General features: G+C 42.8%; 13 protein-coding genes and 1 long non-coding RNA gene across 26 annotated transcripts; 8 read left to right on the top strand and 6 right to left on the bottom strand.

The window, feature by feature from the left end:
- The first annotated feature begins 3,342 nt into the window (after positions 1–3,342).
- On the top strand, positions 3,343–11,848 carry tmem209 (transmembrane protein 209). 2 transcript variants are annotated; one of them, XM_028954759.1, is made up of 15 exons: positions 3,343–3,433; positions 3,762–3,913; positions 4,537–4,595; positions 4,713–4,844; positions 4,957–5,183; positions 5,321–5,525; positions 8,568–8,743; positions 8,807–8,878; positions 9,239–9,335; positions 9,431–9,556; positions 9,963–10,060; positions 10,151–10,265; positions 10,507–10,604; positions 10,838–10,911; positions 11,155–11,848. In XM_028954759.1, the coding sequence occupies exons 2-15, from the start codon at positions 3,777–3,779 to the stop codon at positions 11,207–11,209; spliced, it is 1,671 nt and encodes a 556-aa protein (XP_028810592.1). In that variant the 5' UTR covers positions 3,343–3,433; positions 3,762–3,776; the 3' UTR covers positions 11,210–11,848. The 2 variants fall into 2 exon arrangements, with proteins under 2 accessions (XP_028810592.1, XP_028810593.1); XM_028954760.1 differs by lacking the exon at positions 3,343–3,433 and having other exon boundaries at positions 3,855–3,913; positions 4,537–4,587.
- Positions 11,849–12,380: 532 nt separating this feature from the next.
- ahcyl2b (adenosylhomocysteinase like 2b) lies at positions 12,381–44,104 on the top strand. 5 transcript variants are annotated; one of them, XM_028954997.1, is made up of 17 exons: positions 12,381–12,757; positions 34,274–34,382; positions 36,413–36,556; positions 37,659–37,759; positions 37,867–37,969; positions 38,157–38,251; positions 38,661–38,767; positions 39,066–39,182; positions 39,258–39,321; positions 39,512–39,600; positions 39,895–39,965; positions 40,535–40,629; positions 40,781–40,879; positions 41,149–41,217; positions 41,398–41,476; positions 41,593–41,713; positions 42,027–44,104. In XM_028954997.1, the coding sequence occupies exons 1-17, from the start codon at positions 12,434–12,436 to the stop codon at positions 42,031–42,033; spliced, it is 1,794 nt and encodes a 597-aa protein (XP_028810830.1). In that variant the 5' UTR covers positions 12,381–12,433; the 3' UTR covers positions 42,034–44,104. The 5 variants fall into 5 exon arrangements, with proteins under 5 accessions (XP_028810830.1, XP_028810828.1, XP_028810831.1 ...); XM_028954995.1 differs by having other exon boundaries at positions 34,271–34,382; XM_028954999.1 differs by lacking the exon at positions 12,381–12,757 and adding an exon at positions 27,493–27,599 and having other exon boundaries at positions 34,271–34,382.
- A 2,059-nt stretch (positions 44,105–46,163) lies between these two features.
- On the top strand, positions 46,164–65,167 carry strip2 (striatin interacting protein 2). Of its 4 annotated transcripts, none has more exons than XM_028954258.1 (22): positions 46,164–46,510; positions 48,915–48,984; positions 49,283–49,357; positions 50,819–50,953; positions 51,380–51,500; positions 53,238–53,306; positions 53,741–53,847; positions 53,951–54,078; positions 54,201–54,389; positions 54,870–54,920; positions 56,459–56,691; positions 58,054–58,119; positions 58,630–58,693; positions 58,895–58,966; positions 59,052–59,126; positions 59,712–59,809; positions 59,948–60,074; positions 61,435–61,535; positions 62,982–63,048; positions 63,133–63,237; positions 63,361–63,565; positions 63,950–65,167. In XM_028954258.1, the coding sequence occupies exons 1-22, from the start codon at positions 46,394–46,396 to the stop codon at positions 64,198–64,200; spliced, it is 2,526 nt and encodes an 841-aa protein (XP_028810091.1). In that variant the 5' UTR covers positions 46,164–46,393; the 3' UTR covers positions 64,201–65,167. The 4 variants fall into 4 exon arrangements, with proteins under 4 accessions (XP_028810091.1, XP_028810093.1, XP_028810094.1 ...); XM_028954260.1 differs by having other exon boundaries at positions 46,165–46,414; positions 48,899–48,984; XM_028954261.1 differs by having other exon boundaries at positions 46,166–46,414.
- A 1,599-nt stretch (positions 65,168–66,766) lies between these two features.
- Positions 66,767–67,945, top strand: smkr1 (small lysine rich protein 1). The gene is made up of 3 exons (XM_028955127.1): positions 66,767–66,910; positions 67,185–67,233; positions 67,417–67,945. Exons 1-3 carry the CDS (start codon positions 66,813–66,815, stop codon positions 67,654–67,656), a joined length of 387 nt encoding a protein of 128 aa, XP_028810960.1. The 5' UTR covers positions 66,767–66,812; the 3' UTR covers positions 67,657–67,945.
- On the bottom strand, positions 67,773–68,840 carry stmp1 (short transmembrane mitochondrial protein 1). The gene is made up of 3 exons (XM_028955128.1): positions 68,736–68,840; positions 68,457–68,510; positions 67,773–68,365 (listed from the first exon to the last, which is right to left on the bottom strand). Exons 1-3 carry the CDS (start codon positions 68,748–68,750, stop codon positions 68,294–68,296), a joined length of 141 nt encoding a protein of 46 aa, XP_028810961.1. The 5' UTR covers positions 68,751–68,840; the 3' UTR covers positions 67,773–68,293.
- Positions 68,841–69,377: 537 nt separating this feature from the next.
- On the top strand, positions 69,378–72,672 carry LOC114764655 (aldo-keto reductase family 1 member B1-like). Its single transcript, XM_028954462.1, has 10 exons — positions 69,378–69,556; positions 69,705–69,872; positions 70,243–70,359; positions 70,446–70,523; positions 70,759–70,881; positions 71,438–71,544; positions 71,626–71,707; positions 71,905–71,988; positions 72,117–72,199; positions 72,269–72,672. Exons 1-10 carry the CDS (start codon positions 69,491–69,493, stop codon positions 72,309–72,311), a joined length of 951 nt encoding a protein of 316 aa, XP_028810295.1. The 5' UTR covers positions 69,378–69,490; the 3' UTR covers positions 72,312–72,672.
- A 117-nt stretch (positions 72,673–72,789) lies between these two features.
- akr1b1.2 (aldo-keto reductase family 1, member B1 (aldose reductase), tandem duplicate 2) lies at positions 72,790–76,442 on the bottom strand. The gene is made up of 10 exons (XM_028954366.1): positions 76,257–76,442; positions 75,890–76,057; positions 75,534–75,650; positions 75,389–75,466; positions 75,174–75,296; positions 74,596–74,702; positions 73,686–73,767; positions 73,533–73,616; positions 73,361–73,443; positions 72,790–73,284 (listed from the first exon to the last, which is right to left on the bottom strand). The coding sequence occupies exons 1-10, from the start codon at positions 76,320–76,322 to the stop codon at positions 73,242–73,244; spliced, it is 951 nt and encodes a 316-aa protein (XP_028810199.1). The 5' UTR covers positions 76,323–76,442; the 3' UTR covers positions 72,790–73,241.
- Positions 76,443–77,446: 1,004 nt separating this feature from the next.
- Positions 77,447–83,015, bottom strand: prdm4 (PR domain containing 4). The gene is made up of 12 exons (XM_028954826.1): positions 82,878–83,015; positions 82,506–82,557; positions 82,306–82,415; positions 82,025–82,213; positions 81,202–81,927; positions 80,567–80,716; positions 80,298–80,416; positions 79,206–79,291; positions 79,007–79,134; positions 78,475–78,897; positions 78,132–78,300; positions 77,447–77,885 (listed from the first exon to the last, which is right to left on the bottom strand). Exons 3-12 carry the CDS (start codon positions 82,412–82,414, stop codon positions 77,534–77,536), a joined length of 2,451 nt encoding a protein of 816 aa, XP_028810659.1. The 5' UTR covers position 82,415; positions 82,506–82,557; positions 82,878–83,015; the 3' UTR covers positions 77,447–77,533.
- Positions 83,016–86,669: 3,654 nt separating this feature from the next.
- On the bottom strand, positions 86,670–89,043 carry LOC114765272 (suppressor APC domain-containing protein 1). The gene is made up of 4 exons (XM_028955366.1): positions 88,728–89,043; positions 88,290–88,424; positions 87,487–87,624; positions 86,670–87,300 (listed from the first exon to the last, which is right to left on the bottom strand). Exons 1-4 carry the CDS (start codon positions 88,812–88,814, stop codon positions 87,211–87,213), a joined length of 450 nt encoding a protein of 149 aa, XP_028811199.1. The 5' UTR covers positions 88,815–89,043; the 3' UTR covers positions 86,670–87,210.
- A 7,511-nt stretch (positions 89,044–96,554) lies between these two features.
- On the top strand, positions 96,555–100,099 carry cdkn1d (cyclin-dependent kinase inhibitor 1D). The gene is made up of 3 exons (XM_028953868.1): positions 96,555–96,786; positions 98,721–99,202; positions 99,383–100,099. Exons 2-3 carry the CDS (start codon positions 98,725–98,727, stop codon positions 99,439–99,441), a joined length of 537 nt encoding a protein of 178 aa, XP_028809701.1. The 5' UTR covers positions 96,555–96,786; positions 98,721–98,724; the 3' UTR covers positions 99,442–100,099.
- Positions 100,100–102,633: 2,534 nt separating this feature from the next.
- On the bottom strand, positions 102,634–110,899 carry slc37a3 (solute carrier family 37 member 3). Of its 3 annotated transcripts, none has more exons than XM_028953860.1 (15): positions 110,786–110,899; positions 109,841–110,008; positions 109,309–109,423; positions 108,981–109,073; positions 108,167–108,250; positions 107,935–108,080; positions 107,752–107,848; positions 107,546–107,630; positions 106,592–106,812; positions 105,667–105,808; positions 105,443–105,544; positions 105,308–105,355; positions 105,073–105,224; positions 104,462–104,527; positions 102,634–104,375 (listed from the first exon to the last, which is right to left on the bottom strand). In XM_028953860.1, exons 1-15 carry the CDS (start codon positions 110,857–110,859, stop codon positions 104,283–104,285), a joined length of 1,686 nt encoding a protein of 561 aa, XP_028809693.1. In that variant the 5' UTR covers positions 110,860–110,899; the 3' UTR covers positions 102,634–104,282. The 3 variants fall into 3 exon arrangements, with proteins under 3 accessions (XP_028809693.1, XP_028809695.1, XP_028809694.1); XM_028953862.1 differs by having other exon boundaries at positions 110,794–110,879; XM_028953861.1 differs by having other exon boundaries at positions 110,782–110,857.
- On the top strand, positions 109,268–115,505 carry LOC114764331 (ras-related protein Rab-19-like). 3 transcript variants are annotated; one of them, XM_028953867.1, is made up of 5 exons: positions 109,268–109,429; positions 109,686–109,849; positions 111,495–112,021; positions 112,895–113,078; positions 113,156–115,505. In XM_028953867.1, exons 3-5 carry the CDS (start codon positions 111,830–111,832, stop codon positions 113,431–113,433), a joined length of 654 nt encoding a protein of 217 aa, XP_028809700.1. In that variant the 5' UTR covers positions 109,268–109,429; positions 109,686–109,849; positions 111,495–111,829; the 3' UTR covers positions 113,434–115,505. The 3 variants fall into 3 exon arrangements, with proteins under 3 accessions (XP_028809700.1, XP_028809697.1, XP_028809698.1); XM_028953864.1 differs by having other exon boundaries at positions 113,144–115,505; XM_028953865.1 differs by lacking the exons at positions 109,268–109,429; positions 109,686–109,849 and adding an exon at positions 111,100–111,380 and having other exon boundaries at positions 113,144–115,505.
- Positions 115,506–115,847: 342 nt separating this feature from the next.
- lrrc17 (leucine rich repeat containing 17) lies at positions 115,848–129,720 on the bottom strand. The gene is made up of 4 exons (XM_028953863.1): positions 129,503–129,720; positions 126,398–127,234; positions 118,759–118,914; positions 115,848–117,803 (listed from the first exon to the last, which is right to left on the bottom strand). Exons 2-4 carry the CDS (start codon positions 127,143–127,145, stop codon positions 117,379–117,381), a joined length of 1,329 nt encoding a protein of 442 aa, XP_028809696.1. The 5' UTR covers positions 127,146–127,234; positions 129,503–129,720; the 3' UTR covers positions 115,848–117,378.
- LOC114764332 (uncharacterized) lies at positions 129,578–130,456 on the top strand. The gene is made up of 3 exons (XR_003742497.1): positions 129,578–129,768; positions 130,073–130,233; positions 130,353–130,456. It is a non-coding gene; the product is annotated as an uncharacterized LOC114764332 (long non-coding RNA).
- Positions 130,457–138,525: the final 8,069 nt, after the last annotated feature.

The following is a 138,525-nucleotide window of genomic DNA, read 5'->3' as shown; positions in this document are numbered from 1 at the left end:
GTAATACAAATCTGATTCAGAGCACTGTGAGGCACTGAAGAAGGAAATCACCTTCTGTGTGTTTTTTTTTTAATCACTGTTTGTCTTATTTGTTCAGTTAATTAAAATGATGAATCAAGTTGTTTACCGGCTATGTACAATTGAAAATAATAAACAATCACATTCACATTCCTTTTTTTTTTTTTTCACAAAATTTTGTTCATTTCCACTTTTAAGTCTCTGAATCATTTTTAATCCCTGAAATTATCTGTTCTACATTGTTTATCCTAAAAATCATTTACCTTTTATGACAAAATTATATATATATTAACATTTATTATATATATAAATTATATATATATTAACATTTCCAAATGGACATGAAAAGAGATGTAAATTAGGGGAAACACCAAGGAAACTCCATTGCACCTTCAAAACCGCATCTTTCTGTTTGGCCTAACCTGCGTGATTTTCCAAGACCTTTTGTAGAGAAAGGCACTGTTCCTGCCCACCACAGGTACAAAAAAAATGTAGCCCTACTTAAAAGCCCTACTTAACCAGCGATTGGGGCCTTGGTGGCGATCAGAGAGACGAAAGAGCATCAAATTTACTTTCATCAACAGTCAAGAGAGAGCTGATGTTTGTTCTTGCCACTCATCGCGATGGCAAGGACAAAATAAGAGAGGCTGGAAGGGTTCTGTTCCTGAATAAATAGACGAAGACAGATGAATATAGTTATCCTGTGCCTGTGTGTGTGTATGTGTGTGTATATATAATTACAATAAATAGTAAAAAAGAAAATCGACAGCCACTCAGGAATGGAGATTGGAAAGCACTTCATTACTCGCTTTTCCCTCCAGCAATTTTCTGTCTGAGTCGCTGAGACGAGAGCCTAATCAGGCCTGGTGCGTCTGGAGGGTCCGCCAGAGAGGGAGGTCAGAGGTCACCCTCTGTGCTGCGGGCCAGGAGGGCGAGGGGGTTGTGTTGTTCTTGGTGGAGTGAGGAGTCTTTCAAGGTTCTCACATCTCAAGGTCATTGCACTTGGAGATTTTTTTAGAACCGTCAGGACGATGAGCTCAAAGGGTTTTTTTTTTGCAGTAAATATATATTCAGTCAGACAGATTATGATCTCTGAATGGATATGGAAATGACAAAAGAGGTAACAACTGCAGACTTCATATCGCCTGTGCGAGTATGTGTGTGTTAACCTGTATAATAAATGTATTGAAGTGTTCAGCTTAGAGAAATGGACTATGAATACGATTATAAACATGGGCAAATGCCACCTGACCCCTGCCCTCTGTCTCGGTCTCTTTAAGACGTTCACCTGCCGTTCCTTTGTCCAAAAGTTTTTGAAAGACGGCTGGATAAACTTGCCTTCACATCTTCAAACCTGATCTCGTTCCCTTTATTCCGATCGACGTGTTCCGTTCAGGCTGTGTGGTGTCGGAATAGTCAAGTTGCTTCACCCCCACACACACATACTCAAAAAGAAATGTTTCCCCCTTTTTAAGATGGCAATTGTGTGTGGCTTCATGTCTGCCTCACCTGTGTGTCTTTGATCATAGCGGAGCATGCAGTGTCGTTTGATTCCAGGGATACTTTGACAGCTCACAGGCTGGCAAAAGCCTCTCGGAAGACTGCAGGGAGATCAGAGGAGACGGGGTGGAAGGCAGAAGTCCAGCTGGGAGAAGATCAGAAGAGACACAACTTTAACGTGAGCCATTGTAAGCTGCCACGGTGGTGTGGATAACTTTTCCTTCCTTCTTTTTTTCCCCTTTTTCCCTATCTAAACTACTTTCCGGAATTTCTGAAAGCCTCTCATAAAGGTCTATAAGGTTTTGTCATATTTTGACAAAGGGGACTTGTGTCCCGCCCCCCCCCCCCCCCCCCCCCCCCCCCCCCCCCCCCCCCCCTTTTTTTTTTTTTTTTTTTTTTTGACAGTACTCTCTAGAGGTTTGCCTTATCTTATCCTGGCATGGTCATAACCATTCTGGCCCTATTCTGTGTGCTCGCCATTTCACCTCATCTTTCAGGCACTTTCCTCTGTCTGTTGTTGTTTGATAATGAGTAAAACTGCAAGATGTAATATTGTACATGCTGACATGCTGAGTGTTCCAGTAAGTGGTGCTGTATTGTTTTAAGAACATTCTGGTTTGTGATCAAACATTTTCAATTATGTAATACATTAAAACCAGGCAACGGAAAAAAATGATTTTGGTGCCATCAGTAATACGCAGATCAAAGTACAAAGCAACAGATTGCATAAACTGGGCATACCCAAGGAATTGTTCTAGTAAAAGAAGAAGTCCTTCCTTTAAACTTCTACTAGAGTAAAAGACGCATTTTCCTTCTATTTTCCTTCTGTTGAATCTAAAGCAAAAGCACTGCGAGTCTTGCTTAAACAGTGGCAGGACTCTTGCTTAATCAACTCAATTTGAGTTTCGATTTCCTTAATTAGGAATTAAAATTACAAATGTTTTATTCACTCATAACTAAAAGGATTCTGCATTATGTAGTGGAGGGAAACATTTGACTATGAAATGTAATAGAGTACATGGAAATAATTTTAGTAATGTACGGATATAGGTACAGTAGCTAATTACATTCACTTCATTACTTCCCACCACTCTTATTTACATTTACATTTACAGCATTTATCAGACGCCCTAATCCAGAGCGATTTACAATCAGTAGTTACAGGGACAGTCCCCCCCTGGAGGGTCAGGCTCATGGTAGTAAGTGGGATTTGAACCTGGGTCTTCTGGTTCACTAGGCTACTACCACCCTACAATGGCCTATATAGCTTTACATGAAAAGCAGAACTATCAATATCAAGACGTAAAGGCAGAAAAATACTTGTGTATGTATTTCATAAGCCATAGCTACAAATAAAAACTTATTCTTTATTTTCATCCATTTCCAAAATTTCACTATCACGCACGGGCTGTGTAGTAATGACCCACTCTAGTGGTAAAAGCAGAGAAATGCAGGCACATTAGTCTGCGTTCGGCATTCTTAATGGGCTCTCAGAGTATAACTAAAAGAGTTTTTCTTTGTTTCTGTGTTTAAGCTATACTAGCTTGCCCACGTGATCCATATTGCGTAATTTATTGATCAAATTATATTTTTAATTTTGTTCAGGTCACTTGGTTCCAAAAATAGTTCCTAAATAAAGCACAATATGCAACCACTCCGCGCGGTTGGCTCTAAAGTAGAGCTGTGCGGTCGGAGTTCAAAATGTATGTTTTCGAAAAAGAGTGTCATCTGTGTATGGGGACGCGGCGCAAAATGTCCGACTCAGGGAAACGAGTCTGCGTCACTGAGGGCGTTATGATGAGTATTAGAACGCAGTCAGGCCGACTTACCGGAAGCGTGTAACTTCCTCCCGGTATACGTCCGCAACATGGAGTAGCGCTCGAACGCGAATGTCTGCGCCGGTAGCGGCGAAGTTGTAAGCTACAGACTTTATTCATTTTTTTTTATTTTGGATGTGCCATTTACTGTTTTTATGTATAGAATAAAATTTTGGCCGGCGCATGGTGATTATGAGGTCATGGGTTTCTTCATGCAGCGGTTCTTAGCTAGCAGTGGAGCTAACTACTTAGCCGAGGTTTGCCTTGCTGTATTATTTGAATGTTTATGGCGGGTGTTTTTAATATCGTAGCGTCGATTTTCTGTGCCTTGCGGTCTCATTCGTGTTTTTGCAATCTAGACTTTGCCAGGTTTAGCCTGCCGTCGTGTCCTGTGAAATGAATGGGTCTTTATTAATGTCCCGGCAGATAACGCGGCCCAGAATGAGCCCTTCTAAAGAAGGCATGGCGAGCATCATTGACAGAAGCATGAAGATGCGGAGAGAGGAGCAGGCGCGCCAGGTGGTGCTGGCCTGGGCGGTGCTCAACGTGTCCCTCGCCGGGATGATCTACACTGAAATGTAATTTCGACAATATCATAGGATAATGTTTATTCAAATTTTATTTTATTCTTCACATACATAGTCAAACACTGAATGATATGCAATGAAATGCTTTAGCGACTGCTACAGACCACAGTATTGCAAATATTACAAGTATACAATGAACCAATATGCAAATATTGCAAACATAACCAAATATTACACTTTTATGTCTTATAAAATAGGTTTAACAGGTAGGGTGAAGGTGTGCAAATGAGTGCAGTCAAAGTAAAAAAAAAAAAAAGTTTTTTAAAAATTTGTGCAAGAGTAAAAAGTATGTGGATTCTGGGGGGGGATTGAGTCCAGAAGTGATTGAAAGTGCTGGAGTGTATTAGAGTTCTATGAAGTGTTGTGGTTGTTGAGAGCTTGTATAGCCTGCGGGAAGAAGCTCCTCCTCATTCTCTCTGTGTTGGCCTGGTCGCAGCAGAGAGAACAGTCCATTGTTGAGTACTGTATTTTAATTCTGATCATAATGATGGTACTTAAAGAGATAAATATTTTCTAGGGTGATGCTCATTATGAGCAATTTGAGAACCACTGGATATATATATATATATATATATGTGTGTGTGTGTGTGTGTGTGGTGCATTTTTTTTTGTAGGTCTGGCAAGCTCCTGAGCCGATACTACAACATTACTTACTGGCCTATCTGGTACATTGGTGAGGGTTTGTTCATTGCTGCTTTGTCATTTTTATTGTTTTATAATCTATTTCAACTTGTGACTTGTAAAAATGTACCTTCCTCTCACCCTCTCTCACTGTTTTTCTTTACGTAAGAACTGGCCTTTGCATCTCTATTCAGCCTCAATGCCCTCTTTGACTTTTGGAAGTATTTCAAGTATACCATGGCTCCATCCACTATTGCCGTCTCTCCTGAGCAGCATCGCCTCCTGGGGCTCAGGAACTCAGGTCAGCTGCTTTCAATGGACATTTTGAACATCATCTCTCCATACAGTCAATGGTATCAAATCTGTGTGTCTGCTGGACATTGGGAGCTGTAGCCTTGGCATCCTTTTTGTAGGCATTCGGGCCAATCCCCCGCAGCAGCCTGAGAAGGAGGAGACCCCTGCCCCTTCCCAGTCTTCACCGCTTCTGGCCCAGAATGTGCTCAGTTTCAGCCCCTCACGGGCGCCCAGTGCCAGTCCCAAGTTCTCGCCCGGCTGTGTGCCAGGGTACACACCTCCCCTCACCAGCCCCTCCACCCCAGGCAGTGCCGGACCCTTCTCTCCCCCTCTGCCTTTTAACAAGGTCTGTTTACTAAAGGCAATCATAAAGGATCATATTGGGTGTTTTTGCAAGACTGCAACTCTTCATGAATTTCTGTTACATTCATTACGTTCATAAAAAATTGAATTTTTTGTTGTTATTTGTTGTGTTTTTGATAGGTTCTGAACTACAGCCCGTCTCCTGGGACAACACCCTACCCAAGCAGTCTCGGACCTGTGGAGGGCGCAAGTCTGCGTTCCCGCTACCGCACGTCCCCGTCGATGTTCAGCTCCCCTGGAGGTAAGGAGGATTACGTGGAAGACGTCAAGACCTTGGAGAGGTTTCTGCGCGTAGAGGAGGAGAAGAGCCACCGCAGCCAGTTTGGTAAGGTGTCTTGAGCCCCACTGAGCCGTAGACTTTCAGTTTGTAATGGATAGTACAGTGGAAACCACTAATATTGGTCCTGTCTGTCCATCTGACGTTGACCACTATATGTGGATGATCAATAATCATTATTTTCTGTGTCTTTATTTCTACAATCTTAATGACATTTTTAGTACATGAATAAGATGAGGAAACTCAGGACGGAAGCTGTGTTTCATTCCACCTTAGGAAGCCATGAACATGCATTCTGTACATTTAGTTCAAGTGACCTTTATCGTCATCTCTTCTACATATTGTGCAGATATACAGAGAGACGAGAAGACATGGCTCCAGTTTACAGTGCAACATAAAAGTAGACAACAAAAAAACTGAAAAACAGTTGAGTCACATGAAATACAATATATAAATAAATAGGATACAGAATATACAATTTAGCAAAAAATGTAGTGTTAAAAAGTGACCAGTGATATATACATGTTTAGACTGTGCAAATAAACAACAGTAGTGATAGTACAGTTATTGGTTTCAGTGCAACAAGAAGAGGTAGTCCGTATAGCAGCGTGTGCATATTTGCAGCAATGAGGTATAAAGTGCAGAGGTGCAACAGAGTTAGTCCACAGTGCGAGTGTGTGTGTGGGGGAAGTATGAGTGCAGGTAGTGTGTTCAGGAGCCTGATGGCTTGTGGGAAGAAGCTATCACGCATCCTGGAGGATCGAGACCTGATGCTGCGGTAGCGTCTGCCGGATGGGAGGAGTGTAAAAAGTCCATGTGATGGATGTGAGGGGTAAAGCACGATGCAGGAGGCTCTTCTGATGCAGCGCTTGTAGAAGATGTCCTGCAGTGGCGGAAGAGACGCTCCGATGATGTTACCAGCTGCTTTGATGATCCTTTGAAGCTGCCTGATAACAGTGCTGTTACCGAACCAGGCGGAGATGCAGCTGGTCAGGACACTCTCTATGGTGCCCCTGTAGAACACGGTGAGGGTGGGAGGGGGCAGGTTGGCTCGCTTCAGCCGTCTCAGAAAGTGGAGACGCTGCTGGGCCTTTTTTGTAATGGAGGTGATGTTGGTGGTCCAGGTGAGATCGTCTGAGAAGTGGACTCCCAGGAACTTGGTGTCTTTTACAGTCTCAACCGTGGAGCCGTGGATGCTGAGTGGGGTGTGTGTGGGGCGAGTTCTCCTGAAGTCGACGATCATTTCCTTTGTTTTGTCCACATTCAGCGACAGGTTGTTCTCACCAGGCAGCCAGCTGCTGTACCTCATCTCTGTAAGCCGACTCATCGTTGTTGCTGATGAGCCCCACCACGGTCGTGTCGTTGGCGAATTTGATGATGTGGTTCGAGCTGTGCAGGGCGGTGCAGTCGTGAGTCAGGAGTGTGAACAGAAGTGGACTGAGAACGCAGCCCTGAGGGGCTCCGGTACGCAGCTTGATGGTGCTGGAAACGTTCTCGCCGATTCGGACGGACTCTCTGACAGGAAATCCAGTATCCAATTACAGAGTGAGGTACTCAGTCCCAGCTCGCTCAGTTTCACACACAGTCTCTGGGGGATGATGGTGTTGAATGCTGAACTAAAGTCTATGAACAGCAATCTAACATAAGAGTCTTTATTGTCCAGGTGTGAGAGGGAAAGGTGAAGTGCAGTGGACATCGCGTCCTCAGTTGACCTGTTTGTGCGATAAGCGAACTGCAGAGGGTCCAGTGAGTGAGGGAGGTTGCTTTTCACCTGTGCCATGACAAGTCTCTCAAAGCACTTCATGGTGATGGGGGTCAGAGCGATGGGCCGGTAGTCATTCAGGCAGGAACCTGAAGATTTCTTCGGCACTGGGATGATGGTGGTGGACTTGAAGCACGCTGGGACGATCATCTGGCTCAGCGAAGTGTTGAAGATGTCTGTGAACACCTCGGCTAGCTGATCAGCGCAGTCTCTCAGCACACGACCAGGAATGTTGTCTGGACCTGCAGCTTTTCGTGGGTCAACCTTGGCGAGGGTTCTTCTCACATCGGCTGCAGGCAGAGTGATGGTCTGGTCGGTGATGGGAGGCATGGCTTTCGTCGTGTGCGTGTATTGTTCAGTGTATCGAACCGTGCGTAGAACTTGTTCAGCTCCTCGGGGAGTGTGGCATCCCCCGTACAGCTGCTTGGTGCTGGCTTGTACTGAGTGACAGCCTGGATGCCCTGCCACAAACTGCGAGTGTCTTTTGTGTTGCTGAAGTGATTTTGAATCTTTTTTTTTGCGTGCGCTCGCTTTGCTTGGCGTATAGAGCGAGAGAGGTTAGCCCTCGCTGTTCTGAGGGCAGCTTTACTTCCGGACCGGAAAGCAGCATCTCTCTCTCAGCAGAGCACGCACCTGTGGTGTGAACCAGGGCTTCTCGTTGGCTCTGGTGGTGATGTTCTTCAGGACTGTAACATCCTCTATGCACTTGGAGATGTAATTTATAGGGATGCACTGAAAATCTGGTGTCAGTAGTGCCGTTAACCATGCCAACTTTTAAGCCCATGACATGGAGCGTTTGGCTAAAAATAAATAAATGAGCATTTCTGCCAGTTTTTTTGCTCTAATCCATGCACATTACTAGTACATTATGCCACATCTGATTAGCTCATTTTTTTGCCAGTTTTCCTTAAGCTTTTGATGAAATATTTGTCATGGAGATAAAAAAAGGATTATTTTTCTTTCTTGTGTGCCTCGTCCACTCAGGTTACTGCCAAGAAAAGTTAATCATGTTAAGGGCTGTCAAGTTAAGAACCTGAAATGAAGACTGTCACCTGACTTTTTGATCCATAGGGGTTGTTGGTCAGTTTAAAGTTATTTCCACTTATAAAAAGTGTTGGACTGTCATTACCATATGGAGAAAAAAAAAAATTTTTTACAGTACCTAACAAATCAAAACTGCAAAAGTGGAGTAATTTGATAATACCAGATGTAATATATTACATTACATTACAGTCAGCTATAGGTCATGCAGTTGCATTATAAAGGATCATTGCATACTAGATTATGGGTGGATGTCACAATGTCCTGATTATAATTTTGCCTTGCAGGGAGCCCTGAGTCTGCATCTTCATCTCACAGTCCAACCTTCTGGAACTACAACCGCTCAGTGGGCGACTATGCCCAGAGCCTGAGGAAGTTTCAGTACCAACTTGCCTGCCGCTCGCAGGCCCCCTCAGCCCACAAAGATGAGACTGATCTGGGCTCCAAGCAGGCAGCTGAAGAGGTGAGGCAGTCGACCAACTGTCGGCGTGAAGCAAATTGATCATGTTGATTTTCCTCTTGACAGGTCTGGGCCAGAATAACAACTAGTCGGGTGGTGGTGGACAGTATAGACAGCTGGACGGCCAAGCTGAGAAATGTGAGTGTTTCTGTGAAATTCACATCCTATTCTGTTCCGTTAGACCAGAATGTTGCATATAAAAAATGTCTTTATCAAGCCAAAAAGGGGCTCTTTGGGGGTATTTAAACAAGGTAGGCTGTAGTCCTTCCTGATCTGTCCTACAGCACCAGGAGATGGCGCTGTTTTACTTAATGTTTCCCTATTTTCAATAATTGAAGTGCTTTCATAATGACAGCACAGTTTCGAAACAGTTCATAATTAAGTGAAAATTTTAAAATATTACATTATATAATATATAAATAATATTTTATTTGTAGCTTATTTCTGTTGATCACATCTAATGTAATAAATGTTTTTTCCAACTTTCTTTGCCTGCAGTGGATAAATGACACTGTTTTGGTGCCTCTGGTGAAGGAGATGGACTCTGTTAATGGTCAGCTCCGGAGAATCGGCTGCCCTGAGTTACAGATTGGGGGTTGGTGTTCTTCAAAAGAAAGCATGTTTTTGTTCAAAAATCTTTTTACATGTTTATTTAATTATTTTTTTATTTATTCATTCCACATGCAACAGAGACCAGCATAAGTAGCCTCAAACAGGCTGCTGTGATCAAAGCTTCAGCCATTCCTACCCTCAATGCAATTGTTCAATACCTGGACATCACGCCCAACCAAGAGTACCTGGTGGACCGAATTAAAGGTATGGCTAAATGGCACTCTGCTGTGAATTCAGGTGCCATTTACCTTCAGTTTAGATGGTTCAGCGATGTGTAAAATGCGTTATGTCCTTATGTAGTCTGTGTCAACATTTACATTTACAGTATTTATCGGACGCCCTTATCCAGAGCGACTTACAGTCATTAGTTACAGGGACAGTCCCCCTGGAGCAACTTATGGTTAAGTGTCTTGCTCAGGGACACAATGGTGGTAGGTGGTATTTGAACCTGGGTCTTCTGGTTCACAGGCGAGTGTGTTACCCACTAGGCTACTACCATCTTTAAAGTGTTCAAGATTTGAGCTGATTCTGATGTTTCCTATTTTGGAATGTGGAAAATTTGAATAATAAATGTCATCCTAATACTCTTGTTTGGGGTGTTTGTTTGCAGAGCTGGCACACAGCGGCTGCATGAGCTCCTTTAGATGGAATGGGGGCGGTGATCTGAAGAACAGGAAGTGGGACACGGACCTACCCACCGACTCAGCGGTAAGATGCTCTGGTCTATATGCTAATGGAGCATATTTACCCTAATGACAGCATGTAGCGACATTAACTATAGTGTCATCTGCTCTACAGATCCTCATGCATGTGCTCTGCACATACCTGGACTCCAGGCTTCCCCCTCATCCAAAGTACCCAGACGGGAAAACATTCACCTCTCAACACTTCCTTCAGACCCCAGACAAACCTGGCAAGCACAAAGACTTAACCTTTATCCCTAACATATCTGATGGGTCTTATTTAAAGTTAGCAATTACCTTTCCTAGAATAGAGGTGTGGTGGTAATAGTGGCACTAGTATATTAGTGAATTTAATTATGCAAACATAATGATTGTGATATTTTAGATGTCACTTGAATAGCAATATTTCATTATTTGGTGTAGTTCATGACATTATATTTAGTAGTGTTGATATTTATGTGTGTTTTACAGACATGACAAATGAGAACCTCTTCTGCATCCACCAAAGCTCCATAAATCCCCCACATTACCAGCTTGTCTACCAAGGCCATATGTACAGCCTCCCAAAGGTGAGTATTTCTCTATTCAGATTTTTTTTTCATCCAGATTGTAATCCAATATTGTTTTTTTTTGTTTGATTTTTTTTTTATCTAAAATGAATTTTAAAGCAATACTGTAAATCTTCATTGTGCATTATTTGGATTTGGTTTTAAAATGTTTAGTAAATGCTGATAAAGAGTGAGAGTCAGTGATCATCTAGTTTTCTGATGACTGAATTCACCATCAGGGATTGTCTTTACAGGGCCGAAACAACCTCTTCCACACGATTCTCATGTTCCTATTTATCATCAAAACCAAGGAATCGGGCATGCTGGGGTCAGTCACCAGCTATTATTTTATTTTATATTATTATATATTATTTATTATATATATATTATTATTATTATTATTATTATTATTATTATTATTATTATTATTATTATATAATATATGTATTATTATATTAGTACAATTGCATAACGGTTCAGCTTGCTGTCATTCTATCTGAGCCAATACCCTTGATGTTAAATGTGTATAGATTTATATAAGCTGTTATAAAATGTTTCTCTTATGTCATAGGAGAGTCAACCTGGGCCTGTCTGGTGTGAACGTCCTGTGGATTTTTGGAGACTGAAGATCATCTGTCCCAATGATTTTTGGGCTAATTTCAGTGAAATTATTTGTGCTGTTTACCATTCAGCCTTTATAACAAGTTGCTGATGAATTGAGCCTCCTACACTTCATAAGCACATGCCATTGAAACAGAGCAGTGTCTAATTTGAATGTATATGTTTACAGTTTGCAGTTTTTTTGTGATAACATTATGGTAAATGCAATAGAACTGTGAAACATGTACTTGGCAATATAATTCAAAAAGTGTTTGGTGTGGGCAGGTGATGCAAAACTTTTATAATTCAGGACATAAATAGCATCCAAAAAGTGTCCACGTTTTAAGGTTTTTTAAAAACCAGAGTGCTATTTGTAAATATTCTGCAGAGAATATTTTGCATATGAAAAACAATGGCGGTGTTCTCATGTGTGTATATATAGTTGTTTTTTTTTTTTTTTTTTATTCCCATTACCATTATGAATGTAACTTTCATAGTGAGTTGAGCAGCATGTTTACCTCTGGAAGGAAAGGTGCTTAACCTGTGCCAAAGTTTTTCTTGTAGTGTAATGGTTTTGTTTTTGACAAAAGGCTATCGTTCCTTTGTTACATTATACTGGTATTGGTATGGGATGTTTTATTAAATTTTTGGGGTCTGTGACTGATTTTGACCAGTCTTTTTATTTCTGAATCGCTGGAATATTATTCTATAATATTCACAAGATATTAAGCAGAGCTAGCTAGCTTGTACTTGTGGGGGACAACTGTTTACCGGTTACAAAATATTTAAGGATGGCCATGAAATATATATTTGCCGTTTTCAGTTTAAATCTTATGGGTAATGTATCTTTATTATTAATTAATTAAAAACTATTAGGCCGTAGGTATTAAGAATATATTATTTAAGCACTATTCAATTCAATATTTGTTAGCACTGAATAGTTACAAATTCACCGCTTTTACTTGGGACTCAGTTTCCCAGCTTTCCGTGAGAAACAACCGTCGCTTCATGAAAACGTTGGTGTCGCCTTACGTAGATTGCTTAAATAGTCATTATAAAATATATGAATGAATTTATTTGATCGTTTCGCTTTAGTTCAGTGTCAGTAAACTTATCGACCGTGTTTTTTGCAGCGCGTAGCGGTCGACCTTTGAGGGGTTTGTTGTTGACTACAATACCCAGAATGCACCGCTCGCATCCGTCCGTGTCGCGCTGTGTGTTGGGGAAAAAGGACTTTGTGAATCGCAGCGATGTCAGTCCAGGTTGTGGCAGCGAAAATGGCCGAGGTCGAATTAAAAGACGTCGCCGGCAAAGACTTGGCGCCTGTTCCGCCCGTGACACCCAAGGCGGACGACAAAGGAGTAAACAAGAACGAGCCCGGTGCGGCTGTCCCTCCGTCCGCGTCTCCGACGACGGAAGGCACCGCGAGAGAGGACCCGTTCCCAGCCCCGAGTCCGAACCCGGTGAAGATGCCGCAGGCATCCGCGATGAAGCGCACCGACCCGCAGCAGAACGGCGGCGAGGCGTTCGTCAACAGCGACGGCACCGTGGCGGAGGCTCCGCGAATGAAAAAGGTAAATGCGGTCGGGCGGAATCGTGCGTTAAACGTGGCCGTGCGTGTGAGGGGATTGCGGTTAGCTAGCCAGCGAGCCCTCCGCGCCGAGCAGGCATTGTGTGACGATGCTGCCATGGCGTTAAAGCGCAGCCGGGAACACGGCGGGCGTTGCGCGGTGGCTGCGGGTGTTTGTTTGGTTTTTTTTTTTTATTTTTCAGTATTTTTGTGGTGATGCCGGGGCGCTCTCCGGTTCTCCGGCTGACCGCAGTGCGCTGGCGTGGCGTGAGCGCGACCCGGGACCAGATGCGCGTTCACGGGGGACCTGTAATAACCCGGTTCGAGAGAAGTACGCCGGAGTTTTTAAAAACGACAAAGCCTTTTTGTATCGAAGATAAGAAGTAGGGGTAAAAAAAAAAAAACATAATTTTTTTAAATGCCCTGCATGAACTCCATGGCATACTGTGCACGTTTTACAATCGAGAATGAGCCACAGGTTTTTTACTTTAACCCCAAAATCATAAACCTTTAGTATTAGGGAGTTTTCTTGTATAAAGTTTGTGTTTGCAAAGTGCTACCTTTTTCAAGTTAAGTTCATGTTACATTATTATATTATCATGTTAATATATTATTATAGTTAAATTATCGTTTTATTGTTGCTCATTGTTGCTAGTGAAATCAAACACTATGAAAAGTTGTACCTACCCCCACACACACACACACAGACCTAGAATTAATCAGCTGTGAATTAAGCACACATTGTGTTGTAGTGACAGCAAGGTCATTTGGATCATTATTGGTGACGCGTGGCACGAGCTTTGAATTTCCCTCATGGCGTGACGTTAGACATTCAGATACATGTTGTCCCTTTTGATTTATCGCAGCAGTAATTGCTACCATCTTAAATTAGCTTATGGTTAGTAAATATGTTCCTGTAGCGTGATGGGAGACCATAGCCTGACCTCTGACCCCCATCGCACACCTTATTTAGCCAGCGAAGGCATTTTTACCCGCTGAGCACTCCGCTCCGTGGAACGTCATTGTGTACTGTAAACCGGCGGCGTCGAGGGGGCAGTTGCTGATAAGGCTTATCTGTGCATCTCCCACCATCTTGAGAGTGGATTCAGAGTTCAAGGCCTCCGCTTCCCGCCACTATTGATAAGCAGCGCTGCAGTTGTGATGCGAGGAGTACCCGACTCCGTGTTGATCGGAGGAGGAACTGAACGTCGGAAACGGTCTCTTTTGTGAACGTTGTGTTTTGAGACCTATTGGTTGAGTTGAAGCTGCAAATGCAGTAAGTGATTGTAGTATGAGGGAGTGGTGTGTGTGTGTGTGTTTGTGTGTGTGTGTGCGTGCGTGTAGCAGATGTCACCACCACCCCAAACTCTGAGAGAACATGTCCATTTCCAGTCCATGGATGTGAACTGACAGGACAAGGCTGTTGGACACAAACCAAAAAAGCTCTCAAAATGAAGTTTGTACTCCTGTGCACTTTTTTTTCCCTCCAACCTTGGAAGGGATGATGGTGGCCAGGGTGGTAGTGGCCTAGTGGGTAACACACTCGCCTATGAACCAGAAGAGCCAGGTTCAAACCCCACTTACTACCATTGTGTCCCTGAGCAAGACACTTAACCCTGAGTTGCGCCAGGGGGGGACCGTCCCTGTAACTACTGATTGGAAGTCGCTCTGGATAAGGGCGTCTGGTAAATGATGTAAATGTAAGTGGATAAGCCCCTTTTTGTTAGATTTTCGTCCATGGAGGCCATTTATGAGAGCAGCATCCCCCGCTGCCCACCAACTCGCCATGCTAATGAGCAAGCAGAAGGCCATTTAGAAAGTTACGTCATGCATGCAGCACATCTCCTGTCGGCGGCAGGGATCGAGCGGGCCGGCGTGTAAATGGGCCGATTCTCGTAATCCACATGCGGGATTACGGCCCAGAGGGCAGATGTTCGGCGGTGCGGCATGTCCCGTATTACCCCGGCATCTGGAGTCAGCAGAGGAGACCAGTCACAGCCCGGAAACAAGCCGCCAGTTCAGCCAAGTGCCATGATTTCCGTTTTTTTTTTTCCACTTATGGCCATGTATACGGGCCATTAAAGTGTGTCCGCCTGCGTTATATAAGGTTATGTCATTAAGCCACAGTTCCCTGTACAGCTTACTGGCTTGTTGGACTCTAAATGGCTTGAAGATGGGTTATATCTGTTCTGGGAGCGGGTTTAGGTGCTGCAGCCATCAGCATATCGGACCTTTCCACAAAGCCAGCAGTGGGGCAAAAAATTACAGTTTTGCAAAATACCAAAGTTACTGTGCAACTGCATTTTTTATTTAGATATGACAAGAAATAGTGGGGTTTTTTTGTTTTGTTTTGCAATATCACCTGAAACAAGGTGCTCCAAATTTTGAAGAAATTTGTCAAATTCCATAAATATAGAAGTGTGACGTTTTTGGGGTTTCTGGTGACTGCCAACTCTTCCTGCTGTCTGTGCGTGAGCATGAGACGTGTGTCTGGTCCCGTGACGCGCTTCCATGCTGGCGGTCACCAGTACACCCCCACCCGAAGGATCACATCCCACGTGAGTCAGAGCCGCGGCGGCACCGGCTTCTATTAGCGCGGCGCCCGCACTCGTTTATTCCCGCTGCTGATCAATGCACAGCGGCCCGTATTTCTGCAGCCCTTTCATGATGCGTTGAAAGGTTGAGCGTGTCTGTGCTTCATTCTTTTTTTTTTTTCCTTTTTTTTGCAGTTGTTGCTTGTTAGTCGCAATGGTCTGCGATGGGTAGGCTAATACCGCTGAGCTAGGACTGTGGGGGCTGTGTTGAAATCGCTGCTGTACGGCATTTTGAAGCACCACGGCTTTCACATGGTGTCAACTTGTGTGTGTAAAATAAGCCCCTGTGCCATTAAGAGCAGTGCTAGTGTTTATGTGGCCGCCCACAATCCAGGCCAATTATAAATGTTAGCATTTTTGCCCAGAGTTAATAAAAAGTTTGTGGTTGTTATTCTGTAGAGGGACTGTCCTGAACTTTGAGTACACACCTTTCTGTCTGAAGGAGGCAAGCTTGAATTCTCTGTCCACCTTGGGGTCAAAGGGCACAGTCCCGAAAGCGTTCTGTAAATGGTTAACTGTCTGTTCTACTTGGAAAGACCTCGGTTCTTACATAGTGTCCTTCAAGAATTTACCCCCACCCCACCCCCATCCTTGTTCTAACAGAGCGAGCTCTGTGAATCTCGCCCTGGTATAAAGTTAGCCGACTCTGTTGCGAGTTCCCTCTTCTTCAAAGGTGACCAGCATCTGCTGAGCAATGACTGTAATTGACCTGGCTGGTTCGTCCACCTTCTTACTGCAGTTACTCAATAGGATGTGCCTGAACGAGGCTTCCAGGAACAGTGCTACACGGCTCTCGCTGTGGGTTCGATTTCGGCAAGCTCAAGGGACTCAGTCATCGTCTCTGCAGTCTGGAATCTGAGCTGCTTATACAAAAAGCCTCAAGCCATGGAGACACTACAAAGTCCACATTTTACAAAATATGATTTCATTTCCTGCTAATAACTAACAGACTTTGCTTTTCTGACAAAAACTCATTTTACCTGACCGTTGGCGTGTCCGCCAGTGTTCAGGAAATATCAAAATGTCAGCATACTTTTGATATATTCCGCCTTTTCCAGACCTGCTTTTGCAACATTTCTTTATTTACACTTTGGATTTCTTGTCATTATTTGTTAACTGTCTATTTTGCAGAACAAATGTGATCTGAAAAACAATATAGATTTTTTTTTTGTCTAAATAGATAACAACTGAAATGTGTAGGACTGTGAATTTGTGACCAAGCTACCATTTGGGTGGACAATTGGAAACTGGAGCACTGTAGAACAATACTGTGTTCCATAGGTCAAGGTCACAAGGTGACAGTAATTGGTGCCTCATGGTAAGAAGCAAAAGCCTGAAATTTGTGCAGTGGCCACTGTGTTGATGCTCCACAGCATTACACAGCTATAAAATGTCAGTGACCAGGTTATCTCCATTTCTATATTTCTATATTAGACTACATTTACAGCATTTATCAGACACCCTTATCCAGATCGACTTACAATCAGTAGTGACAGGGACAGTCCCCCCCTGAAGCAATTTAGGGTTAAGTGTCTTGCTCAGGGACACAATGGTAGTAAGTGCAGTGTGAACCTGGGTCTTCTGGTTCATAGGCGAGTGTGTTACCCACTAGGCTACTACCACCCTGCTATTATCTCCTCAAAGGATTTCTGTCTGGCACAAGTACAGAACAGGATTCATTTTAGTTTAAATTGAGAGATAGGAGTATAACAAGTATGGGACAAGTATAATGTTGTTGACATTAATAAAAGATTTAAAAAAAAAAAAAAAAACATTGAGCTATAATTGGATGTTAGGGTGGTAGTAGCCAAGTGGGTAACACACTCACCAGAAGACCCAGGTTCAAATCCCACTTACTACCATTGTGTCCCTGAGCAAGACACTTAACTCTTAAGTGTCTCCAGGGGGGGACTGTCCCTGTAACTACTGATTGTAAGTCGCTCTGGATAAGGCGTCTGTTAAGTGCTGTAAATGGATGAACATTGCAAAAATCACATGAGGTTAATGATGTAAACACTGTAATCAAATCTAAATGTGTGTGCAAAGCCAATTGAAATATAACAGTCTTGTGCATTTTAATAATAAATTATATATGCAAAAGCAGCTTTTGTTTAACCTCCATATCACTTCTTAATTACTTTTTGTGGTATTGGAAATACTGGCTCTGCCAGAAATCGCTCATGGCTCCCGTCATGGATATGCTGTAATAGCGGTACTGCAATAAAGAGCCATTACAGTTTCCATCAGTGCACAAGTGATGAGATGTGGTTGGGCCACCCTGACGGCAACTGGGTTGGGTGGTGTGATGAGTGAGCTGTGACACGGTGGCCATTTTCTTCCACTGGCACCATCATTACTCTGCCCGCTATTATCAAGCAGGACACTGATGCGGGCGGAGTGGAGATGCCTTGCAGGCACTGGATGCTAACGGATGCTGCGGATTCCCACAGTGCACAAGTGATTTAGGAGGAGGTTCCTGCTGAACAAAGCGTCAACAATGTTGATGTTTCTGTTGGTTTGCTGCAGTTTACTTCGAAGTTGTATAATCTGGGGATTTACGTCAAAAGGCCACTTTGACGCAGTAAAGGGAAACCTGAGCCTGTTGGTGAAATGTTGCCTGGAAAACTTTATCCCGTGTGAAACAACACAGCTTCCTTGAAAAGCGCTGAGGTGAAGATTGGTTCCTGAAGACCCATGCGTGGTAGGCAGTGCATAATGTGTTCTGTGTGGATGTCGGCCTCCCTGAACGCTGAACGTGCACCGGGGGCGGGTCTGTGGCCGGTGAGTATGTGCCTCAGCAACCCCTCAATGGGTCGGGAATACCGGTCCGGCCTCTGATACCAGCCCCTGTAACAAAGAGCCCTCATTGTGTGCAAAAAGTGCTGCATCACAAAAGAGTCCCTTACAAAGGAAAGCTCCGTCTGCCCTGCTTCCCAACCGCTGGAGCTCAACAGACAGGATAAACCACACGTTGGGAGGGGAAATAAATGGTATCTTTTTGCGACAGTTAGCTCAAAAATAATCGTACACATTCAGACAGTTCTGACCTCTGACTAGCTTTACAAATACTGACATTCAAAATGGAATCTTTGCTGTGACGCCCTGAGAAGCAGCAATGATGCTAAAGTGTCGTTAACAAGCAGGTCAGAGGGTTGCGGAGTTGGTTGTGATCTCATTTGATCACAAGTTTGCACGTTCCACCACGGATTTTGCACACGCTTTTAAATAAACGTCGCTCAGTCGTAGGTCGCAGACGATTAACAAGACATTTATGAGGCGTTTCAGTCACTATTTCAGGCACAGTCTACCTGACGTGAGGCAGTGTTACACAAGGCAAACGGTGGTAGCTGGAGGGGTCTTCGAGTAAGGTTGGTAGAGTATAAGATTTACTAATTAACAAATCGTTTCTTTCTACATTGTATTATGTCTATTTAGATACGTCAGTTAGCAGACTTTTAAATATTGTTGTATGCTGCTAACCAACTAACAAGTTCCCTTTTTTTCCACCCACTTGTTAGATATTCTCAATTAATATGCTAACAATGAGATCAGGAGGGTGGCTGTCATAAGCCTTTTAATGAATGAAGAAATAATGTTGTTTAATCTACATGGTGGCAAGTTAAGTTTTCCTTGGTACGGTTTACATTTTGTGGAACTTCAGTCTTAGTTACCATGGTTACAAAACAGCAAACTGTATACAAGTTTGGAAGCTGTGTAGGGCAGGCACGAGCTCTTGAGGCCGGGCACAGATTGGCCATTCCCACCCACCAATTTTACAAAGGTAGCCCAAAATATTGCCAGACTAAAAACCACTCCCCACCCCGACGTTTTTATTTAATTACCCGCCTTGTCGAGAGAAGTGTGCTATTTTCAGCAACGCCTCTCTGACAAACCTGCAATTTCACAATATCCAAGCTTCTTGTGTTTTTGCTTTGTTGTGGGGAAGCAAATGCTTAAATTGCATGTCATAAAATTCTTATGTTGCTTTCTGGCCTGTCAGCAAAGCCAGTTGTTCTATGACTTCTTTTTTCCCCTCCTTTAGTTCGCCAGCCAGTTTTGACATTAATTTAAGCTTTCTTGAGAATTGAATAGTATTACTGACAGACAAATAACATATCAGTTTCCAAAAAATATAATAAGTTATTATAACCCACACCTGCCACAAATTTGGTATATTTTTGCTCTTTATGCTGCACAACTGTTCTCTTTCTTTGCTTTATTACCATGACCTAATTGCAGTTGAATATCATTATTGATTTCAAATGAGATTCATCTGCATTCATCTTAAAATATTGATCCGTGATCTCCATGTCACTGTCTTTACATATACAAATGGGAGACCTGTTCAGTCAGGGCCAAAAGTTTAGAGAATGACACAAATGCTGCTTTTCACATAGTTTGCTGCTTCAATTTTTTCTGTTTTTGTGGTGTATTTGATTACTACTTCAAGCATTTACGTTTCAAAGACTTTTATTGACAATTACATCAAGTTTATTCAAAGAGTCTCTGCAATTTGCCCAGACATGCTGTCAATCAACCAAATTGACAGCCAAATCCTGGCTGAAGGTGACCCATTCCTTCATAATCAGTGCTTGGAGTTTGTCAGAATTTGTGGGATTTTGTTTGTCCACCCGCCTCTTGAGGATTGACCACAATTGGATTAAGGTCCGGGGAGCTCCCTGGCCATGGACCCAAAATCCAGATGCCCCAAACAATCGAAAAGGGGCTTCATCAGAGAAAAGGACTTTACCCCAGCAGTCCTCAGCAGTCCAATCCCTGTACTTTTTGCAGGATATCAGTGTGTCTTTGATGGTTTTTCTGGGAGAGAAGATGTTTCTTTCTTTGCTGCTCAGAACCAGTATTTGTGTCATTCTCAACTTTTTGGCCATGACTGTATATTTACCACAGTTTTACGGTTGGTGGTGTGACTGAATGTGAGCAAATGGTAAACCTGACCTATTCAAGCGATAATGACTCTTGACTTGCATCAGTGTGAAGAGTCAGCTTCGATGTTAAAAAGAAATGATGGAAATCAGTGGGAGATATGGCTGAAAATTGGAGTGACATTAAACGTCACCTGCCGCATCCGAATGCAGAACAGCTAGAATTATGCTTCATGTCCAATTTTCTTCCAGAGGCGAGTTGTGGGAATATTGAAATTGTTAAATAGCCTACTGAGTGGCAGTTGCAATTCGCTATAAATCCCATGTTCAACGTAATTTTGTGTGTGAAAGGGGGCATGGAGACAACTCTTGTATTGAGTGCGTGGTGTTGGGGCTGTGCATTGATTTGCAAGGAGTGCCAGCGCTGTCCCACATTGGCAGAATTTCACACTGCTCTTCTTTCTGTGTCCATTGAAATGATTTACCCCACCAGTCCCACTTTCCATTTGTGCGTTACTTATCAATCCTGAGGCATTTGAGCACGCTTGCCTGGGAATTCAAGCATGCCGGGTAGGACCTGTACTTACACAACTCCCCCAAGGATACTGTTTCACACCTGTCCCCAGTGTACCGAAGGAAAAGCCCCGATTGGCTGAAACCCAGACGTCCTGCTACCCTCCAGGTGAACCAGCACGTACGTCTCCGTCCCTCCAAGTTCACACATCTTTTTAACTGTGTGCTGAGTCACCATCCAGCGTGGCACCTTGGCTCAGTGTCAGCAGCGTGCGTGTGAAGTCGTGGTCTTCATGGCCGCACTTGTCTGTGTGAATTAATTCACTGGGACGTTGCCTTTGTTTTTCTTATGTCACATGGCCCACAGGGTCTGTGACTCACTGGCTGAAACGCGCCAACAACGTACAGCACTGACTGTAGCAAGACGAAGAGGGGTGCTGAATGGTGCAATGTGACTTCTTTTTAACAATCAATCAAATTAATAAACAGTCGTGAGCAGCGGCCCAAGGCCAGTTAGAACGAATTATGGGCAAGCTCATTTTCCAGTAGTGACTGCTTTTCTGCCAACCACAGAAGACGTCCGGCTCTGGAAAGAAAGGAATGTTTCCTACCAGCCCTTCCATTGCCCAGAGACATGCTGTTTAAGGGTGTCGCCAACACTGACACGCTAGTGGCGTGTTAGCATGCGTTCACCCTGCAGTAGACCAGTGCCTGGAGGGCACAGATCTTGTGCCTCTAGACTTTCCTGAGACTCCAATTTGGTTTGGTGGCTGCATGGAGGAAATGTACGACCTCTGTGTTTATTACAGCACCGGCAGATGCGTCTACTGCGCTCAAAGTTTCATTTTTTGGTTAAGGCTTTGTATTTTAATATATTATTATTCAAATGCTGAAGCAAAACATTTCTAGTCTGGGGCCATGGTGTCCCAAGCTGTCACCAAATGAGCAGCATTGTTCCAGAGCCGCTATTGGCTAACATGATTGCCTAGGGATTGAACTGCCTTTAATGACCTGCATTTTAATCCTCCATGGACCTTTTGTGTTTGCTCTCTCACTCTCCTGTGCTCTTTGTCGATTCATCACTTTAATCTCCCATCACTTCCTGCTCATCAAAGACCTTGTCTTCTCAAGGTCAGAGCCACCTCACATAGCAAACCTGCTACTTGCATACAGCAGATGATGTAAAATATTGTTGTATGCAAGTTATTTTCTCTAACACTAGAGGCTTATATTGTGTGATTTCATAGCTCTTCTTTTTAATGTAGTCTGTAATAATAGATTTTAAGCACCAGTGGAGGGTGATGCTAAGATACCTTGCTCACAGTCTAGCAGCTTCCTCAGGTGCAGCTTCCTTATATAACAAACTAAGGTGTGGTGTAAACCAAGAACAGTTTTAAATGTATAAATAATACTTTTTGCAACTTGCAAAATTAAATGTGTGCTTGAACTGCAGAGCAACAAGTCACAAAGCAGTCAACAAGGTATTTCACACACAAAAGCAGGCTGGGGTTTCAAGTTTTAGAAAAAAACACATGAAGCTCATTTCCCTTCCAAATCAGAAGAAACCATTGAGACCCAGGTACACCCTGGCCAGTCTGGCCAGAATTGGTCATCAGAGAACCCTGAAAGCCATACCTCCGACAAGGAAATAAGGCCAAGTCACTCAGCTATGCACAAAAACTTATGAACTGGGTTGCAGTACTATCAGGTAGGTGTGTGATTGGTTGGTGTTATACTGCAGCAGGACAGCAACCCCAAACATACAGCTAATTTCATTTAAAACTATGTTCAGTGTAATGAAGATCAAGGAGCGTGGGAATTATGGTATGGTTTGGATCTGGATGTCTGGAACAGCCTCCTTCAAAAACTGTGCACAAGCGAACCTAAAATTGATGCTCTTTATAAGGCAATGGGTATTCTTACCAAATAGTGATTTATGGTTTAGATTTTTCTTCTGTTCATTTACTGTATTTTTTTATTTTTTTTTTTTTATTGCATTTGATATATATATACACACACACACACGAAATTGTGTGCAGTTGTATTCACATATGAATGGAAACTATTATTGAAAAGAATTATTTATTTTAAGGGTCAGATTTAGACCCCAGCAGTTACTGGGTGGCCCCAGCTGTTGGTGGATAGTATGTCGACCCTTAGCCTTCTGGGACATATAGGTTGCCCTCTTACTGGAAAAAAAATTATGAATTCTTAGTATGATGTAAGACTGTGCCATGTGATGTGTGTGTGTGTTTATTATTATTTCCATTAATCTGAGTTCATTTGAAATAGTGTGGTTGTGTTGGTGAATATTGTATTGTAATTATTTATTTTTTATTTTTTGGCATGATTACCACTGTGACTCGCAATGTTTGCTAAATTAGCATATTGCATATTGCTATTTATGACCGTAAGAAGGTTATTATTTAGACTTTATTCCAGTATTCAGCCTGGTAAGAAATGATGTGATTTGCAATATTTTTGGCTTCCCTTGCTCAGCCTGAGAACAGTGGGTCATTATTTTCATGATGCCCGCTGGTTTTCATTGTAACGTGGAGCTTGTTGAGAGAGACGGAACAGACACCGAGCTCTCTTATGAATAAGGCAATGCACGTCAAACTGAAGGGGGGAGGTGGTAACAAGATATCGCTCCTCTGCTCCCATGCCCTCTGCTGGCTTCAGACCAGCTCACTGTCTGTATTTGTCCAGCACGCTCAACTACCAGAATGATTTGGTGTCAGACGCGCCACCGAGTCCAAAAGGCTCAGTCACCATTTGTCAGAATTTCCCCAATCACCACCCAGAAAATGGATTTTGTAGTCCTTGGTCACATGTCTGGATGCCATTTGATGTTGTCGTGATGACCTGCACAAACACTGCATAAACACCTTTATCTCTGTTTGATTTTCCGTGCTGTTCCACAGCCATTTAGTCCTTCTCGGATGCTGAATCATAAACCTGTCTACCGCTCTCAATGACTAAAGTGCTTTTGACTGAAGACGACTCAAGGACGGCACAAAGGATGTGCTCTAGATTTCCCCTGCTTGCCTTCCCTCTCACCTGCTCCGCCTGAACACAGTATTTTGGCTGGTTCACTGGGAGGTTGCTTTCAGGTTTGTAGGACACGCTGTACCCCTCCATTTGCACCCCACTCACTGCCTGAGTCATGTTTGATCTTCCGCTAACAAGCTGCTGCTGAGGCAGTGAGTATTTTCTGTAAGAGAACGCCCCCCCCTGTCATGTGATGTCGAAGTACCGACCGCTACGAACTGAAATGAGCCACCACTGTGAAAACTAATTGTGCTGTCTTTGATATTACAGATTTGGCAGTATTGGGTGTCAAATTAATCTGCATAAATCTTATCGGCCAGTTTAGCACATTACAAGTGACTGCAGACAAATGAGTTAATTTTCAGTGTACAATGTAAGTTTGATGATTTGAGTCATTCGATACAATGTAATCATTATTATAAATCAGATAAAACAAGTTCTCTACATACAAAATATTTTGCTTTCTAAATATCAATAATCCAAATCAGTCAACCACTATTAGCATGGTCCAATCAGGTAAAATTTTTAATTGATAGCTTGTTAAATGGGGATTTGATGAGCAGTTAAAGAATGCTCTCTGGGATCTTTGTTTTTTAATAATAGCTGTTTGACTGCTGGAGGGAGATCTGAAATCTATAGGTCTTTCATACTAGTTGAAGGCTTACAGCTCCATCTAGTGGAGCTTCCTTATATGACAACTATAAGCTAACAGGAAGAAATAAAAGAAAGTACACAACAGTGCACACAAAGTGTATGGGGACAGTACCTTGCTCAAGGGGACATCAGTGGTACCTTGGCAGTTTGGGATCGGAAACCGCAACCCTTTGGTCAGATACTTACCCGCTGGGCCACCCCTGCCCTAATGATGATGTTTACTCTAAATTTTATCCGAAATGTCACTGTTCAGGTTCCATGTGGAAGGAGCTCAAGCGGAAGAGTGTGATCTGTTTGACATGTTTGTATGGGTGTTTTAGTTCTTTATTGCAGTGGAGCTCGGTTCACCTGGTAATTGGACCCTCTTATTGTCTGGTGCTCTGTGATTCATGACAGTGAGGATCATCTCAGCCCCTGTGGCCCTGCAGGGTGTGTTGCCACAACAAACTGCTCTGTATCACTAGTTGGTGGGCCAGCACAGTATAAGTACAGGGTCATCAGAACTCTCGCCGTGTAAGATAAATGCACAATGTTTCTGGAACGTACCATTGTTAATATTGCAGAAACATGTGTGAAGGTCACATATCAACTTCCCTGTTTTATTTTCCGGACGCTTTAATAATCTGGGTTTCTTTCCATCCTTGTTGTATCTGAGTAGTTAAATGGTTTCTCTGAAACTAACGTCTCAGTGCCCCATGGATAGAGGACGTCACGATTCCGTGAATAATGGCCTGCAGACTTGCAGAGGAAATGTACGGGCTGAAGCAGTTAATTTACTTTTCTTCTGTTGTGTGGGCTGTCTGCACTTTTCCATCCATTCGTGTTGAACAGGGCGCCTGTGACTGATGGTGACGTAGGTCTGCGTCTGAGGCGGATAGACCATTGCAGGTTTCATGAAAGATAAGTGTAGGTCAAATAGCTTTTTTTTTTATAGTTGAAGAGCCTTGAGCTAATGGCTGCCTTTTGTTACAGTTTGTTTTGCGTGTGGAAATGGAAGAATGGAATTGGTCTTATAAAACATGGTTTCGTTCGTCACTTCAGAACGAGCCTGCCAGTGGGTGGCCTACATTCAGGATTTATTTTTTTTTAAGGGTTGTGTTGAGGACAAGCTTAAAATGTCCACCCAAGAATTTCCAGTGTTTCCATGCAAAGCTGGTGAAATCACACCAAAACAAAGTGGAAAATATGCCTCTACAGGAACTTGCTGTAACTGTGCCCTGTGAGGCATATGGTACAGCAGACCACAAGCCATCTGTGTCTACAACAATATGGTCGAGTAGACAGAAGATTCAGCTAATGGCTGAACAGAGAAGATGCCTGAAGACTGAAATCCATGAATTCAAATGGAACTCTATTTAGACTATTTCACAATGTGTGAAGATCTGATTATCAACACAGTTTTTTTTTTTATGCTGTGTGATGATTCAGTGTACAGTGTAGCTGTCAGTCAGCAGGTGGTTGTTTTACTTTTGTCATAATTAACCAATAAAATGAGGCATAAAAGGTAATTAGGTCAAATGATCATTCAGGTCGGTGAGAGCCATTTCAAAAGACAAATCATGCAAATGCAATTCTCGTATTCTGTGAAGAACATAAAACACATTTTCAGAGACTTCGCTCCGTGTACCCCCCTGCTGCACTGGACCTGCCAAAATATGAGCGTCACACAATGGTTAAAGTGTCGAGACAGAGGGATGATTGGCAAAGGAGACAGGCAGGAATTTGCTAATTTAAGAAGTTCTACAAATTTGCTAATTTGTAGAAGTTTTGGTGCCTTTAGTAGTCACGTTTTTCATAATAACTTTGAGTATCATGAACCAATAGGCTTCTAATTTAGTAAAAGTTATTTTGATTGATATGGTGCAAAAAATATGTAGCTGCGGAATTGCCAGTTGTTTTGTCCTATATCTCCTCCTGGAAAGGATTTATGTTTTTTTTCCCTCCACTGTTTCTTCATTCAGTTCACGCGAGGGCATTATACAGAAGATTTGATTTCTAACAATGAGCCGGTCAGCTTACACCAATCACGCCCACTGTAGTGTTCTCCACCCCTCCTCAGGTGGGACTGCTATTGTGAGAAACGTGAGACTCACTAGAGATGTTAAGAGCTGCCAGGGCATGGAACAGAGCTGGTGCTTCAACACAGCTCAGAACGTTCCACTGTAATGCAAGCAGCATTCTACTGCTTCACTGAAGTGTGTGTGCGCATCTATACAGGGGAAAAATGCATTAAGTTAATTCAGCATCGCCTCAGTCCTCAGGTCACTTATCTATTGTTGAAGATTTTGAGGACTTTAGAAAAGGGGAAATGAGGGTTAACGGGTGTATGGTTAGATGAAATAGGAATAAAGCGAGGGGTGTGTTGTGTGTGTCTGTTGAAGAAACTCATGCTTTCTCGCACACACTTTTAATCTGAGATTAGGGTCAGTACATTGAACAAAACAAAATGTCTCGCATTAACACATCAACTGTACCAGGACAAAAACTGTATTTATGCATTTAGTTTAACCTCCTTAAGTGATTTTCCCAGCAAATTTGGACCAGCTCTTTTGTTCTGTTCAGTTCATGCTATGTAACCTCTGAAATCGTAGCTAGTCATTTATTATGAACATCTCAACTTCCATTCTCACAATGGTTAGAAAAATGGGTACACCAACCTTTTTGAAAAAACAATTAGGGGATAAAAAGAATAGTAAATTAATGTATGATATGTGTGCACACCCTTAAGCTAATACTTTTGTCGAAGTACATGTTTATTTAAATATACTTAAATCATATTTTTTAGCTCAGCCCCCACATTTTTATTTATTTGTTCGTTTTCACACTGAATTACTCTAACTAGAGACGTTACTGGCCTCCAGCTGAAACGATGTAATGCTCCTTTCATTCAAACTTGACATGGAGCAGCCTTGTAGGATCGCCAGAACGCACCACGCCCAGTTCTTTCACTCTGATCCCTGCAAGGGCTGAGCATCACGTTTCAAATTCCTCCTTTCTTTCCTTCTCCTTAAAGTCCACCAGAATGCCCTCACCTCACCAGTCGTGGGTTGCATGGTTGGGATGAGTCTCACAGATCTTCTGTGCTTCTGAAACAATGAAGGAGTTCCTCAGACCAGTAAGACAGAGGAGAAAAAAGCACATCCACGTCCAGGTAGAGAGGACTGACCTCTAATCAGTTTCATTCCATTTATTTATTGATTTTTGTACAGACTGAACACCATACTAATAAGTAAAAATGAGACTTGGACCGTGTGTTCAGAGCGAGTGGATATTGTTCAGCCCTGCTCTTTGTACTCCTGTGGCCTTTTGAAGATGCTGGTAAATTTCCATCCTGGCCAGACTGTTTGTATTGGTCATAGTTGTTTTTGCACATATTTTGTGTTTAATGAATTTATATGTGTCCCCTTTCTGCTTGCTGTGTCCGTCCTTTTATGGTTCTTTTAAAAAATATATACATATAATAACATTTTAGTTATCCATTTGCCTAATCTGTGGAATCATTAACCTGAATCCTGGACCAGTCATTTTTTAGTTTGTCCACTGTTATGTGAAATGGCTTTGTAATGTTCTGTGGGTTTATACTTCCTTCTCAAGACCTGTTTTTTCACTGCTGTCATTTACATAGTCATCCCAGGAATTGAAACAATTTTTCTTCTTTTTAGGATTGTAGATAGGTGCTTTAAAGGACTATAATCATTTAAATAGTGTATATCACAAAACCATGTTTACAAATGGAACTCTAGGAGGCAGTGATGAATGAATTTTTTTCTTTTGCTTTATTATAATATTTATTGATTTTTTTTTTTTTTTTGGTATAGCTTTGGTGGCATTTTTGTGATGTGTTACCCATCCCTAATTCTTGTTAATGTCCCGGATATTCTTATTCTACTTACCATATATTACATGCGTATCTCCTGACACCTCCCTCAACAAACAATGAATCGCCTGTCCTACTGTAACACTTTCAGTATGAGGGGTGAAATTCACAAAAATTTAGGTAAAAAGGGATGTGTTATGAAAAACATCCATCCCTCCAGTAAATTACCCAGTGATTTAAAGGCATTTTGATTATAGCTGCTGGGATGTGATGTCACTCACAACACAAAATTGCCTTTTAAAACATCCACAAGGTTAATGGAATATAGTGAGAAATTGTCTGTTTGTTTGTACTATCTACCATGGACATTTTATTTGAAATATTGATTGTTTACAATACTCAATTTTTGTGACTTGCACCCACTACTCATTTACAACCTGAGATTTTTGTGACTTGTGTTGTGAGTGATAAATGATGAATCAATGATAATAAAAAAAAAAAATCAAGTTGTCTTAAATTTGACTTGACTAAGGTTTCCAATAAGGGCAAAAATTATGTGTAATTGGTATTGTCAAAATCCTTATTAAATGGCTTGTTTTGCTAACCTTCAGGCGTATGAAGCCGTATCTGCGGGACAACTGTCGCCAAGAAACCCTGACAGCATTCAGCAGGCTTATGTGTACTTTTGGACTGATGCTAAATTAGACGTTGTGGAAAAGTAATTGTAGCCCCATTGTATATTAAACACAGGCAGATTATCTGAGAATTTTCATGGTGTGTTCATTGGTGAGTATTTGAGTGGGCAGGATCTGGAATAATGAATCCAGGTAGCGAGTGCTGTTCTCCAAGGAGACACGTTTTAGAGCTGAGCATAATGAAAAGCTTTCTGTCTTCGGTACTATATCAATTTACTTGAGAGGGTACATTTTGTCTCAGTTTTTTTGGTGCTGGTGTAATTACTGTTTTTGGAACGTTTTCACGTTTTAAGGCCATGCAGGGGCTCATTCGCCATGGAAAGACCACTGAATCAAAGCTTAAATTCATCCTTAAGCCTTTATTTGGACAAGATTCATTTAATGTAATTACAAGAGCACATCTGCCATTATTGTCCTACCCAAATCGCTTGTGTTCATAACTCTCATACTGTTAATGGACTCTGGTTTTACTGAAAACAGCACTTTTAACCATTCATCATATATATAAAAAAAAAAAAAACTTGAATATGGAAGCCGTAACTTTTCAGACCACTTCCACATCCTGTGCAAAATAATCAGATCGTTCAGATTGTTGCTGTGAGCCGTTAGTTGATGTTCATTTAACTGGTGTACTAAAAAAATAAATAGATATAAATTGGGCACAGGGCAGGGACTCCTACAGGGTGGACCACAAGTTCACCTCAGGGTGCACACACACACATACAAACCTACAGCCAATTAATCCACAACCCACCTAGTGTGGATGCTTTAGAGTGGCAGGAGGAAACTGGAGAACCTTCAGGAAACCCGCAACAACAGAAAAAGTTGCGGGCCATGGTTTTGCAGGCCAAGCAGGTCCTGACCTCGTCCTGACCTCTGCCCTGACCTACTGTGTAGCTGTCTGTGACAGTCGCCTGCTCCTGTTGGTCAGTTGCAGGTAGATAATCCCGTGTCCCTTAAACAGCTATGCGCTCGTGGTCATGTGGTCAAACAGCGGCTTCATCAGTACTGTCTGATCTGGAGCCAGACACAGCTGGGCCTTTGTGCCCAGGGGTAAGGAACAACCCACAATGCACCCCTCTCTTTCTCTTTTTACAGTTTTTGTCTCTTGTCTGTGGCTCTTCCATTTGGATCCCTTATTGCTTTTTGACCTCTCCTTTTTGTCTCCATGTCCTTTTAATCTACGTTGGTCCTCCTCCTTGCTACAGTAGTCTGAAGCTTATCAAAGCTTATTTTTTTGCTTTTTTATAGGTCTTAGTGTCCCCTAATACTGTGTCTGAAGTCTCTTTCTGAAATTCTGCCTTGGTGCACAATTACAGCCACTTGGAGCCAGTCCTACAATGAGATTTCCCCAGGACGTGCCATTTCGGTGCATGTAGCTTTACATGCTAATGAGGAGGAGAGAGGTGGGACGAGGAGGAGAGCGGCCTATAAAAGTGTGGCCACTCATGGAAATTACAACAACACTTCCTGTTTGGTGGCCTTTTTCTTGGAAAAAAGAAAACATTACCCCGCCTGGTTCTTTAGAGTCTCGCAACCGTCTGAGCGGTGATGCAGAATGACCAAAGCACTCTTTGACTTATTGACTATTTGAATATTTGTCAGGCTGATTATAGGTTCCTCCGGTACAGATGTCCTAGAAACTATGAGGAAGATCCAGCTTTAGTAGAATCGGACCACCGACCGATTACCTTCCAACCGTCTTTCACATGGCCAGATCCGTTACATTTTCCTTTTTTGTTTGTTTTTTGTTTTCATTTTTCGTGAACTTAAGGGCCAGAGTAAATTCCTTGGTATCACGTCTCCTCAGGTTTCTATTACATATGCTGCTGGGGTTTATTGTTCTAAAGCGCAGTAGGGCTGTGTTTTGCCTTTGAACTGCCGGTGTTGAAATCAGGCTTCATCTTTACGCTGCATGGACTGATGGGAGAGGGAATGACGTTTCTAAATTTTTATTTTGCCCCCCTCCCAGCTTGTTCACTCAAAACCATTTGTATCTGAGTGGCTATGGCTCAGGGCTGCACAGATGTGGCTTTTTTCGAATGAACTCTCTGACCCTGTGGCTTTTAAAACATTTTTTTAAGGCTCAGCCATGGATTTTGGCCATCAACCCATCTAATCTGAAATGCTTAAAAAAAAAAAAAAAAATTTTTTTGTTGGTTTGTTCAAAGATTTGTCAGGATGTCCTATTTGAAAGAACAGCAACCCCCAGTGAGCAAACAGCATCCTGCCAGCTGCGCTACTGCGTCTGTGTCCAGTATTCATGTCAGATTTACTATGGAGTGCCCCTCTGAATTTTTTGATTATCTAGCTTATAATCAAAGTGTCACTCTGCAGCTTCTATAAGCTTTATGGTAGTTTAGCTGGGGCCGCTTAACTACAGCAGCCACTGGGCACAAGTGTTAGCTGTGGGAAGATGTCCTTGAGTGACACAGCAGTGAATAATTTTTGTGTTTTATGGTGAATCATTCATTTGCTTTGCTTCGTGACTTGGATCACAGAATCATCTACGGCGGTCTAATGTTCGTTTCCATTATTCTGCTGCTGGGTCCACATCTTACTGTGACTTCGTCCCTGATGAGAGAAGTGAGCTTCTCAATGTTCCGTTCTCTTGTCACGCAGCAGCTTTTCAGCATGCATACACACACACACACACACACATACACACACACTGCTGCACCTCCCACCCCCTTTCTTACATAACCCACATCACTTTAATATGCTATACAGGCAGGAGAGCACAATATGGGACTTGTGTCGTTCTCAAGGAATGAAAGACATTTTTTCTTCTCCCGGCCTCCTTTAATTGCTAATTTGATTCATTATCTCTAATATTCAGAATGCACCCCTCTAGCTCGCTCCTTTAGCTGTAGGACTAAATCCCTGTTATCCTAAGTGCTGATGGTAACAGGTTCTTAAAAGCATATTGATGCTTTCTGAATCCTTCATCCTACATCTTAGCTTTGCTGGGTTTTTTCGAGTTTATTTTCTGTGTGGAAAAATTCCTTCTTCCATTTGAATGACTGGGTCCTCTTTGATGGTCTCCGGCTGATCTGGCATCCTCACAACCAAAAAAATTTATGCGAGAAACACGAGAGACGTGTTACAATGCCCATTGGTGACATTTATGGAAAGTTTCATTTGACTGAGCAAAATAGCACATAGAATTCCTGTCTCAAGTCCTCAAATCCTTCAGGAACTGGGTTGTAGTGGAATCTTAACCTGTGTGAGAGAGGGCTTTGGCTCTCTGTGTAGTGGCACATCAGGAGACTCATCCAAATTAACCACTAATTAACTTCTGAGGCGGTTCTGGAGTTCATATTGTCCCGTTCGTCCTTGCTGTTGCGTAATTAGAGGTTCACTCATTTCAGAGTTTGTTGATGGTGAAATTTGTATCCTGTTGCATCTCATATGGTGCATTGTGGCTGCAGGCTGATAGCCATGAACCTGCCATCTCATAATTACATGGCCACTGATGCTAAAGCTGCACTAAGCAACCTGCCAAACACAAAGAGGCCTTTGTCACATTCACCTCCTTAAACTGCCTTAAGATTGTCCTCGCTCATGGTCAGAACTTGCCATCTTGGTCTCGTTGCCCTCACAAAAAAACAGGGTTCTTAGTCGATAAAAACCTGGAAAAGTCATGGAATTGGAAAAGAGAGTTTTCCAGGTCTTTGGAATATGAAATAAACATATACATTTATGGAAAAGATCCTGTAAGAACCGTTTTTTCTACGTTTACAACTGCACAGGTCTATAGGATCTTTGCTGGCTTTACGTAGTGGTACTGCATGCAAAGCTTCCATATTCCAGCAACTCCGCAGCCACGTGTCTCTTTTTAAAAGTCATGTAAAATTACAGCTGCTGATCCAAGCCCGAACCTGAAGGGGTCAATTTTTCTCGAACTTTGAGGAAGAAACTCAGTCATTTAAGTCAAGCTTTCCAGGGTTCTCCTGGTTTTTGTTTAACAATACTTTGCACAGAAATTTCAGAGAACATATGGTCATGAAAATTTGCCTTACAGTCATTGAAAAGTAAAAATGTGTAGGACATCATTGGTCCAAACTCGACTTAAATAGTTATTAAGGAACTGAAATAACCCATTGTGACAGGACCGGTTTAATCTGTCAGTGTTGTGTCCTGTAGGACTCCTTAGCTCCCCCATCATGCTCAATAACAACCAGAGTAAGTGGCGAGGCATGTGCAGGTAAGGCAAGGTGGGTTGCCAGGTTGAGCAGGTTTCCCACTTGAAAGGACAACTGGCGCTGCAGTTAGATTAACAGTGCGAGCTGTGAGTGTCGACTGCCAGCCATCTGTCTGCTCTGCAGGGATTAGCAGGGTGTGCACAGGGCCAGCGGGTTCAGAAGGCCACTGAGATGATCTGTTGCAGTGGTGGTGCGCGTCACAATTGTGTGTTTATCCAAAGTCATTATGTCCACTGAGCTCATGCAGATCCTGTATGGGAGTGTAAAATTTGTTTAGTTCATGATTATATTGTAACTGGTCACTTTTCACAAACACAAGTAATTGCCCAGCAGGGCAGTGGTGGCCTAGCGGGTAAGGAAACAACTGTAATCGGAAGGTTGCCAGTTCGAATCCCGAACCGCCATGGTGCCACTGAGCTAGGTCCCCACGCTGCTTGACAGGAGGGAGCACATTTCCAGAGCATTTTGAACCTAAAATTAGGGGAATTTAGCATTAGTATCAATGAGTAGCAGTTTACCATGTGTATGAGAGTTTACTGTCTGAGTGCCATGTGACTCAGACCTCAGTGCTCTACTGTTGGAACGTGTCCTTGGATACTCATGTGTTTTTTTTGTTTTTTTTTTGTTTTTTTTTACCACAGAAAAGTGAATCACAGTACCGAATGACTGGAGAGAGGCTGAGCGCCGGTGACATACTGGCCTTGTGCATTGTGGGAGAGTGAGCGAGAGCATGGCCCTGCATGGCATGACCGCCACTGAGTAATCGATTGTCGTCTCTCACTTTCTCAGGGACATGAATGTTTGTGCGTCATAGTTCGGTGAAAGATTTATCATGGCCTTGTTCTCTCTCCCATATTGCAGTGAAGGTGTTGGGAAGTGTATCTTTCTTAAACGTCACAGTGGTGCGATCTCAGGGTCATGGGGCTGCTGGATGGATTAATTATCAAGCTTGTTATCAGTATATCTGCAGGATATCATCCATGTATCACACTTCCTGTCAACTCTGTCTTCATCATTGCTTGTTGTCGCTGGCTGTTTTGGCTGTTGTAGCTTTCCTTGACTGGCCATACTGTAATGTTCCTTCCATGTTCTCCTCATTCTGCAGCAGATCCAGTTTGCAGACCAGAAGCAGGAGTTCAACAAACGACCCACCAAGATTGGCCGCCGTTCGCTGTCCCGCTCCATCTCACAATCCTCTACAGACAGCTACAGCTCAGGTACAGAAGCACACAAATACAGCTTTACAAAAAAATACAACTTGAGTTGTTTTTTTTTTTTTACATGCTTACACTAAATCCCTAAGGCATGCCCGATGTATGGATAAGAGCAGGGTGTTTAGGTCAGGGTGCATGGTTGGTACCCTGTAGATCCAGGTTTGAGACCAGGGGGTGTTGGATCTACAATTCATAGTTGTCCAATAGTAATACTCATTGCCTAACTTTTCATTGAATAATCATGACTTCTAGATTAATTTAGCCCGGTTTACTGGAATCCTGCTTTGTGGAACGACCCCCAAGGAGGGTCACTTAACGTGAGATCTGAATTAGGCTTATTGTCTCTTACAGCCTCTTTCCATTACTGTGGTGTACTTTTCACTCTCAGTATAGGTTGATGGTCTTAACTGGGATTACTGAAATGAAAAAGAAGCAACCTTTACATATACGCCATTTATCAGATGCCCTTATCCAGAGCAACTTACAATCAGTAGTTACAGGGACAGTCCCCCTGGAGACACTCATGGTTAAGTGTCTTGCTCAATGGTCTTCTAGTTCATAGACGAGTGTGTCACTAGACTACTACCAGCAAAGAGGCTCCAGGAAAACGTGTGTAATTTGGGACCCGTGTTAGAGGCCAGTTCTTCACTCTTCCAGCACTCTATACTCTTCTCTCTCTGTCACACACACACACACACACACACACACACACACACACACAAACTGCAGACTTACCCACATCAGAAACGTAGATGCAGACATTACATTACTCAGGTTTGCTGATGATTCGACACTGGTTCACTGATCTCCGGCGGGAAGAGGTCCTGAGGCTGCCTATCAAATAACCTGAACACTAACAAAACCAAAGAAATGCTACTGGACTTTAGAAGTCACAACGTAGGTCCACACCCACTGTCCACTGTGTGGACAGGGTGCACTTCCTCACCTTCCTGGGCACCACAATCTCCGCCAACCTCTCCTGGAATGCCAACATCACTGTGTTCAGGAGAAATAACATCAGCGAGAAGCTGCTGGTGACCTTCTACCACACTACCATCAAGAGCATGCTGATTTACTGCATCCCAGTATGGTTCTCCCACACCAAAGAGACAGACCTGGAAGACCCTTGTACAGGGTAGTCAAGATCACACAAAAAATAATCCTCCTGCCCTCTGGGAGGCGCTATAGGTCCATCTGCAGCAACAGGCTCAGAGACCGTTTCTTCGCAGTGTGCAAGAACTGATAATCAATCTTTTTATTGCAATAATCTCAGCTATTTACAATATGTGCATCTTTTTAGTTTTCTGAAAAGGTGTGTGTGTGTGTGTGTGTGTGTGTGTGTGTGTGTGTGTGTGTATACACAAAAATGTTTCATTACTGACCTGTTATTGTTGCCCATAAGTTCATGTCTAGTGTCTACCAGATATACTGTTTTATTTTGTATACTGTGTGTAGTGTCTATATTGCCGCCTGTACAGCATCCTGCTTCAGTGCAATGACAATAAAGGCATAACTAACACACACACACACACACACTCACTCAAAAGAGGCCAAGTCATCATGTCATCAGCACACTCATGATTTCCGGCAATCCCTTCTTTCTACCCTTCATTGGAGGACATAAAGAACCAACGAGCTTGCCACAGATCCATCTATCCATCTCTCTAACTCTTTTTCTCTCTCTGCTCTCTACATGAAATGCTGACTGCAGACAGGGTGGGCAGCACCTCCATTAGCATCTCTCTTCCTGTCAGCAGTCAGTGCTGCATAGTGTGGATGGGTGTGTGGGGTGAAGTGCTGGTCTCCAAGAAGAACAGGAATTTTAAAAATAGATACTTTACCTCCAGACATTTGTACTAAAATGCCGACAGCTCATTAGAATTGTCTGCCTGGACTAAATAGTCACGGGTCACTTTAAACTACTTTAGTCTAGTTGCTTAATGGCTGACACACTTTCCTATGAGCCAGAAGACTAGAAACTATCTGCTGACTAAGAAGTGAGGAATAAACAGCTTTCGTATGTTCTCCCGTAGCCGCCTCCTACACAGACAGCTCTGACGATGAGACCTCCCCACGAGACAAACAGCAGAAGAACTCAAAGGGCAACAGCGACTTCTGCATTAAGAACATCAAGCAGGCCGACTTCGGGCGGCGGGAGATCGAGATTGCAGAGCAAGGTGGGTGTCGTACTCACCAAAGGACTAATATCATGTTGCATGTGGATTAAAATCAGGTGCACATTCTGAAAAGAATGTTGTGTGTGTGGTTTTGTTTTTTTGTCTTACTGGGGACAAACATTTGAAGACAAGCTTCAGAAGATGCCTCTAATAAGACAAATGATGCACATTTATCATATGATTGCTGCGTAGTTGTTCTCCAATGTCAGGCAACCTGATTCGTGGCGGGCGTGTGTAGGTGGAGGCTCTTGAGCTCATTAACATAGGCTCCTCCCATGGCTCTCTACGCCATTACTATTGTCATCCCAAAACCTGCAAGCACACCATTCCTGCTTGGATCAGTTCCCCCCTCCTTTATTAGCAAAAACCAATTGTAGCTCTTTAAAAAAGAATAATATTAATAACCACACAACACAGAACGTCATATTCCAGAGTTCCGCATTAATAATGCATTTTTGCCTAGTTATTACAGTCACCACACAGAATGTGTGTATATGCAAGGCCCTGTCGTGGTCTTCCTGTGCTGCTGAGGGCCCATATGTTCACAGCGTTGTTTGACAGACAGCAGGGTGCTGCCTACTTCACCCACTAAGAAGCATTCAGCTAACACTAATTGCACACGCTCCTCTCCCCCCACTGCTGTGAGCGGTTGAGAGTTTTTTTTTTTTTTTTTTTTTTGGCCTTTATTCCACTCTGCGTCTGTGCTTGCATGGTGAGGTATTTCCTTCCTTATCTCTCTAGATATACACATAAACTAAGTTGAGTGGATGGTTTAAGTGGGTTTATGGTCTGATTGATTGTACTCTTGTTGGGTTTGGAATGCCTTCTGTATGGTATTCCCGCTCATTTAATGTTAGATGACCAACGTTTCTAAGTGTGTTGTGGTCTTCTGTTTTGGGTGTGTTTGAGCATTCTTTTGATTGTTCTGTTTGAGTCTTTTCAACATTGCTTCTCTTTGACATATCATTAATTAAAAAAAGGCTGGGGAAAAAAGGCATATATGTAATGTGGTCTTAGTCTACTTTTGGATAAAAGATCTGTATGTGACACGCATATTCAGCCTGTGTGTGTGTGTGTCTGTGTGTGTCTGTGTGTGTCACAGAGATGCCAGCACTCATGGCACTGAGGAAGAGAGCCCAAGGAGAGAAGCCTCTGGCTGGAGCCAAAGTGGTGGGCTGCACCCACATCACTGCTCAGACTGCTGTGAGTCGAGTCTAATCCTTTAGCACATATGCATACACACGCAGATGAACCACACACGTTGTGTGAAGTGAAATGCAATTTGAAATGTGTGTTTGTGTGCTGTGTAGGTGCTGATGGAGACTCTGGCTGCCCTGGGTGCTCAGTGCAGGTGGGCTGCCTGTAACATTTACTCCACCCAGAACGAGGTGGCAGCAGCCTTGGCAGAGGGAGGTGAGTGTGGGCCGCCTTTATTAAGGACTTACAGCAACAGTTTTCAATTTTTCTTCCTTCCTATCGTCTTGTGTTTTGTACCTCTGGTCCTCCCCTCACACATTTCCTCCCGCTTTCTCACCACTCCCTTTTCCCCTTCTTCCTGTCTGTCACCCGTGCTGTAACCCCTCTCCTCTGCTCTTGGTAGGTTTCTCAGTGTTTGCCTGGAAGGGCGAGTCGGAGGATGACTTCTGGTGGTGTATCGACCGCTGTGTCAACCTGGAAGGCTGGCAGCCCAACATGGTACTTATCACTTCTTCTTGTCTGCATAGTACAAGCCGTAAATACTATGCTCTTAATTACTTACCCTCGTAGTCCATATTTTAGGGGGAAGGTACCGTGGGAACAGTACCTTGCTCAAGGGGACCTCAGTGGCACCTTGACGTTGTGGGATTTGAACCCACAACCCTTTGTTTACTAGTCCGTTTCCTTAACCGCTAGGTCACCACTGCCTTAAATAATATTGCAAAATTTCTTAACAAATAATGTTAGAATAAAAAAAAAATATATATATACACACACACACACACACACACACACACACACACTTCCTTATCATTTATTGTACAATTACAGTAGGGGGATATGCCATTAGAACATAAAAGCTTTGTAGTCCATCAATCCTCTAACCATATCTCTGCAACGTCTTCAGATCTTAGATGACGGCGGTGACCTCACACACTGGATTTACAAAAAATATCCCAACATGTTCAAGAAAATCAAGGGCATAGTTGAGGAGAGCGTCACCGGAGTGCACAGGTGAGCTGCCCGGCACCTCAGGGCTTTCGCATCAAGCACTGTAACATGCAGTGAGCCCACTGTGCTGCCTAGTTTACCGCATTACGGCTTGCACGGAGACATGGTTCCATCTAGTGGCAGCCAGAGGAAGTACAACATGTCAACTCTTAGCCAAGGCTTTATAAATTCCAGTTTTTAATGTTCAACTGAAAAAACTGTTTCATGAGTTTCAGCTCTCGCTAAAGCCTCTGGAAACCTTTCTGATTAACCGACTTTCGCCAGGCCACTTTAGCACTAAACCATCATGCTCTCTGCTCAGGCTGTACCAGCTGTCCAAGGCTGGGAAGCTGTGCGTTCCTGCCATGAATGTCAACGACTCTGTGACCAAGCAAAAGTTTGACAACCTCTATTGCTGCAGAGAGTCCATCTTGGATGGGTAGGCAGTCTTCTGTCTTTTAAATAAATTGTCATTGTGAATAAACTCAATCATTTTCACCTTTTTTTTGGTCAGACTGAAGAGGACCACTGATGTGATGTTTGGAGGGAAGCAGGTGGTGGTCTGTGGATATGGAGAGGTAATCATCTCATTTTTTTTCTCCCGCAGTGTGTTTCATAAGGAACATCATTTCACTGCTGCATATTTTATGAAATAACGCAGTTGCTGTCAGTAGAGGGAGCTGTGCACCTCTTTGTGTATAGTATGGTTTTGCCTTTTATTATTGCCTTTTTATTAAGTATGATGAATGTGTGTATGTGTGTATCCAGGTAGGAAAGGGGTGCTGCGCTGCCCTGAAAGCCATGGGCTCGATTGTCTACGTCACAGAGATCGACCCCATCTGCGCCCTGCAGGCCTGGTAAGCACCGTCTGTCATACAGGGTTACTGACCCGTGAGTTAGGGGCTCCGCCTCATACAGCCAATCAGGGCCTCGTTTCCATGGTGAAGACAGGGGGAGGGTGATTTAGCAGTGTTTGAGCGTACCTGCCCCATGGCCCGTTAGCTGCTCCTACGAAATGTGAAAATTTAAACCAAAATACAAAAGCCAAATCTCTGGTCCCTTTACTGATTTATGTGTTTCGAATATTTTTAATGACCATTCCACATTAATGTCATATTTGAATTTGTTTTGTCACCCTTCATTGCTTTCAGCATGGATGGCTTCAGGTTGGTGAAATTGAGTGAGGTCATCAGACAAGTGGATATTGTCATAACCTGCACAGGTACATTACTTACCACTGCTGGCCATTTCAGGACCCTTAGCATGTTTTACATACATAAACTGAGAGGGAGATGGATATTAGCTATTTAGCACCACAGAGACAGAAAAATTATTGTGGTTTCCAAAAAACAAGCCTTTTGCCTGCAGTAACCATAGTTCCCATTACTGACTGCAGTTGCCATTACTATCCACTTTCTTAATTAAATTTAATGAGGTGCTGAAAAAGTAGAATGTACTTTTGGAATGCTAAAGAGTTGAGATTGATTAGCCTGGAGCACACAATGCCACAGTTCCTACCAAACACGCACACATCCAAATCTCTACACGGTTCTACTATCGTAGGGATATGCAGCTCAGAGTAGATAACACCCAGCAACACCCAACTCTAAAAATGGGGGTGCAGGGATTACTTAATGGTTTATCATCAAGTAATCAGCGGTAACCCAAAATTTCTGTTTTATTGTTTTGCCATTTTTTCCTAGCTGCACATAGTCACTGTGTGTGTGTGTGTGTGTGTGTGTGTGTGTGTGTGTGTGTGTGTGTGTGTGTGTGTGTGTGTGTGTGCTGCAGGCAATAAGAACGTGGTGGTGAGAGATTACCTGGACCGCATGAAGAATGGCTGCATCGTTTGCAACATGGGCCACTCCAACACTGAGATCGATGTGGTCAGTTAACTGCACGTATGGATTTATTTGCAGAGCACTGTGGTGGATGGATGATGAATTATTGCACTGTACTGCCAGTGTGCATTGTGCAGTAAACTAGGCTCAGAGCTCTTATTGTGCGTTCCGTAAGTCTGTGCGTGGTTCTTTCTAGGCCAGTCTACGTACCCCGGAGTTAACCTGGGAGCGTGTGAGGTCGCAGGTGGATCATGTCATTTGGCCCGATGGGAAGAGGATAGTACTGCTGGCAGAGGTCAGAGGTCACATGGCTCATTCACATTTACTAAAGCAGATTACAGTCGACACCGTTTTGGCTGTGTTACCCCTGTGTGTACACAGCACAAAAATTCTGGACATTCATAGGAGAAACTTTAAAGTTTCATTAGTCAAATGCTTTACCTGTGTGCGATCAGCAGAAACCAGGTCACAGAACGTTTAAGATGACTCAGTAGTCATGTGAAGACATCAGTGAATAGTTTTTGCTTTGAATAGTTTTTTCAATGACCTTCTCTTCTCCTTCAGGGTCGTCTCCTCAATTTGAGCTGCTCTACAGTGCCCACCTTTGTACTGTCTATTACTGCCACCACCCAGGTGAGGACATTTCCTGTATCCTGTCTGGGTTTTCTCAGTATCTGCCAGAGCTAGATTTGATTAAGTTGAGGTAAAGAGAGTTCAGAGGTCACATGTGGCCATGCTTTTAATCTGTGTATCCTGCTTTTCCTGCACACACACACACACACACACACACACATTGTGCTCATTTCTATGCAGGCTCTGGCTCTGATTGAGCTGTACAATGCACCAGAGGGCCGATATAAACAGGACGTTTACCTGCTGCCCAAAAAGATGGGTAAGGGACACTCACACAGAATCCTTTGTTCTTTTAGATGATTAATTATTCATCATAGTTTATAAAGGCCTTTTCGGTATCTTACACTTCCCCTGTTTAACATGTATGCCGTTCAGACGAGTATGTGGCCAGCCTCCACCTGCCCACATTCGACGCACACCTCACCGAGCTGACTGATGAACAGGCCAAGTACCTTGGCCTCAACAAGAATGGGCCCTTCAAGCCAAACTACTACAGGTGAGTGTGCATCACACCCTCCGCCAAGCACCAGAGTGAGGACTGACAGCAGGCTGCAGTTCCATCTTACTCATGTAAACTCTTCTCTCTGTGTGTCCGTTTCTAGCCATCTTCATTTATGGCTTAATAAATGTATTCATTAATACAGTCTTTACAGGATAAATTAAAATTATGTATTTAGAAATGCTTCCTCCCTATTGATCAGACATGTTAATGGAATTTTGGCATAAATTGAACAAGCACAGCATTTTCTCTCTTGCAGATGCACATCATCTGTTTCAGGCGTGTAAACTCTCTGTTTGTTTTGTTTAAGGTATTAAATCAGCTTTGAAGAAGACAGTAGAAGATATTAATTCAAACTTCATAGACCCATACAGACCAAGAGGATATGAGGCTCTTAAAAGAAGAGAAGAACTCTGTGCGTGATTGGCCAGAGTAAAAATAAGGGGGGTTTGGGGGTGAGGAAGCGATGGCTCCCATTATGGCAATGTGTATTTATTTCAACGTAACTCTGACCTTTTCTCTGAGCTCCTCCTGGCCACCGCCGTTCCTAGCAGCGTCTCCTCTGAGATTTCAGTGGTATATTTTAGAGATAGAGATATATATATATATATATATATATATATATATATATATATTTTTTCCATCTTCATCTCTAAGTTCTATGTGTCAGTCTTACATAAAATCATTTAGAGATCCTTTGTTAAAGTAAAGCTGGCGTAGGTGACACACATGATTCACTAATCTGGTGACAGATTAGTTTTTGTTCAATTGTCTTTCTTTTCTTTCTTTATTTGTTTTCCTATTTGCATTGTTTTTATGAGCAGTTTGGTCTCTGTGCTGAAACAGCAGTGAGGTCCAATCATATTGCTTTAAGTTGATTTTACATTTTAACTCATCTGTTTGTTTTTATTGTCAGCCATTTTAAACTTTGTGTTCCCAGCACATGTTCAATTTAGTTAACTGGACCATGACCTGTCACTTAAACTGGAAGCCAGTCATCTCACTGGCCATCCCTTACTGTGTATAGATGCCTCATTGACGTCAGTGTTGAGATTTTAAAAAGAGTTGACTGTGAAAATTTCATAAATACAAAATGTCTTCATTTATTATATCCCCCCTTTATTTGAGCATTAATTGTAGAGGCACATCAGCCTGTGTATATTTAATGTATATTTAAGTATCTGTATAGGAACAACTTATTTTGTCAACCACCAACCAAATTTATTTCCTTTCCAAATCACCTACATCATTACATAGATAAATGATTAAATGTTCTATGATATGATAAGCGTAATAGTAAATGTACCAAAACTTTCATTTTTTTACATGCTGTGAAGTAGCGATTATTTAAAAAAATGATATGTAGAGATGATTTTAAAAAATCTACAGCCAATCTGGTACTAAACATCTGGTACTAGCCATGTCCAGGCTTGTTATTTTCTTTACACGACTAGAACAGTTTGGTACTCTAAAGAGGTTGTTGGTTCAAGAGCTGTTTGGATTGTTGTTGGTTTTTTCAGTGACTGGCTGCTTTAACTAATAAATTGGGATCTCTATTTTACTGGATTTAAACTCAACATGGCAGAAGTATTGATTCACCCTTCATTATTTTGTGTGTGTGTCTATGATAAAGGGAATATAAATTACTGTCCTGTGGTGTGTTGGATTTTTTTCCCCCTTTTTATTTTATTATTATTTATTTTATTTAATTTCTCTTTTGATTTATTTTATTCAGTGATTGGCAAACCTCACTCATCCACCATGGTAGATCTGTAAGATTAGACACTCTTACTGTTTTAATTGAGTTTAATTCGGTTTTTTTTTTTTTTTTTTTCCTCACATTCTAGCCCTCATCTTCTGGGGCTGTATGATTTACTTTAGCATGTCCATACTCCATGCACAACCCTGTTGAGATTACTGTTAATGTGTCTGAATGATACTGCAGTGCTGGTCTGGGTTTGGGCTTCTGCCTGGCTGCCCCAACACTCATGATCTCGGTCTATCTTGGAGAATCAGCCATACCTGAGTAAATTAACGCCCACGGTCGCCAGCCGCTACCGCCTTCAGTCAACATCATTAAAGTTTGTGTGAGTGTGTATGGTTGTTGCTTTGATGCAGTTGTCTCAGGATTGTGTGTGTGAGTGAGGGATTCTGCCTGTTCGGTCCTGCAAGTACAGAACTTGACACCAGCATCTTGTGTGATTGAAACTAAAAAGAATATAAACTAATTCAGACAGATCAACTCCTGTTTTATTTATTGTTGTACATCTTAAGTACAAACTACAAAAAAGATAAATTGTCTAATAATGTTAAATATAGCAAACAACAATGGTAGATGAGCAATAATGAAACTGTATTATGAAAAATAAAAATTCAATGTTTAAAATAGAGGAGTTGTGTTTTGGATGCCATTGGCTGGGATTGCACTGTCAATATTCTGCACACTATTTAAACATTTTTCCACAACTGCATTATGCTACTTGATTGTCATTATGCCAGCCACTTTATCGCATTTATCGCCTGACGGGTTATCGCCTGACCCCCCCTCTATTATCTAATAAACATTTACATTTACATTTACAGCATTTATCAGACGCCCTTATCCAGAGCGACTTACAACCAGTAGTTACAGGGACAGTCTCCCTGGAGCAACTTAGGGTTAAGTGTCTTGCTCAGGGACACAATGGTAGTAAGGGGGATTTGAACCCGGGTCTTCTGGTTCAGAGGCGAGTGTGTTACCCACTAGGCTACTACCACCCAAAAAATAATAAAATAATAATAATAATAATAAAAAAATGAATATGGAACACATTTTTTGGTGTTCTCAGCAAAGCTGTGGCTTCTTTGTTTTTAGGACCCGATTGGTCCTCAGAAGTAACCGACGGGGTCTGCTGCTGCCGCTCACAACCAGATATTACTGATGTCACCTATCTCCGACCCATGACACTCCCACACACATACACACAGAGTATGGACAGGAATAATCTCTAGTAGATGGTCATGTGACCGTACTGGTTTGTTTACAGCAGTGTAATCAATTTCCAACAGGAAGCGGTTCACATTGTAATGATCATGATACACTAGCATCACTTTTATGGTGAGATAAAGTCTTATCGCACACACTTAGAGCAGGCTTTTCTTCCACAAATTCATGAGTAGAAAGTAAATTAAAATGCCATTGAGAAGCAGGGCTGCTGTAACTAACGTCTGCATCATTCCCCAGAGCTTCCCTCACTGTATCCCAGCATCCTGTAGGAGATTTCGCCTAGGTTCAATTATCTGATGACATAAACTGTAATCCACTGGGAAACCAATATTAACTAAATTTGTGTGGGTTTTTTCCTCTCCGTTTTTATTAATATTATTATGTTTTTAATTCCACACAAAGAGACCCTGTGACCAATATAGAACTGTACTATTCAGACACACCCTGGTATATAGAGATTTTCTGCACCCTCAATTTTATATTATCATATATTTATAATATATCAAAATACATTTTTAATATTCAAGGAGCAGTCTTGATCATGTGATTGGGACTATAATCGAATTTGTCTCCCTAAAGGCTTGGGCTTTCGTCAATGAAATTTATGACTAAAAAATTTAGTCAAAGAACCTTTTCTTGAGATGCAATGAAAATGCTGGTCATTTGACTATAATGAAATATATCATGTAATATTGTCGCTGATTAAAAAAATAGACTGCATATGGTAACAAAATGGAATTTAACATTGACTTTCTTTAAAAATGTTTAATATAAAAAAAATTGAGGTGTGTCTGACTAGTCCCATGTAGCAGCACAGTTCTACATTGGATTTGGGTCACAGCATCACTTTGTGTAGAAGCTATTGAAAAAAAGGAGAATTTTCTGTTTTGTTTTTTTAAATATTAATATAAAATCAAGGGTGCAGAAAATTGAGGCATGTCTGACTAGTCCCATGCAGCAGCACAGTTCTACACTGATTTGGCCCCACATCTCAAGAAAAGGGGAAGCTATGAAAGTTACGAATGCAAGTCTTTGTTGATGATTCTGCTTGTAATTCATATCTGAAAATCTGTCGAATAGCCAACCTGAACCTAACTTCTCCAACTGTGGTACTCGGGCTCCCTCTAGTGGACCTGCTGCGTCCTCAACGCACGACAGCTGATGTGCAACATTGTCCAGCAGAAAATCGTATGTAGTTTTTTATGCGGGTCGTAATAATTTGTGAGGTGGTGCTCAGTGTGAGAACATTCGAGAACCTCTTGTGCAGAAGGTTCTGGTGCGGTCTTGTATAGCTTTTTGTCACAGCTGCATAATAAGAGAATGTACATTTCCCGTCCACGTTTTCTGAATTGAATTTATAAAAAATTTATCTCATTAACTGAATGTAAAGTAAACTTAACGAACCCACTGACGGTCCTTTTCAAATAAACCCAGATAAGTACGCTAATATTCTACTTAAATGGGATGAATGTGCACAATGGCCCCCTCACCCCATCACTACACCGGTTCAAGTCCCCTGTGACGTCAGCAGCGCCCTCAGCGCGCCCAGCCAATCAGCGCCGGAGGGACGGGATCTCCTGAACTTGGAATCCAGCGTCGCTCTCCGTGTGACAGCCGGTCTGCGGCCGTGCGAGCGTCGCCTGCGTGACCGGATCCGCCCGCCGCGGGGCCAGCGACCAGACGGCGCTCCGATGCTGACCGATGACATGGAGGTACCTATTCTTAATCATATTAACAATCACAGCGGCAGACAGAAGCCTCTGTCCGGTGGGAAAGATGCGTTCAGGAATCGGCAGAAGGATTCGGAGGTAAATCCCGAAATGCCGTGTCCGTGTGGCGGTGGTCGGGGGTGGGGGGGGTCTGAATGCCCTTGCTGCCGCGCTGTCGCCTGCGGCCACCGAGTTGTTATTTTGGCGACGTCCGTCCGTCCGCCGCCGCTATAAATATCTTTTGCCTTATGAGTGCAGCGCGGGGTAATGCCGGTGACCTGGGATCTTTTTTTAAAAAAAAGAACATTCCCGACAGGCTTGCAGAGCACGCCCCCCTCCCCGGCCAGTGGCGAGTGTCCATGCCACATGTCGCCCGGTCGTCGCCTCTTATTGATCGTCTGGCCGTCGTGGACTGTCCTGTCGGGTGCCTGCTTTATTCCGCGGCTTTTTTCCCAGCCTCGGGGTGCAACGTAAAGTTCCTGCATTGCAGTTGCGTGGAATACAGTGGAAACTGAATGCAACTGTCGTAGCGATGCGCTGCAGACGATCCTCCATTCCGGCTCGCTGGCTGCTCCAAGTGCTCCATCCCAGCAGGAATTGGTTGGCATTAAAACGAACGGGAATGATCAGGAATGATCAGGGCTTCCTCTGCGTGTGTGTGTGTGTGTGTGTGTGTGTGTGTGTGAATATTTTGTTTATTGGCGGGAATGTGCATTAATTTTTGTGTCTGGTATAGCTGGAGCCCGGCCGGTTTCTAGGACAGATAACGTGCAGAAGGCATGAGGAACGTCCGTCCACGTTCCTAAGTCCTGCTCTGCGGTGGTGGGATCTATTCTTCCAACCACAGTGACATTTCTGGCCCGCAAGTGCTTTCTGCAAAATGACTGTGGCACCAGGGACACGGTTATTGTGGCATTTTCCCCGGCATATTGCCGCGATGTGACTGTGCCAGTAGACGTGCTTTTCTGTGGAAGAAGGAGGTGGCGTTGTCACCCGAGGCTGCTGCGGTTGATGCGGTAAGATGACAGAAAGAGTCACATTATTACCTGTGTCCCACCGTGGATGTTCCTCTGGCTGGTTCCATTGGAGCTTCGATAAAACTCACGCGGTGCTGTAAATGCGGTCCTCGGCGTCTGTGTAAACAGAACTTGTCCTCCGGGGTTCTTCAGCTCTCTGGCCTCAAGGGACCTGGTTTTTCCAGCCTCCCTCCACTCGCTATTCAGGTGTGACGCCTCTGTGGCCAATCGGAATCAGTGACTACCTGGGGAGAACTGAAAACCGGGCCTGGATTTGAGGAGCAGAAGAACCCCGTTGTGATCCACGTACTCACGTTCCCATTCACTGGTTAAAGGTGTGATCCCGCAGGAGTAACACCGGCCTCAGTGTCTTAAGCAAAGTTCATTGATTCCTGGACTCCTGCCACCAAATTTCCAATTTCACTCGACCCTTTAACATGTCTAAGACTCATCTTTGTTCCTGCATTAATAAAGTGGAATAAATTATTAATGAAGAGCATCTGTTAATGCAGCTGATTCCTGAGGTTAAATGATCTTTGTCCTGATATTCCTGACTAAATATCACCAACATTTTGCAGTAAATTTTGATGCCTGGACATGGTTCAGTTGTGTGTCTGTGGTTCGGTAAATTAGCCGGGCGTCCCTCGTCCCTCCCTGTAGGAATGGGCATCTGATATTGATCTCCGTCACGGACTTCCCCTCCCGCTGTGGATCGCTGGCAGTGGGAGGTGAGGGGCGTCCTCTTGGATGAGACTCAGGTTCTGTGTCACTCAGGGAAGACCAGCGTCTCTCCGCTTACTGTCAGTCCGGCTTTCTCACACGTGCTCCGCGTGGGTCCTTCTGAGTCCCTGTGCCTCAGTGCCATCTGCTGCCGTGTACCCAGCTAAAAAGTGACCACTACATACGTGTGTGTGTGTGTGTGTGTGTGTGTGTGTGTGTGTGTCCATCATGCCTGTCTGTTCTTGTGTTTATCTATGATGGAACCAACATCTGTTTCATGGCTGTATTGGTTAGGACTGTGGGTGATAGACTGTGAAGAAGAGAACATCCCTGGGGTGTGTGTGTGTGTGTGTGTGTGTGTGTGTGTGTGTGTGTGTGTGTGTGTGTGTGTGTGTGTGTGTGTGTGTGTGTGTGTGCGCGCGATGTATAGTTTTCAAAGGTCAGAAGCTGTGGTGTTTGTCTTGTAAATGAATTCTAAATAGCTGATGTATGAAACTGAACCAAACAGGTTTGCGTGTGTGTGTGTTTGTGTGTGTGTGTGACAAGAGCAGATTTCCCTGAGGGTGTGTGTTAAGTGTAAACAGTGAAATCCAGAAAAGGCTGTAAACCCAGAAAGAATCTCGTTGGTTCATTTGTCCGTTTGTCTGTCTGTCTTTTTATTGTGAGACGATTGGCGCTCTTCCACTTTTAAACTGGTTTATATCGTTGTGTGCAGAAAGACACAACGAGTGTCACTGAAAACCATTTTAAGAGGCTGTGTGTTTCAGGGCTCTATGGAGTCCCCAAACCTGGAGTTCGAATATGGGGACACAGACACTCCGACTGCTGAGCTCTCAGGTGAGGTGATCACTCACTCACTCACTCACACACACACACACACACACACACACACACACACAGATGTACCCTAATCAATTCATTGCTTCAGAAAAGTTTTTTTCCCACTGGTAGCTTCTGTATGACTGAAATAATTTTCATGAATGTCAAATTCATTTTGTGTTCTGAGACCTCGCACTGTGTCTAATGTTGACTAGCCGTAAGTGGCTTTATGATAGTGTCCCCTATCTCACCCTTTGACTGTGTGTGTGTGTGTGTGTGTGTGTGTGTGTGTGTGTGTTTTGCACGTGCGTCACAGAGCTCTACAGTTACACAGAGGAGCCGGAGTTCGGTCTCAACAGGGATTACTTTGAAGAGGACTTCAAGGGCCACGGTACGGTCCCCACACGTCCATGTGTCCCCACAGTGGTGTTTTCGGTTTCTCCGTCTGTTTGTTGCACCGTCCGTCACTTTGAAACATCCTGAGGTTTAGACATCTGGCTGATATCTTGAGGTTCTGATAACTAGTATTTGCTAGTGTGTGTGTGTGTGTGTGTGTGTGTGTGTGTGTGTGATGGACAGAGATGGACAGGGAAGGAATGTCTTTGGTATGTCGTGCAGTAGCCAGCATGTGAGGTTTGGTGAGGTTTGTGTAATTGATCACTCCCAGGTATTGGGTTTCCTCCTCCATCAGCAGAGAGGGAAGAGAAAGACTAGAAATGATCTGTCAGCAGTGTGTGTGTGTGTGTGTGTGTGTGTGTGTATGTATGCACATGCGCTTGTGTGTTGTATTGCTACCTTTGTTGAGGAGCAAATATCCTCACAGAGAAGAACACTTGACCCTTCACTGAAAGGGATTTTGGTTGGATTTTGTTTCAGGAAACACAGTCACTTTTGGTGGCTGCGGCTATTTTATGGCACAGGGAGTATTTAGGGACAGATTTAGGGTTTGAAAGTCATGTTACATGGAGGTTGTTGCAGATATGTTACATGTATGTTACCCATATTACTTATTATTGCCTGTGTGGTCACAATGATGCAAAGCAGTATGAAAGAGTGAGATCAAGAGAAAGTAAGTGTTTGTGTCTGTGAGAGAGAGAGAGCAAGAGAGAGAGAGAGGGACTGCTCTTGCAGCTGAAGGTTATGACCCATGCTGTGCCGCTGCAGTGTTGGGTACTCCATGATCTGACCACATCTCCATCTCCCCACTCGGCATGGCTTGTTCTCGCCGGGGTTTTTGTGCCTGTGGGGTCGGTTTGGCCAGGTGATGTCTCTCTCTCTCGCTCTCTCTCTCTCTCTCTCTCTCTTTCTCCCACCTCTTTACCAGCTGCCCAGAGCGCTAATGTGAAACCAGCTATCTGCTTTCATCTTTAGCTTTGATGTGTCGCTGCGTTGTCAGCAGCATCATCAGGTCTGAAGTGTCCACCTCCCCCTGCCACTGGCCGCTTAGTCCTCTTCCCTCTTGTGCTCCTGATCTTCCAACCTGCCGGTTATGTAACACAAACCCGGGCGAAACGTAGGTTGTGGGGGGGGCAGGCTTAATGATATAGATTACCGGAGCAGCGGCTCTGTAGCGCTCGGACTATATGTGATGCATGTATATGTATTTTTTTTTTATTTTAGTTCTTCAAGGTCTTTTTGGGTTTGCGTGCAAGTGTGTGTGTGTGTGTGTGTGTGTGTGTGTGTGTGTGTGTGTAAGCATTCTTACCTTGTGGCCATTTAACAAGAATCTTTAATCCCTGCTAATCCGCCTCGTGAATGAGGAAGGATGAAAGGAAGAGGGTGGCAGAAAAAGAAGCGAGGGATGGGGGAAGGTAGCTCCCGAGTCACATGACCTCTTCCCTCCGTCCTTCAGTGAACGACAGGAGATGGAGAGAGCTGGGAGTGGAGGAGCAGAGGGCATACATCATGAGGCTGCTGGATGCCCTGGAGGTCACTGACCGCGATAAGAGGCTGAAAGTGGCCAGAGCCATTCTCTACCTGGCACAGGGTACCATACTTACCACACTACAGTACCACGCTACAGTACCACGCTACAGTACCACGCCGACATGCTAAGAAACACACAGATTATCCAACACAACTTTAATGCAATTTAATGCTATTTAGCCATTTTCAGCAAATAATCATGTAAATGTTTGAAGTTTTTTCATATCCTTCCAGCTCTTCATTCTCATTAAATTGGTTTGGAATGCTGCAGCAGCATTCCCACAGTTTAATCTGACCGAGGAACTGCACAGATGATTACGATAAATTACATTTTCCGTGCTAAAAAAATCGCTTAAAAGTGCTATACTCAGTTATAGCTAAAATACATTACATGCATCTTGATAGTAGCATTTACTACAAGTTAACAAGTTAAGATTCTCGACTGTATTTCACTGTAAAAGGGTTTGTTTGTCCTCCATATATGAAGGGGTGTTTGACGAGTGTGACACGGAAATGGACACCCTGCACTGTTCAAGGCACAACATCTTCCTCCTGTACGAGATGGGCGTCTTCACCGCCCTGCTGGAGCTGCTCAGCATGGAGATCGAGTGAGTGTCTGAGCGCCTCTCTCGCGCCGGTGGTGTGTGTAGCACAAGTGTCTGGGTGTGTGTTACTACTCCTCCCACGGCATTTGCCCTCTATTACAGACGTACAAGCTGTGCAGTGACTCATGTGTGTCTGTAGCCAGCAGGGGCCCTTCGCTGTACGCAGCCCCCCCCCCCACATTTCACGTGATCTTCCTAACAAACGGCGAGTGCGCTGGGCGGGAAGTGCGCACGTTATCTCATGTCGCTGAATCTTTTACTCTCCTAATGATGGGAGTACAGTGAAACACAAAGAGTTTAAGAACAACTACACTGACCAGGTTGATCATCTAGAGATCATATCACTCAATAGTAATGATAATGGTAACTAAAACTGACGAAACGAGTATTTCATTGCTTCACCCACTTAACATGCTTAAATAAGAATTGGGTTCCTTATTTCCTTAACACCTCCACTAGCTAAGTAAAATTTAAAATGATAATTTCAGTCGCAATCTGCAAGGTCCTGACAACATCACATTTACATTTACATTTACGGCATTTATCAGACGCCCTTATCCAGAGCGACTTACAATCAGTAGTTTCAGGGGACAGTCCCCCTGGAGCAACTTAGGGTTAAGTGTCTTGCTCAGGGACACAATGGTAGTAAGTGGGATTTGAACCTGGGTCTTCTGGTTCATAGGCGAGTGTGTTACCCACTAGGCTACTACCACCTGACATCACAACACAATATGAACTGTAGTCATGTGAGGACCATGTCCACTACAAAACCAGACATGCAGATAGATTATCAAGGAGTTCTGAGCTATGAAATCTGATGTCAGTGGATTATATAACTCAATGAACAGAAGTATTACTGTATTAGCTATATGGTTCCAACAGCAATAAATTATAATGTTTTAAGCTATAGTAAACTATAGTAATCAGACTGAAAGCTGTAGTCCTAGAAAGCCCTGACCAGCTCAGAACATTTAAAAAGCTCCAACCAGCCCATCTGCTCCACTCCGCATCGCAATACCAACAGATTGGAAAGTGACGGCAGAGGCTGCTGGGAGAATTCATGGTGACCTTTGCCAGGCCACTCAAGACAGACAGACAGCAGAGTGACGGCTATTTATACAATCTTACTTATGGGAACATGGAAACGTCTTTTTTTGAGGCATGGCCTCATGGAGAGTATTTTGGGACGTCCCCATAGCCGCTCTGTAATTGCGTTGCCTGGGCCCAAGTGCTGGAGTGTCATACAGGACAAAAGGTGAGGTGACGAATACGTCCGGTGTCATGAGACTGATTTCCACAGGCTCTCCTTGGTAGCAGAGTTTGGCTGTTGTTCGCCTCCTACATTTTCTGCACTTCAACTTGTACGTGAAGTTGGTCCTGTTTGCTTTAATTGATAGACCTAAATTCATTCACCTGAACATAATCCTACAAAACTCCTGCCTTTGTCCAAGTGTGCCTTTAAAAATGATGATGGTTTGAAGGGTATCAAAATTAGGTACACCAAATTAGGTAATTGTTTATGCTCATTTAATGCTCACTTTGCATTTTGTAAATGGTTAAGAATAATAATAAAAATATGGAATATGGAGCATTTTTTCACACCTGTTATATCCACCTGTGTTTTTTCCCTTGTTTAGGACCACCAATATTCTAAATACCGTCTGTTCCGGAAACTTCCAGACTAATTGGTTTTGGATTGGATTCAGTTTTATGTTATTATGTATTATTTTGTTTAAACAGAAACAATCAGGCCTGTAGCAGTGCTGTGAGGAAGCCGGCCATCTCATTGGCTGACAGTACAGAGCTCAGGTAAGTGGGGGGCTCTGGGGTGGTAGCGCCTGCTCTCCAGATCTCGGTATGTTTGAAGTGTCCCAAAAGCCACTTCACACGGCCCAGACCTCCACTTCATGCCACTCAGTTAAAAGATGAGTCTCGTGGGAAGATCAGAGGATTATTGCTCTGTCAGTCCTACAATGTCCTCTTCTCCACCTACCTATCGTCTTACAACATAGCCAACCTAGACAGAGGTCTGTACTGACAGCTGATAACATACTTATTGATTAATAAATAGTCAGTGTCCTTAGAGTGGATTAAGTGTGTGGATTATGGGTACATTGGCTGTGTCAAGTGACCGAAAAAGCAACGTTCTTATGGGTAAGATACTAGTGAAGGTTGCACAGTCTCAGATCATCAGATACATGATGCATGCCTCATCTCCTCATTGGCTGCTGCGTGTTCTGCAGGGTGCTGCTGAGCATCATGTATCTGATGGTGGAGGCCATTCGGGTAGAGATGGAGGATGACAAGCCGGAGTGGAAAAGTTCCAGGGAGACCTTTAAGACAGAACTGGGTGAGTGTGTGTGCGTCTGGGACAAAAAGAGATGAAGAGATGAATAAAATATAACAGCTCTTGAGAGAGATATAAATGTGAATGGGTGTGTTTGTGTCTTCAGCTTCTCCTCTGTGTAATGGAGAGCCTTTCGCCCTTCTCCTCTTCACCATGGTGACTAAGTTCTGCAGCATGAATGCGCCACACTTCCCCATGAAGAAAGTGCTGCTTCTGCTGTGGAAAACAGTTCTGGTCAGTCCTGGCATGTGTCTGAGATGCTCATGAGGTTCATTGGAATTAATAATTTGATATGGTCAACCGATTTAAAAAACCATGAAGCGACTCTTCGCACTGCGTGTGCGTTTGTGCTGCAGTTCACTCTGGGTGGTTTTGAGGAGCTCCAGCAGATGAAGGTTGCAGCTCGCGAGCGTATCAGTCTGCCCCCCCTGCCAGAAGACAGCATCAAGGTGGTCCGCAGCATGAGGGCCGCATCACCCCCGGCCTCTGCCATGGAGCTCATCGAGCAGCAGCAGCAGCAGAAGAGAGGACGCCGTAGTCGCAGGGTATGGCGCACACACACACACACACACACACACACTCAGATACACACAGAAACACAAACACATAGAAACGTATCAATCTGTCCCATCAATAAACATACACACTGACACCCACACCTAGACTTCCATACATAAATATACAGACACACCCCATCACGCACTCAGGGGCATGTGTGTCTTCCTCATGCACACACTACCACTCACACTAACCCAGATATATAGCACACACACACTCTCACAGAGCTATACACACAGTTCTTCCTAACACTCACTGACAGCCAGTCTGGCCTTAGAGCAGAACAGTTAGAGCTGCTGTCAGGGGAATGGCAAACGTCTCCTCTTTTAACACTGCTGTGTGTAGGGTCTCTCTCTATTCCTTCTGTCTCTCCCTCATCCCTCTCTCTTACATTCCCACTCACTGTCTCTTCCTGTCCTTCCTCTCTTGGTGCTCAAACCCTCCCTCTTTTCCTTGTGTTCTTACAGAGTGCCTATGTTGATAGCTTGGAAGGAGACAGTCCCTTTCCCAAGAAGCAGGTCTTTACCCACAATCCCTCTGTTGCGTTCTCTGTGTCTTGGGCTGGTCATGCACTTCTCCTTCTCCTCCCTGCGCCCTGACAGACAGGGCTGGCTTCTACAGTCATTACAGCTGTGGCTGACACTTCTGGCATTGCCCTGGCATCTCTCTCCCTCTGCTCCCGCTCTCTTTCTCTTCCCACTCCGGCCCGTTACGTTCCGAACGCTATCCTGAGCGTATTCTGCCTGACACCCGTCATTCCATGTGTCCAAATTTAATGCTATTGACTAATTCTTTTGGGTGCTGTGCATGTTAGGTGTGGCCCTTGTCAGAGTCTCTTCTTTGCAATGGGGTTGGATGATGGCATCAGGTGTGTCCTGGTGTCCCAGTCCTGCCCTGTAAACATTGAACCGTTGGGCATCTCCAAGTTGTGACTGTTTTGCGAATAAATATGACAATCCTAAAGTGTATTTTGGTATTTGGGCCAATTTGTTATTGTAATTAAAATATGAAACCTTATGTAACATATAAAGAATATTACAATACATATAAATAAATCATTAAAATAATGTTCATGCACTTGAAAATGCTAAATTCTGTTACATGCTCCATTCTTGACAATCCTCTATTTATGAATTAATTGGCCTAATATTAATCAGCAAAACATGATATGAAGCAATATAATAAAAAAAAAATTATGTATGTGAGCAGGATACGCTTATGATAGCATCACTGCTAATTCAGTCTCTCACTCCTCACTTTCCTATAACTCCTCTGTCTCTGCTCTGCATTTTCTTCTGTCGTTTCTCAGTCCCTCTTCCCCTCCATCTCTGCAGGGATGGGTGAAATTGCACAAACACATTGTAGGCACTTGCTCCCACTGGCTTATATAAATGGGCAAAGGGTCCAGTCATGGCTACATCGCCTCCACCTTCATGGTCCAGCCACATGCACACACACACACAACATTTCTCTCTCTCTGACAAACCCCCACACACCAGCACCACACATGCTGTGCATTGCACTTAAAATAATGCTGGACTAGTGCAACCCTGCCTGATTGCTTGCTCTGACCTCAACTTCAGCCATTCATCCAAATTGTCAGCTCTTAGAGATTTAAGATTTGTGCAAAGATGAACTGTGCCACTGGAATGTGCTTGTCTGGAGTTGGAACCATGTTGGGCCCTAAAATCGTTTCCTTCAAGACATTCTGAAGGGTTTGAATTCCCTTCGTCTTGGTGAGCAGTGATGTGGTAAGTTTGCTGCAGCCTGGCATTTTAACACAATTTAGGATGCTGTCAAGCTCAGAGGAAAGCGAAACTGGTGCATGATTTGGAAGTGAAAAAGATCAGTCTAAGCTGCAGCAAGAAGATTCCACCTTCTTTCAGCACAGCTCAATGAGAAATTTACTGATGCACTTCCTGTCCGATTATTATTCTTTCATCACGTGCAAATAGAGTAGTCAAACACATAATGAACCATATGGTTTAGAAAAATGAGAGTTGCGCACCAGATGGGGGTGGAGCCAGTTAACGCCCCTCCCATTCCTGGCTTTTAGCCGCTGGTGAAGCAGGACAGCCTGGACACCTACAATGAGCGGGACCCATTCAAGAACGATGACTCGCGGGACGAGGAGGAGGATGCAGATGATGCTGACAATGGTCTGGAGGGAGAGGTCGATCCCCTGGACCGTGATGTTATCATCCAACCACCTCCACCTCCAGCTCCTCTGCGGCCCCCAACTGAGCGGGTGTGCTTCCCCAAAGGGCTGCCTTGGGCTCCAAAAGTTAGGTAGGACCAATTGTCTGATATATTGTCATTCACGGTATTAATCTGACACCCTGATCCAGTGTTGTTTACAATCATATGGAATCAGATTTGTGCCAAAATTTTGAAACAAAACTTTGAAACAAACTAATATCAAACGAAAATACGACGTTGAAATGGAAATCAAGAGGTTGGAATTTTGACAACATACATGCTTATTCCTCACTCACTGATGGCATTTCAGTCGCTCCACCCGGTTTTACATTTATGCTGCCTGAGAATATGGTTGGACAATTCTCTCGTGTGGGCGGGGCTTCGCCTCATTGGCCAGCAGGTCTTTGATTGATTTTTAAATTTTGGCACAAATCTGATTCCATAGAATAAGTCCCTGAGGAAGACACTTAGCCCTGAGTGTCTCCAGGTGGACTGTCCAGGGCCTGTTGTCTTTTTTAATTTGCTAGACGTGGTTAAGTCCAGAATGGATCTGTGTGTCCATGGAACAGAAACAGAGCCTTATATTTCCCGGAGATGCGTGATGTTCATTAGGAGTGACACGTGACTGGTGACTTCCTCAACTGGAACAGACAGCTTTTAATTTAGCAGATGCTCTTAGTCAGAGCAACCTCCATTTACTAATCAGAGGGTCAATCACCCCAAGAGGGAACGTTGTGTTTAAGTGAATCACCGACAGGCGCAATGGTCATCATGACAAAAAAGCTAAGTGGCAAGAAATATACAAGAAGTGTATACAGCTTGCTTTTTTGCTGACTGGATCATCAGACAACCTTCAGTGGCCAGTAAAGTCTGAATAGAATCATCACTCGGTCATAGCTGGTTATTATTACAGGAGAGCATGTGACTGGTACGGCAGAGACCCTGTTTCTCCTGTGTCTGCAGCACCTGGCCCATGAATAATGTATCCAGAGAGACGGACAGAATTTTGAGAACATCAGCGGGGCGGGGGGGCAGGCAGGCACACAGGCCTGTCTCTCCTCGTTCAACACCCGCGTCTATTCTTCTCATTACACTTAAACTCATGTATTGTATATGGTTCTGCCGTCGTGCGTTTAGCATGGAGCAGTGCTGCGTCGAGAAGACACAACATACGGAGAGAGTTAGCTCCTGACATCTCACCAGGGAGACAGAGAAAGAGAGCTACTGCAGTGTAACTAATGAGGCTTGAAACGTTCACTGCAGCTTAGAGCGATGGTCTTGTACACACTTGCAATAAGTGGCCAAGGCCTCTAATGACTGTTAAATGACTCAGATCCAGAGCAAGTGCCTCATCACTTAACTATAAAATCTTCGCAAAGATCCAATTGGTGCTACGTTTCCAGTTTTTTTTTTTTTTTATTGATGATTTTGTTCTCTTCAAATGTCTAACAGAGAGAAGGACATTGAGCATTTCCTGGAGACAAGCAGGAACAAGTTCATTGGTTTCACCCTTGGAAAGTGAGTCTTGCCCATAGCCATTGCACAGTTGTCTGAGCCAGAGTCTGCGCTGATCACGGCAATTATCATTGCCGCTGTCTGCGTGCTGAGCTCTGCTGTGTGCAGGACAACTACTGATGAGGCCAGTTTGAGCAGCACTGTTTTTAATGCTTGAGATTAAAAGATGGTTAAATGGCATGATTTCTTGTTCACTGAATATATTTGGAGGGAGAAGTCAAAAAACAGGGAGCTAATTGGACCAGTACATTTCATAAGTACATTTTATATTCAGGGTTCTTATTTAATGTAACGAGAGAGAAAACAGACAACATTTACATATTTATATATTACCAGTTTTTCAGGACACTTAATGTAAAATAAAATACCTATGAAACATGAAAGTGGTAAAATTGTAGGCCTCCCCATAAACGTCCAGTGGAATGTTGTGTTCTTAATTATATATATATATATCAGAAAATCTCTTGTACTATAAAAAAAAGAGTTTGTCTTTTTTTTTTTTTTTTCGCACAGTGATATAGAAACCTTGGTTGGCTTACCCAGGCCCATCCATGAAAGTGTTAAGACCCTAAAACAGGTGAGGACAAATCTCTTTATTTAACTTCTCAATCATCCATTGACCTAATTTGTCAGAAAATGGGGGGCGTATTCATCTTCAGGGCTATTAAATGTCTATTTAATGTCGGGCCCATTTATCCAGGCATTGACATATTGGGAGCTTTGAATACTATGATGAAATTGAATGACAGTACGCCCTAACTCTTTTTTTTCACCAAAGCACAAGTACGTCTCTATAGCTGAAGTGCAGATTAAAAAGGAAGAGGAGCTGCAGCAGTGTCCACTCACCTTGGTCTGTCACACCACTGGACGCTGCTTTGGCCACTCGGGCTCTTTATGCTCCTCTGACAGTGTGGTATTATGTCTGTTCTGACCAGGGAGAGGAGGAGGTGGAAGAGACGCCAGCAGAGGTTGTGTATGTAGGGATGCTTCCCAACCTTTCCCAGTATGTGGTAAGAGTTTTAGAACACCTTTAGCAGCACATGCAGTTACAGCATTTATCAGACGCCCTTATCCAGAGCGACTTACACCCAGTAGTTACAGGGACAGTCCCCCCCGGAGACACTCAGGGTTAAGTGTTTTTTCTCAGGAACACAATGTGGGGTTTGAAGCTGTGACATTGAGGTAGTCTGGTTCATAGGCGAGTGTTATCCTCTAGGCTAACACCATCTCTTACATCTTACAGTACAGTGCAGTACAGCAAAGTACTTTATATGAGTCTATTGCGTTATATAAAAAAAACATATTATGACATATAAAGGTTATTGTTGCCCCATTATTTAATAATAATATATACAATATTATATTGTATTAATATAATATTGTGATATCTTACATAACTCCAATACGGTACCACTATTGACCATTTCGGTTTTGGATCTTGTGCGGTTTTGATCTCTTGTTTTGTTTATAATCATATGAAAAAATGACCTTGACTGTAGCATGTTGCTGCATTGTGAGACATGCTGCTTGGAGAGTGTGGTATTTATTATTTTATGCCCTGGGCGGTTTGGAAACCTTGTGTCCTTGTTTTCCAGATCGCCCTGCTGAAGCTGCTACTGGCAGCTGCTCCGACCTCAAAAGCCAAGACCGACTCCATCAACATATTGGCCGACGTTCTGCCTGAGGAGATGCCGTGAGTCCATGCACATGCGCGCTGTTTAAAGCATGAAGATGCGATTTCCCTTGGTCTGAAATGGTGCGTAAAATGGACGTGAGCTGCTGTGCATTGTTGTGACTGGACTGCGGGCTTCTTTTTTCGGTGCGTCACCAGCGTCACCGTCCTGCAGAGCATGAAGCTGGGCATCGATGTGAACCGGCACAAGGAGATCATCGTCAAGGCCATCTCCGCGCTCCTGCTGCTTCTGTTGAAGCACTTCAAACTCAACCACATTTACCAGGTCAGGGTCTCCCTCTCCGTCCATGTCGCTCTGCTCCTCCCTGTCGCTCGCTCTCTCTTCTTTTCCCCTCCCCTCCCGCCCCCACCGTCAATCGCATGGCTCCTGCTCTGCACTGATAGGCACACAGTCAAAAATGCTATTCATCCCCAGCAGGAACAGGGGAGAGGAAGGAGAAACGAGAACCAGTGGGAAGCACCCGAGGAAATAAAGCCTTTATCAGGCATCGGTTCAAACCGAAAAAGCCTCAGATATTACCGAAGCAGAAATAGGGGATTTGTGTCCTATTTTGAGGGAGTTTATTTTTCCCCAATTGTTTGTCGGCTCCTGTCTGCCTGACAGATTTTGATTCTGTGCTCTCTGATGCACATTAAATCAGATCTGCACATTCCTCTAGAAAAAAAAGAATCATGTTCAGGGAAAGCATGGAAAGAAAGATCATAATTTAACATGAATATTATTAGCAGTATAAAATTCTCTTCTTCATTATCAATCTGAAAGCCGTTCTCCCGTAGTGTTCTGTTATTCTGTATTGTGTACAGAATAACACATTTCTAATTGAATGCTGTCTTGTCTTTGTGCTGTGGGGTTCAATCAACATGAAATAATACCGTATTCATCCAGCCCTTCTTCCTGGGCTTTAATCACATAGTCCGTTTAGCTGACAGGGCTGAGCTCAAATGAAATGCCATTTTCCTGTAGTCATCGGTGATGTGATTTGGGGTTGATGTATGATAATGCTGAGTGATTAATATGAGGGCCTGAAGAGGATTTCATCCCTCACGAGATTTAAAGCGGCGAGAATTCTTTTCCTAGTCAGAGTTTCCTCTGTATTACGCCTGGGATGTTTTTTTATAGGTATAATCAGGGTGTATTGCATATGCCTCAGTACCAGCGTCAGGCATTATGACAGGCATTGATCATTGATCCTTATCACTTTTGAGAACACAACATCTAAAGAAATCCTTGTGGCGTTTTCTCCAGATTTGCTTGGACTGTTTAGATTTTGGTCCATAACAGCCAGTGACTGTCACTTCATGTACTTTCCATTCTTGTGAAAAGATGTAGGGAAAATCTTGAAAATTTCTTCCAATGGTTCATTTAAGACTCAGGGAGGGACCAGTTGCTGTGACCTCACATTTTTATAAACACAAAATATCAGGAAGGCCTAAAAAAAAAGTGTTTAAACCATGCGCACGCATTTGTTTGGACAAAAAGGTTGAATGTCAGATTCTCTGATTATCGTGTGCAGCATTACTTTTAATTCAGGTATTTTTGTATTAAACTCGGACTTGTTTGAGGTTTGAGATAGGCTACTCTGTGGATAGGGAAGTAACTGTGAAATCTGCATATCCTCCTGCAGTTTGAATATGTCTCTCAGCACCTGGTGTTTGCCAACTGCATCCCCCTCATTCTCAAATTCTTCAACCAGAACATCATGTCTTACATCAGCTCCAAAAACAGGTAGGACTCTTGCGGCACACCCCCTCTTTATTTCAAATTAAATTAAATTCCCAGCAAAAGCACATAGAAGCACATGTCCAAGTGTCTATTAATAGAAATACAATAGCAAATTACCATACAAATACCACCATGATCTAATGAATAAACAAAGTAACGCAGCACAAAGTTAATACAACAGCAGGATTCCTTGTCAAAAAGTCAATAAGAGGTAAAGATGTCAGCGCGGCTGTGAAAACCCGGCCCCTAGGTCTGCTGCTACCCCACCGAGGGCCAGACCCAGGGGACCTGGTTGATGTGGAAAGGCTCTCCTGGTGTATTTCCAGTTGTCTCCTGCTTTTTCTCTTATTGTCCCGTTTCCTTTTAAAAGTTCCTGTGTGGCTCCACTTCCGCTTGCCCTTCCCTGCTCCTCCAGTGCCCCTCCATTGCCCCTATTACCAACTACGGCCACATGACCTTCCCCTTTACACAGTCTACAGTAACGTGATCTGGTACCCGACCTGGCAAAATGACCTTGTGCCGAGCAAATCCTGCACTGCACTGAAAAAAACCCAGAACATAAAAAATACGGCAGAACGGGGACTGCTGAGGATAAATGTAGACTATCGGGGTCTGCCTGCAATCTGGCCTGGAATTTCCATCTACCTGTCCAGATCCCCAATTAATCCCATACGTCCTGATGGACGGCTGTAAATCCACATAATTGGTTAAACTACGATCAACTTCCAATGATAAGTTGCTCAAAAACATAATCAACCAGTCCCTTTTCGGCCTGCAAGTGTCCTACAACTTAATATACCTTGAATCAGCCAGGACAGTTACTTTTGTTGAATACAAACTAGATCCACCATATCAAGTTTCAACACCCCAAAAACGACTCAAATATAGGTGACTCTATCCAGGAACACCACACCCCCCTTTTTCCTCTGACAGAAATGGACACTCGGCCTAGCCAGCCTCCTCTGCATGAGGAAAGCTGACCTCTTCTTATTTAATTCTATAAAATATGGGCTGAGCACTCCTCCCCCCAGTGGCACCCCCCCAGTCACCGCCATGACCCTCTTCAGCAAGAGGCCATCGAACCTCGGTCATCGCAGACTAGCCCCCTTGTTGCGCCCCTTCAACTGCATGAACCCGACAAGGACGTAAAGCGAACTGATAAGAACAGACACTGCACAGCGATCTTAGCCAAGAAGGCTGAGAAGCGCTGCCATGCAGCACACCGAGACAGGTGCTTCGCGGTGACATGAAGCGCCCTGAAGTCTGTCACGGACTGTTAGTGTCACGTGAGCGTTAGCCCTGAGCATTTCGCGTCTCCACAGGCGGGTTAGAAACCGGCGACACAAATCAACATGCATGTTAATACCTTACACATGATATAAGAATATAAGAATAATTGAATTTGAAATGAATTTGTAAGGGGCTGAACGTGTGCTCTGTCCCCTGCAGTATATGTGTGCTGGACTTCCCCCACTGTGTGGTACACGAGATGCCGGAGCTCACGGCAGAGAGCCTGGTAAGCGTTTGAAATATTGGTGGTGTCAGTCCAAATGAGTGTCTGCATGTGGCCTTTTTTTTCCCTTTTTCTCCCCATCTACAGGAAGCCGGAGACAGTAATCAGTTCTGCTGGCGGAATCTCTTCTCCTGCATCAATCTGCTGAGGATCCTCAACAAGCTGACCAAATGGAAACACTCCAGGACCATGGTAAATATAGGATAACCTATTGCACAAAAGTGGACCAGTTTTATAGCTGGCCCTAACGTTCTCAGGGATGCTCTCAAGGGCTTTGCTCCCCTTGTCTCACAATTTCATCCGATTTGTTTGCAGATGTTGGTGGTCTTCAAATCTGCTCCCATCCTAAAGAGGGCACTGAAGGTCAAGCAGGCCATGATGCAGCTGTATGTCCTCAAGCTCCTGAAAATACAGACCAAGTATCTTGGCCGTCAGTGGAGAAAAAGTAACATGAAGACCATGTCAGCCATCTATCAGAAGGTCCGACATCGGCTCAACGATGACTGGGCCTATGGAAACGGTATAACTTACAGATTTAAGCTCTTTTTAGATATTTAAGAACTTATGCAGACTATGTGTTTACATCTAGGATCCAACATAAATAGTGCATTTCAGAAGCTGAAAGGTTTATGAAAAAGTGGTGGTGATTATGGGTGGACCCATAATCAAATCCTGAACCGCCAAATTGCATGGCTGCCCACTGCTCAGCAAGGGTGATGGTTAAAAGCAGAGGGCACATTTCATGTGTCACCGTGTGCTGTGCTGCAGTGTTTCACAACGGCAATCACTTCACTTTCAATAATGTGAGAGGAATGTCTTTAACTGTCTAGTTAATGTGAATGTAATAATTTAACAGAGTTCCTTGTAATTTAACATGTTCCTTTTGCTCTTTACCTGTGTGCAGATATTGATGCCCGGCCATGGGACTTCCAGGCAGAAGAGTGTGCCCTGCGCGAGAGCATCGAAAAGTTCAACGCGCGTCGTTATGACAAAAACCAGAACAGTGAGTTTGTTCCAGTGGACAACTGTCTCCAGAGTGTCCTGGGACAACGGGTCGATCTTCCAGAGGACTTCCACTACAGTTATGAGATGTGGCTGGAGAGAGAGGTTTTCTCGCAACCCATTCAGTGGGAGGGGCTTCTACAGGCTCAGTGACTGTGGGAGGGGCGTAAACAAGGACCGTGGGCTCAAAGCTATCCCTGAGATCCCTGTACATGCACTGACATGCACATGTGCACACAATGTGCCTACTATAACTGTGTTCCTGTAAATACTATTTTTTTTAAACTTTTCTTTTATATTTTGGAAGAAATCCTTCAACAACTTTGAAATAGCACAATAGCAAGCACAGTCAGGTGAAGATAGAATACACATCGGGCATAATTAATCAAAACTGCACATTTGAACATGTTTTACATGCTTATGGGGAGGGAGGTCTAATAATATTACTTGGGGTTTTTTTTACACTTGTCTTGATGGGTGTTCATCATTTTTATTTATTAAAAAAAACCTCTGAAAGGATAATAGTGCTTCCTCTACTCCACATCATCTCTGCAAAGCAAAAACAGCACAACACATGCAAAGTGCCCTTCCCTCTTATGTAGTTCTCACACAATGGTGCTTATATCGATTATTATGTTCAGTTGCGTTATTCATTATAGCCACAGGATAGGATCAATATGCAGCTTTCATATGCAACACACACGAGGAGCAAAAGTGGGTGTATGTATTTTTTTACACTCCGATTTCAACCCCATTTGTTTCTTATACACCCCCTCTGACTGGAGGAAAAGGGACTAAGTGAAATGTTTCAAAGCAATTTGAATGACTTTTAGTAATAACTGTGCAAAAGCGCATGGCTATCTTTTCATGGCTAAATGTTTAGCGGTTTACATTTTTAAAACCTGCGTGACCAGGATTGAATCACATACGATACAAATAATTTATGAATTATGTATGTGTATCAGCTGTGAATGGTTTTAGAAGTTATGTGATGTTCTTCACATGAAAGATCTAATTAGAAATTTTTTTTTTTTTATTTGAAACTGAATTTCTTTTTGATATGCACATATAACTTAACTACCTGAATAAAATGACAATGTCTTTTTTTTGGCACTCTGAAGTACCTGGAATATTGGTTGTTGGTTTTTTGTCTCCAGTTTGTGTTTGTGCATGTCCAAAAGCATGACATTTTACTTCTTCGTGTATTATTCCTTAAAAACAATTCCAGACGCCAGGATGTGCAGCTCCCACTAGGGGGCAGTGTAGGCAGCGTGCGTTGGAGAATGACACAAATGCTGCTTTTCACATAGTTTGCTGCTTCAGTTTTTTTAGATCTTTTTGTCAGTTGTTTCTGTGGCGTATTTAATTATTACTACGAGCATTTTTTTTTAACTTTCAAAGGCTTTGGTTGACAATTACATAAAGTTTATTCAAAGAGTCAATATTTGCAGTGTTGGCCCTTTTTTCCAAGACCTCTGCAATTTGCCTTGACGTGCTGTCAATCAACTTCTAGTTCAAATCTTGACTGATGGCGACCCATTCCTTCATAATCAGTGCTTGGAGTCTGTCAGATGTTGTTTGTCCACCCGCCTCTTGAGGATTGACCACAAGTTCTCAGTTGGATTAAGGTTTGGGGATTTCCTGGCCACGGACCCAAAATTTCAAGGTTTTGTTCCCCGATCCACTTAGTTATCACTTTGGCCTTATGGCACGGTGCTGGAAAAGGCATTGTTCTTCACCAAACTGTTCTTGGATGGTTGGGAGAAGTTGCTGTCGGAGGATGTTTTGGTACCATTCTTCATTCGTGGCTGTATTCCTGGGCAAAATTGTGAGTGAGTCCACTCCCTTGGATGAGAAGCAGCCCCACACATGAATGGCCTCAGGATGCTTTTCTGTTGGCACGAGACAGGGCCGAAGGTAGCGCTCACCTTCTTCTCATGAGAATCATTTTTTCCAGATGCCCCAATCGGAAAGCTTCATCAGGGAAAATGACTTTACCCCACCAGTCCTCAGCAGTGCAATCCCTGTACTTTTTGCAGGATATCTGTCCTTGATGGTTTTCTTAGAAAGAAGATGCTTCTTTGCTGCCCGTCTTTCTTTGACTTTCTTGGGCACCTAGGGTTAGGGAACACTTGAACGTCTCTCCTTGAAGTTTTTGATGAGCCAATAAAAGGTTGATTAAGGTGCAATCTTAGTAGCAGCAACATCCTTGCCTGTGAAGCCCCTTTTATGCAACGCAATGATGACTTCACGTGTTTCCTTGCAGGTAAACATGGTTAACAGAGGAAGAACAATGATTTCAAGCATCACCCTCCAATCTTGTATTCTAATGCAACCAGCATGACAGAATGATCTCCAGCCTTGTGCTCGTCAACACTCTCACTTGTGTTAATGAGAGGATCACTGAAATGATCTCAGCAGGTCCTTTTGTGGCAGGGCTGTGGAAATTGTTTTTTTGGGGAATTTCATGGCAAAGAGGGACTTTGCAATTCATCTGATCACTTTTCATAACATTCTGGAGTAGATGCAAATTGCTATAATAAAAACGGAAGCAGCAAACTTTGTGAAAACCAGTATTTGTGTCATTCTCAAAACTACGACTGTTATTCTTGCGTAAACTTTCTGTTCTCCAACTTGTATTTAATTTACAGAAGAAACAACGGGATCGCGTGAATGCGATTGCATGACTGCATTTTAAGTTGGGTTTTAACTTACTGCGATGATAGCGCGGATTATAGCTCATACACACAGACACAAGGGACAAGATGGGAGGTGAAGGCTTTAAAACAGCTGGGCAGATGCCATTTCCTCCTCCGTCTCTAAGGCGACCTCGACGTCAACAAAGGAGACCGACACCGATCGGGTATGTCGCGCACCGCTACTTAAATACTAAATACGATTGAAATGGCCATTGCTTGCGTGTCGATGTCGCCGTACTACTGGCGATTCGCGACAACTGCGTGTCGTACGAACGAACTGTCGCCTGCCAGAGCAGCGGCGGCGGCTTCAATAATTCATGCACTTTAAATGTCACATTATGCTGCACTCTCGCTCTCTAAAAATGGCCCAGCAACGACAAAACACGAAGAAAAAGTTACTAGAAACCATGTTACTGATGTTTACAATTTTTCTTCCAGTGAGGAACGAACTACCGGACAACGTAAAGCCGGACAAAGGAGTAAAATGGTATGACTTGCTGCTTAACTATGCGCGTCCATCATGATGTTCATTTTATCTAATAATAATAATAATTCCTCGATCTATGACAGATAGCCGTACTTCAGTGCGTGGGCGGTATAAACACGTTTCTTCTTTTTTCTTGTTCCAGTACCCACCCCTTCACCAAGCATTATTAAATATGTTTTTCAGTCTAGAGACACCCAGAACTCGAGAGCTCACAGTTCTCGCCCTGCCAAAAAGACGAAGTCCTCCAGGAAACGAGCAAGCGCCAAGCCAAGCACGACAGAGGCGGACATCCTCTGCCCGGCCGCCATGGAGAACGTGTACTACATTTCCCACAATGCAGTGGACTGCCTGGAGTTCCGAGGCTTCGGCTGGCCGGAGTCGTCACAGAAGACGGCTAAAAAGCAGAAAAAACACGCAAAATAATTGTGATCACATCGTGGGCTTAATTTTTTATTGAAACTTCGTCATTTAAAATTTCCCATGAAAAAGGAACCCTAAATGAACAAACATGTAAAGATTATTAAGCCAAAGGAGGGAAGGAGCAGCGAATAACTCACATTTATTAATTTACCAGACAATTAGGCACCAATCAGCTCACAGAAAATCTGATCTTCCTCAACACCAGTACAACACTCTGGAAATGTGCCATATTTAACCATATGCATATAATAAATGTGACTTTGTATTAAATAAATTCAATTTCATGACACAACCTATAGTAATTTGTCAGTAATTTCAGTCAAATCAAGAGGGTTACAATACTTTTCAGTTTAATATCAGAAAAAAAAAAAAACCCACACACACACACCTTTACAACTTATCAATGATCAAATTTATACAAATCGGTAATCCTAGAGCTGCACAACAATTCTAATTCCGCTCTTCTCCTCGTTATAGAAGACTGGCGAGCACTGCTGTCTGTCGGCTGGAGCATGTGGTTATAGCAGGAGCAGGAATGAGGGTGTGTGATCAGGCACCAGATCAGGCACTGATCATCAAGTCGGAGGGCAGAATTACAAAATGCTGTTCATTACTGCGCCAAAGCGAAGCGGATGTGTCTCTATTCCGGTGGCTTTTTCCTGGCCTCGACGTCTTTTTTGAAAGTTTCGATTTTCTTGGAAATGTTGGGTACCTTGAACAAATAAGTGCACAATTTAAAATAAAACCAGGAAACATTAGTAAAAAAAAATTAAAGGTAAAACATTATTAAAACGGTCCCTTACCTCGTAATTCTGAGCGAGGTACATACCGACCACGTTCCCCAGAGTAAATCCGAGCTGTGAAGGTAAAAGATCGCAATGTGAAGAAGGTTCGACTAGATACCCGCGTGTGTTCGGAGCCGCACGGAACGTTCCCGAACTTCGGCGGTACAGACGAGCCGCCAACTCGCTCGGCGGAGCTAGGTTAGCTTTAGCATCAGCGGCAGTCCGGTTCTGTTTGTTGTAACGTGCTCATTTCGCCGCTTTACCGCTCACATCGCGCCAGAAACGTTCCACACTCACCAGAAACTGCATCATAGTTGCGGTGCAGAGTCGCCAAAACGCGGCGACGGCGGCGGTAACCTTTAACAGGCAGCTGCTGCGGACCGCTGCCACGTCACTTCCGCCGAACGTCAAAACTCAAAATGTATTCTAGATATGAACGTTTTACAATAGCAATAACGATTTTTGTTTTAACAAAATTATTATATCCGCATTAGGTTTACTTAAAAAAAAAAACAATGTTCCATCTGTTTTGTTGTAGTCTTTTTTTTTTGTTTTGTAGCCACAAATTTACATTTACAGCATTTACCAGACGCCCTTATCCAGAGCGACCTACAATCAGTATTTACAAGGACAGTCACCCCCTGGAGCAACTTAAGGTTAAGTGTCTTGCTCAGGGACACAATGGTAGTAAGCGGGATTTGAACCCAGGTCTTCTGGTTCATAAGCAAGTGTGTTACCCACTACTACCACCCTCCCACCCTACTACCACAAATGACAATTAGCAGAGATATACAGTAGTAAAATATATATATATGTTTTACCTACTAATGAAGTTTGATATGTAAACTTTATACTGACGTTGTGCCCGGTTCTCCTCCTCAGCATCTCGGCTCTTGGCTGGAAGCTGCGGGGCGGAGCCCAGACCCGGCCAATCACACGCCGATGCGCTCCTCACGGTCGCTGCTCCGCTACTCCGCTCCGCAGCTCCGCGTCTACGAGTAGTTGCTACAAGGACCGTCCAGTTGCTCTCTTACGGTCCTCACGACGGCTGGATGGCGACCTCCGTGACTCTCAGCACTGGAGCTTCCATGCCAATTGTAGGTCTGGGAACGTGGAAGGTAAACAACTTTTTATATGCAAGTATGTAAATATATAGATTATTTTATTAAATATTCAACTGTTTCCTTACTGCTGATTGTAAAGTAAGTGGCATTTTTACTACCTAATTTTTCATTGTGAATAAGTGACTTTGTTACCCTAATGCAGGCATCCCGGGGGCAAGTAGCTGAAGCTGTCAGAGAAGCAATTCTTGCAGGCTATCGTCACATTGATGGGGCCTTTTTCTATCAGAACGAAGATGAGGTGGGGGTTGGCATCCATGCCATGATCGAACAAGGGGTGGTGAGAAGAGAAGACCTTTTCGTCGTCAGCAAGGTGGAAGACTCATGTCATCAGTCACACCACACACCCTGCACCTCATTGATTTCCTCCATAAATTGGCACTCCCTGTAAATTATGCATAATAACTCCAAGCCTGGCATTTGTTTTTCATTCGTATGACTCTTGAACGCAAGCTGGGGTTGTGAATAATTCAGTTATTCAGCCCACCATGGGTGAGTCCCTGCCTTGTGCCCAGTGACCCAGCACAAACAACCCCGGTGTGGATTACTGAAGGCGATTGAGTCAGTTATCTGTTTTGCTGTTGTCCATTTTACCATATGAAACACTGCTTCACAAAACCAGATCTCTTTCATCGCAGTCCGTGTTGTGTATATACAGCTCTCACACTCTCTCTCTCGCTCAGCTTTGGTGCACCTTTCACGTAAAGTCCTTAGTGAGGGGAGCTTGTGAGAAGACGCTGAGTGACCTAAAGCTGGACTACCTGGATCTCTATCTCATTCATTTCCCTATGGGGTTTCAGGTACTGCAGCACAATGCACTGTTCTAGTTCCAACTGTACACCAGGGGACAAAAAAAACTCACCTAACATGATTTTGAATGTTGCAGCCTGGAGACAATCCTTTTCCAGTTGGGGATGATGGCCAAGCCATTGCAGATGAAAGTAGCTTCCTAGAAACTTGGGAGGTAAAGAAACTGATTAATAATAAAGTGACATTTGACTCACTTTCATATAAACAGTTTTTAGCCTTCAGCAAAAAGTAAACTGGAGCACAAAAATGTCTTTTTTTAGGGACATCAGTGACCCCACACTTGCTATTCTTGCCACTATATGTGCAGTTTGGTCCCACTGGGTTATGCAGTCATGCTGCATTGTCAACAACAGACCGAAAACACACACTAACAATGTCCTTGCTTAAAGGCCATGGAGGAGCTGGTGGATGCTGGGCTGGTTAAGGCCATTGGAGTCTCCAACTTCAACCATGAGCAGATTGAGGCCATCCTGAACAAGCCTGACCTGAAGCATAAACCTGTCAACAATCAGGTACATTTATGCAAAATGTACAACATTTAGGGTAAGTTAAAGTGGATATACTTTTGGTGAACAAGTGGTATTATAAGCAAAGAAAAGAAACTGAAAGAAAGGAGGAAGGGAGCAAATTAGACCAACACTATACTTAGACTACACTATACTATACATACAGTACAGGCCAAAAGTTTGGACACACCTTCTCATTCAATGTGTTTTCTTTTTTTCATGACCATTACATTTTTTTTTCATTACATTTACATACTCTTGTTGGCCCCTTTGCCTTCAGTCTCGATTGGGTTCAGGTCCAGTGACTGTGGGGGTCAGGTCTTTTTTTTGTTAAGTACATAACTCCACATGTGTTCATTCATAGTTTTAATGCCTTCTGTGAGAATTTACCAATGTAAATGGTCATTAAAATAAAGAAAACACATTGAAGTAGAAGGTGTATGTCTTCCTGAATGAGGAAGCAGAGTGATTTTGTTTATTTAAATATTTAATAAGTACATGTGCGTTTGCATAATTACAAATAGAATAGTGTAATGAGCATATAATGCATGTATTTTTCCAGATTGAGTGCCACCCTTACTTGACACAGGAAAAGCTCATAGACTTCTGCCAGTCGAAGGGCATCTCTGTGACTGCGTACAGCCCACTGGGGTCACCAGAGAGACCATGGTGAGCAGAGCAGTACCCTACTTGTGACATCACGTGACCACAAAAAAAAAAAAAAACAAGCTGACTCGAATTGTTTTTAAGGGCCAAACCTGATGAGCCATCTCTGCTTGAGGACCCAGAGATCAAGGCTATAGCCGAGAAGCTCAGCAAGACCACGGCTCAGGTGAGGTACCACGCTTAACCTCAAACTTTTGCTAGGAGTAAAGCTGCACAGCAACGTACTATGAAACACGTGGAAGTCTCTGGATGTCTGCAAGTTTTTAGGCTGGGGTTACCCTGGAGGGTTACATGGTCACATGATCTGAAGGGCTTTGTCCCCGTTTCACATTCACTTGAGCTCATGTGGCCACTTTCTTGCAGATCCTAATCCGTTTCCACATCCAGCGGAATGTTGCAGTCATTCCAAAGTCCTCCAATCCCCAGAGGATTAAAGAGAATTTTCAGGTATTTAGCACTTTATTAATCACTATCACAGATTATATCCTTTGTTGGTAAAATATCTCTTATTTAATATATTCTACTTCTCAAGTGAGGAATACACAATGACCATTTAATAATGTGTTTCCATGCAGGTACTTGATTTTGAACTCAGTGAGGAAGACATGAAAACCATTCTGGGCTTCAATCGGAACTGGAGAGGCTTTCCAATGGACTGGTGCGTTTGTAAGGAGTTTAAGAGTTGGTGTTCTGAAATGAGTTTTCCTCATGATATTTTCTCCCTTAGGGCGAATAAGCACAAAGACTTTCCTCTGAATGCTGAATATTGATAGAAGATCTTTGATGGATTCCTGGGAAGACCAGTAATACAGCTCTCAGCTATTTTCAAATGGCTGAAAAGAAGATTGTAAGGAGAAAGTTTGTAGTTGAATTCAATATACAAATTAATTATGAGTGAGTGTACCAAAAAGCTTATGAGAGGGGAAAAACATGTAATTTCTCGTATGTCTCACATACATGTTTGGATTTATAAACTGAATTGTCTTGACATATCGGAAATCTCCCTGGAGTAAGAATAGCAGGATGCTTGACTGCGCCACTACATGCTTGTGATTCCCGATGGATAACAGAGCTCGGTAATTTGAATCAACTTCAGTTACTGTCATAATAAACTATTGTAGATCCCTGTTATTGTCGTTTTTTTTTTTTTTTTTTTTTAAACAGAAGTGAAAGTGTGATTTCCTCTTAGGCATGCGATTCTCATGTGACAGTGAAAACCCCCACACCTAATACATAGAAGCAGCCAAATGACCAGCAAGGACAGCTTTTATTCTCAAACTGACACCAAACACAAGGAGACGATCAGCCTTTACCGAAGTGCACCAAGAAACAAGATGAGGCAAAAGATCCCTGATACAGCCTCTGTTTTAAACAAACAGCATGTCTTGGTCCTATATGCCATTCGACTGGCAACTCTTGATGGTTCGTACTGTTTATACAGCCAAAGATACATATTGTACCTTTCAGGTTGCTCTATTCTCCCTTTATAATAATCATTAAACTGCATAATTATATTATACTTACTCAAAGTATTTAAATCTGCACTTAATAAGGCAGTTTCCATAAAGTATCACAGTAACAGGTGATCATATGGCCGAGCCATATAATTACCATATTCCCTTTCACATAAAAAGCAACAGCATGACACTTCACTCAACCACAGCAACCAAAAAGGTACACATCACAGAGCCATCTTGTTCTCAGTACTCAGCAATAAATGGGTAGTCCTTGTGTTTCAGGCCCCTAAAAACACAGATGGAGACCGGAGTCATTTTCAGTAGCTGTCATATTAAATAGGAAAGCTTCCAAAATCTCATACCAATGCATGGGGCATGCTCTGAATCCTCTGTTGAACCCAAGGATGGTCTTCATATCCTCATCGCTAAGTTCAAAATCGAACACCTATTGGAAAAAAACATGTATTTCTGAGCAAACACAAGTAGCATACCTTGTAGCATAATGCCAGGATTTAATAACATTTGAAAACTTGCATTGAAGTTCTCCTGAATGCGCTGTGGGGTGATGGATTTGGGAATAACCACCACATTCCTCTGGATATGAAAGCGGATCAGAACCTGGGGGAGGACGAGGAGATCAATTTTTGCAGAATGATGCAGTGTGGACGATAACCTCTTGTTTTGTACCTGTGCAGAGGTCTTCTTGTGCTTCTCAGCTATGGCCTGAACTTTTGGGTCATCCAGCAATGAGGGGTCTTCTGGTTTGGCCCTAAATGTTGGTACAATGAAACAGATGGGCAATTAGAAATTCCTGTTTTTATTGTTAAACTTCACAAATTATTTTAAAATATAAAATCCAACTTTGTTCATTCAGCATTTATGGACTTGAATAACTTTGTTACATAGTCATTTTGAATTATTCACTCCAGCACCTTTAAAATTCAGCCCCCTTTAGTGAAGGAGATCTTGTTTCTTTGAGAACTTAAATGTAAAGAGCCTAAATACCCAAAAGCCCACAGACACACCGTGCATTAGCTAAAGATTTCCAGGTAGATTAGTACATATTAACAAGCATTCTAACTGGATGTCTGCAATAAAAGCCCGGTATTCTAGGAATGTCCTTACATAAACCAGATTATGGTCAACTTGTAAATCCAATCTTTGGTCTGGAATGTGCTACTCACTGGCACTGGGTTGTACTGCTGCGCTATGTGTGTGATTTCATATATATATATATATATATATATATATATATATATATATATATATATATATATACACACACACACACACACACACACACACACACACACACACACACACACACACACACACACACACACCCTGACATATTTACATTTAGCTAGCACAAATCTGCTCATTTCACCTGATCATACACTTGCAGTTAAAACAAAGCCCTCTTCATTATAAAAGAAACATTGAATTTGTTTCAGCATGGCCAATTTAATACAACCACCTTTCATGCTCATTTTCTTATGGATTAAATCACATGACGTTTGGCACGTATCCATTGGGAATCGCCCACATGCATCTGGCCAGCAGTTCAAAGTGAGCCTGTATGAGAGCGTGCTCTCACCATGGTCTATCCGGTGACCCCAGGGGGCTGTATGCCGTTATGGAGATTCCTTTTGAATGGCAATATTCAATCAGTTTCTCTTGGGTCAGGTAAGGGTGGCATTCAATCTAAGAAGAAAGAAGTGAAATGCATACATTAATATTTTAAACAAAATAATTGGTATTTAACAAAAAATATAAGAATGGTTAGCGAAAAATACAAAATCCAAGTTACTGGCACCAGTGTCCAGCTACACTGCAGTGACACAGCACACTGCTGCAGGGCTAACACTAACAGTCCAAAACAGGATGGCCTATGCCAAAGAGAATAAAGATCACTGGAGAACATAACATGATTACATTTTCTGCCCTTTAATGAAAGTCTGGAAACAAGCTGGCTTTGTCCTCAATTCTGAAACACTTTAATCTGGCAGAAAGGTTATCAGTAGAAAATGTTTAAATGCTAAATATATCAAAGGGACAATTGGCAGCGTGAAAACACGATACAGCAAAAGGTCAGAGGCACAGTGTGCGGCAAGTTAAACCGTGTGTAAAACCCAGTGTAGCAGTTTAAAAGACACACGCCAGTCTGTACGATACCTGGTTGTTGGCAGGTTTGTACTTCAGTCCGGGTTTGTTCAGGATAGCTTCGATCTGCTCACGGTTGAAGTTGGAAATGCCAATGGCTTTCACAAGACCTGCATCAACCAGTTCTTCCATTCCCTGCAGAGCACCCAGCGTCAATTCAACCCACTCCAATAAAGCATTTAAATCTTGAGAACGTAAATCAACTCCTGTTAGACCAATTGACTCACTTCCCACGTTTCCAGAAAGCTGGTGTCATCACTAATCGCCAGACCGTCATTATCCAAGGGAAAAGTGTCTGTGCCATGCTGTGAATGAAGCAGTGAGCAGTGTGAGTCAGGTCAATGCAGGATGTTCTTCACCCTAATCAGTTACCTTGAAGCCCATGGGCCAGTGAACCAAGTAAAGATCCAAGTAGTCCAGTTTCAGATCACTCAAAGTCTTCTGGCAACCTTCTTTGACCTTCGACTTTTCATGGAAGGTGCACCAGAGCTACAGTAAAAAGAATTTATGAACTACAAAGTTAGGAGCTTTCACTACCCACATATGCAAAGAACATTATTAGCTAATTATCAACCCCGCTGCAACACAATGTGTCAATGTATTGGAAATTGAATAAAAATAATTTACAATTCTGTTTATCGTTTTTAATTGGTCTTGGGGAAAAAAAAAGACAAACTTCTCCACACACACACACACACACACACACACACACACACACACACACACACCTTGCTGACGATGAAGAGGTCCTCCCTCTTCACCACACCCTCCTTCAACATGGCGTCAACTCCCGCTCCCACCTCAGCCTCGTTATCATACACGAGGGCGCCATCGATGTGCCTGTACCCCGCAGAGATTGCAGCTTTCACGGCTTCTGTCACTTTGCCTGGCGGGGACTGGAAGACAAAAAAAAAAAATGCACAAGTTGCACTGCTGTATGTGCACAATGTGAGAAGTTGTGTTAAATAACAATTGTAAAAGGAATAGTGAGCATTGGAAACCAACACAATAAGAATGTATAACCACATATATATATATATATATAAGATGAAAGCTCAGCTAACTCAATGTGGAGCAGGAAAATTAATCCCGTACCTTCCATGTCCCGAGACCAACTATTGGCATCTTCGCACCAGTATTGAGTGTCACCACCGTCGCCATTATGAAATCCTGCAATAATCCGGTAATCCTCCGTGGAGAAACTTCCGAGTTTGATTCTGGCTGGAGCGCAGAGTCGCGTTGCCGCTGTTCACGCTCGAAAATCGATTAGTAGCGTCTTACCCCGTTATGACCCGTATAAGGAAGGAGTCGAGAGGGGGCGGTACATGAATATTCATTAAGCACTAACCAATCCGGTAATTAATATAATGGTATTTGGGTTTGGATGCAACCTCGTACATCAATTGTTAAAAAAATTATAAAACAGTTCCCGTTTATAAAACAAGACCAATATACAGTACAGGCCAAAAGTTTGGACACACTTTCTCATTCAATGTGTTGTCTTTATTTTCATGACCATTTACATTGGTAGATTCTCACTGAAGGCATCAGAACTATGAATGAACACATGTGGAGTTATGTACTTAACAAAAAGTGGAGACCTGAACTCCACAGTCACCGGACCTGAACCCAATGGAGATGGTTTGGGGTGAGCTGGACCGCAGAGTGAAGGCAAAGGGGCCAACAAGTGCTAAACACCTCTGGGAACTCCTTCAAGACTGTTGGAAAAGCATTTCAGGTGACGACCTCTTGAAGCTCATTGAGAGAATGCCAAGAGTGTGCAAAGCAGTAATCAGAGCAAAGGGCAGCTATTTTGAAGAAACTAGAATATAAAACATGTTTTCGCTTATTTCACCTTTTTTTTTTGTTGAGTACAATAACTCCACATGTGTTCATTAATAGTTTTGATGAGAGGTTTTAGTGAGAGGTTTTTAATATAATACATAATTTGAATAGAACATGTTTCCCAAAAGCATGAGATTGACAAACAGAAATCCTATGAAAAGAGCCATAAGGCTTGGGCCAAGTTCATGAATATGAAACCTGAACTGGAAAAAGGAGACCATTTTTAATATCCAACCCTTTTACCAGCAAGGGTGACTGAGGATAAGAGTAGAAATATTCTTTCTGAAAAGCAAAATACTGTGACTCTATGCAGACATAGTGTTATATTTGGTGCTTTCTGGTTCTGACAAATCACTCACGCAGTTGAACGAGATAATCCAGTTAGTCATATGATCAAAAACGTCCTATGGATGCTACGAATAAATGCTTGACAACAGAAATACAAAAGACGATTTTTTTAATAAAACAAAACAGATTAAGTTTTCAACATATAATAAATAATAGATGATATTGGCACAGTGCAGCCCTTAAAGATGAGGTGACAGGGTTTTGTCTGTCATGTACCCCGATACACCCAAACCACAATCCTCTCTACTGACTAAATCTACAGGTCCTTCTGCAACACCTTCCTCCTCCTCCTCCTCGTCTTCCTCTTCCTCCTCTTCTTCTTCTTCATCGTCGTCTCTCAGTGATGCACGTGTAGTCTTTGGGCCCTTGCAAATCTTCAGGTGGCGAGTCAGGTGGTATTTGGTGAGGTAGGCCTTGTTGCACTTCTCACAAATAAAGTCTCTCCTTCCATCATGAGAGTTTAGATGCTTTTTTAGGTGGTCCGACTTGAAAAATTGCTTTTCACATTTGGGACAGTGGATTTGACGTTCACTGGTTTAGAAAAATATAAAGAAGTAAAAAGGACAATTAATAGTTATGACTCATAAATTCAACCAGTATCAATAATGGATAATGGATTAATTATGGATTCCAGAATTGTTCATTTTTGCAGACACTTACAGAATGGTAAAGAATTTGTCCTAATAATAAATATACACAACAACTGCCTTAGACAATTTCTGGTATTTGAACTTTAACTAAAATAAACGAAAGAGAATTCGATTAACTTTCACTTACTGTGTGTGTGTAAGCATGTGTTGTTTGAGGTCTTGTTTTCTGATATACATTTTGTCACAGTGGTCACATTTCAGGTTTTTGGTCCCTGTGTGAATGACCATATGAGAAGCTACGTGGGCTTTCTGAGTGAAAGACTTCTCACACACGGTGCATCTGAAGTTCTTCTGACCTGAAAAAAACATTTTGAAAAGTACAGTTTAGGGTGACAAACTGTAAGATGTGTGTATTTACGTGGTGCATGTATACATTTTAATTGGGACCTATGACTATAAAATATACTATGGACTGAAAAGGAAAACAACTCTTTTCAACTGTCCATTGCAACTGTCCATTTTCGCCCCACCTGTATGAATCTTGAGGTGCATTCTCAGGTTGCTGGGGTCACTGAAGGCTTTGCTGCAGTATTCACACTTATGTGGCTTCATGCCCAGATGGCCCATTAAGTGCACATTGAGTTTAGAGGTGGTCGTGAAGGCCCGTGGGCACTCACTGCACTTGTACTTCCGTTCGCTTACTTTCCCGGTGCCGGTACCACTGCTGTGTGGTGGGTGGCATGGCCAAGGTGACGATGAAGCAGATGCTGCTGCCTCGGACCCATTCAGTTTGCCCTGCTGGTGAGCATGTTCATGAGAGGGATGCGGAGCGTGCTCCTGGGAGACAGGGCTGTGGCTCTGAGCATGGCTGCTCAAGTGAGACTTCAACTCCGCAAAAGATGAGCACTCTTTACCACAGTGGCACACCTGACCCTCTGGAACCTGAGGGATGCCTGTTAAAAAGTAGGCAGTAACTCGGTTAATTTCATACCTACAGTGCGCTAATGAGTGTACAGCAGTGTTTGGAGGTTGCAGTGGCTTTCAGGACATCCTGCTTCTCACCCAGCTGTCTGCTGTAGTCCCTGCTGTAGTAGAAGAGAAGCTCCTGCTCTGGCAGGATCTCCTGGGATGTGCAGAAGTAGAGCTTCCCATTGTCTGTGTATGCAACAAGGTTCTGTTCCTCTACAGTCCTACACAGACGAATGCATATGAGACCAATCATCATTCGACAGCAGTTTGATATTTCTTTCTCTATAATTACCTGGCTTTACGAACAAACATCATCCAGTTGCACTCATTCTCATCTGTGGTCACAATGTAAAACTCTTGGACACTGTTGAGGAACATCTGATGGGGAAAAATGACAGATATTCAAACATCTCCATCTAGTGGTTGGATCCAGGAACATTTACTAAATATTAGATATAAGGACCTACTACTAAACTGAAAAAAACACTTGCATTTACATTTACTGTATTTGGCACCCTTATCCAGAGTGACTTACAATCAGTAGTTACAGTCTACAGACAGTCCCCCTCGAGACACTCAGGGTTAAGTGAAGTGATTGTCATTGTGAAGCACAGCAAGCACAGCACACGGTCACACAACAAAATGCTTTTAACCATCACCCTTGGTGAGCAGTGGGCAGCCATGACAGACGCCCGGGGAGCAGTGTGTGGTAGTAAGTGGGGTTTGAACCTGTGACTTTGTGACTTAGTGTGTTTTAACCACTTGTCTACTGCCACCCTTACATTTTTTTACATTTACAGCATTTAGCAGATGGCCTTATCCAGAGCACCTTACAATCAGTAGTTCCCCTAGTGCAGGGGTCGGCAACCCATGGCTCTGGAGCTGCATGTGACACATTTCATCCTTGTGTATTATATTTTTTATTCTCTGTTTTTTTTTTCATTGTATTTCAAAATTTGTTGTGATCTTGTAACATTAAAATGCAATGTCTTTTTCTTTTGTTGCTCGAAATGTGAATCACAAACCCCATGTATGCTTATATTAGAGAAACGTTTCAAGCCACTTGGGGTGAGTAAAACATTTTTTGCGATATTTATTATTAACTTTAAGTTGCTAAGTTGTATAGAGTTAGCACAGTGCCAAACCTCCTCTTTTCCCTGAACATATCCGGCCGGCTTTTTAGACTTGTCCGAGTTTTTAGACGCCCCTCCATCCGTACACATGGGATCATTGCCGCTACTACAATAATTGTGGTTATTTATAGACCTCATTATTCTATATAGGGATTTTTTATCAGCACTGCCTCGGCCCAATCAAGTAGGGATGCAGTATTTAAGATGTAATTGTTCCAGATAATGAAATAAAAATATATTCTGTTACAGACCTTCCATATCTGGGGAGTGTCTTTGTCTGACCAGTCTGTGAGGTCCACATTGCTACAATGTTGGCCAACCATGGGGCCAAAGCAGGTTCGGGCAGAAATAGTTTCTTGGGCAAATACACCTGCAACACAAGCATAGGAGTCAAATCGTAAAAGATTTGGACTGATCTGACGTCAATGTTACATAACAAGAAAGATGATTAGAAGGAACAGTGAACAACCAAGAGAAATATGCTGGTGTCTTGAACAAACAGGGAGTGAAATCAACCTACCAACAGGCTCATCAGCTACTGATATGCGAAGGCACAGGGGACGGGGGAGTGAGAGGCGCGCCCTGCTCTGGATAGGCGTATCAGGGATGAAGGTGACAGGACCGTGGTCAGGGCAGTCAGATGCGTATGAACGCTCACACAAAGTGCACCCTGTGTGAAAACACAGTTAAAACACTAAGAAGCAATCAGTAAAATGCAGATATTGTAAAACTTCTGCTGAGGGCAATGTCTTCACAGGAAGTTGATAGTAGCTGGGAAGCACATCCTACTCGTTGAACAGAAAGTGAAACATTTTCAACGAGCGCGTTGGCAGTTTTGGTAACTGTCAAATTCACAAGTTTCGGATTCCTTGAATTTAATATGCTATCTGCATGCTGCAAACTGAATTTTCGTAAAACCCGAAGTTCACTTCATCTATTTTAGTCCCATGAAAATACCGCACCCAGAGATCAATGGACATTAAAAGGTCACTGATGACCTGGTCAACAAATATGAAGAGTTTAATTCGGGTGGAACAATATTCTAAATTGTATTAACAGTGTATCAAAGGCAAAAGTTTATGTGAGAAACAAAAAGAGTGTGTTATAGCAGGTGATTATTACAATTTATTCTCTAAGAAGAGGACGAATGCTTACAAATGTTGAAGGCACTGGCCATGTTTTCCTTATTAGAGGTGGAGTCTTCTAGCTGTAGGGTGGAGTTGACCAGGACCAGGCTGTTGTCGGGACCTAAGGACACCTCTGCTGTGATGGGAGACACGTTAACAGGTTCTAGTCCCAGGCCTGCAGGTCCATGAAGGGACACAGCCTCCAGTGATGGCTGTGGCACCATAGAGCCTGTAAGCACAACGCTGACCACCCCAGCGTTCAGCGCACCACCGGAGTGAAGAGAGTCTCCTGAACTCCCACCGCCAGCCCTAACCCTGCCTCCAAGGTGTTCCTGCTCCATTACCACTGGTAGCTCCAGTCCAGGCCCATGCAGGGGCATCACTCCTCCAGAAGAGTCCACCCCACCAAGTCCTTCATGGGTTTGTGCCCTACCCCCAAGCTGCTGCTGGGTTTCAGCAACAACACCTTCCATGGTGGCCAGTTCCTCGCCCATCCCGTTGGGAGACATAGGGCTGTTGACACCAGTAGTATCCAACTGCACCTCATGACCACTGCCCTGGTGGAGGTCCGGCTGGCCTCCCACCTGCCTCGAGTCTAAAGCAACCAGACCCTGTTCCAGAGGACCGCCTGGACCACTGTATGGATCCAGTGTGGAGGGGTTATTACTGGGCACGGGCAGTGACCCATCCATGTTAAGGCTACTTGGGTGAATGTACTGTGGCGGAGGGCGGTCTGCTAGGTAGGACAAAATACCTGCAACCAAATCACATTTAAAAAAAAAAAAATTAAAATATTAAATTAAACAAAACCCACTGACAAGGAACATGTTAGACATGGTTCATCTCACAACCTGGCAAAATGTGCCTGAAGTAGCTGCTCTCCAGATGAGGGTACGGTGGAGGAGGTAAACTGTAGTTTCTCTCTGGTAGGCCACACATGACCCCTCTGTCTCCGAGTGGCCCCATCGGCAGCATTAGAGACAGCGCAGAAGGTAGTGGCCCAAGCGAAGGACCCAGGCTTGGTATTGCCACTGGCATGCCTACAGAAAAACGGCAAAAAAAATAAAAGCCCCGTCCCCCTCTGCCCCGTCAACACCGGCACACCCAGCTTGCTCTTTCACGGCGCCCACACCTGGAGTGATGGAGCTGTGGGTTGGAGAGGTGGGCAGACCAAGATGACCGGCGCTCACTGGCACACTTAGCTGGTCCATTCCCACGGGGCTTAAATTCATGTCATTCATCCTGAAACAAAAAAAGAAAAAAGTCCATAAAGTACGACGTGAGAAGAGTGGTCAACTTTTCAATACACATTGCGAGCTGAAAGCACATTACCTGACTTCTGACTTTATTTCCCATTAACAGCCGGAAACGGTAAAGGCATCGGCTAGCCAAAGAGAACAAAATTATTTAGACGTATTCGAAAATGTTCAAATAACAGACGTGTACAGTTATCCGCTAATAAAGCGAACAAAGTCTTTTCTTGGCTAGTAGTCGGAGTTTAAAAAAAAAGTTTTTAAAGCGAAATTACAGTTACAGTGTTATTAGTGCAACCCTCACTGCGCAAACTAAAGCAGAGACTCTTTAGCACGTTAGCAAGTCGGCTAGGTAAACAAAGCTAGCCCAGAACTGGGCAAATGTGCATTTCCCGATTCTCCCGTGCAATTTCAAACGTGCGCTGAAATAGTAGTAGATCTCAAACTGTACTCCAGAAATCCATCACTTGCGAACGGACGCAAGGCGCTGGGAGGTGATAAATGAAGGAACGCGGTGGAGTATCGATGCTGTTTTCAGCTCGATTTCTGCGTGACAGCGCCTGTTGTTCACGCGCATGCGCACATCTAGGACGCCAGTTTGAACGACGTTGTATTCTTGCGAATAGAATAGAATAGAATAGACGTTACCAAAAATCCGTCAGAAAGTAAGTAAATCAGTAAAGAAAATGCTTTTTTTTTTTCCTTGACATGTTTATTCAGTATTTACAGATAGATGTACAATCACTTTAAAGAAAATGCTTTTTAATGTTATTTCAGTGCCATGCTGCATGCTCTGTACATTTACAGAGTGGGAACATATACACATGTTCCCTGTAAACCTCGCATCTGCGGTCGGGAGTGGGAGTGGGAGTGGGAGGGACCGCGGTTGCCAGGATATCTATCCTCATCCAAAGTCGAAGAAAGTTCGCTGACACTCTGCTCGAGGTGTTCCTGCAGGTAGGATGCGTTAAAGTATCACCTTTCTGCAGGAAATAAGGGAATTTCCTATCAATCCACCCGAGGGCATCTGATCTCAGTTTTTTGTAAATGTACGCATTTATAATTTTTTTGTTGACTTTATCGTAATTGTGCTGTGTTTGTTTATGTCTGCACCTTTATCTTCATTTGTGTGTTAATTAATCGTCAAATGCCAATTAATGTGACCAGGCAAATATGGCAGCTGATCATTCCCAGAACCTCCTGGAGAAAGTGGCCCTCAGCGTCTCCCTGGATCCCCACGGCGCGCTGGGAATACCGCTCTACACCGGGACCTTCTCCTACCTGCCCTTCCCCGCGCCCGACTGCGCGCTCGAACCCGCGTTCGTCCGCAGGCGCAACGAGCGCGAGCGGCAGCGGGTGCGCAGCGTGAACCAGGGTTACGCGCGCCTGCGCGCGCGCCTGCCCACGGAGCTGGAGGACCGGCGGCTGAGCAAGGTGGAGACGCTGCGAGCCGCCATCGGCTACATCAAGCACCTGCAGGAGCTCCTCGACCCCCCAGCAGGCCGCCACGATGAGAAATAGGAAATCGGAATCGTGTACATAGTTTGTATTTTATAATGTTCACTTGTGCGGAGCTGTATGGCTGAAAGAGGTTGTAAAAAAAAATGGGGGACCCTGGTGGCTTTGGAAAGGGTGCACCCAGAACATTGAGTTTAAAAAAAAAAGTGAACTGTTTTGGCATAAAAATAAACCGTGAACAGTATTGAAAAGCTCAGAGGTGCCATCAAATGGGCCTTTGAATAGTATTTTCTGAGTAAGGGTTGGTGCAAGTGGATCATTTTTGTGTGTGTGTCAGTATTCCTGTATATCCCTGTATAAACGACTTTAATATATATATATTTTTTTATTATTTGTTCACTGATTTTGTTGATTTTTGATGATTTTGTTCACTGACATGCTTTGAGGGAGTGGAGGGAGGATTCCCACACTACGTCTGCTTACACACGCGGAGACCAAATTAAATATTCTGCATGGAGCATTTGCAACTTTGTACTGCATGTGAATAAATCTGCTTGACACTCCCAGTGCAACACTGGTGTGTGACTTTTGCTGTCATGCAACAAATATGAATTTACAAAAGAACACAACAAAAATGTATTATTTTTTTTTTTTTATACAGTTTAACAATGTTTTGACTCTAAAGGTAATTTATTAAGCATATATTAACCGATATGAATATCAATCAGTTATTTTAGCTTAATAATTAAACACTGGAGCTGAGTGATTCCTCCTCAGCAGAACCCCTCAATAATCCTCAGATTCCGAACCGGCGCTCCCGCAGCAGCTGATGAGAGGAAGCCCCGATATGAACCACTGCATGCATGTCACCTGCATCTGCTGCCTTCGGAAACCTTGACGGATCTATGGGGAAATGCCACACGCTTCCTAATGCCATCCTCACTGATAAAGCATTAATGGAGGAGAAGGCGAGTGAGGGACCAGCAGGAACAGGCGCCAGTGAACCCTGCAGGCAAGGAAGACGGAATTTCGTTGTCAGGGAGGCATGACAGGGCCTTGACGTGATGCAGAGGGGTGAATAGGACCCGATAATTAACAAGATGCTGGTACCCTGGTCTTGATGGTTCAATGGCAAAGCACTGAAGATGGAACAGGAGCTACTTACATGAAAGCTTGTTCCGCCGTGGCTGCCATAATGGAGATTTTAATCAGATTTTAATCATGCAGGCAAAAAAGTAAATAAAAATTCCACAATTGCAGAGCTGTAACCGAACAATTTCTTGTTTTTGTTGCGTCCATTTGTTTGAATGGGAGTTTTATCAGGTTGTCACTACAAAAGCAGCAGTATGTACACACATCGTCTGTAAACACATCCATCAAAAGTTGGTCAAGTGCTTCTGGTTTTTATATTAAAAAGCAAAGATCAGGTGAACAATGCTGCCATACCACCCTGTTTCTGAGATCAGAAAACGATTGGGTGAAAAATGAAAACAACATAGTTGGAGGGCACGAACAAAAGGGTAATAAAATAACATTCAAACAACATTTTCTGGGTAAAACGGTGGTGCACACTTCAGAATACAGTCAGTGATCACCTGATCAATAGCCTCGTCACAACAATAAAACGGACCAGCATGCATCTGTACGCTTGTTTTTTTTTTTTTTTGACTTGGTTGCAGGTCACTACAGCCTGAGTGTGTTTATGCTTGAAAAGTGGTGAGCGACGGAGAGGAAGCCCGAAATGTGTCTTATCAGCTGAGCTAGAATCTGTGCAGGACCACCAGGGAAGGAATGGCTAGCGTGTTGCAACAAGGGCTTTGTGAGGTGAAACGGAAGCGAGAGCATTATCACACAGAAATCCCAGAAACGGCAATCCCACACACACACACACACACACAAACTGTACAAGCACTCAGCACTATGTATGCAGTGTTTCAGACTTCTTGGACTTTGGGCTGTGAAAACTGTTCCTTTTTCGGTCTCCTGAAGCACAAGTATACAACATTGTGGAACTTTTATGAGGTCCAAAACTCAAACAAAACAGTTGCACATGAGAAAAGTTGCGCTATGTGTTGTGTGTTATTCCATTTGCACCCTGTCTTTTTGCACACTGTGAATCTCCAAAGCTTCACAATCTTGTGCACTTGGAAATAGTGAGATGACAATAGAGTTGACAAGAGAGTGAGGAAGTGCAGTAGTTAAGGACAATTACAGACACACAAGAATGATTGAAGTGCTAGTGATGGCCCAGCGCTTAATGAAGCTGCCCCGTAATCAGAAGGTTGCCGGTTCCAATCCCGTGGTGCCACTGAGGTGCCACTGAGCAAAGCACCGTCCCCACACACTGCTCCCCGGTTGCCTGTCATTGCCGCTCACTGCTCACCAAGGGTGATGGTTAAAAGCAATTGAAAGCAAGAATGGTGCACAACTTAGAATTTTTGTTTGAGTTTCTAAATTCCATACATGGTCAAAATTATAAATATTGTCTTAAATATATGAATACATCACCTGGTGGTACTGAAAACCGAGGCATTTTAAAACATTGCAAAGATCAATGAAAATTGATTTGACATCTATAACATGTTTTATGTTTCCCAATCAATGTCAAGCAACATTAAAAGTGTAAACTCAGTGGAGAATTTATACAGTATTTACAGATGAAAAGACTAAAGTGTATAACACAATTCCTTGACAAAGAAATGACAAAGAAAATCCACAATTGACTAAACATACATGGGTAGACACACTGAAAAATTGGATAAACTTAAAATTGAAGTAATCTGCCACATACAATACTTTTGGCATTGCCATTATGTAATAAACCAAACAAACCTGCTGTCATTAGCATTATAGTAAAGAAAAAAAGATTACCCATAGGTGTACATTTGGCGGTGTAGTTTAAAAGAGCAAAAAAGATAAAAAGAAAAAGATTTTTTTAACCACTGGAATGAGAAAAAACACATTAAACAAACGACAGGTATGGTTTACTATTTTCAGTGCAGTCATAAATTCAAAAAAACATTTTTAACTGGTCGTATACTGCTCTCTCGTGGAAGAGCAACCAAATAACCTGGATACTGGAGAGTGACTGTGCAAACTCACTCACGTCCCAGAACCACTTATCCCTTTTCGGGGTCATGGTTGCCAGGACATACATGTGACAGTTGGGTGCAGGGCAGGGTCTCACCCAGGGTGTTGTACAAGGCTACAGTATAACTATGAAACCATTTACATTAGATCGGTGTAATACACACATTTACAACTGTAATCGTGAACAAAACGTTTATTAATGTTTTTCATTCGCAAAGCTTTGAAGATAGGCGCAGTCAGACATATCCTAGTTCATTCAGCTGTTGAAGGACACCGTTTCGTTCCAGTTCTAGCTTGGAGATATGGCGATTCATTTTGCTCACCTCCTGTAAGGCAGAAAAGGCGACTTTCAAACAAAAATGGAATTTCAATAACTGACCAGAAACCGGATTGGCCGGATTCCTTGTAAATAAACAGAGCACTATGACCAAGTGCAAGTCCTGACAAGATTGTTTTGTTAGAATAGGAATTAAACCGTCAACTGCATAGAACACCGTAATATAGCAACTCACCCGAACAAGCATTATGTTCCTCCATTTAAGTTCAGTGTCCAGGTCTGCACAGCACCATGCACTGGGTTCACTCATCAGATTACCCAGACTGCCATTAGCTCTCTGGATACAAGACCTGAGCAACAAGGAGGAAACACCCTTTGCAAGAAAAAAAAATGACATTAACAAAAGTAGACCTATAAGACAGATGCAAAATTCATTGGAGGACAATCCCTACATAAAGACTTGCACTCAAACTTAATCTCAAATCAATGACAAAGAAAACCAACAACTGATTAAATACACATAGAGAGACAGTCATAACTTCAACCGTAACCCCATTGTCATTCATCTGCGTTTTTATTGGCCTTATACTGCTCTCTAGTGGAACAGCAACCAAATGGCCGGTGCAACAATGTGACATGCGCTTGACATCAATTTGAGGCATGCCTTCTAAAAAAATTACATCACTGAACTAATTGACCAAAAACCAAAGTAAAAGATTTTTTTTATTTCCATTTAAGTTACTGTAAGTTACACCCCAAAAGGGTAATTCTTTTTTTTTTTTAACTGACTAAATCATCTCCCTGTCATTTCATGTCTGAGCCTCTTTCCCACACTTATCTCTGTATTAGTTTTAAACTTTAGTCTCAAGAAATAGCTAAATATTTTATTGACAGTCATAAATACAATATTAGAGAGTACTTAACTAGGATACTGTTTCAGTCTATTTGAATAAAAAAGCGTAGAGTACACTGTTTTACATTTCCATATTACCGCCACAGTAATGCTTCGGACAGGACTAGCGCTACCTCGTCCCTCACCTCAGTTCCCACGCTGGCATGTCGGGCTGTGTTCTGTTCCAGGCGCTGCTGGTACCAGAGCCGGGCCTGCTCCACAACCTGCAGGCCATCCCACAGACTGTCCTTCTCCCGCTCCAGGTCCTTTAGACGCTTCAGCTGAAGACAGAGAGGCAAGATGGAAAACAAAGCTGAGGAATGATTTAATAATGACGGTGCAGTCAGAAACAGCCTCTGCTGAAGCATTAGGCTTGTTGCTGTGTGTGAATTATGAATGTAAAATGATCTTTTCAGGTATTTGTGATGTTGTTTGAAGGAGCAGGAAACAAGATATGTAGAAAATTCCAATTTCTCTGAACTTATTCTCTATGTTGGTTTCCGAGCTTGCTTTACATCGTGTACTGCACATATGACCACACCTATTTGTCCTATTTGCTGTAAGGTAGCCGCTCTCTGACTCACCCAGAAGAAGAAGCGCTGGGCATCCATGCTGTAGAGGCTGCTCTGGAGAGGAATTATAACCACTGTGTAGGACTCAGCACAGGCCATGGGGATGCATTAATCAAAGGTCCACTGGTTGGAAGAGTCGGGCGTGGAACATGGGGACGCAAACATGAACTGTGGCGCGGCAGCTAAGATCCAGCCACGAACAGAAGACTCCGACAGGCAGTGAGGGAATGAGAGGGGCGCTGGCAGAACAGCCCCGGGGTTCGCTAATGAAAAAAATTCCACTTGTCATTGTGACAGCTGGTTTATTGACAGAGCAAGAGACATAAACTCAGTGACACGAGGTGGAAAAAACAAAAAGAAAACAGGACGGGGCAAGTGTGGTCGGGGTGTGGTGTGGCTGGCACGGGGCTGGGCTGGAAAAATGACAGCAGGACGGTCAGGACGCACTTTTTCCCTGGTGGCCCATCAATTGCACTGGTCTCCCTCTGAGCTGTCAGCACAACCAGAGCTCACACTGTACACGTTCAGACACGTTAGGGAATGTGAGTGAACACGGGCTGTAAAGATAACAAAAGGCCACAGAAAAGGGTGTGTGGCCTGAACACCACAAGTGAATACAGAAGTAAAAAAGAAAGATGGGAATGAAAGCCGCACGACCATATGGAAACAGATATTCATGTGTGAACTAGAACATGCAGTTCATCATTGTCAATTTTAGTGTAAATCAATTTGCAGCATGGGAGGAAACAGAGCAGAATGACATGCTGCATCAACCATTCCTAATACACAAACTACATGTGTTCGAAATAAAATCCAGAAATCATTTACGGCAGTAAGCTTATGGGAACAACTACACCTGCTGGTCACAACTATACTGCTGGTCACCTGGTTTAGTATTGACAGATACATGAACACTGGCCAAATAAATCTACATATAAATTGCAAAGCTTAATTACATTTAAAACCTCTTACAATAGCTGTAATTCAATGTTATCAAAATAGTTCAATATTATACTTATTTAATTTAAAATGTCGCCATTATACCATATTATGCAACCAGGTTTGGACAAATTCTAGATGGTGAATCAATCAATATCAAACATGAATGGACTAGAAAAATATAATACAAAAGATCCCAAGAGTCGGTGATCTACAGTTACTCCAAGGTTGTGTGTTGAGAGATCTGAGAGGTGTTCAGGTAAATAGCAAGATCCTGATGTGGTGAAAAATCAGCTGGAATGAATATTAGTTCTGTTTCGGGTGGATTGAGTTTTAGATGATGGGACATTCGTTGATGCATGTGAGGGTTAAATAAAAAGGGACTTGCCACAACCCAGACTCCTGACCCGTCCTTCCTGCACTATAATGCTATTATAGTTTCACTGATATCAAGTGAGGACATGTTGGCAGCATGTAACCAGTAGGTACATGCTACATAATATAGGTTTGATAGGTTTGATGTAGCATCATATGATGAATATTTAAAAAATAACCACAAAAAAAACAGAAAAACAAAAATGATATAGCAATACAGTGTGTAATTAGAGTGGTACCATTAAACTAAATTTGGAGTTAAAAATAACTATAACGTGTAATCATATTACTCTGTGAATAAATCTCAGTGTCAAATATTTGTACAAATTTCATTGTGAATTTTGACACTAAATTGAGCAGAATAAACTCTGAAAAGTCAACACTGGCCATACGGTAAAATACTCTGCTTTTGAGTGGGAGATAAACTCAACTCTTTAAGTGTAAAATACACACCTTACTGTGTAGGGATGTGTCTTACCCACTAGGCTTCCACCCTAATTTCCTCCGTTTTTCAATTACCGTTTTCACTGATTTACATGTTACAGCCAGTGATTGTATCCTTCTCCTGACTTATACCTTTCAACAATGAAATCCCTCAGATGGTTTGATGCTTAAATTTCACCTCTGTGCATGTCCTGTCATACCACTAGATGGAGCCCACGAACAAAAACAAAAAGCCAAGTTTTACTGCTTCTTTTGTAAGTGAAGTGATTGTGAAACACTGCACATGGTGACACAACGAAATGTGTCCTCTGCTTTTAACCATCACCCCTGGTGAGCAGTGGGCAGCCATGAAAGGTGCAGTGTGTGGGGACGGTGCTTCGCTCAGTGGCACCTTGGCTTCTGATTACGAGGGCCGCTTCCTTAACGCCTAGGCCACCACTGCCCCTTGGTGCCCCTACTTACAATGTTAATAAATTGCATGTATTTTTTATCTAAGCAAATGTTTACTGTGTAAAATATAATGTGCACTGAATCCATATTCTCTGTTACATGTATTCCGATGCATCCTTCTTTTATGGACATTGATTAAAGCCCAATTTGTGCATCAATGCCTTCTGGTGTAATGATGCTAGGCAGACAAACTACTCAAAAACAACTTTGTTTTTTACTACTCTGCTACTCTGTCATCTTTGTTTTGTCATTGTTATTCTCTCTTTCACACAAATACACACAATTTCTCACATACACACCAATGCACATAAGAGACACAATTTTTCAAGAATTTCTCAAGTTCTCACTTTCTCAGTTCCTCTCTGTGGAACTTCAGCAGGCCTCAGCTTCCTGGCCAACTTTTGAAAGAGACCTCGCACAACTGGACCCGCACAAATGCAACAAAGTCAGTTAACATGCGAACACATACTGACATCATTATTTTTTATTTTTCAAGAAATTATTTTATTGTACATTTTTGATTGTAATTTATAAATTATTTAATGTGCTTTTTTAAAATATAGACATTAAAATGTTTGTTCACCTCTGCTTGTCGTGCCATTCTGTAGTGCTGCTTTCTGGAATTGCAGCCTCACAGATTTGACCTTTGAAAACCCGGCAAGAGTAGCAAAAATTGAAGGAGTTGAGGCATGAGGGCGAGGAGAAGTTGGGGGTCTTAATAATCCCTCCCTGACTCACAGGACCAGATTTTTGCGCCAAATCAGGCCAAAGACCAGAATCGTCTCCCAGTCACCATCAACACCTCAGCCCCCAAGAGCTCCCCCTCCAGCCAACATCTGGAGGTCTGCTCAGACCCCATACGCTTGGGCTGGAGCTCCCCCACTGGACCCCTCCTTCTCTTCCCAGTACTCAGAAATTAAAACACTCCTGGCTTGTGAGAGTGAACCTAAATGGTTCCTTCCACCCTCCAAAAAAATATCAGCTCTGGTGTCCCGCCCCAACTCTTTCACACAGACACACACACACACACTACAGTGCAGCCTTCTTATTAAGAGGCCAGTTCCTGCTTTTAAAATGAATGGTTAGCCATACCTGTGTATCATTGAAAGATGAATTTTAATTACTGCTACTATTCATAAATGACACAAAATGTTGACTATTAGTGGATTAAGTGTATATATAAATGAAAATGTATATACACACGTATACACTTTATATACTATATATAAAAGGTGCTGATAGGTGTTATCCTGACACTAACCCATAATCAGTGTAAGTTCTAGGAATGGGTAGGCTATTTGGGTCCCATTGACATTTAAGATTCATACTCGCAGACACTAAGATACACATGTCAGAACAAAACCAAAATATTCTTTTACATCTTTCCTTTCCCGTCTACACCCTTGTGTGCTTTTGAGAAAAAAAATCTGTATTGAAAACCAGGATTTCAAAGCAGCTGAAATATCACTCATAACCACAACACACACTCGAAATGAAGCGCACACATACACACACAAAATTAATTCCACCTACACACCTTCCAGCCATCCACCAAAAAACAAACACTTCATCAACCCCCGGCTAACTCCATTTTAACCTGTGTTCCCTCGTTCTATCCCATCACCAGAGTCACCCCCTCTAGCCCCTAAACCTGCTGAAAAACCTTGAGAAGAGTAAAAAGGGAAGTCAGACACTTCTCTCAGTCGTCATCAGTGTTTCACCTTACACAAATATATATGTATATACACACACACACACACACACACACACACAAACATATATACATAAAATATATATAAAGTACAGTACATGACCATTTATGTTGGTAGATTCTCACTGAAGGCATCAAAACTATGAATGAACACATGTGGAGTTATGTACTTAACAAAAAGTGGAGACCTGGTCTCCACAGTCACCGGACCTGAACCCAATCGAGATGGTTTGGGGTGAGCTGGACCACAGAGTGAAGGCAAAGGGGCCAACAAGTGCTAAACATTTACATTTACAGCATTTATCAGACACCCTTATCCAGAGCGACTTACAATCAGTAGTTACAGGGACAGTCCCCCTGGAGCAACTCAGGGTTAAGTGTCTTGCTCAGGGACACAATGGTAGTAAGTGGGATTTGAACCTGGGTCTTCTGTTTCATAGGCGAGTGTCTAACCCACTAGGCCACTATAAACACCTCTGGGAACTCCTTCAAGACTGTTGGAAAAGCATTTCAGGTGACGACCTCTTGAAGCTCATCAAGAGAATGCCAAGAGTGTGCAAAGCAGTAATCAGAGCAAAGAAACTAGAATATAAAACATGTTTTCAGTTATTTCACCTTTTTTGTTAAGTACATAACTTTTTTGACTAGTTTGTAGTGACAGTTTACTCCTTTGAGTTTCGGTTCTCTTAAAGAGCTCTTCCTTCCTGGGATAATTGGGGCAAAACTTTGTGACGATCACTGCCACTGGGCCACTTTAAAGACGCCGTGACGTTGGTTGTATTGACATCATGTTTTCTTCAGTGATTTCTAAAGGACCCCAGCACACCTGCCCAGGGTGTCCCCTCCATTTCCTCCTGTGTAGGTTGTTGTATATTTAGAAGAGGCGGCGTACTTCCTGTTGAACTGAAACTGTACATGTCCCATGCTCTTTGCAAGGTCACATACATATGCAGACCACCAAAGAGGTGTGAGTACAGCCACAATGTGGATAAGAAAGTTAAGTTTATTCAAACAGTTTTACTGTATTACAAACTCTGTTTTACGTATAGCACATACCTATAATAAATGCATATGGCAAAATAAATGCTAAAATCCACCTATGGCCTGGGTAAATAAAACGATTCTGCAGAGTTAAATAAACGAGTTGAAGTGGAAGGTTCTTCCAAAACCTCAGAGCTCAGTGCACGATCCACCCTTGTTTTCCGTCTTTGTTCGAGGAACCACTACGATCTCAGTGTTAAGACCTCCCTTCATCAGATTCAAAACTCTGTACACTACAATTGCTCAACACTAAAGACTGTACATTTAAATATATACTTATATATATCAAGGCGAGACAGAATGTTAAGCCGACGATTAACTGCATTGTGTTGTGGGCCGTGTCAGCATGTTGCAACTGATGAAGTAAACAGATAAAAAAAAGGGAACAATGGGAGGTGGAGGTACATGCAATCAACAAACGCGCACATGGATAATACCTTTGTCCCCGAACGTTGACTCTTGAGAGACATGTCCACTGTCTGCTTGACAATTAACTGGTGCACTACGACTGAGGCATTCGTTTGGAAAGGTAATGCTTCTACCAACAAACCCCTGTGCTTTTATTTTATTTAATGACAATTCAGAGTTTTAAAGTTGTCTTACCCTGACACAAACAGAACGGTAACGGTTTAAACCTGGGACTTTGAGTTGTCTAAGGCGTGGTTTCCTCCAATGCAGATCTGGGGAACAAGCAAAGCTAAATTAGCCATGGCCGTTCACCACAATGTTCTTCATGCTTACACTTCCAGATTGCTTAGTTTGGCTCCAGCTTCTTTGTACAAGAGGATTTAGGAAATGTCTGAATTCATGAAGATACATGAAAGTAAAATGTCCCCAATGTCCAGTGTCTTCAAACGTCAAAACTTATCAGCTCATGTAAGAGGCCATCTAATAAGAGAAGATGAAGTGGCTTCCTCTCACACAGTGAAAAATAGCGTCCTCCAGCCAGCATTCCCAGGAGATGACCTCACCCTTCCTAATCCCGGCTCATTCACAAGCACTGGAACCAGACCAGTGTCATAGAGTCAAGTATGGTAATCATCTCCAGCGGCTGCAAGGAAGTTATTGAGGCTGTCCATGGAACACAAATATCCCAGGAGCCTTGTGGTACAGGGCAGTGGTGTTGTCACCCAGGTGCAGGATCATCGGGACAGTGTTCTGATGTTACTGTGGTAAGCGGGGAGTTCATCTGTCAGATGCCGTGGGACGCCATCGAGGCTTTTCAGGACTCTGCCGTCGACGCCTTGGTGGCAGATACCACGGGACATTTTCAGCGGCCTTGTGGAGTCCACCCCATTCTGACCACTACTGACAAAATATTCTGGACGAAGCGGTGGGCCATTCCCAATAAATGACTGTGAATCACGCTGCCTACTATTAAACTGTTATAATAATAATAATTGTTAATAGTATTGTTTACTGGCACCTGCAAGCACTTGTTTAATTTAATGTCCTATATGCACACTAAAATACTGGATAAAAAGGGTAATATTTCTGTAATATTTCAAATCTATATTGCCCCTGTTCTGCATGAACTGCAGCGAGGGGAGTACTTCCACAAACACAACTTGGGTCCTTTTTCCATTCTGGCGGTTCACTTTTTTATTTTATCGTGCTGACAACCTTCAAAAACTCCCTCTCAGGTTTTATACGGCAAATGAGCAGCCGTAATTACTATTATCTGGTAGTAATAATATTAATGATGGACACCGGGGTGGCAATAGCCTAGTTGCCTATCAATCAGAGGACCACGAAGACACAAACCCCACTTACTACCACCGTGTCCCTGAGCAGGACACTTAACCCTGAGTGTCCCTCTAACTACTGGTCGCAAGGCGCTCTGGACAAGGGCTTCTGCTAAATGCCATAAATGTAATCGAACACTAATTAATAAAAGCTTTATATTTTAATGGCAAATTGCGTGGAAACGAACCAAAAAAACCACTTTGGTACAAAAAAGGTCGCAGCAGGCATAAATAGGTTACTGGGTCAGAAATGTCCCCCCGTTTCCAGAAGGGGAAGAAACGCTCTCGGGTCTGAGCCACTCACGTTGCACGTCAACGTGACTCGAGTCGGCGGCACAGCGCCAAGAGAAAACGTGATACAAGCAAAACACGAGAATGTGTGTCACATTGCAGAAGGGGGGAAATGGCGTCCGGGCCAAGAAATGTGACCTACTTTCCACAGACCGGGAGGGACGAACGAAACGATACAAGTTGCACACGAACTCGTACCGAACGTTTAACTCCGGCGCGCTTCTCTTGTTCTAATCCGACGGACTTTTTCATTTTTATTTTTTTTTAATCGACGAGCGTTTTTTTTTTTTTTTGCTGCGAGCGCAGGGGCAAAGTTGCCAGATCTCGCGAGAGAAATACGCAAGAACGTGAAAAACAGGCAGTTCTGCGAAATAAATCCCCCCACACACATACACACACTTGTTAATTGTATACAAAAATTGTATACAGCTACATTATATATATATATATATATATATATATATATATATATGAAATTAGCATTATATATTAGCTTTAGTTCTTAAACTCTTTCAGTAGTAAAAAAAAAAGAATGCGCTGCACACCATGCAGACAACACACGACAATATATTGCTACCTTTAATGAAGGCAAAATACACACTAAATAGACCTTGTTAAAATGTATAATGCGTCACCTAAAAAAAAGCCAAATTTTTACGAGCGTCTAAAGTCTGGGAAAGCAAGCGTATAACATGCGTGCTCCGAAAAAAAAGGCAAGTTTATTCGCCGAAACGGGGGATTTGTACAATTGAAGCGTTTGTTTTTGGTGGCAGCGGTCCAGCCCCGAAGGGCCGATTGTTCTGATCGTTATCACGTGGTCGGGCTGGCGGTGGGCGGGGCCACGGCGTCCAAGGTTCACAACAAACCAGGCTGCGGTGCAGTGAGGGAGCCGATCCGAGCCGATCCGAGCCGACAATCACTCCTCTGAGGTGCGTCGCTTACCGGCACCGACAGCCCGCGACGATCGGGGACGCTTTGGTTTTTGGGGAGAAAACGTGGACGACTGTTGGAGCTTTTCCTCCTGCGAAGTTGGAATTGAGCACCGTTTACCTCCATCGCACGTTTGCAGCGAATGGTGAGTTACTGTAAACGCGACTGCTTTCTGGTACTCGCACTGCATGGAGGGGGTTTGAGTAGGAAAGAACCAACGACCTCATGCATCCAACCATTTGCTTCTTCTACACGGCGCACGATCCGCGCACGACGTGTAAATTGCGGCCGTGCGCGTGTTGCGGTGACTGCGGTTGACCCACATCTGACGCGAACTCCTGCTGCGTCCAAACTTGATCCTTTTTTTCTCATCGTTGTTAAGTTGTACCCACGATCGCCGTGCGACGCTGCGGAAACATTCTCTTTATTTCTGTGTGGGTTTTTTTTCTTTCTTCGCGCTAAATCGTCGCGGGTCCGTCAGGTTGTTGTTGCTGTAGTGGTAATACGATCTGGAGGCCGCGCCTACTTTTTTTCGGGGAAAAACATCTCCCGGTGCAGGAGGGGGGAGAGGAGGAGTGGGCTGACCCTCTTAGGAGAGGGAAAAAAAATAAAAAAAATAAATTTTATATATATATATATATATATATATATATATATATGTATGTATGTGTGTGTGTATGTATGTGTGTGTGTGTGTGTATGCGCTCAATGCAGAAGGAGAAACAAGAGGTATAAATTATATTTACAAAAATAGTACAATATGAGCAGTTATCAAAAATAGCTTAAGGCTCAATCACAATAATGATATTACTATATCCTATATATTGTGTGTGTAGGTAAAAAATATAAGTGATTGCATAATTATCTCAATCGTAAATTTCATTCATTAATTATCTTAATAAAGACTTATTATTTAGCAATTATCAATCAGTTTAAATGTTTAATAGTAAATATATGATTTGTATTTCATCACACTCGAACCCTGTGCACCCCCAGTATTGAGAAACACCCCCTGGGCCGAACCTGCACCATCACCGCCTGCGGCCTGCGCCGTCCCTGCCCTTGATTGGTTGGTACGCTGCAGTAGTTTCTCCATCGTGTGTAAACAGTGGTGAACAGTGACGAGTATCCCTGGACGCGCCGTTTTTTTTTTTTGCGATGTGGGGGAGAGAAACGGCTCTTTTTACGCGGGGAAAATGTGTTTTAAGGAGGGGAAGATGACATTTATTTTTTCAGCCTTTATAAGGAGGGTAGTTAGGAGTTGAGGGTCAGTCAGCCTGGTGTACTGCTACTGCCAGGTAAATTTCAACCTTTCCTTCTACCCCAACGAGACCAGGATACAGTAGAACTTCTAGAACAGAATCGTTTTACAATTATGTTTTTTACTACACTATACTATGGTGCTAAAAGTTTGACCCACTCCTAAATGTGGAACGAGTTTATATTACTAAATTCAGAGGTAGAGTGTGAAATACATTAGACAGGGCAAGCTAATTAACAGTCAAAATTTGGAATGTCCAGTGACGGTGACACATTCCTCATGCACAGGTTGGATGAAGTGACGCTCACTGTTCCCTCAGAGCAGGTGGAACAGGTTGTCGCCTAAAAGGCTCGGAGTAAAACTGGGCTGTATTTGCTGTGCATGCAGACCCATTTACAGACCAGCACAGGGTTGAATCCGGGTTGCCAGGTCTTATCAGTTTGCTGGAGTCAGATTTTTCCTTTTTTTTCACCCCATACATTCTGTCTGTGACAAAATTTTTATGCGGTTTTGTGGCTTGGTTCAAATTAGCATGAAATAGTTTGTCTGCCTCAGCTATTATTTTCCAAAACTTCCCCAATCTGGCAACGCTGCTCTGAACTTTTCTCAACTTTTCCAGCGCGTGATGTTTTCCGCAATCCGCAAATAGAGAAAACTGCACTGATTCTACACAGGCATTACATGACCAGGGAAAAGATGCTGAGCAGCATAGTATGTGCGATTGATGTGAAATGCTGAAAATCACGCGGCTTAAACCACTCTGTATCCGTTGCCATTTTCATTTGAATGTCACCCTGATGATTTGCTCTGTGCTGCAGGGACATGGCGTTGGTGTCATCTGACTCTGAGGCTGGGCAGCTGCGGGTGGAGGAAGCCCGGGGCCGCTCGTCGGGTGGGGTACGCAGGAACCTGTTTGGTCCAGTGGACCACCAGCAACTGCAGCAGGACTTCCAGCGACTGCTGCGCATGACTGTAGAGGTGGCCAGCAGACGGTGGGACTTTGACTTCCATGCCGACCAGCCCCTCTCGGGCTCTGTGGTGGAGTGGGAGGAGCTGCCGAGCCAGGATGTCCCAGCGTTCTACCGCAGCCGGGTGGTCAATGCAGATGGAGTGGCAGCAGGGTTGGGGCGGTGGCGGGGGGAGACGGTGGCTGGAGCTTCCAGAGGATCTTCTCCCAGCTCCTCCCCATCTTCTGTCTCCAGTGAGGAGTACCTGGAGCTGACGGCCAGGAGGACATATGTAGACAGTATGCCGGTGACCATTACCACAGGGGTGAAAAGAAAGCAAGCCTCCATCACAGGTGAGAGATGGGAACTACTGTACCTTAATTGTGTAGATCTTAATTGTTCAGACCATAAGTGACAACTGTACAGTGAAACAGAATCGTTAAACAAGCTTACACAAGTTGTGTTTTTCAGAAAAATCCAGAACACCTATGTCTGCAGGGGCTGTCACTCTAACAATTTTTCTCCACCCTTAGATTTCTTCGCAGTCAAGAAAAGGAAGCTCCTTCACCACAAGTGCTCTTCAAGGCCGTAGGACCAGATGTATGTCAGTGGACCAAGCCGATGCATCTTGTCTGTATAAAATGTACATAAATTATTGGCATATGTAGCTTCTTCTAGTGGACTGTTGTGAGCTCTGAGGCGGCCTTTAAAACAACAGATCTGGTTAAAAACACAAACACCTTGCAGCAAGTAAGCTAATTCACACACTTCTTTCATGTCGCGCCGTTATAAAGCAATACCTGTTTTATACTGTGAAAAGAATATCCGCGCACTCGAAAAGAAATAGGTGCTTATTGTCTGTAGCGTTAATCATGTGGTGTGGGGGGCGGGGCTAAAGAAAGCGGTTAGGATTGTAGGTTAAACTCCACTGACTCCAGTTTTCAGCACAGGCCTGAATAGTAGCAGGGAAAACTTCCTTCAATCCTGGGTGATTCTCATGGCAATGATGACATTATCACAAAATATCTCTCACGCTGTCACAATAAGTAAATATTTAATTTTTATAATTTGGATGTTGTTTTTTGTGTGATTTGTCTCAATCACAGCAAATAATATTTTTACATAATGATTTTGGGGGGTTAAAGGCACCCATCTACCTAAATGCATTGGGTGCAAATTAGGGTAAAATTCCCATCAACAACAAAAAAAAAAAAAAACAGCTTAAATTTTACCTCTACCTTTTTTCACTATAGGAACAGTCCAATTAAAAAATTAATTATATTAGTTTAGCCTACATGTATTTATTTATTATTACTTATCCAAATTGTTATTAAAGATTTTATATAGAGCCCAGCAGATTTATACAAGCAAAGCAAAATATCAATGGTACTTTTACTTTCTTTCTTTCCTTAAATCAATATATCTTTATACCAACATGAAGGGACTGTGGAACACACCTCCACCACGGTGTCTTCATTTAATAACTTCGGCAGTATTAAAAGGGCCTTTCAAATGCTCCGTTCATTTAATCACAGACCATAGTTAATTTCTTTAACTTAATAATTTAAACACAATTATAAAAAACAGCTTTCATAGCTGAACATAGTTGGATTTTATGGATTTTTTTTATGGTAAATCTTTGCGCTAACAATGTAGCATTTGAGAAATCTCTCTCTCTCTCTCTCTCTCTCTCTCTCTCTCTCTATATATATATATATATATATATATATATATATATATATAAAATAATAAAAGTACATATATATATACACGTTTTGAACTTTTTGGAATGAAGGGAATGTAGTATTGACTTTTTTAAATAATGGTTTCCATTTTGTTCTTCAGAAAAACGTGGCTACACATACATTTTAGATGAACAGTTCACAGCAGGGAAACTGAAGTGAGGCAGTTGCAGTGTGACTTTATGATTGTGTGTGTGTGTGTTTTTTTTTTATGTTCATTGTTAATATCCTCATTAGGCAGCTCAACCAGTAGACCAAAGAATTGCTCCAATTAACAATTTTTGACATCTATTGGCAAAGCCGTTCAAAATGGACACGAAAATGTAGCACAGGTCGCATATGCTAGTTACCAGACGCGAGATGGTCAACTATGAATCAGAGTCAGCGCTTGGGTGTCTTTCACCAAACAGATGCTTTTATATCTGTTTTTCTGAAGTGTTGAATATGTATGCAATAATCTGGATCATCTACCTCACTCAAAGTTCTCGAGTAAGAACGAGACGTTGGTGCCTCGCTTTGCCTGGCCCTCCGGCTTGTTTTTCCCAGAAGCAGGCAGAACACGGGGGCGGCGGTCTATTGTTAGAATGTGAGCAGCCTCGAGTCCAATTTTGTACCAGAGGAGTGCACTTCAGGCTCATAGCCAGCAGCACTTCACTGATTGGTCGCCACTGGAACTCGGTCCTGGTGTCCCTGTAAGCAGTGCACGCCCCACATTGAAAACGTTCCATCGGTCACGTATAATAATCACTGTTTACACACACACACCACCTCATATCTGAAATGGTATCTGCTATGCAGTACAACTTACAATTGCGTGCATTTTATTTTCTATGTGGTATTTATAACTTATTTTAATTCTACAATCATCCAACTTATAGAGAAATAACAACATATGTTCTTCAATATTACTAACTGATTGATTTCTTTTTGTCTTTCTGATTGTCTTTGCACTACTTTTCTGAACGTTTCTGTTCTTTTGCTTTAATGTCAGTCATTTAAGTCATTTATGGACTCGAACTAAGGCTGTTATCAGAGTGTAATTTTAAGTCAAATTGTCTGGTTTAAATATTATTAGCTCTGGATGTTGCATTATTAACCCAGTAGACATCTTTCTGTCAATTAGCATAAAAATGACCACAAAATGAGCCTCAAAATGTCCAACTTCTAAAACATAGATCTAGTTTTAACAGACAATTAACTTGACTTTTTAGCCAACTGACCTCTGCTTTGATAACAGCCTTTGTTCCCCTAAAGCTAGTTATAAATATGTTCTTTAGTAATATCCCTGTAACAGGTATATCTAAATAATGTATTGTGCCTAATATGCATGAATGAAAACAGACTGTCAAAATATTGTATAATTTGGAAATGTTATGGGGGGGACAGAGTAATATCTTTGGTTATACACAGTATTTTTTCAGTTACTGTTGACTCTGCTATGGTTGATATTTGTTGCAGCATTTGAGGATTTCAGAATAAATAAAAGATCACATTATATGCAAAAATCTTCTTGTCTTTTATTGGTGCTGTGGTAATAATGAAAGCCTGCTGTCGCCCCCTGGCGGAAATATGTTCACACGACACATTTAGACGGGGCCTGATTTATGTGTCTGATTACTTTAACCCAACTTTAACCCCAAAAAGCCCAGTGACAAAAGGGGTCACTCGTTGAATTTTCTCTATACATAACATATACTTATCTTCCTGGTGTAATTATGTGACTAAAATTGCTGATCACAGATGAAATTATTCAGTTGTCAGGGTAAGAAATTTGAGTGGTTCAATGTAAAATGTATCACCCATAAATAACCTTTTAAATATAAATGGTCTGAGGGGCATTTGGATCAACTGGGTGGCGTAGACAATAATTAAACATATAATCTAACATATTAGGTGGATTAAGAATATTGTTAATACTAACTGTATTAAGTTTAGTAGAGTTAATATATAAAACCACTGTAAATTTTTCTATGGGAAAAAACAAGTTTTTTTTTAACTAGGTATGAAATATGTGAAAAACAATGCATACAATAAAGTCAGAATAGCTGTTAAAAAGGCAATTGTATTGATGAGGCAAATGTTTCGATTTCAACATTTGTCACATATTCACATTACACAATCACAATTCAATAAAACAATTAAAAGAAACAAATTTGCACAACAGCACCGCAGGATCCAGCCCTAGTGTAGCAAACTCGTCCTGTCTGGCAGCGCATATAAATTAACTCACCACAAAGCTGTAATTCCGACATACGAGTGTGCGGCCGCAGTTATGCAATTCTCACAAAAATGGATCCATTCCAAAATCATTCTAAAACTCCTATTATGTCTAATATTATACATGTATTTAATACGGAATCATTGGTAGATTCCCTCCAGAAATTCAGAACAGAATTGCCAATATGGTAAAACTGTTTTAACATGTAAAATTACTACCCAAAAGGCAACAAAAGATAATAAAAAAATTGTTCTCATTACTATTAATATTGTACTCATTTCAATAGCAGGAGTTATAATAGAAGACTGAACTTTTTGTCAGACTCTCACCACTTCCAGGATTTCAGTTGGTCAGTTTTTTATCCCCAAATATCTCCCACAAAACAATTAATAAAAAAGGCATTTAACTACAATGCAGGACAAGAAATCGATCATGCAGGTGTAAACATATGATGTCATACGCATTCATTCAATCTGGCTTTTAGGAACAGTAACAACTAACATCCCAAATCCCGACATTCCAATTTAAATTTTGTATGTATTGTACAATAAAATAAAATAAAAAAAAAGACAAAATAAATGTGATTAACACCAATAAATCAAACTAAACGTACCATTTGACCTCATTACAAGTCTTACCCACATTCACTTTGGTCATATCAGTGTATGGGATGAATCTGTTATCTGAGAAAACATGACACTAATATCTGGTGATTCATTCACTGTGCAGTGGGAATTGGAGGGGGAGAAGTTACAGACGAGCATTTCTGATCTGTAATCTGTACTTCCTCGCTCCCGGTCACTTCTTAATATAGCATATCCTGATCTGGCTGAAACGTCTTTAGTGTTGCTTCAATATTGTGAATTATTTGACTACTATTTAAATGGTATTACATTCGAGAGCAGAACCTTGTTCAGTATGAGGACACCGAGGATGCAGCATCTCTGACAGGAACTCTCATAAACAATTAATGTCAGTTACAGTAACCACAGCTATAAATGTCATTTAGGAGAAAAAAAAAAAAAAAAAAAACACTGACGATGCATGACATGAAACTGTTGGGAGTGAACTCGTTTCCATATCCAATACTGCCATTTTATTTGACAGTTTTAACTACAAGATGCCCTATAAATGTGCATTTTTTATCAGGACTTTTCAACTTTTATAAAAATTAAGTTGTATGTAGTTGTATTAAATAACATTTGTTCCCCGTTTCAGTTCCATTTTTCAGTGGGAGTGGTTTTGACATTCCATTCTGGCTCCTCAGAAATTAGAGGGTCACATGCCCTCAAAGAGATGGCACCAAATCTTAAGATGGTTTGATAATTATATACATTTTCAGTAAATATGTACATCCATGGTTTCTACTGGCAGATGGCCTCACTGAGGCCACTGATTGCAGCTACTGACCGTTCCAATAATAATAATAAAAAAAAAAAAGATTTCAGCCAGTGGCCGCTGAGATGAAAGGCCTCACAGATGATGTGTCCGTGTCTGTCGGTCTCGCCACATGGTTCGTACCTCACTCACAATCAGGGGTGTGATGAAGAGTATGCTGCCCGCCGTCTACAAATAAAGAAATTATAATTTTTTTTTTTATTTGCCATTCTCCACGCCACAGGCCAGCCGGTGAACACTGAGCAGCTCCTTACCATGATTATGAAGAAGTAGAATACACACATCCAACCCATCTTGCTCTCAATCAGAGACACCAAGTACTGGGGGACAAGAGAGAGTTACATTATATATAACTTTCTGCAAGGACGATAACACATATTTAGCACAATTAACATACACATTCACTTGCATACATACTATGGATGTAAAAAAAAAAAACTGATGATAGTCAGGTAGGTTATTGATGAATCAGTGTCCTAAAACTGTGATCCCACTGATGCCCATGTGTACGGGTTTTGCAAGCAAAGAAAACCCAATGGAGTTCTCCCATTTTCAAAAACAATTAAAGTTTGTCCTCTGGTTTTCAGAATTAATTCCACTACTTGGTTTCTCAACAACAAGCTATAGAAAAGTAGCAAGCTGTCCTTTGAATCAGTTCGTCTCATAAGGCATAGTTGATCTGATCTAAATTTTATATATAATGCCATGAAAATTTGGACCTTAGCGTTCATAATCTTTCTATGATCCATAATTTTTAACAGTTTGCAGTATTTTTAAGGCTGTTCTTTAGGTAGTCCCTTTTTTTTTTTAACTCTTTGTGGTGTATGCAGCTATATGCATCTCTTCCTGTGCGTCTTTGTTTTACCTGTCCAGCGGCTGCCCCAATGCTGCCAGTGCCGTCCACGATGCCAGTAACTGTGGCCAGAGCTTCTTGGCTGCCTTGCAGGGCCTCCTGTCGACCCAGGTCTGCAGATATGGCCGAGCTGATCATATTGGAAGGACCACCAATGAAGAATCCTATCAATCAGCATTAACATCTGTATGAGGACATAACTTAACATTTATAGACCATAAACAGGGGAAAATGCGGTTTATCCAACCTGTTACAGCCAGGATGGCTGCATTCTTCACTTGGTCATTAGGGGAGTCTGTAAATACAAGAGGAAATGATCATAGTTACAATGATATTGATATTTAAAAAATGATATAAATAAATAAATAAGTTTGTGACTCACGACTGTATCCCACTAGGGAGCCCACAGCCAGAAGGAGACTCACAGCCAGAACTGGAGCTCTCTTTCCCAAAAAATCAGAGATCAAACCCTGCACTGTTCCCCCTGTGGGTAGTAAGGAAAGAAAAAGGGCAAATGATAAAATAATTTTATTATTATTATTATTATAATCTTTGTACCCACAAAGAAAAAAACCTATAAGCACAAGACACACTCTGAAACCCTACCTATGATTCCACCCACGTCATACCACACTGACAGGCGGTCTGCCTCGGCCTCCTTCCATCCAAAGTTGCTGCTGAGGTAGAAGGGTAGCCAGAAAAAGAAGGAGTAGTTGACCAGCTTCAGACAGGCGTAGGCCAGGGAGTACTGCAGACAAAGATGGCGAGAACGCAGCGAGTCAGAATTTAAATCCGCTTCACCACAGGATAGTGCGAATTATTCACGTAGACCCTGTTAAGAATGAGCTCTATAATCCACTATAACCCATAATATGTTCTTTCCACAACAGTATACTGTATGTGTGTGTGTGTGTGTGTGTGTGTGTATATATATATATATATATATATGTGTATGTATTTATTTCCAGGTCTCGAAAGGAGGACATGTCCGTGGAAAATAGTATGTCTGGTCACCCAAAATGGGACTTGTCTCTCTTCTTCATGCTAGCCACTGTTGATTAAAATGTGAGCACAGAAAAAAAAAAACGTGACCCTTGACTGACCCTTGATCTGCATACTGATGTAATCACAGGCGTACATATCTGCAGTCATGCTTCTATCTGTGTCCATTCCTTACAGAACGGTAGTTAGGATAAACTCGTCATTTCTGCATTGACTCCTGTTATCAGACAGGCACCTAAAGCTTTGTGTATTGTTATCAGAGGACTGAATGCAACTGCTGAGTGTAACTGCTGAGACGGATTCCACACATCAGCACTTTGATTAGATGGATTTTATTCTTCATAATATAAAGCGACCTGCTGAATTATACTGTCCTCAGTATACAGCTCTATGGTAGGTGCTTCCTGTGCTGATTTTATATGGTATAAAACTATAGTGCTTCGAAGCACTGTAACAAAGATGCTTCATCTTTGCTCTCCTTAGTTAATGAGATAAAAAAATTGGACAAAAAAAATATATCTACACTCACCGGTATCACACCCGGGAGACAAAAAGCCTGGAAGAACCCAATAGCTTTCGCTTGAGTTTTGGGATCTGAAGGAGGTTGTTGAATTGAATAGTATCCCCCAACGCTGACTTCCTCTTCATCATCCTCATCTCCCTCCTCCTCCTCATCACTCATGAGTGGCCTGTGGCTGTCCCGGTCCACCTCAACTGGGATGAGGCCTGTTTCAGAGTCTATACTCAGACCTGTAAGGCAGGGCATGAAAACATAAGGCACACCTAACCGGCCATTTTACATTAACATTAACAGCATTTAGCAAATGGCCTTATCCAGAGTAGTTACAGGTACCATCCCTCTGGAGACACTCCAGGTTAAATGACTTGCTGAGGGACACAATGGTAGCAGGTGGGGTTTGAACCTGGGACTTTGCAGGCTTCTGGATAAGTGAGTATTACCCGCAAGGTTACTACCACCCTACTATTACACACAAGGGGTGAGAATTATATGGGTGTAAGTGACATGCCAAAACCAAAAAAAAAAAAAAAAAAAAAAAAAAAAACATATTTTGATCTAATTTTTTCTTTGACCACATACATAAAAAGTTCAAAAAAAGCTCTTTCTACATTTCTAAATTCGAAAGTCGCAAGTGCATTTTCTACAACAACTGTTTTTGTGTCATTTGGTTTTCGTTATATTAAGAATGATTCATTATTAAAAATGTATTCATAGCCAATAGAGCTTTTATTTGCACAGCAATTTCACCCTAATGTCATTTATACCCAAGTTAGAGAATATAACAAAGACAGCAGTTGTGGTTGGATGTTTTATGTTCTTTTGCCACCATGTGGGAGGTATAGCTGCCAGTGCATTTACTGCAGTATCAACTTCATCTTAGATCTACACTGTGGCTAGAAACTGCATAGCCAGTGTTTCTAATGAAGAACCAGAGTGTTAAAAAAAATCCATACATCTCCTTACCAACTTCCTTGGGGGAGGTGAGAAGACCAAAAAATACCACCACACCCCCAGCAAACTGTACCACGGATGTCACCAGAAAGGCATACTGCAATGAGCACACACAAAAGTAGAGATATCAGAATTATGAAGTTTTAAGAGTAGAATACCTTCTATTTAGATAAGTGCATGTTTTGTATCTAGTTGCCACTTCTTCAACCATATTTTACCTCATATCCATACTTTAGGACACTTGAAGCCAGGAATGCTCCGAGGATGTTTCCCACAGAAGCACAGGCACTCCACAGGCCGAAGATGAAGCCTCGGCTGACGAGGGAAAAAAAACGAACAATTGAAAGGTTATTACAGTTTTAAAGCACATTTACATTCAGCAATGAAAAGATGCCAGTTACCCTGATTTGCCAAACCAGTTCCCCATGACGGCCACCACGCAGGGCCAGACCGCAGACTGCAGCAGGCCGTTCAGCACCCATAAGGAGCAGTAGAAGTAAATGTTGTAAAAGTTTAGCCACTCGGTCAGGGTACCAAACAAGAACTCCTACAAGAGAGTCGGTAGTGAAAGGTAAACGGAGGGGAAAAAACGAACACCCTATAACTACATGGATGGAAAATACCAGAACTCACCACCACGGCTGAGCCACATAAACCAAATGAGAGCACATAGCGAAGGTTAAGGCGATCCCCTATCACCCCGCTTATATACAGTCCCTGAGGGCAAAAGAGAATCAGAAACCACAAAGAATCAGTGGACGTCCAAACCTTAGCATTTCACTAGCACAGGGAATCGCATTTGTGATGGGTATGATGAGTGACTGTTGAAGCCCTGTGGCCTTATCCACATTATCTGCAGAAGGTACAGGTTTAAACCCCAGTAAAGTGCAAATGACTATATACTACAACATAAACGGTAGTGAACGGGAGGATGCGCAGATGAGTGTCCAAACCTTTGTAACTCAGTCATATTAGTCAGAGATGAATTGGTTTAGCAAGGGGAAGATCAATAGTACAAGGAACTATACATGGTGAGAAATATGAGAACCGGCTATAAACAAGTTCACATACCAAAATGCATGTTCCTGATCAGCGTACATGTTTTGAACTGGTTTGGATGCACCAAAACTATTATAATTAATTAACTAATTACAGTGCTCATGCATTGGACGCTTTGACTCTGCCTAAACTCCAGTTCCTCATGGGTAGTTCCTAAGTAGAATGGACTCCTCTATTCATGCACATGTAGTAGTGCATGTTTGTGTGTGTGTGTGTGTGTGTGTGGTTAGAGTTACAAATTGATGCTTGAGCAAATCATTTCTTAGGTTAGGAAATGCTAATTATGTGGAACGGATACACCACACAGGCAATGCTGAAGGCCTGCAGGCAGAGCACATTCACCGCGTTTTACGTGATCGGATTGCGTGTTTTGGGTGTGACCACTCACCACAGCATAGGAGAAAAGGAAGATGGTGTCTAGTGCCCCAAGAAACAGAGTTGCTCCTTCCGCATCTGCAAACAACCGATTGTCCTCCCATGTCTGGTCCAAGGTTTATAAAACAGAGACAGAATTAAAATCTTATCCATAGACATTTAAAAAAAAATTTAGAACCACAATGTAGGGGAAAAAACAGACCCAAAATCTGCTGACGGTTAACAGGAAGTAGTATGCCTGCGTGCATGCACGTTTGTGTGTCACCACTGCTGTCGGCACTGGCCGCCTTAACAGTTAAAAGTGAAGCTGCAATCAGAGGAAGCAGAAGAACGCGCGTCACCTCGGAGGGAGAAAAGGCAGGTGAGCCGCTGTTCCTGGCCGTGGGCGTCCACTGCGCCGAGATGCTCACTTTCACGTTGCTGAAGGTCTTCCGTGAGGAGTGCAACAGGACGTAGCTGCGGGTGAGGATTTCGCACACAACGCCACAATTAACGCGATGCACGTCCAGCTATGCAGGCCGCTAACATGGTTAGCAGCTATGCTACTAGGAAAGTAAACTACTGCATTTTACAGCGTCCTGTCCTGAGCTAAAACCAGCGCCACACGTTCGTTAAAAAGCCTTTAAGGAGATTAATTAACTTGCTATATTGTATTAATCAGGCTTTTGGACTGTAGGAAGTTACTAATCGGTCATAACTTAAGTTATGATCTCCACAGATCTCCTGCAGGAAACTGACGTCGAGTCACACAGAACATTCACGGCTCAGGAACTCCCGTACGCCAGCGCGGCATGTCGCAAGCGCAGCGCGCAGTCAGCTGACCCACAGAGGTCCAAAGGTCAACTGCGAGGGCAGCAGACACACGGCGTTTACCTAAAGAAGGTAAGGAGGAACACGACCAGATGGTGGTGGGTGTACTGCGACAGGAAGCCGCAGCGGGGGGGCGACATCACAGGGGTCTTGAGGAGGAGGAAGGGGTGCAGGTCCTCAGGGGTACAGCGTTGGGACAGGGAGGAGGAGCGGCACACTACAAGGCATCCTCTACACGGCAAACAAATAAAACAACAAAAACACACTGAGGAACTGTGGCTAAAGCGAACGAACGGTCGCCTTTAACAGTGCATGGTGGACGGTACAAAAAGTTTCATATATGGAAAGATGGTACATACTGTGCAAAAAGCGCTAGTGGGTAACACGTTCAACTATGAACCAGAAGAGCACAGTCACAGGTTCAAACCCCACTTACTGCCATCGTGTCCCCGAACAGCTACGCTGAACCCTGAGTGCCTGAGTGTCCCCAGGGGGGACTGTCACTGTGACTACTGACTAAGTAGCTCTGGGCCATAAATAAATTAGGTGTTCCCCTCTAAAGCAATATAAAAAAAACTAATAAGAAGTTACATTACAGTAGATGCAATAATTAAAAAAAAAAGACAATTATTGTGCCACGCTGTGGGCGAGGGGCTAAAATGCATCCAGCACAGACGAATTAATTTCCTACATTTTGGTAGATGACAAATCAAAACCGAAAATATAGCGTTGCGACGCGTGAAGCGGTGGAATGCCCAGCACAGCCTGCTCTGCGCACCGAGATTATGAACCAGAGCCCGCAACGGGGCTTCAAAATGTAGCCGGACAAACAGCATGTGAAAGTCGGCGACAAAAAGAAACAGCTGGGACAGCAGGAGAAACAGATAACATCGACACGGACCATCCCTCGCATTAACAGCACGTCGACATGTTCGCATATTTAAAAAAAAACCGAGAACGCTGCGTGAGGGAGAGAAAGATTGAGACGCGTATTTCAAACACACCTACCGATTTACCTCCACCGATGGAATCGCCGTCGTGACGAGAATCACCCCATCAGCCCACAAACTACAAACATTCATCTGTTTTATCACTTCCGCCGCCTTTCGCAATGTATCTTGGGTATCGTAGTTTTTTTTTTTTTGCCCGGGGCATTCTGGGATCGGTAGTGAAAATCAACCTGGTGGAGCATTTTATAAGCATAAAATTAGATAACATTCTGGAAAGAAAACCGAAATTAACATTTTAGAACGTTTAATTGGCCAAAACAAAAAAGCATAATCTATGATTCTTACAATTGTTTTATAATTATGATGTAATCTTGTTATTACTCTAAACAGGCCATGTACATATGGGAATATAGTTTCCGTGCATACCTGTTTGTCATGTGCATCAGTTTAAATGTTTCATCGAATGTACCTGTAATTGAAAATGCAATTCCCAGGCCTCAGGATATGGGAGGGTTTATACCTGCTCGGCAAGGTGGGCGGACCTCTTGAGTGTTGACAAAAAGAGACTGGAAGAGGCATTTAATCTGGGCGGGGTGAATAACAAAGGAAGGCAGATACGGAACAAGGTGAAAGGAGAGGCATGAGCAGAACAGGTGAATGGAGGAAGACGCTGGGGACAGATTTAGAGTCAAGAAATCTTCCAGCACGGAGGGGACAGATCAGACTGGTCACATTTTAACTGAGACTCTTCTTGCTTTGTTGCACAGGAAACCACCAAGGACAAATATGTCAAGAAGGGTCTGAAAAGGAATGCATTTTTTTGGTGGACAACTGAGACCTGAATTCTGCTGGAAACAGAAAGCAGGAAAAAGGGAAGCAGATATCAACTAACAGGGTGACAAAAAATTACTGTTCTGACACTGGGAACTGGACTCTCACCCAGAAAAGAAGCTTTTCAGACACTGCTAAGTCCCAGGACCTGTGCTTTTCAGCAGAAACTTTCATTACTGTGAAGTTGAACCTGTACCAACACAAGGCTCATATTTACAGGCCAACAAAGGGGGAAAAAGCAGCAGACCCAGATTCTGTACAAACTTTGGACATGCAGACGGGATCCGAGCCAGACGAATACTTTGATTTCCTGTTCAAGATCATTCTCATTGGGGACTCAAATGTGGGCAAGACTTGTATGGTCCAACGTTTCAAAACTGGTGTCTTCTCAGAAAGACAACAGAACACCATCGGGGTTGACTTCACTGTTCGAACCCTGAACATTCAAGGGAAGAAAGTCAAGGTAAATATTAGTAATGTTGGTGTATTTGTTGTATGCCATTGCATTCAGTGCTGTTGGCATGTCTGCATTGTTGTAATGGCACTTACTCTAAACAAGTCTGACCAGCTGTCCACAAGCTTGGCTTGTTCTGCGGGTTTCATGCACGTCTGTTTCCTTTTAGCTCCTGGCCGCATGCTGTTATGAGTAAAAAAAAAACGGTAACAGAGGTTACTACTTCGTTGGTTAATGGATGGAGGCCATTTTTGATTAAGGGTTTGGCAAGGCTGTCATTCTATAGACACGCCTATAGGCTGAATGGTTTAACAACCTGTTTAACTTGGGAGGAATCTGCGGCATGCATGATTTGATTTTTTTTTATAAATATATACTCCTACAGAGCAGAAGCACCACTGGACACATAGATAACTTTAATATGCAACCATAAAAAAAAAATCTTATCATTACTCCAATAGCAATCACACAATGTTGAACTGACATTTTTAGTGGTTTACATAATAATGTCTACACCAAAGAAGGTTTAAATTGGTATATTTGTGTTGACACTGCATAACATTACGGTATAGTACTGTGCATTAGTGACACAAAACAAAAATAATGTGACTGGTGTCTCCCAACTCCCTACTCTGCAAATCAAGTAAGTGTGTTACGGTGCGGGTTAGAGATGTTAATCTGGATAGGGATGCGGATTATTGCAGGACCGCACACATTAGACAAAGGAGGCAGCTGCGCAGAGGAGTCTCCGGGGGCATTTTGCTTAGTTACCGTGGAAGGGCGTCCTCGTTAGGCAAGACAGACAAATAGGGGTGTTCCAAGTTGCAAGTGACAGGGCCACACATGTAGTGACAATCTCACCGTGTTTCCTCTCACCTACAGATGCAGGTATGGGACACGGCCGGCCAGGAGCGTTTCCGCACGATCACTCAGAGCTACTACCGCAGCGCCCACGGTGCCATGATAGCTTATGATATCACCCGCAGGGCTACATTTCAGTCGGTTTCGCACTGGATTCAAGAAGTGAATAAATTTGGAGCAGCCAATGTATTAGTAGCTCTTATAGGTAAGATGAGCCTTCAACTCTTTCACAAAAGCTGTAACCAATTTTTTTTTTATTCTAACCAAAAGTTCTTAAACCAGGCAACAAATGTGATCTGGAGGAGGAGAGGCAGGTGCCGTTTGAAGAGGCCTGTAATCTAGCGGAGCAGAGGGGCATGTTAGCTGCTCTGGAGACCTCAGCAAAAGAGGCCCAGAACATAGAGGAAGCCTTTCTGATGATGGCCAGGGAACTGATGGCTCGCAACGGGATGGCGATAAAGCAGCAGGACCAACCCGACACGGCCCGTGATCTCCTGAGAACAAACTCCCGTCCAATCAACAGTCCCACACCCTCAGAAAAGGGACGGACCTGTTGCTGACACAGATTGGCAAACGTTCCCCTTTTGATTGAATGAAGAGTGGTGATGTGTGAAGAATGAAGTATGTTTTTGGATACTTGAGTGACTGATAATTGTGATATTTTGCCTGGAGAGAATCAATAAGGTTTTTAAGGTTGAAGTGAGAACAAAAGAAGCAGACTGCACTGCAGGTTCAGATCAGATGCACCTTATGAAGCTCATCTATAGAGAGATTGAAGGATGTAATTATTGTATTGAATTTAATGTGTTATATGAAGCCTTGAATGTCCTATAGACTGAAACCGAGTTCCTTGGAAATTGTTCTCCAAACACTGAAATAAAAATGGATTTTTAAAAAATGCCCATAACACAGTGTGACTAGAGGGCACTGTTCACCCATTATCAGTTCTACAGAGTAGACCAGAGGTGCTTCACATGCATTTCATAAATTCCCCACACAAATCAAACGGCATGTGGGCTGTCTCACAGACACGTCATTAAGTGCTTATAACAAAGGCAAGACCTCCCGAACAGCACGGAAGCAAGACATCCGAAGGGCTCTCACCCTTTTCAGTGAATGTCAACATATGCTCCTTGGAGAAGTCTCACATTTGTAAACACCAGAAAATGCTTAAAATATTAAAACAACAGACAAATTGAACATTGAATTAGATATTGTCATTGTCATTAGGTAATTTTCCAGAACTAACCATGCAACCTTTGAAATATTCTTTAAAAAAAATCTATTTCAATTTCGACAGACTTTGCATGCAGACCAGACGCACTTTTATGTTCCTACAACTCAGAGCTGTCTGGCTTTACGTTAAAACATACATTTGTGTTAAACCGTATCAGATTTTTTACTCTGTGGGACCCTCACCTCACATGATTATTAATTCCCATGTACTGGATAAGACCTACATTATCATGGTCGCCATAAACTTCTTGTGGAAAAAGTGACCCGATGTGGCTATTTGCAAAATCCTATTATTAAAAACATAAAAAAAATATATATATATATTTTAAAACAATTTGTATTGCTCACACACAGAGCAATAGCATGGTCATGTTTGGGAGTGTTTCTTAGTGATGGTGCAGTTGAGCCTTGAAAAATATGGCTGACCATAATTGCTTTCAGATATATCTCCTGTCCTGTCATGTGATGGAATGATGGAACAGAGTGGAGCCATGAGTCATAGTAATGGTCTGATGGTATTTTATTTATATCTTTATTGAAAATAAACACAGTCATATATTCAGATGTGACATCGGTTTGTAAAAGTCTCAAGCCAATATTTTTCTTCAGTCTCCCATATTATATGCACTAATGGAAATGGCAAGTTCACATTGTAATCTCGGACTATTCTTTGTAAACCATTTGTGATGTTTCCACATTATTATGGTATTATTAATAAAAACATAATTTTGTGTGCTTAGAAATGTTAATTCTGGAAAGAGTTCTGATGTAAGCGAATTCGAGACTGGTTACAAGCTGTGGGCGTGTCCGAGGATGTAGAGTCTAATCAGGGACGTTTGCAGTCTGCCATGTCTGCCAAGGCCAGTTTCCATCTGACAGACACAGACTTACCATACGGTCCTGGGAACCAGTCTCTGTGTAACACCCCCCCCCCCCTACCCCCGCCTCTATCTTCCTCCATCAGTGTTGAACCAGATGGAACCGCGTGGTCCACACAGTCCCTACGTGAACTGGCTTATGGAAGAAACAGAGGAGCCCCAGGAGTGCTGTGCAGTTTGGTGTAATGAGTTTTGCAAGTCTGTCATGTGTTTTTTTTCTTTCTTTTACTCTTCACATGTTCGCCACCCTCAAGGAGATATTTTACATCTGCATTCATTTCCGAATAGTCAGCATTTCGCTAATAAGAGGCATTTCATATATGTTGTTATAGTGTATGGTTTTATGTCAGCACCAAGTAGCTAGTCCAGATTGCCGGTGATCTGTTAGCTCTCATTCTGCAACGTCCATGTTTCACGTATTGTGCGTTATAGCATTTTCATTTGCTTTGATGTCTTTTGATAGTTTGTTTTAAATGTGTGTTTTCTGTCAAAGGTAGTTGAATGAAGTGACATGAGAACATGTAGACTTTAAGATGTGATGCACATCAGTAATACTGTTTTCAGTAAAATGTCAAATCTTTCCAGTGCATGTAGATTCCTTTTCTACAATATCAGGAGGATCTGCCCATATCTTTCAACACAGGCTACCCTAGTAATCTCACGACTGTTACTACCTTCTAGCAGGTCTACCGAGTGCCTTTTGACCTCTACAACTAAAACAATGCGACTGACTCATGTCGGTCATGGCCCCTAGGTGGTGGAATGAACTGAGCACTTTCAAATGGCAGCTTAGGACCTTCCTCTTTGGAGAATACTTAGACTAACTTGTAACTTTCTTATAGTCCGACTTATGTGAGAAAAACTACAACGGAGTGAATAAAATTTATTTATTCATATTTGGGGTCCTATTGAACCATACCTGACATGAAAGCACGTTGTAAGTCGCTCTGGATAAGAGCGTCTGCCAATTAAATGCCACAAATGTAAATATATCAGGTATAATTTGCAATATTCTAAATAAAAAAACATTTTGAAATCAAAGTTTGAGCCCCAGACATGACAGGCATTATTTCACCATTTAGACAGGTCTCATTTAACTCATTTAAAGCTGACAGATGATGCTGTTTATAAAAATAGGATTGGGGATTTTGTCGTTGTAAACATCATTCATTTTACTGTGTCTCATTAGATAAGGCTCAAACCTGAGTATTGTGTCTTGGCTAATGCTGTGGTGAGGGACATCTTTTGCTATACCTGACATAAGGTGGGGTTAATAAGGACCAGAATTTGTAAACACAGTATGTGTTGAATGGTGGCCTTCCTCCACCACGCACCATGCAAGTGTTTGCTATTGTCCAGATCTGCTGGCAGATGATGCAGAAAAATGAGATTAAACCCTGGTTCTCAGCGTAACACTTGTGGAAAAGGCCTTTAAATTAAATCAAATTTGAAGGTGAACTAAACAAACTTTATATGAATATTAAAAATAATTAAAAAATATATATATTCTCTAGGTTCTAAACCAGAGCACCAAACTATGGTTAGTCTATGGTTAGCAGCACATTAGCCACATTAAACCACAATTCCCATTTTAAATGATTTCACTTCCAAAAAAAGACCTCAGTGTTCAATGTTATTTTGTTTTAATGCTATTTGGCAGCAAAATTAGTCCTAGAATAAGATGGTTTTGCAATCCCCAACCTGGAAACTGTTTTCAACTCTAAAACACAAGGACGATTAGCAGATGAAAGCCTTGTTCTCCGGGCTCGTTTACACTGATCTGGCTCCATTAAGGAGCTTGCTCGCTCCACGGCCATCCCTCTCTATCATTTCACCCGTCGCCAGATTCACACGGCCGCTAAAGACTTCCTCAGCTGGTCTTCAGATGGTCTGTGGACCTGTGACTCATGGGATTAATGAGACGCATCTGGTTCTGCTCTTGACTTCGGTGCCAGAGGTCTGGTTGTTCCAAGGGAAGCCCTCTTCATGTCTGAAGTAGTGCTTCATACGCAGCAGTGCTCACGTCTGAAGAACAGGCCAAACGTTTTTGACAGTTTTTATATTTTAACATGGCATGTCCACGCACTTTTGTCAATTCACATCCCTTATTAAAAGTGTGAAGTACTTTCAGTTGAATGTCTTTTAGGTGGAGAAATGATTATATTATTCCCCAAAACATCAAGTTACAAAAAATGTAAAAAAATAAAATAAACAGACTAAAACAAAGTAAAAGGTCAATCCTGCGACAATAGTAGAATCTCTGGCTGTTTTACAGGCTTGTCAATAGGAGAAATGGCACTTCGTTAACAAAAAAATTAAGGGAAAATAAGCTCATCTCTTTAATTTAAGCACACAATCTCACAATGTATATTGGGGGGAAACGGTTTGTCTTTAATTTAATCGTATGATCTCATATTTCCTGTGCATTCTCAGCGGGCTCGGAAGCAACCCCTCCTCCTCCTCCGTCTCGCCTTTAAGCTCCTGTGCTGTGTTCTCCGTCTGGATGTTGTCTGGCTGGCCAGTGTCCACCTGCTTGTCCTTGGGACACTCAGCATTGTAGGTCTTGACATAGTCCTCCACCGGCCAGCCCCTGAACTCCTCTGGCTCGCTGCACACAAGGCCGGTGTGGTCGACACCAGGGTGGTGCTTCAGCCAGTAGATTAAATAGTGGATATTGTAATCACACTTCCAGGGATTGTCCTGCAGGGACAGCTTCCTGAGAAAGTAGAGGTCCTCCAGCACACCGTACTGGAAGGACAGCAGGCTGTTGTTGGAGAGGTCCAGCTCTCTGAGGTACAGGAGGCCTGCGAAGGCAGCTGTGTGCGGGAGGGAAGAAGGAACAGAGCAGAAAATGAAGGCCTGTATGAAGTCCTTCTGCTATGCAGCTGCACCGTGGTTTATTAAGAACCGCCACGCCAATAAGTAGTTACCATTTAGTCACAACACATGCATTACTGTTGGAATGTATTTAACAAGCATGTGACTGAAGGCATATGGAACCATCTGTTTAGCAGAATCCGCTGCACGCTGTGCACTCACGTTCATTATGCATCATGAAAAGTTTACTGTAGGTGCTCCAGAAATGCACAAGAATGGGAAGATGGCATTGCAGTGGTGGCCTAGCGGGTAAGAAGCAGAACTTATGGAAGGATGTGGGTGCTCAGTGGCAGGTACCATCCCCACGCACTGCTCCCCGGGCGCCTTTCATGGCTGCCCACTGCTAACTAAGGTATGGTATTGGTAAGGTATGAAATGGTATTCTAGACTCCTTTATGAAATGGTGCTCTCTTTTCTAAGGGTAATGCACCAAGCAAACATGGTGCAAGAATGGTTTGAGGAACAAAACAACAGGTTTGATGTGTTGACTTGTCCTCCAAATTCTCACTCCAGTCGAGCGTCGGTGTCTTATCCTTGGAGGCACCATTTTGCAACTTAACTTAAAGGATCTGCTGCTGACAGCTTACCATGACAGATAACATCCATACCTTCCGAGGTCTAGTGGAGGGTCTACACTAAATTGGGTGTAATGTTCTGGATGTTTGGTATAAATATACATTCTGCACAATTTGCAGCACTTGCAAACGTCGGCAAGACACTCAGTTGCAATGGACACTTTGCACCAATGAAGTAATTAAATTTCACAAATATTGAACTAATGAAACAAAGCACCCCTTTTCACATTCAAATGCTAGAGATCTCAAAAGGATCTTCTCAAAACTGCAGCCATCATTATCCTGTGATTAACGTCAAATGCTGTGTCAAAATGATCACCTGTGTCAATATGATCAAGGCTATTGCTGCTAAGATTCAGCAACTTCAGGTCCTTGGCAGCCACAAACTCTCTGGGCTTTAGCCGTTTGATGCTGTTCCTGGAAAGGTCCATCTTCACAATGTCGACCGGGATGTCAGCTGGAATGTTCTTCAGGTCTGCAAGAAATCATTGTGGGACAAAAGATGGAGGGAATCAATTAAACAAACCAATGTATAGATCAAACATCTGGAACATTCAGCTGTTTCCAATTTCATGGGCTACAGATCTGCTATTGTTGTCTCAGCTACAAAGAGCTGCTGCCATAGCCGTCTCTGTTCCTGAGTCATGAGGTAATGGTGTATATTACAACATTTCCCATATGCTAGAGTCGTGGAGATTTTGAATGTGAGCCTAAAGCCAAAATCTTGTTCAGAAGTCTAAGTCTGAAAATAACCGGAGTCAAAGGAGTCAAATAATGAATTCAGAAGTCGTGGTCCCATGGGCGTAGCATGCACCGCTCAACCCAGTACATTACGAACTAGTAAAAGTACATCCTACAAGGGGCATTCCCCAAATATTAAAAAAAAAAATTTGTGACAATTGTGTATTTTATGTATTTGTTTACCCCACTTCAATAGTCAAGGACATCCCAATATTTGGTTCCTTTCCGATTAATAGGACTTCCTCGGTCCTGTTCAAAGGCCTACAAATATTCAAAACTAACCGGCCACTTTTAAAGGACTTTCTGGGTTTGGTGGTGCCCTCCAGCTGGCTAACCATAGATGGAAACATCAGCCAAAAGTCCCCAGCTCCAGTCTGTACTGTATAGACAATGCTGGTGGTCCTCAAATGGACCCAATTGTGTTTAGCACTTTCTGTCCCAGGGGGAAAAAAGCATGATTATCTCAGTTCTCACATTTATAAGCAAGTCTGAGAAGTCAAAGTACTCACTTGAAAAGGATATACTTAGCAGTAATGACAGCATTTGTTTATTTAAAGAGTACTGCTGCCATTGTGTCCTTAAAAAAAAGTTAAAACCCTCTTGAATCAAACCCAATGCGATGCCATTAGAAAATTTATTTCTGTTGAACAAACCACTAAAACCTTTACAGCCCCAGATGTTGGGTTAAACAGGCTCCAACAGCGGGCAGCATCAATCAAACATGCGTACACGGAAATGTCATCACTATGGTATGAGTCTTGCATGTGTGTTTGGTCAGACAACAACAATGCACCGCCTTCCTTTCCGGCCTGGGGCCCTATACTGTCTGCCAAATTCTGTGAGGTGACAAAATATTTTCCCTGAACCCCTGGTGTATGAGGAGTATAGAATCAAACATGATTCATGTTATGTGGTGCTAAAGTGTTTGATACTGACACTGGTGTATTGCAGTTAAAGGCTCATGGCCAAGGGCAATTATACAAAAAATATATGTAGTATGCAAATTAGCTTATGATATAAAAAATCTCATGTTAACTTGATATATTGCTGCTGCCCAGCAACATTGTTCAGTCCAGTAAGTAGCTGATGCTTTGTGAAAGTACACTGAGTGTAAAAACATGGTAAACTAGATTGAGATAGTGTAACCTTCTGAAGGTTGACCAACCTCATGTTTGCCTGTTGTAAGTTATGTTTAATTTTCCTTACATTAATGTTTCTGAAGCAAACAATAGTATAAATAGTGCTGTGTCAGTGCTGTGTTTATTTGCTTCCATTTTTTTGGGAACATCTGTCTCCCAAAATGAACACATTTCTGCATCAATTCCTGCTGTTGCTTTGTGTAGGTTTGCAAATTACTCTAATTTAATAGTCATTTCCTGCATGGTTCATCTGTTGTACTTATTGTAAATATATGAAAAGTTATATTTAAATTATTCAAATTATTTAAATTATTCAAATTATTTAAATTATTTAAATTATTCATAATTTTCATGAACGGCTCTTGTGGGGTACTTAGTTAATGAGTTTGTAATGAACTGCCTTGCCTTGATTCCTAATTGTGGGCACCTATGATTACATGAATAAAACTGCCTCATTTGTTTCATGTCTTCATTGTGTAATGTGTTGTCCTTTGTTAATATGCATGCTTTGTTCAATGTTTTTTTTAAATAAATCCCCTTTCATGTCCAAGTTGTGCGAATGCACAATGTCTATATACACATATAAATGATTCACACAGTACACAGTATATGCACATATATGCAGCAAAAACTCACCGTGCTTTATGGCAATAAGGAACTATAGTAAAATAAATATAAAATATATATTCTTTTACCATTGTGCGAATTTATCCTGAAACGCCATGTGTTATTTTTGGATGCTACCTTCTCACAGAAACATTCGCTGGAAAACATGGCATGTCTTGTTATCATTATTGCGCAGACTGGCTATTCTTAGGATTGTAAAAATAGGAGCCAACATTTATTTAGGTGCATGTATTTACACTTCTCCAGTTCTGCATGGCGTGGTCCTCTGGCCTTCGTTTGCTACTGCTCCTTCTAGTCAGAGAAACTTTAACACATCGAATTTAAATAATGCAGATGCATAAGCTTAGCTTTTTACAGTTTCATCTGCACCACAACTGAAGCTTTTGCGATAAATTATGAAGAAGATAAGCAGAGCATCATTCTAATCGGGTTTTCTGTGGACAAAAGAATGTTCATGTATCCCACAAATACAGAAAAGATGACATAACTAGTAAAGCTGGGCTGGCAACTGCGGTCAGGGCTCCAGAATGCTGACTCGTCTTTTCTGACATATGCTCTAGGCCCATTTGTATGCCTGTCAGCATTAAAACTTTCTCAATGGCTCGCTGAAACCTCTCATTTTCTTTTGTGTCTTTGTTGAAAACCTCATAGCATGATGTGTCCTTGAGGTCTCATAAGAAAACAAACGTACTGGCATAATTCTACGGTATATGAAAGTGTTTATAGAATCCAGATTTTAATTACAATTTCTCTGTGTAGTTGGCAGTTTTAGGATTCACATTCAATGCTAATTTAAATTGATATGTTAGAATTTGTTGTGCACGTCTGTTTGTTTCCCCACTTGTTCCTTCAGTTAATGTGTTGAGATCACTGTCAGTTTTGTGATTTATTAATTCCTTCTCAGAGATGGCATTCTAATTCTCTGTGGCTGTGGCACAGTGGAAAAGCCCCATGATAAATCGGAGGGGGAAATAAAGAATGGTTTCAGTCTAGAGATGTATGAACACTAGACCGAAGCATAGGCAGGAAATTCCTCAATGCAAAGCCTCTTTTTTAAGGGCAGCAGAAAATGTTGATGGCAGAACAAAATACAAGCAGGCCAGTGTTGTTTGCTCCTTTTCTGTGTTCTGAATGATGTTTTTCAGAGTAAATGGGAGTCTTTCCGTTTCTTATAAGGTTAATTTAGATCAAAGTACTTCCAGCATTTACCATCAAATAAAAGGCAACATTAATAGTCCTCTTCTTTACACAGATGGGCATTGTTTTGCAGCAGGGCTGAAGAAGGAAGGAGGATGTGTGCTGTGCAGGTTTTATACAATGCAGACTGAAACCCAAGATTTGAAGAAATTCAAGCCTTGTGGAAGCTAGGGTGTCCTGACATTGGCTATAATGTGGCATTTATGTGGCTCCAAGGACAGTGCTCCAGATGTAAAAACAGCTGCCCTCCCCGAACACCCCTCGCTGCCTCCCCACAGTCAGCAAGGTCTCATGTTACATGGTTCCAGACACTTAGAAACAGCTCTGCCATAGTTTACAGTTACATGACAAACCAGGGCCTGACTGTACATCGGCAAAATCCCAGAGATTTGTGTTTGTGGAAACATCCACATGGTCTGCATTATGCTCTATGTACTGCAGGACTAAGCATTGAATGAACAATAATATATATACGAAAAACAAATCAAGTCATAGTGAACAACAAGGGATTTGAAGGAGTGACATTTTAAAGCACTCACTGTGGATAAGATGCTCTAAATGTACATGTGCACAAGGAGAATTGCTATTGACTAAAAGAATATTCGTTATACAAGGTCATATAAATAGTACTTCACTAAAATAAAGACAAGTTTACCCTACTCACTGCTGCCCAATGAAATAGTGATCTAGTGGTCAGCAGAAAACATGGCTATTAACTAGTCAGTTCAGTTTTGCTCAGTTAATCAGTCCCCGACTTCTGTCCAAGCAGCACTATACCACAGCTCTACCCTCTTTATCCGTCACCTACTTGAGGTTTTTTCCGCGGCCTCATTGATATTTCTGGTGGCTTTCATCACCTGCTTCCCTCTCATGCCAAGGAGCCTGCATGCACGATGCAGGGATTGACCCAGGAAACCCCTTTAGCCCACCTCGAAAGGTTCACAACGAGCCCTCCAGCCATTCTCTCTGCAGGCCTCAACCAGGTCCAGGTATTTGGCCTTCTTGTGCTCATAGGGCTTGTCCATCCGGTCTTCCCAGGGAACTGTGAGTTCTAGAAGTACTTCTTGCTTTGACTTCCCCAGGTCAACCTTCAGTTGCCAATCACTCGCTGTGGCTTGATAAAGGTGATTTTGTGCTTTACTGGGGCTGATGTTTGCTCTGCTGGATTTCCGAGCAGATGGTATTAGTACAACAGCTCAGAATGTGCATATGGCTATTGCTGGACTCAGTGGACGCAGGTGTTCCTACTAGACCACAACTGTGCAGATTAGATGGGTTTGGGAGAACATCATACACAGACTGGACCTGGAACTTGAGTCCAGCTGTTTCTGACCCCCACAGTTCTGTCCAAATGATTTTCTGGGTGGGTGCTTGATCCCATATCGTTCGCTTGATCCCATCTCGTCCACTCTCCTCCAATGGAGTCCTGCTTTGGCGTTCCCCTTCCACCTCCGTATGGATATCGTCCTGACCAACTGCCATCTCTCCCTCCTTTGTGCTCTGTCAAACTGTGGTCTTGAGTGGATTACTCTGTTTACAAGTAGTTGCGGTACATGTCTTCCACTCTCCCCTTCCTCAGGACTACGGACCTTGATAACATTCTCGCCCATGTCATGAGCCTCTCCAGTCCTCGGCGGAGCCAGCGGCACACTGCCACTGATGCTGATGTTACTGTCGGATCGTACATGAAAGCTTGAATTGGAGGTCTGTGTGCCTTATCTGGACGGGGGACACCTCCATTCTACTTAGGCTGCCTTGACAAGTATATTCATTCCTAAGCTAAACAGCACCACTGATATGGTACAACCAGGCACCTTTCTCCGGGCAGTGCCACACAGATGTTCCAGATGCGAATCTCAGGCTGCAACTACTACAGCAGTCTTGAATCAGTCCAGTGATCTTCTCTGGAATGTTGTCAAAGCCATTGTCACCAACTTGTGTGGAATGGATCCACAGGCTTTAGCAAGGTCAAGCCAGGTCTCCTCTGGTTTCTCTTGTTTCCTTGATCACAAGAGGGTAACCACTCCTGTGCAGCCTGGCATGCCTGGAACTCCGCCCTTCTGCACTGTAGTGTCAATACAGGAATTGCACAGGAGAATTGCCTACAAAGCCAAACATGGAGTAGCACCATCCTACCTCACAGCCCTTATTACACCTCGCACTGCACCTCATATACTCCGAGCCTCCAGTACTGCTCGCCTGGTCCCTCCATCTCTGAAGGTAAAAGGAAAACATTCATCTAGACTCTTCTCTGTCTTGGCCCCTCGGTGGTGGAATGAACTTCCCCTTGAGGTCAGAACAGCTCAATCACTGAGCACCTTCAAACGACAGCTCAAGACCTTCCTCTTATATTTAGAATATTTAGATTAAATTGTAACTTTTCTTATTGTCGAACTTGTGTACAGAATCTACAACAGAGTGAATAATAAGATTGTATTCATAGTTGGGGGTCCTAGTGAACCGGAATTGATCTCTTCATCGATGGTAACTTGAAAGCACATTGTAAGTCGCTCTGGATAAGGGTGTCTGCCAAATGCCGTAAATGTAAATGAGAAACTCAGTCAGCCGTTTAGCCAAAACCTTGAAAAATGTATTTTCTTCCACAGCGAGTAAGGAAATGGTAAAAAAAAAAAACTGCCGATGTCACCTGCATCCTCCTCCTTTGGAATCCAGACAACTTCTCCACTACTTGGTACCTTCCCTCTCTGTCACACTACTCGGATGAGTCTCCACCGCCTCTCCAAGAGTCTAGGCCAGTCTTTATACACTTTGTAATTTACTCGGCTCGAATAATTTTCTCTCTCTGTCTCAGTGTGGTAGTAGCCTAGTGGGTAACACACTCGCCTATGAACCAGAATACCCAGGTTCAAATCCCACTTACTACCATTGTGTCCCTGAGCAAGACACTTAACCCTAAGTGTCTCCAGAGGGGGACTGTCCCCTGTAACCACTGATTGTAAGTCGCTCTGGATAAGGGCGTCTGGTAAATGCTGTAAATGTAAATGTCTCTCTCTCTCTGTAATGTTGCAGGGTGGCTCCTCATCAGGCCATTATTGGAATCCTCCCCCTTCTTGCCATGATTGGTGGGCTGTAATTGGGAAGAGGGTGTCGGTGTGCAGCGAGAAGGAAGTGGTGTGAAGGATTGTGACCAGAGGACAAGAATAACATAGACTGACCAGACCTGTTTTGTGTGTGTTTTGTTGCTTATATGTCTTTGTTTGTAATAAACGGTTAGCCATAAGTGCTATCCCGTCATTTTAGAGTTTCTGCTCCTTTGTCCCATTTGTTATGTTCCTGACCCTAGACCAGGGACGTTGAACTGAAAGAGGGGTTCTGGTGGTCTAATCAACTCCCTGCAGATGGTCTTCCTCCCTCCTCTCATCAATGATTGATTGATTACTTCTTCTTGGCATACAAGACTTCTGCTGCACTTTTGTTCAAATGGATTTGCTATAAAGGCAGTCCACTTGTAAGCCCCATCTCCTATGCCACTCGGCACATCAAAGGGAGATGAGCTTCTTCCTCATGATGTTCTGGAGCTCAGTCAGGGCAAGTTTTTCCTCTTCTCTTGGACTTTAGTTGCTTGGTGCCAAACCTCTCAGTGCCAATACTGATGTCCAATGAGCACATCGGCTGAAGGCCACTGATCAACTCATCCCCTTGATGATGCTTTTAAGATAGTATCCACATCCTCATCGAATTGCCGACACTCTGTGTCCTTATTTGCAGCAGGCCATGAGATGCTCAGATGTTCAGATGGTTTGCTAGGTGCCACATGCAGAGCTTGGATGTTCTGGCTACTGACAGCACTAGGTACTGTCTCTGTGTGTTGCTCTGCTTGCTTCCTCCTTCTACTGCCCACATTGGTCTCATACCATCTGTGAATTTTGTTGTTCCGTATTTTGTTTCTTTGGAATTGGCCTAAAATGTCAACTAAATTAGAAACTAATAAATTAGAAATTGTTCATTCTTGTAACCTCTATTGTTCCATGCCTCTTTCACGCCAGGTAACATCAGATTGAGTGTTTTTAAATACAACGTTTGATCTGTTTTACAGAACACAGTTCTATTTTTCTCTAACCCAGTTAAATAACATAACCTACAGGTCTTTGGAGTGTGGGAGGAAACCGGAGCACATGCTCGTAAAGATATGGGTGGCCAACATGTGAACTCAAGGTCTTGAACCCAGGTCTTATTGCTGCAAAACAGCTGCAGTGACTTGCAGAACCAAGGAAAGTGAACGTTTCTTCTTACCTTTATTCCTGCAGTCCAGCAGGGGCTTGGGGAACAAGTAGGTGTGGCAGAGGGAAGTAGCATCAGGTTGCTTTTTGATGCCTGGAGGTTTGGGCAGCTTGCCATCAGGCATCTGTGTCACAGTCTCCCCAAATTCAGGACACAGCAGCTCGGCTTGGACCTTCTTCAGCTTCTGGCCCTTCAGGTTGGCTGGCTCCTCACACCTGGCATAGTTCCCAAACATGCGGTTGCTGGGCAACTGCAGGGTGCGGACCAGACTGTCCAGCTGACAGTTGCACTTCCAGGGGTTGTTGTAGAGGCGCAGGTAGCGCAGTTTGGGCAAGGAGATGAACACCTCCTCGCTGAGGGTCTCCAGATGGTTGTACTGCAGTGTCAGCGTCGTCAGCTGGTCCAGGCCTGCAAAGGCATCGTCCTCGATCCTGTAGATCTGGTTCTGCTGTAGGTCCAGGCTCTTGAGCTGCCTGAAGTGTGAGAAGGTGTTGTCCCGCAGCACTCGGAGTTTGTTCCGGGCCAGCAGCAGGTGGTGGATGTCCTCGGGCCATCCCAGTATTACCGCAGTAAGCTGGCGGTCCTGGCAGTCATAATATTTATTCCCGCCCTCTGTGTACTCCTTGCAGTCGACGGCATAGCGCTTCGCTGCGCCCGCCCGACCCTGGCCCCGTACGGTGCCCCTCCCACCACGGCCCGGCCTCCTGGGCTCGGCAGCCCGGAGGACCAGGAGGAACAGCAGAGCCGTGAGCACCCGCATCCTGGGCACTGACTGCGGCTGAAGAACCGGGCTGGAAAAAGCCCTGGGCAACTGCTGGCTTTACTGCTGAACACTTACAGCTGTAGCCCCTGTGTGGGAAAAAAAAAGAGACACCCGGTCACCGACTCTTCACAGGGGGAAAATTCATTTACTACACATGTTGACATTGTGCCTCCTTTCCTCTTTTTTGTTTTCTCACATCGAGTCATTTAGTGCATCTGCAAAAAAAAATTAAAGACCTTCGAAGTTTTTTATCCTCATGTAAATAGAAATTTCCATAAAACCAGGGCTGCAGTGCAGAGTACCTGAAGGTTAAATATCAGGAAATAAAATATGTGTCACCTCAAGATCACACAGGCTAACACAACCGCTGTTCCTAATGCAGAATGCAATTTGAATGGCAGCTGAAACATTAAATCTATTCCTGTATAAACCTCAGAGAAATATTGCTCTATTAAATCATGTTCCTCGCCTGGGATCTGCTCAGCCAACGTCACGATCCCACACGTTTGGACTGAGAGGAGCTGAAGACACATGCTGAGGAAGCACTGAGGCTTTCAAAACAACAGATGAACGAATTTCCTAGACTTGTATCTTATTTAATCGCCACCAGTTCAGCCCACATCTAGCTGCAGGGTGAATTACAGGCCCCCTGGGTGTTGTTAGGCAGCAAAGGAGATTTGCCCTGCTTGCCAGCAGCCAAGGCCAGTCCTGCTGTTTCCAGATCAGTTTCCACTCTTGGGGGATTGGATGGAGTAAGCGAGTTCACCGTCCTGCCAAGATCACAGGTCTGCCCTGATGTGTAAGGCCCCTGTCCATGAACCCGAGTCATTATGTTTTGGTGTCTAACGTTGTAAAATTAGATATTAAATGTTAAAACTGATGCCCACAAACACTTTATATTAGTATGGGGTTACATGGGTACAGGGCTTGCTACTGGCTCAGTGATGCTTTGTTCCTCTCCAAAGTACAACACCATAGGCACACCGTCTGCAGTCCGTCTGGCTCTAGTGGTTTGAGTATGTGTTACGTAATGCATCTTAACATGGCCTGTCCTGTTCCAGATTAAATGGAATAGAAGATCTGACACACATTCACACTCAATCAGAAGGGTTTTGGAGTCAAACTGGTAATTTCTTAACTCCTTTGTATAATTTATGCATTGACATGGTGTTGACCCCCTCACTAGTCACTTTTGATATACCAGACCAGCATATTTATATTTATAGCATAATAAAAACATTTCATGTTTTAACTCTGCACAATTATTTTTAATCCATCAGAAATGATAAACACTTTGTAATGAACAATTCATGTAGAAGAATAGAAGTAAAATGATTGCTTTCATTTTGTGAAAGACAAGGGTTTATGATTGTTCTTGAAGCAGATATAAACCCTAAAAAGAGGTCATGTGCATCCATCCATGTGCATCCACCGACAGGAGGCACACCAGGGCATGGTTGAGGAGTTAGCTTGCACAGCAAAACCCTCGGGCAAAGTTGTGGCTTCCCAACAAAACCCCCAAATCAGCACCCAGGGGGAATGGAAAATCCTCGGAAGGAAATAGTGCAGAACACAGGCACCATTAGCAAGCATGTTTTTTTTTTTGGTCATTTTCATTTTCAATTTCCACCCAAATCTGCCACATTTTGCTGTGAACGGGGTATTCTGTGGAGTACGTGATATGTTTGGAAAACTTTGGTAGCCCCCCTTCCTTCCTGTGCCATATCATTCATCAGCATAATCCAGAGAGAGCTGAGTAGAGGGAGGGGGAACGAGTCCTTAATTAAAAACACTTGAAACCAGAGAGAGGAAATGTCGTAGAAAATGCATCATTTTAATTTATCGAACTCTCCACATTCCTTTGTCCCGTATGTCCTGACTCACGTCCCTATGCAACTTTGTTGTATGGGGCTCCTCAACTGAGACCCAAAATCCTTCAGGGCAAATTTAGTCCCATCTGCGGAGACTGTTCCAAATCACATTTTCTTGTCCTTTTTACTTGAACCTGTGGGTGCAGGTGACCTTGAAAAGATTCCATTCGGTACAACATGCTCTCCATTCTCATTGCCTTGAATTGGCGGCAGCACAGTCTACCGCTCACACGTACGCGTGACTTTCCTCCTCTTACAGAAAGGAAGTTGGCACAAGCCCCTTGGTATCCACCGATACACTAATTCTTTAAGTAAGAACCCCTACATGCACATGCATCTGCCCTGCTACAACACATTCCTCCACCATGTGCACTCATCCTCTGAAAAGCCTACCGCATATCAACTTTTTACATAGTTGCCTGATTAAACACAGCCACATGCATGTCTGGCAAGCCAGAGAGGGTGGGGGTGGGGGGTCAGTACCTGTTCCTTCCCTGGGACCCACGGAGCTCCGGCTGGCCCTGCGTCCGCCGCTCTTTGTCCTGTCATGAGCTCTGAGTCGGACTGCAGAAGAGCTCCTGCCTCTGAGGCTGTGAGGGGCTCTCTGTGTTCCGCAGCCCGGAGCCTCGGTTTTAAATTACACAGCTCCTCTGCGCAGGCAGACAGACAGGCAGGCAAGCCCCACATCTCCAATGCTGCAGCCACTGGATCGCCTCCAGGTTACTACTGAAGAGCTCGTCCCGGTGTTTGTGAGTGATTCAAGCTACAAAAGGAGGGGGAACGATGGGGCTCAAGGATAAGCAAGAGTTCGCTAAAAATAGTCCCTCCTTAACTCTGAATGAGCTATGGATTCTTGAGCACTGCCTTGTTTATAGACAAAGTGAACCATGAAGCTTTTGGAGATTTTTCTGTATTTTGTAAAATGCTGATTAATAATATTGTGGGAATTATCTCTTTTTTTGTTGCTTGCTACCTACCGGTGTCACGGAACATTCCAAGGTTGTTCAGTTGGAGAAGATCCATCCACTAATGAACTTTGCCTCCCTTTTACAGGGCCCCCAGTTAATGACGAGTGGGCTTCACCCACTGTTAAATCTGTTGGAGCTTTGAAGCTCCAAGCACCATCTGTTGCAGAGGCCTAAGAAAGTTAATTCTGTTCATTCTTGTGAGCGACAGGAGAAAACCTCCACAAGTGCACGCAGAACCATTAAAAGGTGTGTATCTGTTTGATCATGGGATTAAGTGCATGCCTTCAAATGTTTGTCAGAGCATTTTTTTTCTATCTTTTGACTGATGTGTTGTCATCATGCACTTCTATGTTTCATAATTGCAGGTCCCAGAGTGTTTCAGGTCTTTCGTCACAGGGCATATTTTCCCAGGCATCAACATGTTGCCAACTTCATTCTAGCCATGAATATCCCCCCTTGTTCCACATCCATCTTTGGACATTTCCACTGCCTCAGTGCTGGCGATGACCCTTCCTTTACCCTTCTGATGGCCAGTGTGTTGAGAGACTTGCAGTCAAATTGGCTGGTTTGCTATCTCTGTTAGCATGAACATTCCCTCAGCCTGTGAACAGTGGCTACAATAAACTATTCTGGGTTTTTTTTCCAGTCCTAAGCAAAAAGTAATATTGTCTCTACATATTTTTTATCAGTTTAACTTGTGCATCAAACATGCACCCAAGCATGACATAAATCAGACATAAATGGGATTTATTCCAACTGTCACGGGTGGACTGGACATGGCATGAAGGAGGACGCATTCGCACGATCACAGGACAGGGGTTTAATACAAACTTCACGAGACAAGGGAACATTAACACGCACAATGACCCGACGGCGAACAGACATGAACAGGATAGTTTTATACAATTATATAAATAGACAACAGGTGAACACGATCAGGGAACATTACACGAGACGAACATGAAACTCCGGTCCGGACCCCGGATCCGGAGTCAACCCCTGCCAGTCCGGATCATGACACCAACATATATGGCTTTCTATTAAAAATCTATAAACAAGAAAAAGAAAGAAAAAGAGAACTTAGGTGTTATATTTACTGCCACTATTTAATATCATTTATGGCTGAAGCCCTTTATATGATGGGGCAGTGGTGGCCTAGCGGGGCAGTGGTGGCCTAGCGGTTAAGGAAGCGGCCCCGTAATCAGAAGGTTGCCGGTTCGAATCCTGATCCACCAAGGTACCACTGAGGTGCCACTGAGCATAAGAACCGTCCCCACACGCTGCTCCCCGGGCGCCTGTCATGGCTACCCACTGCTCACTCAGGGTGATGGGTTAAATGCAGAGGGCAAATTTCACTCTGTGCATCGTGTGCTGTGCTGCTGTGTATCACATGTGACAATCACTTCACTTTACAAAAACAGATCAGTCTATAATTTCAATGGTAGGTTTATTTAAACAGTGAGAGACAGAACAATAACAAAAAATAAAATCCAAAATATTGCATTTCAAAAATGTTCTAAATTAATTTGCATTTTCATTAATGAAATAAGTATTTGATATCCTGTCAATCAGCAAGATTTTTGGCACCCAGTTGTATTTTATACAGGTAAAGAGCTGACATTGGATAGCTTCTCAACTCATTACTTGTAGAAAAGATACCAATCCACAGAAGCAACTAATCTATCCAGATTCCAAACCCTGCACCATGGCCAAGACCAACGAACAAAGACCAAAGGGCAGTGGTAAAGACCAAAGGGCCTTGCAGGTAAGGAAACTGACTCGTAATCGGAAGGTTGCCAGTTCAAACCCCAAAATGCCAAGTACCACTGAGGTGGTAAAGTACCCTCCTCACACACTGCTCCCCGGGCACATTTCATGACTGCCCACTGCTCACAAAGGAAAAATAAATGGATAAATACAGAGGACACATTTCGTTATGTGCACCGTGTGCTGAGCTGCATTGTATGACAATCACTTTACTTTCGCCAAAGAGCTTTCAAGGATGTAAAGTGAGACTGTTACCCATTAGGTTTCTGCCACCACTACCCTTTTGTGAAATAGTTTAAAAATATTGTGATATTATTTTTAGACCACATTCCTCAGCCCTTGTTTGGACCATTATAATTCCTACTTTACTTCAACACTGAGGCATGCTGGTTCAAACTGGTTCAATTTGCTAATGACGGTGTCTCAGGACAAGGAATTTAGGACTAGGGTTGCCAACTGTCCCGAATTCTCCAAGACATACTGAAATATGGGTGATTTTGATTCGTACCTTCCAGGGCAGCTCCAGTACTTTATTCCAATCACAGCCTCATCGAACAATAATAGACTACTGTAAGCATTGCAAAACTCATGCAAACGTTGCCAAAACAGTATTATTATGAACCGGCGATATGAAGTCCTGATAACAGACAAACGTCAGATCCCATAATGCAGAGCTTCAGTGTCCTTGTTGAATGTGATCTTTACACTTGTAAGGATGGACATCACGGGAGCGTCGATGATTGTGCGTCAAGATTTGGCACAGGGATGTCACACCTCCCCCTGCAGACAGCTGATATGCAAGACAAAAGGCATGCTCCCGTGATGTCCATCCTTACACACTGCAGCTGAATCTGTACAGGAGCAGTTTCCATGTTGACCGCATTGTTGGTCAGCTGCTCTGGTAATGCACCTGCAAGAAAGTGTCCTTTATTTGGGGCTGAGAAAGTTGGCAACCCTACTAAGGACCCAAGTGTGAACATTTAAAACAAAGGTCTTTTTACAAAGAAAAATTGTAAGCAGAATGTGGGGACAGTACCCAGTGTTCGGGATTCGAACCAGCAACCTTCCGAATATGGGTCTGTTTCTTTACCCACTAGGCTAACTACTACCTAGATCCATTATATTATATACAAACCATTTTTCAAATACAATCAACTATCTTCACCAAACTGAACAAACCAAGTCCTTGAAACCCCTGTGCAGGGTAAGGCAGGTGCAGGTGATGATGCTGAGCTGGGACATGGTGCAGATGCAGACGAGATGAGCAGGAGAGGGCAGGCAGGACTGGGGAACTGGGGGTGTGACAGACAGCGAGGTAGGTGATGCGGCTGATATGCAGCAATGATAGTGTGGGATCTTGCACCTAATTAATAACTGGGAATTTAATCTGAATAAATGCATGGCGAATCATGCACGGAACAGAAATATTGAATTTCAAATATTTGATGGCTTTTGTAAAAGGCAACTTATTAATTACTTTGACTTTATTTAAAAAACGTATGGCCGTAGATGGAATCTAGTGAGAAAACAGTGCAGAAGCATTTCTTTTCACAGTGTGTAATCAGGGTGTGGAAAAGTCTTGTGTATGCTGGTTTATTTCAGTTGGTAAGTCCTGAAAGAACTTACCTAATATTCATAATTTCCTGTGAAATCTGAACCAACCAGGTCTCTGAATCAAGGCATTTTGCAAATCAGACTCTATGAAACTACTTTTATAATATCTTCTCAGCAATAAACTTGGTGAGCTCCCTAAAGCTCACTTCAACAAATTGCATAGTTGGACCCATTCAGTTTCATTGTTTCACGTAAGTCTCCAAAAGAACAAATAACTGAAAAACATGATTACAGAATACAGATCAAATGGTGTCTATAGAACTTGCCCTTAAATGTACTATTCTCAATGTGTAATGATATATTAATTTCATAATACAGTTTACCTTAAACAATACTTGATATTTTACATTTACATTTACAGCATTTACCAGACGCCCTTATCCAGAGCGACTTACAATCAGTAGTTACAGGGACAGTCCCCCCTGGAGCAACTTAGGGTTAAGTGTCTTGCTCAGGGACACAATGGTAGTAAGCGGGACTTGAACCCGGGTCTTCTGGTTCATAGGCGAGTATGTTACCCCTAGGCTACTACCACCCCTTATTTTATAACAATACCTTATTTCTTACATTTTTACTTACATCTTTAAATTCTCTTCAGACCCCTGGCTGAGTTATCAGTTGCCTTTCAGCTCTTCTGAAAAACACAACTATCTAAAGACATAACCTTTGCCATCATGGACTGTCAGCGGATAATTGCAGAAAGTCAGATGCCAGGATACAGATGAGATCAATATGGAAAACGCTGTGGCTCTTTTAGGAAACCCTTGTGTTCTGTAAATTGCAGTTAACAGATCCTGGGCAACAGAAAATGTTCTTGTACATAATTTGTAGATTAGCAGTACAATGGGATACATTGAGCCAGTTATATTACACCTAGTTTGTCAGGCAACAAGACATTTAATGAATCCATCACAAAGAGCACAATCTCACATTCACAGCAAAAAACAATCGACATTAACACACAGACTGGAAGGAACATAATTATTTTGAAAAAAATCAATATCAAATCATCAATATCATCAATCAAGCAATGTCTCACTGTATCTGCTGACAATCTTTTTGGACACAAGTTACATGACCTGGTCTGCTCATCAATGATCCTCCAAGAAAAAAAAAGTTAATTTAAATACATTCCTATTGCAGAGACACAGAACAGCACATACCAAACTTTTACTGAAGAATTTAACTCTGCATTGACAAAGATTTATTGCAGCTTTCTACATTACATTTCTAATGAATTGTGAATTTACAGACTGTGTAAGTTCTCACCCTCCAACCGCCGTATGCCAACACATTAAAACTGCAGGGGTGATACAAAAAATGCATGCTTATGTCACGTCTGCGGACTGATGGGGGAAGGAAGCACAGAAGCGGGATGTACTGGGAAACAACGATTTCATTAGACAAAGAAACCAAACAGGCATGTGGGCCGAAAAGGAAACACAACAAAAACAAACCCGCAGGTGTGTGCCGATTGGCACACTACACACGTGAGTCGCACGGTCCACATCAACGTCACAGCGTTGGTCTGCTTCCCGACAGGTCCTTATAACAGGTGCGGGTGCGGCTGACTTGCCGTCCATGGCCGGAGCCCTGCTGTCATGCTGATTGGTGCCAGCTGGGACCCCAGCCGCACCCAGCCGTGACAGCTTAATTCTACAGGCACTTGATTCTGTTAATCCTCCAAGTGTATTCCTCTGGACACTGGGCAACAGTGAGACTGATCGTTTATTTCACAGTCAGTCTCAAGTGTGCTTTGTGCTTTTAACCCATCACCCTTGGAGATGGGAAGTGGGCAGCCATGAAAGGCACCTTTGTGGGGAAGGAACATTGGCAGCTCGGGATTCGAACCAACAACCTTCAGATTACGGGTCCATTTCCTTACCCGCTAGGCCACCACTGCCCCCAAGCCTTTGGCCTCTTTAGTATGACAGATAAATAACCATACAACCTGGTTCAAATTATAATTAAATTTAGCATTAAAGCTTTCTGGAGACTTGCACGTCCTCAATAAATAAGAAGGACATCAAGCTAGGCCTTGCACATATATCTGACGGGGAATGCTTTCATTTAGGTAACGATCATCATCAGCATTTAATCTTGTGTTTGCAGACGAGATGCATCATTGGGGTACGTTTGGGCAGAGCAGTACACTTTCACAAGGACACAATCATTCGATATGCACTCTGCAAATCGCAATCTGTAATATAACAAGCATACAGGAGGGAAAACATTTCACTCCTGGCAACCACTGAACACAGTTGTCAGTCTTAAAATGAACAGGAACTGACACAGAGAACACCCTGAGGTGCAACTGAGGACAGAACATGCAGCGCCCAAAGAATCACTAAGACCTTTATTTGATCAGCTAACCAATTTAATAATAATAATAACATGGAGTCAGACTTAGATAATAATATATCATTTTGCAAATTATTAGTTTGCTATTGCCCAGGTGTCGTTCTTGGAAGTGGTAAGTGCATGTTTGGCAATCCCAGGATTCCTAATCGTGGTAACTATGTACCCATAGGCCATTTCATGCGTCTGTGTTTGTGTTAGAGCATGATTGTGAGCGCACTGAGCTCATTGTCAGTGCATTTCCCCTGAGAGCGGATGGCTGAGCCCACAAAAAAATGCTCGCTGGCACTGGATATGTTCACTTGGGCTTGGACAAAAAAATTTATATTTGGAAGAAGTTCAGCAGTTCGGCAATCTCATAAAACAATATATACCCAATATATGACCTCATAGCAGGAAATGAATATACAAATACCATGAAGCTAGACTTATTAATCAGCAAAGGTCTCCTAATTTTATTATAAAGCTCTCATTCTGATAGTAAATTATACTAATGCAACATTCCATTTGGGTGGATGGAGGAAATTCTTGCTTGAGGTTTCCAATTTCTTCTTCTTAAGAGTGTCACCAAGGGCGTGATTTAGGGTTACCAGGGTGCTTAATGTAAGTGGCCACAGTTCACCACTTACAAAGTGCGTTTTATAAAACACTGGCGTAAAATACATTTTTTTTTTCAATTCATCTAATTCATTCATCCACCAGCACAAGTATACCACTCCAGTATACTTTTTCTGAGGGGACACTTTGAGAACATGGGTCGTCAATATTGTCAATTTCCTGAGAGCCTTCAGGGAGAGCTCTGGAATGTAGGATATGTTAACCGGGTGATGGGTATGGTTGCATGCCAGTGACTGTGAAGAAAAATCTGAGAGATGCATTTCAGAATCAGTCCTATCGTAATAGATCCAAACGTCTCATCATGTTTTTATGGGACTAGAGATAGACTACTCTTTGGGGTCATTTATGTCCTCACTTTTGATAGAAAACAATCATTTTGTTCATTAAAATAACAAAATGTATTCAAACTCGAATGGCTATGGTGAGTTCCAATTGAATACTGTGCTTACTAATGCAAGTCCATAACGTCATGGGGAAAAAAAAAGAAAAATTCTTAATGAACTGCATTGTACACGCTTGCAAAGACAAGCCAGACATTACTCATTTCCTCTTGTCTGTCAAGTGACTATAAGTACTTTTATGTCCATATAGTGTGAGGTTTCTTTACAACTTCTCATTGGTTTTATGTGTTCACCCCTCTGTCTAGTTACTGTTGTTAAGCCCTGTTAATGTCTGCAGCATATCAGCTTGGCTTCCATTTCTTTTTCTTTTTTTTTGGTCCGAGTTTGCCACGCCCCTCTCCCCCACCAGCTTTCAGAGGGGGTTAAGCCAGTCCAGGGAAATTTCAATGATGAGATCATATCCAAACATGCCAGATCTTCCCCCATACAAATTCATTCTTACCCTTCCGTGCATGAGGCTGCATGTTCCTCACTAAAGGACCGGACCGGTGCTCTTGTCAGGCTCATTGACAGAAAGCACTGTTTAATGTCCCTGTAGTGAGTCTGGAAGAGAGGATGTATTACCATATTCAGCTGCAGCTCTGAAATTATGGCATAAGTGTAAGCTTGTGTGCATATGTTTGTGTGTTTGTGCCATGTTTACATGGTGGTGAGGTGGCTTAATCTACATGATGTAGCGATTAAAATATGTCCCACATAAGGCCATCCCTTCTCAACAGACTTTTTTTTCTTCAAGTCTGAAACATTGAAGAAGAACAGGCCTTACCCACAACTGTGCTTTTTTACACATAAGTAATTTCCTGTCAGAAAGGAAGGCACTTTATCTTCCAGTACTCAGGGGCCCTGGAGAGGCATTTAATACGGATCAGAAGGGGAATCCCGGTGAACACGAGTTTAACAGGCTATTGATTTAAAGTTTTTTGTTTTGTGATGTCACAGCTGAATGGAATTTTATCAATGCCTTTTACACAGTGATAATTAACCTCGGTGCAATAAAGTGTTGTGCTTCTGCCATTGCTGGATTATGGATGGGGTCAAAAGGGCCAGAGACCTTGGGCTGGAAGGGTCTCTGACTCAGACTCAGCATGAATAGCCTTGAGTGTAAAAAAAAAAAACAAAAAAAAAAAAGAATCCGTTGCTCAGGTGCCTTATATTCTACAGAAATTATATTCTACAAAAAATACATAAGGGCGCTACGTCTTACAACAGTACGTGCTGCAATCTAAAAAGCCCAGCATTTGTTTACTAATTGATCGGGCCGCCAGAACCTTTAGGCCCTTCAGCACATACAGCAGAGGTTAACTGGCCCTGACATACAGAGCACCAGCTGACTGCTAAGGGCTCTGCGGATGCCATCTTCTTTCCGTTCATTATCTGTTTTTGGTTTATTCTACAGGCTTTTTTGAAATCCAGACACTGAGCGCTTGTGGTGAGATTCTTCGCAGCACAAGGTCCTTCTGTTCAGTCCTTTCCTGAGAAAGAGTTGTCTGGAACGGCACCTTGACACCAGATGCTGGTGAGACTTTGGTAGTGGAGCTGAATTCAGCGAAGGTTGCTGCAGCTCGACTCTAAACTAATGAGAATATGGTATTAGGGTGACACTTAGAAGCTGTCAGTCAATTGACCTCCACCTCAATATAATTACATAATTATTTTGCATTAATAGCTTATTACACAAATCATGTTTAATTGCCTGTTACTCACCCCTCTGCCAAAAGCTTCGTATTACGGTATTTAGAGTTGTCCTTTTTTTTTTTTTAGATGATAAAACAATTGTCAA

Source organism: Denticeps clupeoides, chromosome 15 (genome assembly GCF_900700375.1).
Source record: "Denticeps clupeoides chromosome 15, fDenClu1.1, whole genome shotgun sequence".
NCBI classification, from domain to species: Eukaryota; Metazoa; Chordata; class Actinopteri; order Clupeiformes; family Denticipitidae; genus Denticeps; species Denticeps clupeoides.
The sequence above is the reverse complement of the archived record's forward strand: the minus strand, read 5'-3'. Positions and strand labels throughout refer to the sequence as shown.

What these genes read in the sequence shown, in the direction of transcription:
- cdkn1d (XM_028953868.1), top strand. Translation starts at nt 98,725, where the DNA reads ATGGCGTTGGTGTCATCTGACTCTGAGGCTGGGCAGCTGCGGGTGGAG. An exon ending in AAAGCAAGCCTCCATCACAG is followed by an intron (nt 99,203 to 99,382) that starts GTGAGAGATGGG and finishes CTCCACCCTTAG; the next exon opens with ATTTCTTCGCAGTCAAGAAA.
- prdm4 (XM_028954826.1), bottom strand. Translation starts at nt 82,414, where the DNA reads ATGAATGACATGAATTTAAGCCCCGTGGGAATGGACCAGCTAAGTGTG. An exon ending in GGCCAGTGCCTTCAACATTT is followed by an intron (nt 80,717 to 81,201) that starts GTAAGCATTCGT and finishes GTTTTCACACAG; the next exon opens with GGTGCACTTTGTGTGAGCGT. An exon ending in GCACCTCAAGATTCATACAG is followed by an intron (nt 78,301 to 78,474) that starts GTGGGGCGAAAA and finishes TGTTTTTTTCAG; the next exon opens with GTCAGAAGAACTTCAGATGC.
- LOC114764655 (XM_028954462.1), top strand. Translation starts at nt 69,491, where the DNA reads ATGGCGACCTCCGTGACTCTCAGCACTGGAGCTTCCATGCCAATTGTA. An exon ending in ACCTTTTCGTCGTCAGCAAG is followed by an intron (nt 69,873 to 70,242) that starts GTGGAAGACTCA and finishes TCTCTCGCTCAG; the next exon opens with CTTTGGTGCACCTTTCACGT. An exon ending in ATAAACCTGTCAACAATCAG is followed by an intron (nt 70,882 to 71,437) that starts GTACATTTATGC and finishes GTATTTTTCCAG; the next exon opens with ATTGAGTGCCACCCTTACTT.
- stmp1 (XM_028955128.1), bottom strand. An exon ending in ACCTCGCTCAGAATTACGAG is followed by an intron (nt 68,366 to 68,456) that starts GTAAGGGACCGT and finishes TATTTGTTCAAG; the next exon opens with GTACCCAACATTTCCAAGAA.
- LOC114764331 (XM_028953864.1), top strand. Translation starts at nt 111,830, where the DNA reads ATGCAGACGGGATCCGAGCCAGACGAATACTTTGATTTCCTGTTCAAG. An exon ending in TTCAAGGGAAGAAAGTCAAG is followed by an intron (nt 112,022 to 112,894) that starts GTAAATATTAGT and finishes TCTCACCTACAG; the next exon opens with ATGCAGGTATGGGACACGGC. An exon ending in TGTATTAGTAGCTCTTATAG is followed by an intron (nt 113,079 to 113,143) that starts GTAAGATGAGCC and finishes TCTAACCAAAAG; the next exon opens with TTCTTAAACCAGGCAACAAA.
- lrrc17 (XM_028953863.1), bottom strand. Translation starts at nt 127,145, where the DNA reads ATGCGGGTGCTCACGGCTCTGCTGTTCCTCCTGGTCCTCCGGGCTGCC. An exon ending in GCTGGACTGCAGGAATAAAG is followed by an intron (nt 118,915 to 126,397) that starts GTAAGAAGAAAC and finishes GATTTCTTGCAG; the next exon opens with ACCTGAAGAACATTCCAGCT. An exon ending in CCTTGATCATATTGACACAG is followed by an intron (nt 117,804 to 118,758) that starts GTGATCATTTTG and finishes TCCCGCACACAG; the next exon opens with CTGCCTTCGCAGGCCTCCTG.
- LOC114765272 (XM_028955366.1), bottom strand. Translation starts at nt 88,814, where the DNA reads ATGGCCTGTGCTGAGTCCTACACAGTGGTTATAATTCCTCTCCAGAGC. An exon ending in CCCAGCGCTTCTTCTTCTGG is followed by an intron (nt 88,425 to 88,727) that starts GTGAGTCAGAGA and finishes CTCTGTCTTCAG; the next exon opens with CTGAAGCGTCTAAAGGACCT. An exon ending in ATGCCAGCGTGGGAACTGAG is followed by an intron (nt 87,625 to 88,289) that starts GTGAGGGACGAG and finishes TTTCTTGCAAAG; the next exon opens with GGTGTTTCCTCCTTGTTGCT.
- akr1b1.2 (XM_028954366.1), bottom strand. Translation starts at nt 76,322, where the DNA reads ATGGCGACGGTGGTGACACTCAATACTGGTGCGAAGATGCCAATAGTT. An exon ending in ACAAACCTGCCAACAACCAG is followed by an intron (nt 74,703 to 75,173) that starts GTATCGTACAGA and finishes CTTTCTTCTTAG; the next exon opens with ATTGAATGCCACCCTTACCT. An exon ending in AGAGCATGCCCCATGCATTG is followed by an intron (nt 73,285 to 73,360) that starts GTATGAGATTTT and finishes CTGTGTTTTTAG; the next exon opens with GGGCCTGAAACACAAGGACT.
- smkr1 (XM_028955127.1), top strand. Translation starts at nt 66,813, where the DNA reads ATGGGAGGTGAAGGCTTTAAAACAGCTGGGCAGATGCCATTTCCTCCT. An exon ending in AGGAGACCGACACCGATCGG is followed by an intron (nt 66,911 to 67,184) that starts GTATGTCGCGCA and finishes TTTTTCTTCCAG; the next exon opens with TGAGGAACGAACTACCGGAC. An exon ending in CCGGACAAAGGAGTAAAATG is followed by an intron (nt 67,234 to 67,416) that starts GTATGACTTGCT and finishes TATGTTTTTCAG; the next exon opens with TCTAGAGACACCCAGAACTC.
- ahcyl2b (XM_028954995.1), top strand. Translation starts at nt 12,434, where the DNA reads ATGTCAGTCCAGGTTGTGGCAGCGAAAATGGCCGAGGTCGAATTAAAA. An exon ending in AGCAGCCTTGGCAGAGGGAG is followed by an intron (nt 37,970 to 38,156) that starts GTGAGTGTGGGC and finishes TGCTCTTGGTAG; the next exon opens with GTTTCTCAGTGTTTGCCTGG. An exon ending in AAGGCTGGCAGCCCAACATG is followed by an intron (nt 38,252 to 38,660) that starts GTACTTATCACT and finishes CAACGTCTTCAG; the next exon opens with ATCTTAGATGACGGCGGTGA.
- tmem209 (XM_028954759.1), top strand. Translation starts at nt 3,777, where the DNA reads ATGAGCCCTTCTAAAGAAGGCATGGCGAGCATCATTGACAGAAGCATG. An exon ending in ACCTACCCACCGACTCAGCG is followed by an intron (nt 10,061 to 10,150) that starts GTAAGATGCTCT and finishes TCTGCTCTACAG; the next exon opens with ATCCTCATGCATGTGCTCTG. An exon ending in TCAGACCCCAGACAAACCTG is followed by an intron (nt 10,266 to 10,506) that starts GCAAGCACAAAG and finishes TGTGTTTTACAG; the next exon opens with ACATGACAAATGAGAACCTC.
- strip2 (XM_028954258.1), top strand. Translation starts at nt 46,394, where the DNA reads ATGCTGACCGATGACATGGAGGTACCTATTCTTAATCATATTAACAAT. An exon ending in AGAGGACTTCAAGGGCCACG is followed by an intron (nt 49,358 to 50,818) that starts GTACGGTCCCCA and finishes TCCGTCCTTCAG; the next exon opens with TGAACGACAGGAGATGGAGA. An exon ending in GCTGACAGTACAGAGCTCAG is followed by an intron (nt 53,307 to 53,740) that starts GTAAGTGGGGGG and finishes CGTGTTCTGCAG; the next exon opens with GGTGCTGCTGAGCATCATGT.
- slc37a3 (XM_028953860.1), bottom strand. Translation starts at nt 110,859, where the DNA reads ATGAATGTTTGTAGTTTGTGGGCTGATGGGGTGATTCTCGTCACGACG. An exon ending in TGACGTGGGTGGAATCATAG is followed by an intron (nt 105,545 to 105,666) that starts GTAGGGTTTCAG and finishes TACTACCCACAG; the next exon opens with GGGGAACAGTGCAGGGTTTG. An exon ending in TTGGGGCAGCCGCTGGACAG is followed by an intron (nt 104,528 to 105,072) that starts GTAAAACAAAGA and finishes CTTGTCCCCCAG; the next exon opens with TACTTGGTGTCTCTGATTGA.